The following is a 126,132-nucleotide window of genomic DNA, read 5'->3' as shown; positions in this document are numbered from 1 at the left end:
GAATGTTTACCTTCCTAATTAGCGGTGTGTAATTATAGCGAGAATGCGCTATTGATGTTCGGGTCCTTCGGTGCATGTCTTTGTCTCCAGGCAACAGAGTGTTTGATGTGCGACTGAATGGCGAGAGGCTGGGTTCAAAGACTCGCAGATTACAGATCATCTGAAAAACCGATCCATAGGCCACCAAAGACAGGTAATGAGCAATTACAGTAGCACTAACAAACCAGAGCAAGGGCCTGCCAAGTACAAGATGACGAACCATCATTTCAGTCATAAACAACAGCCAATAAACAACCAATAAGTAATAATAGAAATATTACCCAAGACGATAAGAAAAGAAAAGAATATTTTTGCGTATCGAGTCCGTGGGTGACTGCTGTGTCTGAATTAGCTGTTACCCCTACTTGTCTGACACTCATTCTGTGCCGTTTTTCCTCCAAGTGGTGCAAAGCTCAATGTCTGTGCTGCCGCTGTGGCCTGCCCCTGGTGTCCCACGTCTATTCGGCTCGTGTCGGCTTGTCACTGAGCGACCAGGCGCCCGCTCGGTTTCCATGGCTTCTCGGTGCGCCTGCCTCCACAGAAGGGCGCGTAAAGCTCGCTCCCACTCCTGCCCCTGCTCCTGCTCCCACTCCTTCTCCTCCCACTCCTCATTCTAATTCTAGCCCAATCTGTGCTCCATTCCTCCAGGAGCGTGGAGACCGTGAGTGCACCCTCCCAGTACAAACAGCGGCATTGTTGTCAGTGAAGCAGCGGCTAATGTAACCGCACTAGGAGACAGGCTTTTCAACATGCGCCGCAGGTCCGGTTTGTAGACTATGGGATAGGGGGTTGTGGGGGGGGGGGGGGTGTTTAATGGTAGACTCCTTGCTTGTACATGGAAAGGCTTGTGGAAACACCCCCAGGGCCTCTAATTCACTCTGTCCTATGCACTCTCACATAAGTGCCCCAGTTGTTTTATTAAGAAAGTGAATTCATCCAAATATGTGCAACTGCCTGTGGACAAATCACTCATCACCAGTGACTGTTTTATTATGTTTAAAAATTCATGAACATGGCGAGGAGATGTAGCAAGTACATATAAATATGCTCCATATATGAAACACACGGGCTTACTTTATATTTGTCTGTTACGATATTAAATTATATTTGTCACTTCTCCCGTATGAAAAATGTCGTAATCTGAAATCACAGCCTAAAAAATATCAGTTCAGTTCTGGGAAAACTGAGTGAGTGTTGATTCAATGCTTGATAATGTAGATGTTTTCTGTCAGAGAATAGAGTGTGTTTTACATTTTCATCTGGCAACAGCCATAATCTGACACAGATTTCAGCTGATGCTGAATGGATTTACTTGTTTAGGCTATGTTAGCTCTGATTCACGGCTCAGAACTGACACCTTGCATTAAAAGCTCTGAGTGATGGGATTTGTATGATGCCCAAAAAAGATAAAGCATCTGTTTTTTCCAGTGTTTGTGCCTAACAAATCTCACCCTTCTCAATCCCCCCTGATCTGGATCAGATTCTCACATGAATTGGCTCCCAACATCACGCCACCGATTTATCACTGTGTTTCTCCATGGCGTGAGCACACTGTGGGCTGCACTGATAAGCAACCTGCTTACATATTTATGCTCTACTGCCCCCTATTGGAAAACATCTGCATAACGGCTTTCCAAACAGAACTCCAGCGCAGGAGTGTACAAACTATTGAAGGACTGGGACTCGTATTCATAAAGCATATCGGAGTATCAGTGCAGGAGGTTCTTTTCTTTTTTTTTTTTACAAATAAATATTACTGGGTTAGCAGGATAACTGCCCTGAGTAAAACTCGGAACAGCTCGTTTTACTTCAGTCCATGTTCCAGATTTGGGAGAGTCCAGAGTAATTTTGCTCTGTGAAACAGGGCCCCAGTCTAAGATGTTCTTTATCTTTTAGCTAATTGTGGATTGGAATAGAACATGGATGGGAAAACCGGAACCGAGATTACAACTTGATATGCTTTATGAATACAAACAAAGAGTCCTACATATGCAAATGTGTATTAATTGCTGTATACATATTAAAACGTGTGTTTACATTCTGTAGTCACTGTATTGTTTCTAAAAAAACCATTGGTTATTATATATCACATGATACAAACCCACAAAAACAACAATCCACTTGAGGCTGACAGTTTGGACTAAGTGCGCATGCGCTTGTAGAAGGACGCTGAAACCTTTACCAAGGCAACGTACTGCGCTCAATGACTCTAAACGTGGTTTGTGCAAACTGACTTTATTTGCAATAACAACTGTAAGCACCAATGCAACATCCTTCTCCGCAGATTGTACATTAAAATGGCAGTCAAATTTAAGGTAACGTGTCAAGTTAAAAGGTGTGCAATAGTTAAGTAGCTACAGTATTGGAGAACAAGTGTTTTGAACATGCATATGTTGCTACGTCATCTGTTTCCTTGTCCGACATGCATAGAATAAGTTTCGATTTAAAGATATGGTTGAAGCTTGGGACTGATTACTTTGCATTTGGCATTTAGTGAGGACGGGAAATCTCCGAAATCTTCTGTTCAAGACAGAGATACGTAGTTTATCGGGTAGCCACTACAGTCAAGTAACTGTTATCTCGCAAATCTAACTAGCACCGAAAGCGATTGTGTAGTAAACTGCATAACCTCAGGCTAAGTATCTGTAGATGTACGTTATGTGTTCACAAAAAACATCAATCAATCAATCGATTAAGATCTCGCTGAGAAAGTGCATCGCACGGGTAAATCCGTATTCGTGTATGACATTGACATCCAGGAAGGACGACGGAGCGTTAGCATAATCTAGTGAGCTATTAAGCAACTAGCTAGATAGATTAGCGGAATATTCTCGTCTACGAGACATCGACCTGCAGCCAATAGACGGGTTTATTTTTTCATGTTCAAAGAATGTGTAACTCTTGCCTTACAGAATAACTGAAAATGCAATGTAGTCGCAGGCTACCCTAAGTTGTGATTCAGTTTGTATGTAGCCTTCTATCTATGGAAGTGAACTGCCAGGATGCCAGTTCTGTACAATTAGTACATTCCTGACGTGCATGTCCGAACCAAACAGGGGATCAGCGAGTATAAGAGCAAATTCAAGGGGCGGAGCGCGCGGTCCAGAAGCGCATCTCCCCAGTTCAGGATGCCCAAGGCGGGGCTTCGGTCCGACCAGCTGGGTAAGGATTTAAAGACCCCCTATAAACTCTTTTCTGTTCTGTTTTGCAAGTTATGCACCTGTGGCAAGCTGGCTCATTTGAATAGTCACATGATTCCCCTTCCTTGCTCTTTTGTCATGTGGACAGGTGTCAGCAGAGAGCCGCAGTTCCATTCTAAAAAGAGGGTGCCTTTCCACAGGCCCCGGGTGTACCAGTCCTTTCAATGGCCGGGGCCAGAAGAGTTGCCACGGGAACACCACACCCCCAGGCCAAGCACGACTCCCGCTGCAGCGCCCCCTGCAGAGGCACCGGGAGACGCAGAGGGTGCCCAAACCCCACTGGCCCCCAGGGGTCCCAGGCCCTCTGGGGCTCTGTGTGAGGGGAGCGTACCGGTCACCCAGGCCCCGCCCCCAGCTGCAGAGCCCCGGGGTGCTGTCACAGTGGAGGAGGCGGAGCCTGTGCTGAATGGAGTGAGTGGGAGGGTTCAGTGCTCTTGACCCCGCCTGTCAAACTACACTTAGCCTGCACAGCCCTGCTCTGCACTACTCACATGTAAAAACAACAATTATGATATTTAATATTGAATTTCTGTGTTTTATTCGCCCTGCGGTTTCAGAGAGCTTTTCCAGAAGCCAGCTAACCTCATGCGGGACTCGACTTGCCAAGATTTGGCTTTCACCTGTAAATTGGTAGAACTTCTGTAAATTGGCAAAACTCCCGGCCCAAAATGAAATGATGCCAAGAACATACTACACTGGTATTTTGACATGCAGTGAAACAACAGGTTGCCAAGGCAACCCAAAGAAACAGATGGGAAAGACCTCTAAGGATGTTGGACCATAAGAGAGAGACTTTTCATTGAAACTAAATGAGGATGTACCATTCCTTAAAATACATTGCAAATTACCACAAAAAAGTAAAGGGGGTATAATTCCAAATTATTATAAACGCTGATAAAATGCTAACCCGGGAGATGTAAGGCCAAAGCAGGGCTCGGTTGTGATGTCATATCTGCTGCTCCAGGTCCACCACGTTCTGAAGAGGAGGGCGGGGCTTAAGTCAGCAGGCCGTGCCAATCGGCTCCTGAGCTCAGAGTATCAGAGGCAGTTCCAGCGGAAAACGCGGGTAGCCAGCTCCCCCCTCCTGGCTGCAGAACAGGTACCGTGCTCCTGCAGCATCCCTTCAGCAGCCCTGTAGCATCCTGATAACACCCCTTTGCTGTCTCTAAGCAGCTACATCTGCTCGTGTAACATTTATAAAATATCCTCTTACCATATCTTCATAAAAATCTCATTATCCTTAACCCGCAACCATACCATGTATATAACACCCATATAACATCTCTATATCACCAATGCACTATTTCTGTAAAACCTTAATAGCTTCTATAAAATGCACACAATATCCGCAACACCCATATAGCAACCCCATCTACAGAAGTATGTTTTAAGCGACAGTAGCAGTTGACAGTGTCAAATGTAAACTGACAACAATGACAAATAAGGGTTTAACAGCGTGCGTGTTTGACCTGTGTCACGGCAGCTGTTCAGTAACTGTGCGTTTGATGAAGCCCCAGGGCTGACCTCAGTGTGCACCTGCGCTCCCTCCTGATAGGTGGTGTACAGCAGCAGTCCCGTCATCCCGCCCTTCAAGGCGAACCCATTGGTCCAGGAGAGCGAGTACAGGCGGAGCTTCAAAGGGTCCCCGCCCCCCAGGGCTCCCCGACTGCGGCGGGACCTGGAGCAGAGAGAGGAGGGGGCTCAGTTCCAGCCGGAGCAGGACTCCCCGGAGAGGGCAGCAAAGGTGACCCCCCCGGTGCCCCACCCCAATGATGTCAGACCATAGAGTTCAGTACCAGCAGAAAAACAGGACAGCAGTGGCTAGGTAGCTGTGACGTGCAGTGGTGGCTAGCTAATGAGCCCTGAGGTTTTACAGATTTCCAACTGTGCAAAATTAATGACGGATAGAAAAGTTTTTCTTTGTGAAAAATGCTAAAGCACCAGAAGGGGTCACCTTCACCTGCGGGACCTCTGCCCCCTCAGAAAACCCTAATGACACATTGCACATTTTTCACATCTGATCTCATTTTGGTGTAACGGATGGGGTCAGCTGTCCCACCTCCGCTGCTGTATAGCAAGTGTACAATAACTGCACAAGAAAATCAATGCAACACAATACGTGTCATGGAATAATTCTCAAATCAATGTATTTGAATGTGGTTTTTGAATTTTTGTGGCCCCAGTTTTGGTAACGCACCTCAACATCTGCTTGCAAAGCCAATCTACAGCGAATCTACAGGTGGCTTCCTTTTGAGTACTTGCATGACCTCTTGCAAAGAAAACGCTCGCCGGTAGCAATACACGTTGCACGGTTTGATTAGTTTGCAGAGGGATTTCCTGGCCCTTGCTGATGTGGTTCTGAGAAACGTGTGGTTTTATATCGTTTCTCAGCTGGCATTATTTCCATGCCCTAAGCCACACGATTATCTTTGATCGTATCGAGGTCTCTGCATTTGCTTTTTTTTTTTTTTTAGTTTGCACTCAGCTGTAATTGTGGCACACTGCAGCACATCTCAAAGGTTACTGACCCATTTACACACTGCGCAGATGAACTGCCTGACCACAGAAATGTGGCAGGTTAGTGAACTCTATGGTATTTCTGTATCCTGCGTTCACCGCTCTCCAGAACATGAAGAAGAAGAAGAAGAAGAAGCAGCTGCAGCTATCCAGGAAACCAAGCCTCCAGAACGGCGCCCCTCAGTGTGGTTCGCAAAGCCAGTGGCGGGAAACGAGGTCACAGAGCCCACCACAGCCCCGCCCCTCCCATGGGGGATACAGGTGAGTTGCCAGGGCGATGGGAGTGCGGGCTGTTTCAAAGAACGGAACTGAATCCGTATATGCCACAGCATAAGCACAGGTAGGCTGTGCGGAATCACTGTAGAATCACGTTTAGACGGCCGTTTCCAAATGACAGTGAGACATTAACACATTTTTATCTGATAGATCCTTGGCATTTATCAATCAATTATAAGTTTCAATTTAAATTTTCTGTCACTTCCATTTAGAACCGGATATCGTGCACCTCTGTAGTCTTCTGGCTGTGAGAACTGCAAATTTCCCAAATAGCCTCCCTGACTTCCAACATCTACAACTGTATTTTTGTTTTGCGTGTGGGTGTCTTCGTGTGTGTGTGTATGTGTATGCGTGTGTGTGTGTATGCGTGTGTGTGTATGCGTGTGTGTATGTGTGTGCGTGTATATGTATGTGCGTGTGTGTGCGTGTGTTTCCAGGAAGGTGAGGTCAGAGTACAGCTCTCATTTCCGCTCCCCCCTGCACTACCGGCTCAGAGACGGGGTTTGGGTCCGGTCCTCCACAGCTGCAGCAGAGGTAAGACTGGCCCCGTCGCAGTGAGGGCAAACAGAGAGAGTGCCCGTGCTTTCCCAGAGTGCCCCAGCATGATGCACATTCTGACTGTGGGGGGTGACATGGAGGCTGCAGTGAGAGAGGCCCAGCTGGCCAGGGCCTGAACTGCAGTTATTTAGCATGTTGTCTCTAGACTTATATTTCACTCGGGTCCCATGTTTTAATGCTTGCACTCTCAAGCTCCTTATTCTGTGTCCCTGGGTTTGAAAAAGGTTTTTTTTTCTGAATAAGGTGCAATATGGGACTCAGCTTCAAGGCTGAAGGGGTATGGACACCTCCTCTTAGCATGCATGCAGATTCTCTGCTATTCTCACTGAGCAGCAGGGGCGATGGGAGGATGGCTTTATTTGCTGAGCACCGAGGTGCAACGCTGGCTGACTGGTGTCTAACATTAGCTCTTTACCCTTCGTCCACACGGGGGTGTGACAGTCACACGTGGTACAGGGAGACCCTTCCAGAACTTTCTGTTACAGTCCGGGTGTGTGTGTGTGTGTGTGTGTGTGAAATAATGGACGCCCTCACACGGGGTGGGTATGTCTGAAGACGAACATTAGCAGTGATGCACAGCAGAACCTCAGAGATATGAACCAATAATACTATATTATTGGTTAATTTAAACTCATATTTATAGCTATATTATTTGTTAATTTAAACTGAGGTTTATAGCTATAATATTGGTTAATTTAAATGCAGGTTTATAGCTATATTAATTGGTTAATTTAAACTCAGGTTTATGGCTATATAATTGGTTAATTTAAACTCAGGTTAACAGTTATTGGTTAATTTAAACTCAGGTTTATAGCTCTATTACTGGTTAATTTAAACTCAGGATTGTAGCTATATTATTTGTTCATTTAAACTCAGGTTTATAGCTCTATTATTGGTTAATTTAAACTCAGGTTTATAGCTCTATTACTGGCTAGTTTGAATTGAGATTTATAGCTATATTATTGGTTAACTTAAACTCAGGTTTATAGCTATATTACTGGTTAATTTAAACTCAGGATTGTAGCTATATTATTTGTTAATTTAAACTCAGGTTTATAGCTCTATTATTGGTTAATTTAAACTCAGATTTATAGCTCTATTACTGGCTAGTTTGAATTGAGATTTATAGCTATATTATTGGTTAATTTAAAGTCAGGTTTATAGCTATATTATTGGTTAACTTAAACTCAGGTTTATAGCTATATTACTGGTTAATTTAAACTCAGGTTTATAGCTATATTACTGGTTAATTTAAACTCAGGTTTATAGCTACAAAATAAGAGTAGCCTATTTTACAAGCAGTCACCAGTGATGTAAATAGTTTCCAGTCAGGCATTCATGTGTCAGCTCTTGTCATTGTGGCACCCGGATTCCGCACATGAAGATTAAAGGAACCGAATGCGCTCCAGTGTACTTGTGGGGACCCCGGGGCCCACACAGCCACGCTGGGGCTTTCCACCTTCCTCTTCCCTGCAAAGGATACTGACGGTGACGATTCTGCAGTGACACCTGCCTCTCCCTGCACGTCCACTAGGAGCCGCTGAGCTCACCCGAAATGCAGCCGTTCGGTTTGAGTAGCAGGGACGATCGATGCACGGACTCTGTTTTTCTGTCCATACAGCTACTGTGTGCTTTTGTTGCATCTACACCTGGGTCAAACAATTATATATTGGCCTTTATACACCAGTACAATTCCTGAAGATTGACTGCAATTATAAGAGACTCTTTTTCACCAATATTCAAAAGAAAATGATTCTTTCATATTTCCGTATGATTTCATATTAAGTTTTTTAGTATATTTTTGACCCAGATCTGATTGCATGCGACCGCAGCCACATCCAGGTTTCGAAAGCCGGCTGCGCGTCTGTGTGTCTGCGGAGAGAGGATCGCGAGGCGGCCATCTTAAGCATAGTCCCTCACCTCTGCTGCAGCCAGCTACAGAGCCCTCTGTGGAGCTTGTAAACGGCTGCACTCTGCACTATGGGCTGCGCTGGGGACCCTCATTAACTCATTTCCAGCCAATCCCCACTCGAGCCTGCAGTTTTCCCAACTGTCATTTCGTTCCCCTATTTTCAAATCTGTCAGGCGCAGGAGCTGAGAGAGAAGGCCGAGGCGTACCGGCGGAGGGCCTGGGGGACCCACTTCTCCCGGGACCACCTGAACCAGATCCTGTCCGAGCAGAACCGCCTGTGGGAGGCCTCCACCGCCTCAGACACCGGCACGGAACGCAGCAGCACCAGCAGCACCATCCACGCTCTGGACCTCGCCAGGTGAGGCGCTGCGGTGCTGGCCTCCGTCCACTAGGGGGCTCAGTCTCAGCTGCCGTACGGCTACCAGGCCTTCTGACCCAACAGACACAGCTCTGTATTGTTAGCACTGAAACTCCCTACTGCTCAAGCCAATACATTCCTACTGAACGCTAATTAGAGTCTTCACAACCTGCAATGCCGTGAGCTACAAAACGATTCACTTCAAATACAGATCGCTAGCAAGCTCACTGATTATTATGTCTGTCTGACAAATATCTACACAAAATATTCAGATTTCACTGATATTAGTCTGTCTGAACAGCTGAAATATAGCATTCAGCGATATTAAGGACTTCTGTTACCTAGACTCGTAATATTAATCTCAAGTAAGACTTGTTTTTTGTTGGTGAGTCTGAGCTCTCCTCTGTCCCGCTGTGGGGGGGGTCTGACTGCAGTATTGAGAGTGTGAGGGGGAGCACCGACAGACGGTCCCTGCCCCGGTCCCCCTCGGCCCGGTCCCCCTCTGGGGGAGGCAGCGAGGAGGCGGAGCTGCACAATGCACCCACCCTCCCAGTGCGAAGGAAGCTGGTCTGGGGGGAGGCGGAGCCAGAGCAGAAGGACAGGGACGAGAGAGAGAAGCTGGGGGAGGAGCCCCACGGCGGGAAAAGACGGGAGGAGCTGGAGGAAGAGGAGGAGCAGGAGGAAGAGGAGTACAAGAGTGATAAGTATGCACACACTTCATCAGCACAGATACACATATAACGGCCTTTAAAACCACCTGTCTCACAGTAAGACGTCCAGGGTTAATGCAGCTCTAATAGGGTACGGTTAGCGGTCCCTCTGGGGGACCCTGCTTACAGGGTTGTGGCTGTGTTTTAGGGCAACAGCCTCAGGGGATCTGTCACCCACATCAGACTCCCACAGCTCTGTGCTGGGGGGCAGGCTGCCCACCCCCAAAATGAAGACCATCACCACTATCCAGAGGACGCACCATGACCTCACCACCCCGACAACAGGTACCTCTCAACCGACCACCTAACCCCCCCCCCCCCAGAAACCACACTGCTTCCTGCTTCATAAGTTAATACATTACTAGAGGTTTGGCGGAACAAAACAAGACAGATTTTTTCCCCCACCTGCCTAATTACATAAAATATACAAACGTGAGATGGGTAAATTTAAGTGCACAGGTTCTGTGCGCATCAAGGCAAAAAACAAAATGTACGCCTGAACCCTCTGCCGAACTTCCTTCGGACGCGGTAATGGCAGTTGTGTAAATACATGGTCCGCTGAGCTGCTACACGATTAAGAGTGTCAGCATTTGTCTCAAACAGAGTCACAAAGGCAGCCAGTTCTTGGCAACCTGTGGCGCACGCATCTGTTTGAAGATACTGACGTGGGTGGGCGCCTGTCACTATCAACATATTCCCATTGCCCTGTCACTGGAAACAATCAGTCAACAACACGACTGATTGTTTCCAGTGACAGGGCACTGGGAATAACTGAGTAATAAAGACGCAAGCTGACTATTGAAAGGCAAAAAATATGTAGTTATTTAGTTTTTAATGATAGCATTGTAAAAAAAAAATCTTGATAAGTTCTACACTGGAAAACCAACATGGATTGAGTAGTCTCAACTCAATAGTAGAATAAGTTGTGATAAGTCAATGAAAAAGACTAAAAAAAAAGTTTCATTTGAAAAGTCAAAGATCAGTGAAGACTCAAACATGTTGCCATACTCAAATGCTTCAAAGCTGTTGGTTTCCTCAGACCATTTGAGTAAACCACTGCATTTTAATAAAATGCATCGTGAATTTTTTCAGTTGGAATTTCAAACTTCCCAGAGCCTTGTGTAACGTATAAATGTTGCAATCTGAAGCTTGGATTTTACTTATGATTCGTCTGAGTCGGGTGCCCAGTAGTGCCCAATCAAACCACTAAATCATAAGCGTGTAGATAAACAGAAATATTTTCTTTCAATTGCTTACTTAGCATTTTTATGGCTGTTGATGCCTTGCCCTTATTCATGGGATTATCTGTCTGCCTAAGCAATGCTAAACCATCTGAGCGAACGAGTCTCAGCTGTGCTCGCAGTTTGAGTGCTCAGCAGCTACAGCCCTAAGAGTGAGTGACATCCGCTCCTGTTTTGGCTCTGGGTTCTTTCTTGGCTGAACTTTAGGGGGCGCCATTCTGGTCTCCCCTCCGAAACCGAAGGAGGCCTCTCCGGGCAGGAGTATCCGGAGGAGCGAGCCGCCTCTGGGGAAACCCCACTCGCCCCACAAGCCTCTGTCCCGGGCCTCGCCGGAGAGGGTCGGCAGTAAGGTACACCACCCAAAAACCAACAAAGGAAAAAAATTTAATATAATCTTTGGAACAGTATAAGCGTTTCACTGAGGTGTGTTTCTGTGTCTCAGGGGAGCAGCTCGCCTCACTCCTCGCCGGCTGCAGGTCTGACCACAGCGGACCCCATCCCGCTGAGGGAGGACGCCTGGCCCGCGCACCCCTCCCCGGATGACTCCCCCGCTCCGCGCCCTGCCGGGACGTCCCGCAGGCGCAGCCCCGCCGCCGCCCCCCCTCCTCCCGCTCCCGCCCCGACCAATCGCATCCTGGGAAAGCTGAGGGACCCGGAGTTCCAGCACAACGGTGAGCGCGGGCTGCTCGCGGCTGTGCTCCGGCTGCTGAGCAGGCTGCGTGAGCATCCAGGAGCCGCGCCTTTCTCAGCTTAGTGTGAAGAGCCACTGTGGTGTCAGTGCTTCCTTACTGGGTTATGAGGGCCAGCATGGTTCCATCACCATGGTTCCGTCTCCATGGTTACATCAGCACGGTTCCATCTCCATGGTTACATCAGCACGGTTCCGTGCGCCTGGGTTCTTGCTCTGGCTGGGGGGAGGAGGCCCTCTGCTCTGTGGCGGGTGACGCAGTGCGGTTTCCTCGCGGCGGGGGAGAGAGGTCACGGTATGTAGGTCAGCCCCGGCGGACCCGGCCGATCGGCGCTCCTCCCCGCCGATCTGTCTGACGCCCCCCCGCCCTGCCCGGCAGCCCGGAAGGAGGACCTGAGTGTTTTCCGCACGCGGGGCCCGCACCGCCGCCCACCTCACGTCCGCCTTTCAGGGATTCCCGAATCGGCCCAGAGGGCCCTGCCCGGATTTCCACATCGCAGCGCGCATTGACTGAGGGCTCTGACGTAACCGAACACCCAGGATCCGTTTCACACTCGGAACAAGATGCCTCCGAAAATCCATTCACTGGCACAGCAGAAAAACCCCAAAGAGAAACGATACGCCTGTGCATAATGGGGTGGATTCTGTCTAATTGTGACCTCAGATCCGATGAAGTCGGCACTTTGTTTCTGACAGCTATTCTTTTGTCAACCGGCATCAATATTGCCATAAAATAGGGAAACTTGAGGAGAATGAGTTTAAAGAATGCATGTAACCGTGGTTTATCCCTTCTGCCTTTCTAAAGGTAACCTCGGATTCGTCAGGCACGAGATGGCAGCCGCTGCTTCAGCTGACCTTTCTGACGACGGTAAAGTAACGGGCTAATGCGGAAAACACTCTTTTCCTTTTTCTGGCTGGTGTCTGTGCCGTTTGTGAACCCTTAGTTATAATTCTGAAAGACGAACACACAAAAATGAATGATGTCTGGAAACGAACAGCCGCAGAAATACCGGTAAACATCACGCGGTCGACCCAAGGCTCTTCACCCTTTGTACACCGTTAGGCTTGCTGGTTGGCCACCCAACAAGAATCTTCTAACGTTGGCCAACCAAGACAATCTATGGTGGCTATTGGGTTACCATACCGTACCGGTCTCTGGCCAGCGCAGGCTGCTGGCTGATAGTTACGTTCGGTCGTAAGTATGTCCTACTGCAAGCCAGTGCTGGTAGAAGCAATGCAGAGAACCGAGTCCCATGCAAGACTTTCAGAACATGTCATTTTCAGTAACTGTGAGTGAAGTGACTCCCTACAGCCATGTACAAGGGGCAGGCGGTGACTACATCACTTTGCCAGAGTGCAGCTGTAAGCAGAACAGATGAAATCTGGTGCAGTGTTACCGTTTTCCGGAGCGAGCGTTACAGGTGAAACGTCACGGCTTGCGCCCGATTACAGCTACGGCTGAGATTAGCGTGCTGCCGTGTGTGTGTGCGTGTGTTTATGCGTCTGTGTGTGTGCGTGTGTGTGCGCGTGTGCGTGTGTGTGTGTGTGTGAGTGCGTGTGTGTGTGTGCGCGCATGTGTGTGCGTGTGCGTGTGTGTGTGTGTCTGTGTGTGTACGTGTGTGTGTGTGCGTGTGTGTGTGCAAGTGTGCATGTGCGTGTGTGTGTGTTTATGTGTCTGTGTGTGTGCGTGCGTGTGTGTGTGTGTGTGCGTAACGCCCTGACCAGTGCCTGTCCCTCACACAGATGACAGGATGTCCCAGATCTCGGCCTGGTCGGCCGCTTCCTGCTCCATGGCTTCCCAGGTCCTGGAACGAGCTCAGAAACGACAGAAGAGCTTCTGGGGCAAGAGCTAGAGCCCATGGCCACATTAAAAACTCTCAGCTGTGTGCGTTTTCTTCCTGCATATTATGTTTGAAAATGTTTTTATATATATTTTTTTCAATTCTTACCATTTTTTTCTAATGTTATCTAATTAAGAAAATGAAGTTTAAAATGGATTATGAGCGAATAGGTGCAGTAATTTATTTTTGTAGATTTGATGAGGCAGAGGAAGGAACTAGAAACTAGAAAACACTTATTTCAAAGCTGTAGTCCTTTTGTATTTGCCACACGCAAGTGAAAATGAAACTATGCAAAATGGATTGTTTTTGTGCACAAAGTACAATAAAAAAAACATTTTCTCCTGAAGTAATGCATGTTTTTCTGTGCTTTCAATTTCAGTAAAACTCATAAATTCAAACCTGTGCTTTTCTGTGAGAAAATCAGCTTTTCAAGTGAAATGCAAAACAAGGACATGCATTTCAGACATCCAGTATTTGGAAAAGGGTAAAATAAACTTCACAAACATTCGAACTGATTGTCTTGTTTCTAGCTACGCATGATTAATTCATTAGATACAAAAACAATGAAGGGTGAAGTTATGAGAAGATTGATTATCAGACTCTTAGGGTCTGACCCATTTCAGTTTCTGGTCCAAATGAAATAGCGACTGTCACGTTAAATGGCCTTCAAGCCAAGGCAGAAAGAGAGCCATCTACCAGCCCAACTGTAATGGACGTGGTTGTCAGGAAGGTTTATTTTCTCTCCGTAAAAATTTGATCTCAGCGCCCTTACTCATAAAATCCTTTCAGGGTGTCGATCTGGGATCGGTTTGGCTTCTGCAGCTCGTAATGGACAAGGTTGGGACTCTACGGGGGGGGGGGGCGGGGGGTCAAGCGCTGCCCCAACGTCTCCTTTCCCTCCCGTTTTTACGCACGTGTGGGGTTTAGGCTCATCTTTACGGCCTTTCCGCCCGTGATGCGCGTAAGAAAACAAAAAGGACGTTTCAGAGTTAAAGGGTCTGCTTCCTGTCCTGTGACGTCCCCGGCGAGGAAATGATTAATTAGTGGCCTCGCTCGCACTCAGATAAGCCGGAGCGCAGCCTGCAGCCGTAAGTCAGGCAACTCAGGGAAGTACGCGTTTCCAAAGACCCGCTGTTGACACTCGCTAATCGCCAAGTTAATTACCAGGGAATTCCCTGGATGGACGGGCCGGATATCGGCCTCGTTAAAACGGGCTTCTTAGCCGCTCCTAGGCAACCCAGGAAGCAGTATCTTCATGCAGCGCACACAGTAGCACAGCTAAACTAGTTATTAATTACGTATAAAGCACCACACTGCACAATATCATCATATCCTTGGAACACACAGCTTACGCGGTTGCATCACCGCACATATGCCAGGTGCCATTGTTCTGAGGTGTCTAAAGAGCCTTGCATTGAGCGGAATGACGTCACTTCAAATCTTCATTGACACAGCAAAGTCAATATAGGCCACCAATCTGCTGCGAAGAGTGATTGGAAATGGTTTAAACTTTCACCTCCAGAAAAGTTTCTGACCACCTTCCCTCTGCAACTGATGCTAAGCATTTTTTTTTTTTTTTTACATTATAACAATGCTTGGAGATGTTGCGACATCACGTGGAAAGGGGAGGGCAAACCAGGTATAATTACAGAGGCGGGCGACTTCAAAGAAAGACGAGACCACAAGTGACGTTGCCTTACAAATCTAGGCCACCTGTGGAGAATATAAATACAATCACAGATGGCTGAACACAATCAAGGAGCACACGAGCCTACCAGGTAAGAGCTGCCTCTTATTTAGAAGAAGAAACTGATCCTCTGTTGCTTTTTGAATGTGTGACAAACTCAGGGACTGATCTGATTCGAGTCGGTCTGACACACCAGTTCTGTTTGCCAGGTGTTTGACCAATCGCAGACTCAGCCTTAGAGGAAAGACGCTCGCAGTTCAGACATGAAGTGGACAGTCCTGGTTGCCGTGACGGTTCTGTGCTGCCTGTGGCGGGATGCCGGCGCCGGGGTCATCAAGCAGCACCCCAAAAGCGCCCCGCTGAGGAACCCCCACACGCACCAGCGCGTCCGCGAGCTCGCCCAACACGTAAGCCCAACGCACGCGCCGCTTCCGATGGATTCACGCCTCAGTTACCCAGCACTGCGTTACGACAGCGTTTAAAATATGTAATCCTGCCAAGCATTTACAATGGTGGCAGTGCAGCACAATGGGTATTATCATCACTATCAGTGTATATTAGTGGCTTCTGAGTATGACTTAACAGTGTTGGCTTTTGATGACGCATTGGTTAGGTCAGAGTAATGTTCACTGTGTGAGCCGGACTTTAATGTGTTCAAAGCTGTGAATAGTTGTACAAAATGAGTATTCTACCTTATCGAACCTGTGTTTTGTAGTTGTTCCAATGACCTTTCGGTATGCACTTATTGTCCGTCGCTTTGGATAAAGGCATCTGTCAGATGAATGTAATGTAACGCATTGAATTTCAACAGGCCCAGAACCTGGACAATGACACAGACACCCGCCTGATGCCACCTGCCAATCACTCAGACAGTCAAACAGTACGTACAGTAGCCATGACTCTCGCCGTTTCTCACATCCTCCAGCAGTAAAAGCCTTCCGCCAATATTTACACAAACTGTACTTCCCCACCGACTCCAGAACCTGTACATCTGCTGCCTGCACGCCAACATCCTGGATTTCTACCTGCTGAACATCCTGACCACCCAGGAGGTGTACCCCCACCTGGCGTCAGTGCGGGCCGAGCTGCACAGGGTCAGCAGGGACCTGGAGAGGAGAGGCTGCGTGAGTACCCGCGATTCACGCGTCCGCTACGCTTCGCTGCGGTGGCTCGGCTCGGCTCGGCTGTAGACGGTGGAGGACGGTGAAAGTTCGAGCGAGAGAGTGGGCAGGGAAAAGCCGCAAAAAAAATCTTTATCGTCAGACAATAGCGGCGGCGGGCTTGGCGGCGGGAGGTGTGAAACGTGCCGAGCCGCTGTGGCGCTTTCGGGAGATGGCTATCTCGAGGTGACAGCGACTGTGCAGCGCCGCTAACGCGCCTCTCTCTCTCTCTCTCTCCCTTCCAGTCTATCAATCACGTGAAGGACCACGAGCACAGCAAGCGCTTCAAAGAAGAGTTCTTCAAGGTAAAAAAAAAAAGCCTGCGTTCTGTATCATACATTCATCACCGATCACTTGGAAAAGTAAACACGTTATTTGCTCAACTCCATTTCATTGCAATCTTTTTAAAAATTATGTAATTTCATATCCTGCTAAAGATTGGCTAAGTGATCTATTCTAGTGACTCAACATTAGTGTTAATTAATTTTTCTTGTAAATCAAATTGTAACTTTTTTGTAATACTTTTATCTTTCAGTTGGGGAAGAAGGGAGAGACCAAAGCGATTGGAGAGATCGATATTCTCTTCGATTACCTCTCAAGATATTGCTAATGGTAGTTTTTTTTTAAACACAGTGATGACAGGGCTTTGTAAAGCCGTACATTTTTATTTGTTAAATGACGAAAGTTTTATAATACAACAAATGTTTTATGATTAACATGCAAAGCAAAAACAAGTCAAAGTACATTATATTTATCTGTCAATTTTATATGTTCATTTGTTATTTATTACTTATTTATTCTTGATGCTCATATTTATTTGAATGTGTATTTATTTTTTTGTATTCTCATTCAATTATGTGTTCAGTCAGAATTAAGGAAACATGTATTACAGATAATTTAAATGGTGTTGAAATGGGAGGGAACAAGTTTGCATTGTAAATGATAGCAATGCCTTTCATGGAAGTTTCTGGAATGTGTAACCACAATTGTGGTACTTATTTGGTTGTTGTTTTGTTTTGAAGCAACACTTTAAAACAGTATGTCTTCATGAAACTGTAAATGCATTGTAAAAGCATTGTTTCTGACAAACGGGAGTTACAGATGTCAATAGTATTGTTATACACAGCCAGCTGAGAGATATTCTAGTTTAACAGGTATTGATGTTATGACAGATGACAATTACAGAACTATAAATGCAAGTCTAAAAGGACAAATGTGTGTAATCCGCATCTTCAAATTCCTCAGCAGTTTGTTCAGGTTCATTTTTTAAAATTTTTTAATAAAGTATTCTTGAGCAGCACTCTGCAGAGACTGGATGTGATTTCTTGTAACTCCCATACTGCACACACGCAAGAGACCTTATTTGAAGTTGCACAAGGATGAGCAGAGCACATTTAAAACAAGCCACCAAATGCATCCATTTCACATGAAAAGTGCAAATATGATATCGGCCATTAGTAATAAACGTACCCGTGAGGAGCCACATGAGTGTGTATGTGAAAATTAATGTCTACCGTTGCAGCCTCCGATTTTGGCTGCAGTAGATGTGTCCACGAGTCCACGCTAGAGAACATGGAATGTCAGCAGGGAGCGCAGGCTGCTGAGTTGGTTAGCACTGATATGACTCAGACAGCAAAGGCATTGTTGATGATGACAAAACTTTATTCAACAGTCATTTATGCAAATAAATTTTACATAAAGAAAAAACAAACTGTGGTTTGGCATATTAAAGAACACCTTTCCTGGTAGGCTCCACTTTTGCAGGAGCAGTTAAACTAGAAATGTGCTCTTATCTACACTAAGAAACTGGGTGAATGGTTAGTGACAATGTTAAATATACATACATATGGCAATGCTTCATTTATTTGGATAGTAGCATGATTATCGAAAAGTAAAATGAAAATGGATCAAAATCCTTTAATTATTATTATTATTATTTCAATTTTAGACCACTGTAGCATAACGGTCAACATTATACAGCATAAAAAGTAGCCTTGCACCACAGAACATAGCACAACATGAAACACTCACTTCCAATGGGTCCTTGTCTTATAATAGTCTTGTTACAGCATTATCGTTATTATCATCATTACAGAATGTCACTGCCGTTAAAGGTTCCACCACAAAGACATAAGAAAATAAATCAGAAGAAATGCACAGTTAGGCAATTCCAGCAGGCGAAGAAAATTTTTTCTGCATTATTATTTTTGCAGATTGGTACAGCTTTTCCCGCTGTATTTTAATTTGTTTTTAAGTTTAGTCATTTTAAATGATAGAAACAAAAGTAACAGTTAAAGTAATATAAAGCACATACTGGTAAAAAAAAGAAGCAACACAGAATGAAAAAAAAACAAGACAGAACCAATATAAAATGGAAAAAAAACTTCATAAAAAGAAGTAAGTAAAAGGATGTCTAAAATCTCTAGCCCAGTTCTCAAACTTGCACTCGTGCATTTCAAACGAGCTCATGCAAACAATTCCACAGACATGCAGTAGGCGCAGCAAATGACTCCATGACCATTTGCCTCGCCCGAAATAGCATAACTCCCGTGCAGAAATTCCCAAGCAGGAAGTGCGATCAAAGATCAAAGTGAATCACCTGAGAAACTCCAGCCAGCGAAAGCAACACGTGACCTGAGACACCTGAGACGGGCGCCTGGTCTCCAAAAATAGCTCCCTTAGAAGAAAAGGTGCGTGAACAAATCTTGGCTGGATGTTGTTGCGTATAGTTCTAAAAATAAACTGGGGAGGTGAGGGGGTTAAAGCAATTACTAAGCCATACATAGGCATGAGGGAAATTCCCAAACCCCCACAGGTAAATAAAACTGACAAACCAAAGGAAAGCAGGCAGGAACGGGAAAGACCAGGCTTTCAGCTCACAGGACACACAGGGACAAGTTCAGAGATAGCGGAATGTGATCGGATAGCAGACCATGCACTTCACCTGAGCAACTAGAGGCCAAGATCCTCTTTCATTTCATATGTAAAGCCAAATCCAGCCTTTCCTGTTCCAGCCACAACCAAATCTAAAAATATCCTCTCATCCCACAGGTAAATAACACCTGGAGTTGAACAATAAGGAGGTGAAGAAAAATGGTTATGTAAAAAAGGACACTGATGTCTCCAAGACAAATTTGTTTTAATTGCATATCTCCTGAGAATAATAAATGAAAAAACATTTCACACATTATTATTATTATTATTATTATTATTATTATTATTATTTGCATTATTTTTACTTTAATTAGCAGAAGTGTACATCCAGATGGAGTACAAAACAGATTTTATGAAAGATGCACTGTTATTGAAACAGCCTGTTTACAGCTTGCACTTATTCAATGTTCCACAGAATTAACACAATGAAATTGAAATCCCCGACCATTTGGTTTACAAAGACCCGGACAAGGGACCCTTGCCCTAATCATCTTTTTGAGACAGAATCACAAATATGTCATTTGAATTCTCTTAACTGAACATCCCAATGCTGACATATCAATCACTACTGGTAACTGAGAGCAGTGCGGAATTCTAGAACATCGAAAAAAAAAAAACATTCAAAAAACCGGCTCTTCAAAGTGAAGTAAAGGATAAGTAAAAGAGACCTTGAGTACAGTATTTTTTCCTGCTGTTCTTTTTTTCGCAAATGCTTATGGGTGAAGGTGAATCTGAATTGGGCAAAGGAAGAGAATATGTACTGAAGCAGGGCACGAAAAGCAAGCTTGGTGCAGGAGCAGACTGAACGGTTTAGACAGGGGCTAGACAGACAGACAGACAGATGCCAGACGGAGCCTGAAACCAGCCTCCGGTGGCCACAGCCCCTTAGAGATTGAGGGCAGAGGTAGCGCCGTTGGGCTAGCAGGCAGTGCACTTTGCCCTGGTGCTACTCGCGGCGCGACGGTTGCTGGCGATCCAGCGATTAAAGACACTCTCGCACAGCACTCGACTACACAACTACACAACGCAGGCATTCGCACGCGCAGGCATGCACCACGCTGGCGACTGGCGCCCAGCGCTGAGCCAGCCATCGGCTTTAGGAAAATGAACCCGTCTTCCTCTGACATTCTGAGAAAAGGTCATCAAGCCTTTTTGGTGTCAACTTACATCATATGCATCTTACAGATGTGCAAACACACAAACACACACACTTGCATTGTATTAAAAAATATTGCTAACATTAATACACAAGCCTGCAGTACATTCAAAATGTATGTACTTCTTTCCACAGAAATGCACGACAGCAAAATTCTCAATGTTAAACCATTTCTGTCAGTCTGTACAGGTTCAATAGTGACCATGTGCACTCAAGTTAAAAGTGTGAGGAGTAATTTTACACTGAACATTTTCTGTGAAAGTTTTGCAAAAAAATAAAAATAAATAAACCTCAAAAACATTACATTTAGTAACATACAGCTTCATTTTAAAAACACTGCTGGTTGTGCTGAGCTGAACATGTCAGGCTTGCACTTGCTCAGATGAAATGTCCTGCTCACAGCCGCATAGTACCAGAGGATGAGTAAGCGCATGCATTCACATCATAAGAGAGCCGCTTAAGAGAGATTAAATGCGATTAAACACGAGCACTCAGATCCATATTTTACACATGCAGTCCTCCACTATTCTTGTCCTCCGTTTCCCAGACTTCTAAATAAGTCTCACCACTGCAACTGCACAGAGAGTTTCATACAGATTCTAGGTCGTCGGAGGGGGTCACTCTGGATGGCCCCTGTCTAATATTTGATAGCTAATCTCTTATGAACGCACATTACCATTCTTGTCACTATGAAGCAGCTTTAGCGTTCAGTGCCCTGCCAAAGGAGGTCCATATATGGTTTCGTCAAGACCGGTGTGGACAAACTTGACTGGCATGCACTGAGCCCTGACCTCACTCACATCCAACACCTTTTGGGATCAATTGGAAAGCCAACTGATCCCCAGGCTAATCGCCCAATCAGTGCCCGGCCTCACTAATGCTCTTCTGGCTGAATGGAAGCAAATCCCTCCAACATCTAGTATAAAGCCTTCCCAGAAGAGTGGAGGTTGTTATAGCAGCAAAGAATGGACCAACTCCATATTAATGGCCATAATTTTGGACGAGAGGTTAGAAATCAGGTGTGCACATACTTTTGGCCATGCAGTGTATTTTAATGCAGTATAATCTATGTGTGAACTGGCCCTGGGTGTACAGATCCACAGCTTAGCTAACCAAGCCAGGGTAACTAATGGAAACGAACAAATAAACAAAAAACCTGCTGACACACTTGCTCTGCAGGAATAGAACCCCTCACCCACAGGGTGTCTATTCAATATGCTAAATAAACAATTAATTCAAATAATTTAATAACTGTCAGAAGCAAATGAGGAAATGTTTCTGCATTGTTCTGAGGCACTTCAGTTTTTAAACAGCTTACGAGAGCATCAGAGAGAGTGAACCAACACACCACTCTTCAGTATAAGCCCAGCGTCTAGGACACCTGCATCTGATTTAGCATCCGTAACCTCGGTGATGCCCGTCTCAGCGCTCGTCTTCATCCTGGATTCCGATTATTATCGCGCGTTGACAGCAGCCATGTTTTTGAGCAGAGAGTGCAAACAGTGCCATTCTGACCACGCTGACTCATTCTTTTATAAGAACAAGGGAAGTTCTGGTCGCGACAGTGGCTTCGAGCCAACAGAGAGCGACGGAACTTATGCTTCTGATGAAGCTATCTGGGTCAGACCAAGTCTTATGTTGAATCACATGAGGCGCTGACCTGGTTTGAATGGGGTGCAGAGAGAACAGGAAAGTTAGTCTTCCCACTCAAGGTATCCAAGAGCACCATAGTTTGAACAGGGGGGGTGTGGGGGTGAGTGAGCACCCCCCGCCCCCTTCCCCATAAGCATCAGAAATCAATAGAAGGGTGGGTGTTAATACTGAACACCTTCCCTTCCTCCAGACTGTGGAGCCCATCAGTGCACTAGAAGACCACCTGAACAGGATGAGCCACCCAACAGCCTTCTAAAAACGGCTCGTCCCCCCAGACTCTCCATTCACTTTGGCTCATTAATATTGGCTAAAAATGAGCGGAGGAATTAGTAGCAGCATCTGACTAGTCTAAGTAGACTATCCCACACATTGGTATATAACCGACAGATATATTAAATGCTAACAACTCTTACAATACCAAACACATTAATTAGGGAATTTCACGTTTATGAACGACTGCACCTTTAAAAAATCGTATACCTATCAATATTCCTATGTTTTTTAAATAAGTGACCCCCCCCTCCAGATGTGTAATAAGAGGCCTATAGGTGACTAATACAGTCAGGAGTATGTCAAGACACTTCTCCAGTTGAGGGAACATCGTTCATCTTTCTACTGTTTTTGGCAGAGCAAACGTTGATCATTTTATAAAATACAGACATTTCCACATGTAGTGCGTGCGTACACATGCGTGTTTAATGAGCTGACTGTGCAGGGAGCAGGTAACCTAGTTATCTAAGTAGCCAAACCACACATAGCCTACAGTATAAACATGACCACAATGCAAATTAAGAAAAAAAAAAAGTATTCCGGCAAGCACATTTTCACCATTTTCTCTCTTATGTGGCTACTTTCTTACATGTCAGTAATTAAATTTTGTATTTTTTTTGCTGATCGACACGCGTGAGGGAATTTTCTAAACAGGCACGATGGGGCCTATAAAATGGAGTTGGGTTGGGAAGGCAGCCTCCAGTACGCTGCCGAACAACAGGTAGACCTACAGACGACCCGCTCGAATCCCCGAAGACCGCGGCATCGAAATGAGACGCACTCTCGCGCTTTGGGCCGCCCTGCTGGCGGTGCTGCTCGGTCGCCTGGCGACCGGGGACCCGCGGGGCCGCAGGGGCGAGGGGCCCCGGGAGTGCCTGCGGCAGGCGGTCCGAGCCAAGCTGCTGGAGGAGCTGGAGAGGATGACCGACGGCATGGCCCAGTCCTTACCGGTGAGTACAGACCAGGCCTGCCACAGAAGGAGCCGGCGCAGCCAAACACGCCATTATTAATAACGAGCAATGTCTGCTTCTGCTGCAGAGGGATGACATCAGACATCGGAAACTTCTCCCAAAGTTCGCCAAGTCCATGGAGGTGAGAATCATTTTAAGAGATGTTTTAAAAAATAAGTACAGATATATATGTATAGATCTACCTACAAATATTAACGAGATCCTTCGTTATTCTTAGATATCTGTGACATTGAAAGTAACGTCAAAACACACCAATTGTAAGAATTCAAATCGTACATTTATTGGATCACTGTAGGCTTACTCTCATTCTCATTCTGCAGGCAACTCTCATTTTGTAGCTCTGAGCATTAGTTTGAACTAAGAACCAATTATCACATAAGCAGCAAGCAGGCTCTCAGTTTAACATTTACTTTCTAGATTGAGAGTTCGTCTTTTTCCGAGACCTGCTTTCTTTCTGACCTGTGTTTTTAGTTAGTGCTGCCCTTTCTTTAAATAAAACACACTAACTTTCCTCCATTGGACTCATGTGCAATAGTGTTACATGTCCCTCGTTTATTTGTGACAGTGTTTCTCGGCTGACACTTCAACTAGTAACTCGGAGGTATACACACGCACACGTGCACACACACACACAGATTGAGATACAGATAACAAGATGTACTTCCTTTGCAGAAACCAAGTGGAATCTCAGTTTTAAAAGAGATTCTGAAGTTCTACAGCGAGGAGGTGTTCAGCAAGAAATCACTTAAAGTTGACATAAACATTAATGTCATACAGCTGTTAGTCGCATCGTTGGAGACCGATGTCGAAAATTGCGTGAGTTTTCATTTGCGTTGCCCTAATTAAAAAATTATGAATGTCAATATCCCGATTGGCCCTATCCAAGGCCAAGTAAACACAGAAGTTTACCTTAATAAGTGCTTTGAAAATGGTTATCTTATTCATCATCCTAAATCATTACGCTATGACACTATCACTCTGGATTCCTTCACGTAATTTTAATGTATACATACACATTTTCAATGCACACTGATAATCTGCAACCAGCAAAGTAAGCACCACACATTAAACACTATTATACTACGTTCGCTTATTAAAAAGGAATGTGGGATCCCTAACAGTTTAAATTAAAGTGACGTTAAGGCTTAGCCTGTTGCACCCTAAAGTCCCACGAAATTATGAGAAATGTCCAGTCTCTGTGCTCAGTCCTTAGCTCACAGTGGGAGTTAAATCTCTTGCTTTTCCCCCACTGCAGTTGGCATGGCATCACAGTGCACTGGACCCCACGGAGCGGAGTGAGATCCAAGCCATGAGAAGGACCTTCACTCAGGTAACCGCGGCGACAGCTTGCACAAACCCAAACCCTGCGCCACAGAAGCTCGTTTTTCGTCCCACAGCCTCCACGCCTGACTGCGCACCGATTAGCCGCTAGCTCGCCAGGATCAGGGCGAGCGCTTCTCAGAGAAACGGCTACTACTACGCAGTGACAGAGGTGTCACGACACGCACGGGCGTGTGCTGAAAGCCAAATTCACCCACACCCCCCCCCCCCCATTTTTACCCCCTGCAGCTCAAGGGTCCGGGAGTGTACAAGGCCGTGGGAGAGTTCAAGACGGTGCTGGACTGGATCCAGTCCTACACCCACAAGGCCGGGAAAGGCAAGCCCGGAATGGAGAGAGCGTAGCGCGCTCAGGGGGCCAGAGACGGTTTCACACTGCGGCGGTGTTAACAGGGAGAGCAAACCCTGGGACTACACCCCAGAGCAGTGTAAATATCAAATGAAAGAAAGTCTGATCTGTGCTTTTTTTTTTTTGGCTGATTTAACATGGGGCTTTGGAAATGTACACGACACACATTTAATTCCAGCATTTGAATAAAATAATATGATCTGAAATTAAAACGCTGCTTGTTTGGAGTGTCTTCCGTGAATTACTAAGGGCCACAAACCACAAAATTTTTCATCCTTTACTCAAGAAAAACACTTCCGGAACAGTTATATTATAATTCATGAAAAGAGAAATAAATAAATAAAAAATAAAAAAACTGAGAAAATATTCAGCACAAGCCCTAAAGAATAACCTGACCCCATTAGCCATCCTAGGCCAAAGAATAAGTCAGCACAAACTGAACCGGGAAGCTGTCTGACTGAACATGCACATTGAATGGATTCAAATGCTTTGAATGTAGCATGTTGAAGCATACTAACGCAAATAAATTGATGATGCAGATATTTAATGCAAATAAATGTACTCTGTAACCCGACACACCGACGGCCTAATCAGTGTGATTGCACAGGTTTACAGGTTTTAGACCATTAAAGGAATCCTTTGAATTTATTATTGGTCTGAAAGTGGTTTCACACTGCTACCTTTCCTAAAGACAATGACAAAAGAACCTTTTAAGCATTGAAACATCCGTGGTCTGTTGGTGCCACCTTCAGGTTTCAAAAGAGAAAAGCACGACAAAAAGTTTGTTAATAAATAAACATCCAGCTTCACTCTGGATTTGTAAAGCAGTTAAAATGTCAAAATGCACATATTTTTCTACAGTCTGTAACAGGACAGACCAATCCGTGCAATTAAATATGCCTGCAGCTGCTAAATCATTAAAGAAAATCTTTGAAACAGTTCAATACACACGTAAGCTTTTAAATTAGTTATAAAGTAATGAATTGCTTTCTTTTTTACCACAATGTGTCCATTGCGTTTCTATGCATAAATTCACACAAATAGACAAGTGCACAGCTTTACAATTTGGGACCAAAACTGAATGCTTAAGTTGTGGTGTTTTTCTCTTTTAAAACCTAAAGGTGGCACCAATACGCCACAGAAGTTTTTGAGTCTGCAAGTGTCTTCTTTGTCTATCTTTTACTTCAGGGCAGCTTCAATTCAAACCTAATTTGTCACACCTGATTCTACTAATTTGCGGCTTGATGAGATTTCAGGCTGTTGATTGAGGTGTGGCTTTGTTAGAGTTGGAGTGAAAACCTGCAGGACGGTACATCTCCAGGAACACGGTTAGGCAGCCCTGTTTTACTCTCTGTTAACTTCTACACAAGGAATCCTCAAAACCTTTGCTCCACAATAGATGCTTGTTACACCTGTATTGTGGCAAAGAGCTCAAAGTTGCTATGTTAAGATTATAACAGTTTTGGGTTTGGCTCAAGCCATGGTATTCTGGGAATTGCAACTTTTGGAATATGCTACAAAACCATGAAAACTGCATGATCAATAAATAAATAAAACACTCAGGGAAAACTGAAATATAAAATCTGTAAGGCTATTTTTGGACCATCATTTATGGGAAGTTTTATTTGGAATCTGGTTATGTTTTTGTGTACTTGCATGCACCTCTGCAGCTGACTGTTTAGTTGCACGCTGATTTAGGTTGTGGCCCTTGAACCAAAAAAAAAGTCAAGCTTTTGAATCCAGCCAGCGCATGTAAAATCTTCCAAAATATTAAGTCTTTTGTAAAACCATTAAATCCTATTATTTTCACTGAATGTGTCCATAAATGTTTTTATACACATTCAAAGATATTTTAAGAACTCACAAAGGATGCTCCTTAGTAAAAAGCTGCCATGTTGTTTAAATGAAACACAAAAAGGTGGCAGCAGTGCACCACAAATGTTTCAGTTTTTAGAAGTTTAGTCTTTGACTAATATCTTGACAAGTATCCACAAGTGTTTAGATCTGAAATCAGCAGCCGATAAAGCTGGACAGTGGCAAACAACCCAGAACAGCTGCGTTTATTGGGTTTATTGGGACTGGCAAGCTTTTTTCAAATGTTCTGTAAAGCCACAAAGTATTCAAGCTATTATTCTGTATTATAAATTATACATGTTCACTTGGGTAATTTAGGAACATAACATAAACATATTTTACTAAATTATGGTTTACAAACCCATTCCCAGCAGGAATCGTGACGTGTTGCAAATTAGCTTACGGCCTTGAAACCAAAAGAAAAACTTGTAAAATCCTGTCAATGCTGATGGATATTCTAAAAGCCTTAATGTAGCAATGGCTAACAATACCTTTAAAAAATCTTTAACATTGAGGAAAAAATGCACTCTTTTAGGTGTTGTGCATCATGTATACTAGCAATGATGAAAAGTTAACCTACAGTACATCAGTATGACTTAAGAGAAGGGGTTTAATATGGCTCATTGAGCTAAGTTCTTACTACAGTAAAAAGATTAAGTGTAATAAAAATTGGGAAACATTTTTTATAAATCTAGAGCTCCCATTATGTGTTTTGGGGCCATTTTTAAAACTGTATTAACATGCCAAGCAAGACGCATGCCACTGAATAATAACTGAAGTCTATACTCACTTTTCTCCTAATTATACCCTGCATGCTTTATGTTTTTTTGGAAAAAACATTAATTTAAATTTAAGTCAAATTTAAATGAATTACTGAAGAGGTTCTTAGAACTAATAAAAAAACATTGTGCTTTTAGATAGCAGGTGAAGCCTTTAGTAACTACATATCACTCCAGCAGCGAATGTACAGTATGGATGTACAACTGCGTGTGAGTATGGAGAATGGAAGTAAATCTACTGGTCTAATGTAACATATGGTAAAATAAACAGATCAGAAGACATCAGAAAGAGAGATGAATGATCTTTTTTAAAAGGTAACCTTTCAGCAGCACTAACTTAAGAACTGCCTAGAGTATTTTTCAAATGCTCACAGATGTTCTTTAAAGCCTGTGCCCCACCACAATGACAGACTGTCTTACTATGTCAATAGCACATATCTGGGTTTAAACATAATGATTATCAAGATAATGATACACAGTACAATAAGTGCTGGATTGGGGTACATGTAACATGAACGTGGCACAGAAGGTACATGTGTAGCATGAAAGAGGGGGACTTAAGTGATAAAAATGATCCCAGATTGGTCATATTCCAGATAAATCAATGAAATGTAGTATATCGAAGCTGAAACACTGAACACTGAAATGATGTATCATCAGAGCCATAATAGTAGCACGTACACTATATATAAAATATACTGAAAGGCAGAAATATGGTAATAGTAAAATATATGATAAAATGATATGGTAAAAGATGAGAAGTTCAAACTGTCAGGGTAAACAGAGACACGGGTATCACCAGTGTAACGCCATCAATTTTCTCCAGCTCAGCCTTGATCACTGAAGGCATGGCAGTCTTTAACACATTCAGTCTGCTCTAACTTCACAACTGCCACTGCTGAGATTTTGCCCTTGACAGCAATGACTGGCAGGAAACGAAGAGCATCGTTAGGATTCCCACAGCGGTGGTACGCTTTCATTCGTACCCATAAGCCACTGCTGCAAGCCACATTCTGCATCATGGAACAGGCGCCGATACGCCAAGTCATGCGCAGTCACAGAAGGCTGAGTAATATCAGAGTGGGAAGCTGAAAAGTCTTTGACACCCGCACTCGCCAAATTTCAATCATGGGCAAAATATATCGATTCGGACGGGACACTGCGCGGCACAGCAACTTGCAGAGAACTGACCACCTAACAGCTGCATGTCTTAGTCATATGCATTTTATGAATGTGATTAAGACTAAAAGAGTGTGCAGTCTTAAGGAATCTGTGGTAAGGTACTTATGTATGATACATGTCTATGCATATTTACATAAATATGAGAGTAGTCTCACATGCTCACAAAGTATATGTGAGTGTGCCAATTAAAATTTTTAAATGATCAATTTAGTTGCATTTTAAAAATTATTGAACGCACTAAGTTTATTATTTCCCCTAGAGTGTTTTAGTCCCACTTTTCATTAAATGGCCACAGTGACTAATTACTGTGTTACTGTACACTGTTACTTTGCATTGTACTCAAAACCTTTTAAATCAGTGTTTGACAGTTTCCCACACTGAGCCACAACTGTCAGTTGACTTATTGTCCCTTTCTCCCTATCACAATATGAATTTCAAAAGTTCAAAGTCCTATGTAACAATTTGTATGTACACTGTAGTTAAACTTTGCTGACCTCTGCAGCAGTTCGTGTGCTCACACTGATATTCAGGCTATTTACAGTAAAGTGGGACTTTTCCTTCTCATTGTTTCCCACCTACTGTGGTTATATTTTAACAAATGACCAATTTAAATGGACAAGTATTCACCAGGTATTTCCATACTTGCTCAGAAGTACAAGAACAGCCAGCCAACACAATGTGGACCTAAACTTGCAACCTTCCAGCATGTCCAATGAATTCATACAATCATTTATTTTGTCATGAACATAGCTTATATCTAATATCAGTCACCAAGGGTAAATGTAGGGATTCATTTACAGCGCAGTGGAGCAGTTTTTTCCCCTTCCTGATTTCCTCTATTATTGCATATTTGTCACAATGGTTTCAGATTTTTAGGCAAAATATCAGACAAAGTACACACAAACTGCATTTTAAAAATGATTATTTCATTTATTTAATGAAAAAAGTTATCAAACACCCACTCATGTGAAAAAGTAGCTTCCCTCTTAGGCTTAACTGGATACACAACCTTTAGCAGCAAAAACCGCAACCAAGCACTTTTGATATCAGTCTTTCGCCTAGCTGTGGAGGAATTTTAGCCCAATCTTCTTTGCAGAACTGCTTGAATTCAGACAACTTGGTAGGTTTTCAAGCATGAAGTGCTCGCGTCAGGTCTTGCCACAGCACCTCTACTGGGTTCAGGTCAGGACACTGACTAGGCCACTACAAAACTTTAGTTTCATTTCAGCCATTCGGATGCAGACTTGCTTTTGTGTTGTGGATCATTGTCCTTGTCATTTGCTGGTTCGGTGGAGTCCCAGAGCCTTAGAAATGGCTTTGTAACCATTTCCAGAGTGATACATTTCAACAACTTTTTTCTCATCTCATCTGGAATTTCCTGTGATTGTGTAACAGTGTGCTTGGAGAAACTTTGTGGTGACTACTTCACTCTGATTGTAAGGTTCAATATGAGTGAGGTTTAGACTCAACAGGGCTGGCTGCAATCAAGCCTGGCTGTGTTCTATCAGCTGAATATAATTATCAAATAAATAAGGTAAATTGGTTGATTGAGTAACTATGCAATTACTTTTTGATATGGGTGATTGATAACTTTTTTCCATTAAGCAAATGAAATGATAATTAAAAAAAAAAAAATTTGTTTTGACTCGGTTTCCCTTTGTCTAATATTACATTTTGCCTAAAGATGTGAAACCGTTCGGTGAGACAAATGTGTAATAACAGAGGAATTCGGGAAGCAGGAACACGCTTTTTCACAGCACCGTAGCGGCTTGAGTCGCTACCTAGGAACCGCGTGCTTGTGAAGCAATGCTGGCAGCGCCCGCTGTAGATGCCCGTTTCACCTGCCACGCGTGATGGAACAGCAGACCGTACCAACCGTATTCCGAGTGTTCACTCTCAACAAAACATCTCGCAAATGTTTTCAGCAAAAAGGTGGCCGAGGCCCAGACGTATTAAGAATCTTTAGGGGGCAATCACACAGAACGGAAGACCGTCCGTGTTTATTAAACTGTCATCTGCATGTGGGACGGATGAAATGCGATTGAAGTGGGGGGGTGGCTGGGTGTTCCAACGTAACACTGTAAATCCGGGAAGTGAGTAAGCAAATGCTCATTTACTATTTAGAGCATGGTTCCTTATGGTTTAAACCACATGGGGGGAAAAGAAACGTTATTCAACTTTAAATCTAAAATGACAGCACCGACAAACCATAGAAATTAACAGACCGTTTATTTATCTAAAAAAAATACCAATAAGAACAACAAATAGTTCCAAAAGATCAAAACTCCATCCCATAATATCCTGTGTTCCCTGCGTAATTTCTCATAGTTTCTGATTTCTCCTAAATGAGACGCAGATAAGAAAGCGGTAGTGATCCTGAAAGTACATGTAACGGTCGGGTTTCTCGTGCAGTATTAGGTGAGATCCACCTGTGAGTCACTCTCTCCTGCCTCACACAACGGAGAAACACTCACTACATCTGGGCCTTTCATTCCACCTTAAAACCTGGCATGAAAAACTTTTTACCCGGGGTTAGAACTTCGATCGATAAACAAAAGTTAGAAAATCGGAACAGGAAAGTCTGCTTTGTGTGTCTTCTCTGTGTCGTTCGAGCTGTGGCCGACCAAAGTTTTAAAAACCTACGAGAAAGTGAAACAAAGACAAGGTTTCCAAAGAAGGTAATCAAAATTAATAAACAAAAAAAATAGGCAAACCCTCGAGTACTGAAGAAATAAATTTACTGGGCTCAAACCGCACAAAGTCAATAAGGAGAAGCAAAGACAAGTAGGAAGTTGGAATCTCTAAAGTGGGGTGTTGTAAATGCTGCAGTGAGATCTGAGACTGAAGCTAGTGTAATGGGTGTGGACCTGGTAGAAACACTGGCATCAGAAAAGCTCTAAGAAAAGTTAAAAAAAAAAAAAAAAAACCCTCTAATGACTGGCACCTGCACAGCAGACTTCCCCAAAGACCCCCTTTATCTCACATTTGCCTTACTTTACCTTACATTCAAATGTTAACATCAAGTTTAAAATGTATTTATTGAGTCCCCTTACCAAATCACCGCATACCTGTCAAATCACATACACCACCTCTGTTATTACTAATTTAGAAAACTACAGTCAACGCCAGTGATTCTCCTCTATATACAATTTATAAGGAGTGAAATGTGACAGCAACTTTCTATGTTCAACTAAAAAATATACTGTATGGTTGTTGAGGCATGTTGCAACTCAGTAAATAAACTTTCCCTCTCTCTTCCCACATATGAATGTTTGACTGTCAGCTTTCTCTACTGATCTGCAGTTCCCATAGTTAATGAAGAACTGAACAATGCAATGCAAAAAAAAAAAAAAAAAAAAAAAGGAAAAAATTTGTGCAGCTATCTTGGAATTTACACTTAATTACATAATTCTCCAGATTGTCGAGTATCACGTACACCTTGAAAACTGTGTTGAAACTGAGGCACTCTAGAGAGGGCTCTGCTCTGGTGAGCAGCGTCTGGTGGAAAGCTGAAAATGTGCAAGAGAAAAGATGACTAAGCGGTGAGACGGTGATGACTGTGTAGGAAACCTCAGAGACAGAGAAGGGCAATGCTGCAGGCTGCACTGTACGAGCTAATGGAAGCACTGCATGCGCTAATGCAGGCACTGCGCATGCTAATGGATGCACTGCATACGCTAATGCAGGCACTGTGTATGCTAATGGATGCACTGCATACGCTAATGCAGGCACTGTGTATGCTAATGGATGCACTGCATATGCTAATGAAGGCACTGTACGAGCTAATGGAAGCACTGCATACGCTAATGCAGGCACTGTGTATGCTAATGGATGCACTGCATACGCTAATGCAGGCACTGTGTATGCTAATGGATGCACTGCATACGCTAATGCAGGCACTGTGTATGCTAATGGATGCACTGCATACGCTAATGCAGGCACTGCGCATGCTAATGGATGCACTGCATACGCTAATGCAGGCACTGTGTATGCTAATGGGGCACTGCATATGCTAATGCAGGCACTGCGCATGCTAATGGATGCACTGCATAGGCTAATGCAGGCACTGTGTATGCTAATGGATGCACTGCATAGGCTGATGGATGGATGCACTGCATGGGCATGCTCTCTGCACCTTAAACTTACTGTCGAGATGGTAAAGTATACGCAAATATGCAAATGTACCCATGCACTAATTACCATGGATTTTTACACTTTCTGTCAATACTTTGACTTCTTCCTGCAATGTCTGACCAAAATATCAAAGAGGCACAAACTGTGTGATGAAGAATTTTTAAAAACCGTTATCAATACGTGATGCGAGTTCTGTTAATTGTTCCGGGTTAAAAAAACAAAACATTTTGATGCCAAAGTGTATTATTTGCAACAGATATTTCACAAATATCTGCATAGAAGGCTTATTTTGCCAGGGCATTGCAGAAATCTAGTTGGAGAGAGAAAAGTGTTCATTCAAAGAAAATGAGATTAGAAATTGTGAAAAAAATACAAAAAGACAAAAAGAAAAAAAAACCCATATCTCTCTGTGCTAAGTTTGTTTCCAAAAAATCTCAACACGTAAACTGGCTGATTATTTTTTTAAATGATAATCGTTATAAATATTTGAGATTAATCGCGCCACGGGAGTTCCCATGCCATTTCTGTGGGGGAAAGAAAGAAAGAAAAAAAAGGCCGCACTTTACTAGAAAGCCTCAAAATTTGCGAACCCAGCACTGAATTTATCATCAATGGCCACTGATGACGTGCAACGCGAGCCCAAACGCCACAAACCGTAACCTCCTTCACCCCAAACAGAAAAAACTTCCCCCCTGACCCCTGAGACCGCGGCCCAGCAGAACCTGCAGCCCCTTCCAGGGAATCCATGGAAAGACCCGGGACGCGTGAGCGGCTGCGCGTCAGGGGAGGCGGGTTGAGATTTAAAGGAAACGTTGCCGCTGAGGAACCCACAAAACCCCAAGCGCATAACCTGCAGCTTCCCGCTGCAGCGCTGCATGTCTCCGGCCCCTGCGCAGCTGCATAAATACCGCCGCGCAGCCCCAGCCTCGCCACCACTCACTCGCAGCAGGGACAGGGCTCCGCACAGGGGACGACTTCAAACGCGCCGCCAGCTTCAGCACTAACGCTCGACAAGCTCAGACCGGCCGCTAAAAGAAAAGAAGAAGAAGAAGAAGAAGAAGAAGAAAAAATAAACGAAAAGAGAGAGAGAAATGAACTCCCCGCTCGTCCTGGTTCTCCTCTGCGGACTCTGCCTGACGGCGCTCGGACTGGCCGACGTCGTTCATGGCATCCACACCATCCCCGATAAAGTGAGCCACGATATCCAGAAGCTGACCCAACACTTTGTGAGTATGAAAGGCCTACTGGGAGGGTGGCAAAGCCTTCGTATTTAGCGCACTCATCAGTTGGCTCTGGGTGGGCACGGGCTCATTAGTTAGCTCTGGGTGGGTAACGGCTGTCCATGACCATGGCAAATGGACGGTAGACTGCGTGGCACTGAGGCCAGGAGCCGGCAAGGGAAAGGAAAGCCAAAGGTCAAGAGCTCCTCTACCCGGTGGGCCGTGGAGGGAGAGGGCATCAGTGTGCACATGCAACTGGCTGAGCTGGGGAACTACGTCCACATGGGCGTGTTTACAAGTGCGACCGTAGTCCTAACTGTAGCCTCGTCAATTAATTTTGCAGTTTGCTCAAACTGAATTACATTTTGGCCAATGTGGAATGAGGAGTTTTCTGCAGGGTCATACAAAGAGTATAACGGAATTACAGGCTTTGAGTAATAACCTAAGCCGGTGAAAAGCACAATGGCCACCGGCACCATGAGTTGGCTACCTGCACAGATGCTTTAGAATAACAGGTTAAGTAAGGAAGCTTATTTTTCTGTCCCTTTCAGAACGTTACTGCGGACAAAAGCCTGTTTGGGAATCCCATATTCCTCCAGGACATCAAAAACCATGACGAGTTTGAGGTGAGTAAGGACAGGCATCCCAAAGTAACCCTTAACCCCGCCTCATTCATGAAAGGACTTCGGGCTGGATGGTAGGAACACGTCTTAATCTTTGTTTTCCGGTATTTTCTTCCTCTCCGGCAGGAGAGTGAAAAGATGCTGGTGCTACAGGAGAGCTTAGTCGTGTACATCAGAATCCTGACGGACATGCTGAATAGCACCCAGGACAGGGAGATTAAAATGAGCATCATGGCAATCAGAGCCCGAATGGAGGACCTGAGGATCAGCTACTTCCGCAGCAGAGTGCCGGCCCTGCTGGAGCGACTGAAGGAACTGTGGACCCAGAAGGTAAATCAGTGCAGCATGAGACTCTCTCTGGAGCACAGAGCATGAGGCCTTCTCGCTGGCTGACTGATTCACTGTCCAACTGATCTATTGTCTGTCAGATCCACTGCCAAGCTCATCCTCTTAGATTGCGATTCATAGACCAGTCGATGTGTAAGCTGATCTTTAAGTGAGATTTGGCCTGGATTCAATCAAATTATTTCCTTAACTTTGGATCAAAATCAAATGCAGGCATATAATATGCCTCCAAGCATAGCTTTTTTCAATGATTATTATTTTTATTATTTTTTAAAAAAGTTCTACCATAAAAACTAAATTTAAAGAATTGTACTTGTTAAGGAAAAACTATTTTTACGCAAGGGCAGCTGTTGACCGAATGCTGCTGCAGCTAAGCTTGGTTGGTCAGGGCGCACTACAGTAGAGAACGCGCGCGGCCACAGAACTGCACTCAGTCGCAGCCCTTCGTGGGTATTCACGAGACGAGCGTTTGAGGTTCAGCAGCAGGGTGCTGGCTGCAGTCAGAGTTAAGAACGCAGAGCTGAGCGCCTGCTGGGGGGCTCTGGTGTCTGTGGTGAAGCGGCCTCCCGTAAGGGGGGGGGGGGCGGGTGTTCTCAGGTTGCGCGGCGACAGCGGCTGACGTTCTGCGCTCCCTCTCCTTTCAGACGAGCGACGTGACGGTGCAGCGGAAGGCCGTGCGGGAGCTGCAGCCCGTGCTCCAGAGGGCCTTCGAGCTGTGCGGCAAGAGCGAGCACCGGCGCAGGCGGCACGCCAGCCTGGCGCAGCTACAGCGCAGCTAGAGCACAGCTAGAGCACAGCTACAGCACAGCTCAGAGCGCAGGCCAGCGCAGCGCTGAACACCACCCCACCGGCTCGTACTGAAAACCGAAACTTAGGCTTGCAAGTGCTGCTCCTGCCTATTTATTCATTTATTTATTTAATTTAAGATATTTATTTTTATTTAAAGTTACTTAGAACGCTCACGGCACCATGTTAGCAATAATGTACCGAATATTATAATGTCATTGAACAGTTGGATGCAATGATGTTTTGGAAGCACTGTTAAATGAGAAACTGTTTCTACTTGAATGCAGCGCAGCGTTTTTTGATGTGTACAGTAATGGCATCATTCAATCCATTGGCTATCTTTTTCAAATAAAATTTTATATTATCATCATTGATAGTAAAAATTGATTCTGATTCATTTTTTGTTCGAAAAGTGTAAGGATTTATAAAAGGCGTCATACACAGGCATGGAATCAATCACATACATACCCTATTCATTTTTGATTGTGACCAAGCTGAAAAACATTAGATTTCCTCCTCACAACGGTGGATCTGTACACTCATCCTGAAGACAGGATTCAACCCTTCCTCACGGTCAGAGCTGCAGGTGACACAGCGTGTGGCGAATGAATGAGCATAATAAAGGGAGTGAGATACAGCTCTCTATTATCAGTGGAGTACAGCTTCTACACCAGCAGCCATACAGGGGATTATTACTGAGGCGGGGGCAACATCAAACAACACTCAATATGTTTAACCCTACACATAGACTGTTAAACGCGATGTGAACATGTTTTAACAGCCTGCACCTTAACCGGGCTTGAAAACCTCCATCACAAATCTATGAAATCTGACTCACACCAATTCATATCACGGGACGTGTTTAACCCCATGACTGCATAACCCCATGAGGAACGTAAGAACAGGGGGGGAACAGAAGAGTGCAAGCCATTCGGTCCATCTGCACGTTCCATCCCCATCTCCCCCAGAGTTTCTACATCCTTCCTGTGTCTGTGCAGCACTGCACGCGGTACTCCACGCGTGGCCAGACGAAGGCATCGCATGACGTCTGTGGCTGAGTAATACGCAGATCAGTCTGATCCCTGTGGCTTAAAATGGGAGCGCAGCAGGGTGTGAGGTTCCACACCAGCCCACCTCGGCCCCAGCACAGCACCGGGACGTAAATCAGCCGAAGCTGACCAACGCGTTGGGAAAACGCACCTGCGGTTCAGGCCTGGGTTAAAGGAGAGCAGTGTGGCACCTTAAACTGGTTTAGGTGTTTTTATCGAAGTGTGTGGGTGTCTCTTTAAAAAAAAGCTGTGAAATACTTTAGAGAAACCGATCAAACTCTAGAGAAATACCTACACATTACTGAGAATTTCAAAAGAACCTTCTATTTTCAAAAATATTAACAACACTGCTTTCTTGCTGCACATTTGTGCCGGTAACACGTTTCACTGAAACTTGCCCAGGGTCAGCCGGAGCGAAAGCACTTAAAATGGGGTTTGGGCCCCGGTCCACAGAGGAGCAGCGCTTCAGCACTGACACGTGTAATAAATCGCTAATTGTTGTTATAAATATGGCTTACTTTCAGTAAGTTAATGAACATTATCATTAATAATACAAACTATTGCGCGGTGGTAGGTAAAAATGAACATTTTGTTTTGCTGTCAGAAACGTCTAACAGACAACGCAGAAGTGGGAAGGAGCTGAACGTAACATCCGCACCTCAACACAGTTCTCAGTTTTGCAATATAGAGATCACACTGTGGGGAACAGATAAAAGCACTTCTGTGCCATCAGCAGAGCTCCATCGCAAAAAAGACCAGAAAGCAGGCGATTCGTTTTTAATGACCCGTCGTAAAACAACCTCGCGCACCTCCTGCGGCAGGATTCCGGAAAAAAAAAAAAACTGCGACGCTGTCAACATCTTGGCGACGTCCAAACTGTCAGTATCTAGCAGTGTATCATTTAGGCTTGATACGGTGCTAGATGCCATCTAGTCTCTGGGTAATCAGAGCACTGATTTAGTCAGGAACATGGCGAACGCTGTCGGGCTGAACGGCCTGTTCCAGGCATTACGTTACGTTGTGTTATTGTAGCCGTTGAGGAAAAGTGCTGCCGTGTCTCCCCGCTGAAAACAAGAGGCTGAAAAGTCCGCGCGTGTTTCTACGCTGCCGACGCGCCGTCTTTCCTTCTCGCTCGGTTCTTTCCTCTGCGTCACACGCTGGTTTCATTGAGAGGTGTTCTCTCCCGCGGCTACTGTCTCTCGCGCACGCCGCTCGTGCTCGGCTCTCGGCGCGCTCCAGAGGGACTGGCCTGCCGCGACGCTCCTCGGAGGCCGCGGACCTCGTGCTCTCTGAGAGCGGCGATCGTTAGCCCCTTTAGCATTTGTAAAGCGATCGCATGAGGCACCCCTCACCAGACCTGGGTCAAACACGGATTTGTGTGGGTGACTGACAGAGAAGCGAAGCAGGAACACATGGCGCTGATATCACTGGAGGGAGCAGCCTCTGTCGGTGCTGACTAAAGGCAGCGCCATCAACGGGACCGATGGAATGTGTTTCGGTTTCCACGGCCACCCTGCGTGACGGGAGGCGCCCGTTTCGGGACACGGAGCTCGCACCTCGTGTCTCGAAACACTGGGGGGGGGGGGGGTTTCTGTCACCACAGGCAGCGGTCCTCGGAAGACTTGCGGTGAGGAACGCCCCAGAGAAAAATCTCCTGTGACGTCAGGAAACCGCGTAGGAAACGTCTCCGAGGCGCTCCCGTTGGAAAGAGCCACCTCACTAGGCCCTGTTTTACGAGCATTGCCGTGTTTCCTGCTTTTAAATTACTCATCCTTCCGAGACCCATGTTCATGTTTTTTCTTTTTTACTTTTACTTTTATGGCCAATAATATGAAAATAAAAAATAAAAAGCGTTTAGGATTCCAAAGTATGGCTCTGTGGCAATGTCGCTGAACATCAGTGTCTTCAAACCTCCTGAAGAAATCTGTTCTTAAATCTCTCTGCTAAGTGAGTTTCTATTGAGTGGTTTGTGACTCTATTGGTTTGAAATGTTTTGCAAAGTCACGTAATAAGAGGCCGGGCGGTTCAGAGGCAGCTCAGATCGGCTGGGTTAGACGCTGCAGGTGTGAAAACCTCAGGGGAGAGGTGAGACCCAGAGAGGAAGGGGATGATGGTCTTCAAGCACCGCCGCCTACAAACGCTCGACATGCACTGGCATCCACGCAGTACCCAGCTGCAACCATGCATGCGACCATGCACGATGCAACCTGTGCCGAAAAAAAAAAAAATCCAATATGGCGGCCTATCCTGCACCGCTCCTTCACAAGACCCCCCCCATCCCACAGAAATTCCGCTATCGTGTCACTGCGGACAACTGACGCACGTCGAAGTGTGAGTTTTTTTGTCATTTCTGATAAAAGCAGACTCATTTTTTTCAACACCCTCCGGTGAGACAGCCACATGGCTTTTCCCCAATGGCCAACGGGCTAGTGACACGTCAGAGGGTACCTCCAAATTTCAGCTCACCCCATCGGCCCCCCACCCCCGGAATGACGGCACAAGCCCAGGTGCATTCCAGGGAATGCGCGAAGGGGACCTTCGCAGCAAGACGCTGTAGCAGCAGGTAAGTCATTTAAAGGAAACAAGCTGTGGAAGGTATGAGAAGCCACAAAACTCACACCCGACAGTATGTCGTTCGGGCATCGTTTCACACCCTATAAATACCTTCCTCTTTGCTGTTGAGCATCATTCTCGACGAGACGAGGACCTGAGATCCGAAGAACGCGAAGCAGCGCCTCTGAGATCGACCAAGAAAACTTCGGCAAACTTTGCGGGCTTCAGTCAACCTTCCGGACTCTGCTTCACCAAACTTCTCCCTTCTAAATCGGGGCGAGGAAAATGAATCCACTGTGGACTTTGATCTTTATGCTGGGCTCTCTGGCTCTCAGCTCCTCCGAAGACACCATATCTCAAAAAATGACAAATGACGTGAATAGGCTGAAAAGGCATTATGTAAGTATGAGCGCGACGTCTGCTGGATGTGAATCGGTTAAGAACATTATTGGGGGGGGGGGGGGTGCCCATGGGGGGCAGGATGTTGTGTTCTATCATTTCCCTGAGGTGATGGAGTCTGCATTGCGATGATGGCGATGATGAGTTTGATTAGAGGAGTCATCTGTGAGATCGAACCTTTGAGGAGAGCAGCAATCAGCTAAAAAGGCCTCTGGACTCCATAAAGGACGAGAGTTTTGGAAAGGCATACGCATGCTGTAGCAGAGAGACAGCCCTATGCCCACTGACACAAGGGATTTCTATGGCTCCCGTTCAAGTCAGGCAGTCAATATTCATGTCAGAATCACAGGTAGAGCAGGGGACAGACAGCCGGTCACTTTGCTGTGTGTAACTGTCCCGCGGTCACTGAAGCACTGAATGACATTGTCCTGCCGTCTGTCCTTACTCCAGAGAACCAGTGACATCGCCCTGCGTGGACCTTCTCTGTTTCCCAAAGACCTGAGTAACTTTACGGTAAACATTCATCTGCCCTTTCCATTACGCTGTACTTTGTCTTGTCGATGAAAAAAAAACTTCAGCCCAAATGGAAGGTAGCGCCTAACCTGTTTTTTTTCCGGTGTTTTCTTTACGCCCGACAGGAGGAGGAACAGAGTCTGGTGCTACAGGAGAGCTTAGATGTGTACATCAGAATCCTGTCGGACATGCTGAAGAGCACCCAGGAAAGGGAAATTGAAAACAGCATCAAGGCAATCAGAGCCCAAATAGTGGACCTGAGGATCAGCTACTTCCACACCAGAGAGCAGGCCCTGAAGAAGCAACTGGAGGAACTGTGGGACCTGAAGGTAAATCACTGCAACATGAGCCACTCTCTCTCTGGAGCACAGAGCCTGGGGTCTCCTCACTGTCTGATTCACTGAGATCGGTTTATGCAGGAAATGGCCTAAGGGTGACTTGTAATGCGCCCTTCTCCGTGGTCTACACTTAACTGAATGCAAGTTTTAGTTCTTACATTCACCAAAACTACTTGCTGCGTGGAACAGCAGCCAAAACGTACTCTCCAAACAGTGTGTGAAGAAAGAATAAAAACTAAAACATCTATTTATAATTCAATTTTAAAATTAAGCGCAAACTGAATTCTTCTTAACTTTGAGAAAAGGAACTTTATTTTTAAATGACTGCAATATTTTTTGTTAATTTCAGAAGGTGGTCTAATCATAAATGGATAAGAAATTAGTAATTTCTCAAACCCTGGACCAAGTCTACAGTGCAGTTTGACTGAATGGCACTCATGAGTGTACCACAGAAAATATAGCCATCAGGTCAACCAACAACAACAAAAAAATTTTTTTTTCCAGCATTGCATTCCAGTATAGCACTATGGCGTTTTTAACTAGCTTCATTAGCTGCTGCATTGCGAGGTATATGTATACACCTGCGGTGGAAAGTCCAGGGATCAGAAAGTGAGAGTACTGCCGTGTGTTTCTTTCACCCATGAACTCAGCCAGCTGATTTCACTAATTCCACCTGACTGAAGACTAGTGCTAATACTCAGGAGGAGTTTCACTTTCTGAACCTGGACTTTCCACCTGTGGTAAACACCACCCCCCCCCCCCCCAACCCCAACCCCAGAAAGAAAAAAACTTGCAAATAAAGCCTTTGCAGGACACCGGTGATTTTCAGAACCTTCTTTTTCCTTCCAGGTGCACGACAAGACCACGCAGCGGAAAGCCATACGGGACTTGCTGACGGTGTTCCAGTCCGCAACCCGGCTGGGAAGCAGGATCCAGAAAAAGGCGGAGAGGCGGAGGAGGCGGCGTCAGACCCCTGGGGGCAGGGTGCCCCAGCCGTGACCCCGGGCCGAGACCCCAACCCTGTGCTCACGTCATTCCCAAATCACTATTTATTTAACTTAACCTATTTATTCCACTCGGGACAGGCCTGAGCAACGACGAAACCTCATTTTGCAAAATGCAAAATTCTGTGTTAGAGCTCTGTGCTCTGTAAGTTCTGTATGGTCCATGACTTATTAAAAACTGCTCACAGTACCACGTATGCACACTCCTCCCTCTGTCTGTCTCCCGTGGATTCCATGTTGCTTTGTCGAATAATGTCCAAACACCAAGCTGTCAACTTATCAAGTAACTGGCTGCGCGAGGAAAGAGATTTAACAGGCAATGCTTCTCTTAATATGTCTCTCTAACATAAGCAGAATATGTCAGCAAGAGGGTCAACTGTACCACCAGGACAGTTAGCATTTTCACCTTACAATTTACAGCATCTGCAACACATCAGCATCCTCCATTGCATAAGACTGGCGACAGAGGACTGGAGACAGCCCTCTGCGCGCTTTCATACACACGCATTTTACATACAAAACACTCTTTATCGCTATCTCACACACACACACACACACACACACACACACACACGCATACATGTGCGCACACGCCCATCCATGAACACACGCACACAGGCATGCGCACACTCCTCGTGTTATAAAATCAACTGAGTGGAAATATCACACTTCTGAGCATCGCGATTTGTGTATTAGTCATTTTCCTCGGAGCCCAGCTACCCACGACTGAGTGCGACTCTCAAAACACGGCGGGTGGCCTCTTTCAGCTCGGTCCGACTGCCGCCAGCGCAGCCACCGCATGTGCCACGTGTCAGAGCAAACGCGATATTAATTGCTCAAATGCACGTCCGCTCACGCATCCCCACGTTCTGAAAGTAAAGCGCGCATCACGGGCTACGTGAGTGTTTTCCATCCGAGGGTTCGAGACGTTACGGAATGTCACAGGCAGAGCCAAACAGCCCGTGGGAAGACCTGCTAAAAGTGGGCGGAGTTAAAGACTAAAAACAAAGAACACGCCGCGGCGGGGACCTAATACACATTTCCTCATTGGTTACTCTTTATGTTGGTGGGAAACAGAAACGGCTGCTCCAGTTTCCCTGGGTGTCGGGTCTCCGCTGTCGCGGTTTTCGCACCCGGAGGCCAGGTATCCAGCGCAGGTGGGGGCTCAGTGGGCGTGCCCGGGCACCAAGCACAGAAATTCCATCAGGAGAATAAAACTGGGCAAAGGCTGTACACTGGACAGGGGCTCTCCAGCAAACAGTCACATGTTCCTTTGACGGTCAGACATGTCCTGATTGAGGACTGAGTCACTGATATGATACTGAAGGAAGGCTGGGGATGAGAATTCGAGGCGGGGTGGGGGGGTGTACAAGCTGTCTGATTTCTGAAGGCTGTGATATAAAAATAAATGAAGATGGGGCACAACTTGCCTCATCACATCAGGGGCAGAGGGGGCTTATGCTTGGCAGGGCTCCGCTGCACTCACAGTGTGAAATGTGAGCGCGAACCACTCACAGGCCAACTGTCACTGGGAGACATGACTGTCAATCACTCTGAAACTCCGCCTCGCTCAACTGCCGTTCCCCCTGTCAGGTGAAGCGCTGGCCACAGAAGCACAGAAGACTTCTGGCGGTCGAGGTGTCGTCAAGGTGACAGCAAGTAAGGAAGTAAGAGAAAAGGAGAAGGAGAATAAAAGAAATCCAGTAAATGAGCACGAAGAGAAAAAGGTGGAGGAAAAAAAAAAAGGAAGAGAAAAGGCTGATCATGTTACTGAGGCTCTGTTGGTGTGCCCCGTCTAAACAATCAAGTTTTTCCTGGAGCTGCAGGAAGACGGGGGCTTCATTCCTCCGCTAGGCTGGCCGCGTAATCCATCTGTTTTGGCCACTGGAGCCGAAGCTGAGGAGGAGAGGGGTGTGGCTACCGAGCGCCACTGAGCGCCGTCTACCTGGGGACGTGAAATCTCACCCAAAAAAAGAGCAGGTACGAGCGCAGAAGCCTCCACCCACACCGGCCCTTTTCTTAGGCTGAGATTGGACCCCTCTGGCTTACCTTTTCCGAGTCAGCTCACACAGAGGCTCCAAAGCTTCCAGCGAGTTGCTGGAAAGCAGCTAAGCTGCTTATCTTGCACTTGCAATGGAGTCAATTTACGCACTTTCCCCAAATCAGGAGCACTTAAACGTGTTGTGATCTGTTGCATAACTTCAGAATGTGGAGTGTAAACAGGGTGGAAAAACAAAGAAAGGTTTGTGCAGGAGCATGTATGGTTTATTTTTTATGGAAAGACCTGAACAAAGGGGATACCCTACTTACTCCCAGCCCATCAAAGGTTTTTGAGCGTGTGCATTTTTTGTTCTGATGTGAGTGTGAATGAGGTGAACCAGGAGATTCCTTGAATCAGACTCACTGTGGTCCACGGGATTCCACCCATTTTTGGTTTTGATTCGTTCAAGCAGTGGACAGGGTGCAGGACTCACTGCTCAAAGGCTGAGCGAGCCAGACGAAAGGCCCCACGCTCCAGCGCTCAGACTCACCTGCCGCACGCGGCTCGCGCGAGCCGGCGCTGTGATGGCGGTTCGCTGACTGTGCCCTGCACACGCACGGAATCTTCTAGAGCTGCAGCGGCTCTGCGGAACCTTCTGGAGTCTCCCCGGATCGCCGCATCTGCCAGACAAATTCAGAAGAAATCAAAGTCAGACTCAAAGCCAGTTTAAAAAAGAAAAGAAAAACATGGTTTATATTTTTACTACGCAAACCGGCCGCTGTAGCCCCCCACTGTTAGGACAGAGCAACCCCAAAGACAGACAGAGTGTGTCCAGCATAAAACTGCCCTTTAAATGAATGGCATAAGCCATATAAGACATATATATGTACAGCTGGAAAGTAATATGTAAGACATTTTTTTTACTGCCCATCGCGTACTAAAACGTATGTACTAGACAGTACGCAGTATGTTTACCAGACAGCACATATTTTGAGGATGCAGTAGAGGCCAGACGCTGATTCCGGCACGGCCCTGGGGGGTATTTCAGGAAGCAGGATTACAGAGTCAGCTGGATCGGTGCGCTGGGTAAAACCCGGGACGGCTCTTTACTTCACTCCGTGTTCCCGATTCGGGAGGGTGTCCGGGTTTTACTCAGCGCAGTCATCCAGCTGACTCAGAGATCCTGCTTGGCAAAACTGGGCCCTGGTGTCACGGCGGACTCAGGGAAAGGAGAAAGAGGAAGTGGCTGCGGGGAAACTTCCTGCGGAGAGACGCCAGGCTGCTCCCGCGGTGGGGCTTCCGCACGGCCCAGCCCAGCGGGAGGGGCGGGGCCGAGGCAGGGCGGATAGCGCGTGTCCTTATCGCCATGCCAACGGGCGCCGAGCGCAGCGGCGTGTCTCTCTCAGGATTCAAGCGTTACGCGCGTCACGAAGCGAGTCTTATCTGATGAAGGCCTGCGGAAGTGTCAAATTAGGAAATCCGCGGTGAAAACAGGAAGCGGGGGCGCTGGAATCAGACCTGGGTCGAATACGTATCTGTTTCAGATTCAGATACTTGTCTACGCTTTACTGATCTTGTCTGGTGTATTGGAACCAATGAAATACACTCAAAAAAGTGCAAATACCGCCTTCTGGTCATATTGGCTTCTGGTCATATTGGCTTCTGGTCATATTGGCAGGCTCAGTTTCACCAGGCAAGATCACCAAGTATTTGAATCCAAAACAATAATAAGTATTTGACCCAGGTCTGGTTGGAATCAATATTAACACTGCAACCGTGACTATAAACACTTACTACAGAAACCCAATTTTTTATAATAAATTATTTCAGCTTTCATCAGAGAAGACATTTGGGGATAATGCCATTTCCAAGGCAGTATGTTTTACAGAACTTCTACAGCACAAACAAATCACAGTGCCAACTTCAAATGAGCGTGAGTGCACGCATTCTTTAACACGGTTTCATCACTGGAGTGAAGCACTGGTTCTCCAGATTACTGCAGGAAGCAGCGCTTCTCAAACTCAGTCCCGGGGACCCCCGTGTACGCTCTTCATTCGTTACAGGCAATCTCTTCATCAATCAAGGCTGTTCAGCAAGTGTTCATGTTCTTTCATAATGTTTTTCCTTCAACTTATTAACACAATTGCAGGTTTGGCCTGTTATCATTTGCTGTATCTTTGACCTCTTCCTTATATACCAAGTAGTTACTTTCAGTGGCAAGGTGTCCACACTTTCAGCAACTAGGAGCCCATTAAGCCACCTCAGTCTTTAATTAGACCAGATAAAACATTTTTTTTTTTTTTAAACTTCTTAAGTACTCATTTTTAATATAGTACAGTAACCACAAGGTGAACATGGAACTTTCATTCTTCATGGTGTGCATAGCTATTTCTAACGTAATATGTCTGAGAAGCGTGAATAATCCCTCAAAACATGAAAAGCTTCTAATCACGAAAAAAGGAAAAGCTTGCTAAATGCATGAAAACTGGATGAAGGATAAAGTTAAAAGGCGAATTAAAAAAAAAAAAAAAAAAAATGAAAACCACCCAAAAGGCCGACCCAAGAAAGTGAACTTTTGGCCCTCTTCAGCCGTTAAACGGGAGCGGATGGCTCTGCCGCCACCCACCAGTCATGGAAAATCTGCAGAAATGTCTCCGGACCCACTCACTCGCTCACTCGCTCACTCAGGGTGAGCACAGAACTAGGCCACAAGGGATGCTACGCATGCAAATACTACTTTCCACCTCGAGACCCCCTTGCAAAGTGGGCCAGCATGTCGCTCTCCACCCACCGAGTCCCCATGCCCAGACAAAACGCACAGCCGTCTCACGGTGTGTTAGCATTGTCGCCGTAGCCTCCATAACACAGCCTCCGTCCATCTCCAATTAGCCTCTTACGCTGTGTCCAACAAGCCGACGAACGGGGACTTTGCTCTGCGTCGCCTACCGACCAATACGGTGCACAGTGGATACTTCAACATCACTTTGCACTTAAAATATCAGTCTTTGCATCTGTGGTTTTTGTTCTCTAGAGCGAGAATCTAGGACATCACCAAGACCCCAAATGTCACGACCTGAATAAGCCCTCGTGTCATGGCAACATGTCCCGCATCAGAATTTCCCCCCCCGAAAAATGGCTTTACAAGACAAGTTGTCACACACACTGATCGACAGTTTTGTCGGGAGGATTCCACGATAGTCATATATATAACACAATAACACGACACAGAGTGATCCTACAAAAGACAAACAGCTGTAAGCCTGCCAGGGGAACAGCAAGACCGGAGGCTGTTGGAGGATGAAGGCTCTCATATTTCCTGTAGGGCTACTGCGCTGAGACAACTTTTTTTCTTTTTTTTTTCTTCCAGTGTGGTGCACTCGTAGCACAGAGGGAAGGAAAAGGGAGGTGCGCAGGTGTGACATCACGAGGAGGAAACGCAGGTGATCAGGAACGGTATAAGTAGAGGGCGAATGGAATGCATGGGCCTCATCCAGGGAAGGACGGGCTCGGCGCTCACAAGTCAGCCGGCATGTTGCGACACCTCAGGGGCGTGTGCCTCCTGGTCCTCTGGCTGGCCGCCGGGGGCAGGGCGCTCCAGATCACCGCGCAGCGGGAGGGATGCCAGGCGCCGGAGTCCGCCGGCAAACCTCCGTGCCCGGCCATGAGGAAGTGGATGAGCCTGGTGAGCAACGTGGATCAGGGCATTGTGAGTATTGCCGCTCCGGCTGGGGCTCAGACACGACTGGCTTCGCTGCAGCTCACAGCTAAAACCCATCTGCATTTCCACGGGGAAAGGGATTTTGGTGTTGCAGTTTGTGATTTTGCTTAACTCTGATAAACAATTACAATGATTGTGGCATAGCTGCAGGCTCCTAGTAGGACAGAGGAACCTTGGTCTTTAAGAGCATAAAGCAATCGCTGTGTTGTGGTGTCTTAATCGTGTTGTTCGGCAACTGCAGCACATCCTTAAAACCACAACATGATTGTTCATTGCCGGCTTGTTCGCGGCGCAAACTTTTTATTTACTGTTTTTAGAAGACGTCTGACAATGAAACCATTCTTGAGGGGCCGCATGTCTTGGGCAAAATCAAAGTAAGTCTTGCATCTCCATTTTACTCGCTGAGCTGTGGCACTCGGGCGAAAGGGCAGGGCAGGGGGTCAGGCTCAAACCTGGTCTCCCCAGATCACTGGTTCAACTGAAAGCCCGTCTGTGTAAAAGTGGGTCAGCAGCAGCGTTGACTTGCACACTGTATAGTGCAGAGTGCACTGCTCAGCGTGCGCTTTAGAGGACTGTAAATAAAGCCAGGGTAAAGGTTGCTGCTAGAGTGCCGCCAGCCAATTATGTCATCAGTAGGGCCTCACGTGGTTATCAGACCCCACAGAGGCAATGCAGGAACTTCGCTGATATTGTGAATATAGCAGCGACTATTCAGTCTAGTAAGAATTCAGTGACACAATTGAACATGCAATATATGTGCCATATAACATTTATAATGTTGTCATACATCATACGTATGGTAAACAAGTATCGTCACAGGCCTTCTTCAAGTTAACAATGGATTGGGCGCCTCTGACTCCTGAGTGACCCCATTTCCTTCCTGCCAAAGGGGACGCCAGAATACGGCTGCATCCTGAAGCAAATATTTGAGTTCTACGCTAAAGTCCTGGCGGTGGGACAGAGGAAAGGAGGAAACTACACCGATCTGAGCCACTTACTCGGGCGTCTAAAGAGGTGCCTGCTCAAGGTGAGGACCCCGGGGGGGGGGGGGGGGCTATCATGGCTACTGCTGCGCGCTCGTCACTCTCACTGCTCTGACTGTTTAATGAAGAATATCAATTGCACCTCTGTGGGCAACAGTAGCCAAGCGATTATGCAGGGTTGAAGTCCAATGCAATGAAATGTCACATTGGTCCTGTACATGAGATGAGAGATGACTTGGGAATATAAAGATAAAGCAGATTAAAGCAATCAGGCGAAAAATCATTATAATCATAATAATTTATGATTTTAAAAATCATGACAATTTATGCCTACTTAGTATAAGCAGGTTTAATACTTTCATTAAGTACGTTTCATTAAGGTTGTAATTTTATGTGCACAGGACATGAAATACTTCCTGATATCAAATAAAAATGAAACAATGATGAAAAAATACATTCATCGTCAATATTTCTCTTTCACAAGGTTCACTGTCCTGGGTTGTGCAAAAAAATCAACAGACAAGCCAAGAAGCAAACTGTGGAGGTAAATGAAACCAAAAACGCATCAAGAGGAGCTTCAGTCATTCTTGTTATGCTGCAACATGCTTCATGTGATCCTACTGCTCTCATGCACTTTTCCCAGCTAGTTAAGTAACGGAAAACGTATCGCATTCTGCAGTAAGGAATGCCTGAGCTGTATGGTTAAAACACTTAGGAGAACCATAGAACCCTCAAGACTGCCACAGTGCCTGTGAATCAGTTTGCTCTTAACTAGGGTTTTTTGGAATGTTTTTTTCAGAATTCTAGATCAGTGTTCTAGAACTCCATTGCTTACAATTACCAGTAGTGATTTCATTTAAGAACATTCTAGTCACAATTGTGTGATCCTGAAGGGTTAACAGCCAGGGAACTTCTCTTACAGGTGGACAATGTGAGCGACCTCAGCCCCAGACAACTGGCCATGTTTCAGATTCAAAAGCTTCAGGGAGCAAAGAGACGAGTAAGTCCCGTACACAGCCAGGCCTGCGCGCCGCTTGCTTCTGAACTGCGCTCTCTCTCCGGCTGGTCCCAAATCGCTTCCTCCTCATGCAAAAAAAAAAAAAAAAAAACAAAAGCGGGAATACTGGAAGTGACACAGACCCACTGCCAGCACTTGCAGCACTTGATACCGCGATTCCGCGCTGTTGCCGCTGGTTACAACCAGTCTTGTTAAGCCCTTCTTAACTGCCAGGTCCATCCGCGTTACGGGCGGGAAGCGTCACGATTGGCGAGCGAGCACCTGCTGCTTTCAGAGAGGCGCTGAGCGGCGCACAGTCTTCCAGCTCTCACCCTGTCTCTCCCTCTCCTCTCGCACCAGCTGGCTAAGGACGTGGGGACTCTGGAGAAGGCCATCGTGGAGCTCAAAGGCCTCCAGTTCTATGACAGCAACACGGAGGTGAGAGTGGGCACGTGCCCCACGAAGGCACCGTAAGGGAAAGGGAACACGGTACTCTGCTCGGGTCAGCAAGCGCTTAAATCTTTTCCTATCTAAAAAAAAAAAAAAAAAAAGCTTAAGAGAGGAAAATGTTAACCTCGTCAAACATGCTGCAGTACTCGCAAGATGCATATTGCCGAAACCAGTGAAAAAAAAAATCACAGTTTCAGTTCTGGGTCAAAGTTTTCATTTCATGACATGATGAAGGTCGCATATTTGTAATTACAATTATTGTTGCCATTTATCTATTATGAAACATTCTATGGTATATGCTAAGTTTGTACTATTTTTACATTGAAAAATATTTATGTGTAATGAACAATCTTTGCCAGACACAAAGTTCCAATGTTCGGTCACTTGTGAATTTTTTATTTCATGGTATTTTGTTAAATTCTTTTTAATAATAATGTCATTTTATACGGTATTTCATATTTGTGTTTTGATATCTCTGGGTTTTCCATAAATTCTAACTGTGGTGAATGTATTTCTTGGACTCATACATGCTATGATGGCTCATCAGTTTGCCTTCTGAATGTAAGAAATTCCTCTTAAACTTCAACTGATATTTATCATATGCTGTTGTACTATAGAGTCAATAAGATTTTATTGAAGGCCAGAGGTAATGTACTTTCAGTGAAAGACAGAATATCTGCGGGCAGAAATGATTATATGCTAATAAGAATTTTCTACATCACTGAAAAAATATTTTTCCACAAGATACTGAATGTATATTAATGAGCACAATGTCTGTATTACTGTGTGATGAACTCAGGACTGTCTTTGTCAGCTTTACATGAAGAAATAAAGCTTGCCTTTGTATTTATTTTCTGAGCTTTTACCTACTTACTGCACTTTACTTCGGCTCAAATATAAGTGTGGCACTCCGCCAGGCTAACAGCAAGCCTGTCGCTATGGGAATAAAACACCTATTGATCTCCAGGCAGCATGATAATCTTCCACTGGGTTCCATAAAGTTGACAGATGCTAATAACACCACTGAGATAGCAGGGGAGTAAAACGTGCAGCCGACAGTACACCCTCACACCTTCAGCCATTCCGGTCAGCGTGACTGTGTGTCGTTGGCCTGTATTTCTATTGACCCAGCACTATACAGTCTCTCAGATTCCTCCCAGTTGTAATGGCTGCTCGTTGTGTCCAATCAGGATCCAGTAACAAGAACAAGGCCTGCACATGAACAAAGACTTCTGCACAAAGCTGGAAGACCTGGAACTGCACCAGTTTACACAGCAACTTTTTTCAGTTGCTCAGTTCAATATGGGAGAGTGGGTGGCACATTGCAACACATTGCAAATGTTGGCAAGCTGCTGCAAAATAAAAATAATTGTGTCAAGCTTTGAACTGTTGTTCTTAGGTCTCCTGCAGTCCACCCAACAAGGATGATATTTGGTTTCGGAAATCCGTAATCGACGCCTGCACAGACTAAACCGCGCCTTAGCACACACCAGAGAAAGCGATCGCATGTCAGGGGAACTGCACTGAACTGCACACACGTGCCCGTTTCAACAATAACAGCCTGGAACAAAAGCTTGTTAACACTCCACCTTATCACAGTCAGGGTGTCTCCTAACTGCATAAAATCAGATAATCAAATCACACACTGTGACTCTACAACTGCGAGTTAGTTTCAGTGTTAGCCAATAGTTATATAGCGCCAATCCCTTATGTTGGCCTGGGTGGCTCTTCAATCTCTATAAAAGCGCTCAGCCAGTTTAGCTTAACACTTTAAAGCACATCATAAACAACACTGTTCATGCCCAGTCCACCTCTTGCTTCTGACTGGAAAGTGGTCAGATACCATTACACAACAGTGGTGAGTTGGCTGTACCCCAGAGTGGGAGTGGCCATCAGCAGAGCTTGGTAAATTCCCAGATCAGCTGTAACGAGGGCGGCTGGCCGGACGCGTGTTTTTTGGGGGAATTACCAGCAGCGGCACGGCATTGTTCAGTGTTCATAAAGCTTTAAGCGGAGCGCTATTGTCCCGACGCGTGATTTAATGCTGGCCCACCCGGCCGAGCTCTCACGCAGGTTTACGGGAACTATCGGGGAAATCAGACTTCATTCAATACTGTGCTCAAGACACTGTCAAGGACAATAAAGAAAAACTGAATTCAATGCTCGGGCAAAACCCAGAGAGGAGCGCAGTCGGGCAGTGAGCCTATATGGTTGCCTGGTGCCGGGTGTAGCACAAACAATCCAAAGAGGTTAGCGGGATTCATTTTAACAGTCCGGTCTGCTTAGGCTCACGCAAGGCAATGCAACCTCACACAGGGTTTCCTTTGCCGTTCAAAGATGAATACCTGTGTATGAAACTCAGGTGGTGATAATGGCAACTGAAATTTTCACAGTCGTCATTTGTTTCGGTGACACAACGCAGAATATTGAGATTTCTCACGGACCTCGATAAAGTCTCTGTGATGAAGACGGTCTGCCAGACTGCCAGAGTGGAGCTGGATCTGTTCGCGGTTCAAACTGATTGCTCCTGGGTGCGATTCACAGAGTGGGAGGGCACTTTGTCTGACCCAGTGCAGAGGTCACGGGTCACCAGGGCGACACAAGCGGCCCGGCAGCAGCGGACCTGGCGGGGCGAGCTAAAGTCCCCCAGGGTCTGTTTTTGGCTCCTGGAGACACTGCTGTAGAAGGGTTCAGAGGTCAGCTGCTTTCGGACCCTCGGGAGCCCGGAGGAACACGCTCAGATCAGGCGATAAGGTGGAATAATGTGACATAAGCGCTCACTCACCCCAGTCAGGCAAGCAACCACAGCCAACTACAAAGAGCCGGGCTAAAAATACCTTTAAAAAAGAAACCCAGATGATGACACTTGAAACTCCCCATTACATAACTTGGTTAGCACCTTTTCATACATGAATCCCTGTATTTCAGGTGACCATAACATTTGGGACAAATGGTTTCACGGGTGTTTCTGATAAGCAGGTGTGTTCAGTTACTAAAAAAATACCCTAAAAGCTTAAATTTAACCGCATGTGAAGTGTTTGATTACAAATCTAAAGTTGTGGAAAACAGAGCCAAATCAAGAAAAAAATGTCTTTGTCCCAAACAACACGTGATATTTTTACACTCAGAGGTTCAAACAGCTCAGTGTAATGCACGCTGCTTGGTTCAGGATACCTCTGTTACTAAGAATTGTTGACAGCAGAAAAAACATTCTGTACTGAGTACCTTGCTGGTGTGGTATGTGGGTTACCATGGCAAGACTGCACTGCACCAGTTCACCTAAGACACACACCACCAGCTTGGATTTCAGCCAATCAGAGGACTGCGCGACAGCTGTTTCACGGCCGTGTGCCCGCTGGACATCGCATCCCGCGCCCAAACCAGCGCGCCAGGCAAACAGCCTGACCAAATGCAAGCGGATGCTCGTAAGGGGTCTCTGGAGCGGCTTCACAGAGAAGTGCTGTGTGTCAACAGTAAATGCGCTTTGCGCCTCCACTCTGACATTGCCAATGCTGCCGATTATGAACGATAAGGCCACAGAACTTTGGCTAACTTCACCTGTGCCAACGTCCCGGCCGTCAGAGGTCAGAACGTAGAAGTGCTGCCGTGCGTTTCTTCCGCCCGTGAACTCAGCCCAGCTGATTTCACTAATAAGTTCTACCTCTGGACAGAAGAACAGTGTCAATTAGCACATCCAGGTGACTGGAAAAAAAAAAAAACACACTGGGGAGGAGTTGTATTTTCTGAACCTGCATTTTCCACCTCTGCTGGGTAATCGCACAGTGGAGACGTTAAATACCTGTCTTCACTCTCCGCCTGCGTCCAGGAAGAGTGAAGATCGAGCCAAAAGGAAGACTCCTTGTTGCTTTTTTTATTAAAAAGCGGAAAGGCCCAGTCACGGCAGCAGCCGGGTCTCTGATTGGCTCCTGCGTGCCTTGTGCTCGCACAGGCGGTGGTCTGGCCGAGGCTGTTGGGTTTCCTTGCATCGCGCTGCTCAGAAAGCCCCTTCCCCCCCTTCCCCGTCACTTCGAGTAAACGTTCACCGCGGGTTTCCATAAGCAGAGCCTGCGCGCAGCTGCTGCCGCGCCACACCGCAGCCTGCGACACGGGGAGAGGGGGGGGATGGGTGAGCGGGTGGGGGGTGTGGGTGAGCGGGTGGGGGGGTGTGGGTGAGCGGCAGAGAGCGGCGGCTCTGTGGCATTCCAATGAACTCCGTCGGACAGGAAACTCCGCGAGCTCTCGGGGGGGGGGGGGGGGGGGGGGGGCGGAGCGGGAGGAGAACCGCTGTTAACGGGACGCCGCGGCGTGGGACCGGCGGGGCGGGGCTCTCTCCGTCGCTGCGCAGTACCCGACACCCTCACTGCGCAGCGCGGCGCAGACGCCACCGTGCAGCAGATCGCAGGCGTGCGCTCCCTTCAGCCCGCGCTCGAATGAACACGCTCTCCCCCGTGTGCAGCAAGCACGTCTCCATCTGGGCCACGCTTCCCCAAAAACCAGTTCTGCGGTCCGGTTTAGGCTTGCACAGACACCCCGGGGCGCCAGCGCACGCAGGAATACTCAATCACTGCTTTCAGCCTGCTCCTCCTTACGTTGCGCAATTAACAAGAAAACTATTTATTTGCAGAATAATAAGTGAACTACTTTATTACTGGCGTTATTTTTCATTCCATCACTATCTTGCGTGGCATTTTTTTCTATATACAGATTATTATAACTCTCTCCATTCGGGAAGTACTGATGATGTGTCTAATTTGTGAAGATTTAAAAGCTCATGAAACAGCACAGAATTTAATATATGTTGCACTCAAAACTGGTGCGGGTATTGGATAGCTAAGTTGTTCAAATGAATAGGGGGTATGATTTGGAAATATAGTAGATATGTAGGACTGAGCAATCATGTGGATTTGTATGTTTTGATGTAAGTCTAGTAATGTTTGGTTTGTATGGATGTTTTGTATTTATGTTAGGATGTTTTGTATGTGATAAATGTATAAGATGTCAGGTTGTGTGTTTATAACGAAACAAAAAACAAAAAAAACTAGTGCAGTGTACGTACGCGATGGCAATTGTCAGAATAATGAACTGGCAAGTAAGCCCAAGCCTTCTCTTAAGCCTGCTCTTTATTCCCGCATAAACGGGAAACAATCATTTACATGTTTTCATTTGAAGTGAAAAACGTGGATGCTCTGGTCTCGGAGTCGGCGCTGCTGTGCGCAGCAGGCAGGTGAGAGACAGCAAGTGAAAATGAAAGGATCTGGGCTGTCGTTCCGCCGGGCCCGGACCACACCAAAGAGCGGCGACTCGGGACACGCCGGGCCCCGGCGTTCCCACAGACAGAGATGGTGAGAAAGATACTTCTGCAATGCCTCCACCTGCAGCTGCCTTTTTACTGTAAGTGCGCGATGGATAGACTCGACCACAAACCAGCCCGGTCTGTCAAACTCCAGGCTGCGTCTGAGCGCTAGAACCCTGGCCTGTGCTCTTCAGCTCACAGGGCGTTCAGCCGCACGCTGAACACTGTTCTAGCAGTCGTCGCCCAAGCTCGCGCGTTGGGGGTTTCGCACTTTGCTTTCAAACCCCTCTTTATCGTCACGGACACGGTACCAGTCCAGCCCTTATACCTGTCGGGCGTTGGGATCGTGAGACACACGCTCAGGCAGTGTCGTGGCCTATGGAGCAGCCCACACAGACACGCATCAGCCTGCCCAGTTCTCCCATCGCCAGCATGCTAAATAAAGACAAGGTAAAAACAAGGTAAAAGGGAAACTTTGATGCTGGTCTTCCTGCTGGCTCCCCAGGCTAGAGCTGATTATAGCTAGCCTCATTTGTGCCGGTGAGTCAAATCTCTCTCTCATTAACTTTCCATTAAGATGGAGAGAAACAAGGTACCCTTTTTTTGTTTTGTCACACTTTTAACTGACAAAAAGCCCACCCGAAATTCTCTCAAAATTAGCCAAAGGGATGCGCCTCAGCACAATTATTGAACACCGTGTCACAATGTGAAAACGTTGCACAACGGGAAGAAGTGTTTCATATAAAGAAAGGAGCAGAGAGAGAGTGACTGTGACTGAAACGTAGGAGACAAGCAGTTTGGAAAGAGTGTGACCTGCTGTGTGGGCAGATGTGATCCTGCTGATTGTGTGTTTCGACTAAACCCAAAACACCACAACTGCCACGAGTTTAAAATGACTTCTTTAACCTTCCAACGCTGAGATGTTCACACGGGCCTTTCTGAAGCCAATTCTTATACAACCGACACCATGCGGCCACTTAATCAGTTCCGTCATTCAGTTTCCACAGGGGTATCCAGTCTAACCCCAAAATGGCTTCTTTGGGTACATGGGCTCCCCATGGCCTAAGACCAAGACGTAGTGCTGGACTACAACAGAAACCTACACGCACCGGTGCTTCACAAATGGGACTGAACACTCCTGGTTTGGAGACTTCAACACTGCACTGACATGCTATTGGTACTAAACTGTATAACTTCTTGTGTTGGTCTGACTGCTCAGCGTTGCTATCTGCAATTACAGGGCCTGAAGAGATGCCTTGGAGATGAGGTGTAGCCCGAGCAACCGGGTATTGGGACGATGAGGGCAGGAAGGCAAGAGTCCAGTGTTATCAGACATTCCCGTATTTGTGTGATGTCATATCAAGTTCACACAGATCAAGCAGAGTGCCACTCCCTCTAAAGACACTCCATGTCAATAAAGACTCTTATCTTATTTGAAGACCATCTTAGGGCATAAAGCCTTATGTGTTATTGGATGTTTCCACACTCTTCAACACAATTCACTGTAAAAGCCAAGCATGTGCAGACACTTTTCCCTTTTACAAAGCTCTGGAGTTAGAATAACATTATGGAGATCAGCGTGATCTGCCAAAATGAGACGCCTTCACTAAGTAAACTTTACCTGCTTGCATATTTGCAAACAAAGTAATAGAGCGGTCATGCCATGAATTCTTCTGGAGATTTTCCCTGAACTTTCCAGAACAACTATGAAATTATTTATTTTTTTAAGAGTATAAAAGATTGTTCATCTGTGAATAGCCTTGGCTACATACGCACCACACAGGGTAGATTGTGGGTGTGTTTGGCAGAGGCACTCTCCTCCCCACCCCCTCATCTAAAAAGGGGAGAAGAGACACGAAGGAACATCTCCTCCAACTTCCTCTGGCCCCGACGTGTCATTTCCTGTGCAGCGTCTGCAGCTGCAACACAGCAAACATTGTGCGAAACTTGGTGTGCATACGTGGGTGTATTGTAAATTGTGAGTTTTCTGTGAGCTGCACACTGACACAGACAAAATATATTACAAAATGTATAAAAAATATATGATATATATATTAATATAATATATATAATATAAATAATAATATCAAAATAAATAATGAATAAAATGGTGAAAATGTATTTAGTTTGAGTGCATTTTCAGTTGTATATAAGAAACTGCAATATACCCCAAGCTATTTGAGCACAAAAATGGTAATTCAATAAAATACTTAGGGTATTATTTTATTCAATTTACATCAAAAAAATATGAAATTTAAGAACAATTGAAGTTAATCAGGATCAAAATATCTGCTAAACATTCTTTGGTTCTTGCCTGTTAACCTGAAGCTGCACCCCTACAGGACAATAGGTCAGAATCACTGACTTTACTGCGAACATTTTTTCTGGTGCTCTGGTAAATTAAAAAAAAAAACAACCATAGTGAAAACGTTTCTCTGAGAAATGCTGACGGTTCAGGTGAATCACTGTGGGGAGCCCAAACCACACTCTATGAGTAAACTCACACACACACACACACACACACACTCACCAGTGCCCAGTCCTATTTCTGTAAATTCCCAACAGAAAAAAAAAAACAGCTGTCACTGCTATTTTTAAAAAAAAAGAAAAGCATTGCACTTGTATGCATTATCACACATCCCTTCCAAACGAGGCTTGGGCATTCATGGCCTTTGGCTGCCTCTCAATGCTCTTTCATGCTGGGCAGCCTCACAGCGGGTCACAACTCAACCACAGCGCCTTTCCTTCAGACAACATGATTCAATGTGAGAGAGAAAGGGGAGAGAGCCCAAGACGTCGTTCACTGCTGTGATACAAAAATAACAAGATTAAAAGATACCTGGCATGTGACTTCACCTCCTCCGTGCCCTATTGGTTCTCGTCATTTCCGGTATTAACCCTTGATTAAAAAAGGAACCATTCATTTATTTTTCCGTGATAGTAGTACAGACCAACTATAGCTGAAATCCATCTTAAATTCAAACAGTTTAAAAAAATAAAAAAAAATTCTGTCAATTCTTCACAAGTTTTCACAAGTCAATCAAGTGTTTCACGGCAGAGACATCAGAGACAAGGAGTTCACAAGGAAGGAAGGGAGGATGAGGCCGGGGAAGAGCCGAAATGGCCGCATACGACATCTTTCCAGACACAAACATCATATTGACACACTGATTTGCACAGATGACAGAGGACAAGTTCTCACACACGTGGCTAGAATTGATTTTGAAATCGCAAAGATGATAACAAGTCACCAAGAGCATAAATGCTGAAGTAAGTGCACTCTAACAAACACGAGCCAAGTGTTTATCACCTCTGTCATTATGACTGATTTATTCATTCAGGAGCAGTATATTTTAAAGGAAGGCAGTATTGTGCTGTGGGCGCTTGCTTAATGGTCTCGGGATATTAAAAACGTTTTTTTAAATCTTTGGGTGAAATCTTCACTTAAGAATGTAAATCATCCCTTAGTACAGGGAGTCTAGTTCATTGGCCACTGTTGGGTTTTCTTCTGGCTTTAAGTGGCTTTTACTGGGCCTTTAAGCTGCTGGCCATATTGCACTGTACTTGGGCCTAGTCAGTGGTTCAGTAGCCTCGATGCCGTCAGATTAACTCTGCATGTGTGTCTGAAACTAAAGTCTCCATGGAAACAGCTCATCTCTGCTCCATCCAGTCCTGTTAAAGTCAGAGCAAAATCCGTCCCCTCAGGGGTTGTGTAACTCAGAGCTGGGGGAGGTGGGCGGGTATTTTGATTAACAAGACTTACAGTCAACCGTCAGGTCAACCACAAGCAGAACAGAGATGAAGAGATTATAGCTGACTAAAATCAAACTGCGGGTATTTCCAATGACCATATACAGGACATTACCGCACTGACCCCAAGGGTCGGAGTGTAAAGCAAGCAAACGTCAAAGCTGCGCTGCAGCGACACACGCACCTCGTGAAGGCCCTGATTGGTCGAGAGTCCTGATTCTCTCCCGCTCCGTTTTCGCTTAGATAGAGAAAATCCCGCTCTTGCGTGTGAGCTGGTCCAAATTCAACCCACGCATGGAGCGGAAAGCCAACTGTCCAAAAGTACCTGTCCAAAGACTGTCCAAAAGTACCTGCCTGCAGAAGGCCTTTTTTGGACCACTTTATAGCATTATTTGAAGTGCTGGTGCACCACTCTGCACAATATAACCAAGCAAACTCATGTGTAATTTTAGACTGACAATAGGTCATTCATATATCATCACACAGAGATAATCCATGTGCATTAATTAATTCAAACTTTGTTTATCCAGGACTGTATAAGATGGGCTGTGGGTCAAATGAATGTAAAACATGTATAGAGCATACTGGAATATGAAAAATATTACTTGCAGCAATTAACAGTCAATGATATCATTATATTTTCCCCTTCATGGTAAAATGAACGCAGGTACAAGCATTTTAGTTGTAGGCCACAAAGATGACATCGCAAGGACCAAGTCGACATGCTGAGTAAAAACTTGACACATTCTCAGAAAAACGGTATGAAACAGTGTCTACAAAAGTACAAACACGAGTCACTGGGGTGGCACCCTCTAGGTACATAAAATTGTGCCCCTAGTCAGCAACACATAATTCATTTGCACCTTTTTTTGCTGGTAAAATGTACTTATTAGTACCCAAATAGAACTTTACTGTACTTTCAGGGTACGTTTGGAAAAGTTGTTCCCTAAAGAACAAAACATACCCCCACTTTACCTTTATTCTCAGAGTGTATGCTATAACTTATGACTGTTATGAGACTACACCGCCACCCTGAGGACACTTTACATCGCCACTATGTGGGAAAACAGAATTTTCTGCTGGGGCTAAGCTATATCCCCTCTGCCTGGCCAAGACTGCCCTCTAGTGTTAACAGAGCCGCTGTACAGAACAGACAGCAGAGCAAACTGGTGCTGAGCTGCACAGGTCTGCATTTATAAAAACATTTCTGCTTGATCTGTTGAGTTAATTTATCCCCACCTGCAAAGCCATGGCATAGACAAGGGGCTAAACTAAAGCAAAATATCCCACCTCTGCCAAATACTTATTACATTGTATTACATTTATTTACCAGATACTCTTATCCAAAGCCACTTACAATGCCAGATTAGCAGAAGTGCACTCACCTGATTAAGACAAAAAATAGACCAGGTAAACCAGTGACTAAAGACTCACCATCACTAAAGGACTAGTGCAAGTTAACTATGCTAAGCACCAGCCATAGCGCGAAATCTTTAGACCCTAGTAAAGTCCCTGTAGATTAAGCAAGAAACCTCATTCACTAAATCTTTTCTACCATTATTATTATTTTTTTTTTTTACAACGTATTTCCCTGAAAAAATCTTCAGGAATCGACAGGCGGGTCTTCGAATTTTACTACCATCTAAAAAGTTTAGCCACCATCTGGGACAGTCGCCCCAAGGCTTCTGGAAGCCTCTATGCATGGCCCCATTGTGAGAGAATTAATATGAGCCTTTCTCACAGGTCTGTTAAAAAGTCCATAAGTTCTAAACTTTGAGAAATGTCTCCAGAGGGACTGCTGCCTATGAGCAATAGAGACATGCATCTCTGCAAACTCTTTCGGGTCAAATTCTTCTGTTTCCAGGTCTTTTCTTTAACAACTACCACAAAAAAAAAAAAAAAAAAACTGATTTCAAGGCAATCAATGTAGTTTTGTACATTCAGAATGATCATCAGAGCCTGAAATATCAGAGTCTGTTTTTCCCAAATTAGCCAGCAGATAGCAGCATTTGCTCTACGCCGGGTGATGCTATTTTCTTAAGCTGTACCGTCGTTCACACAGAATACAATACACTCATAATAATACAATACAAAATGTTCCTACATTCTCTACTGCACACATCTATACACAGAAAAAAACAATCCCAGAAATTAGAACTGAAAAAGATTACTGCTAATGGCATAATTACAACTAACTGCAACTAACTACAGCCAAGTTTTTAATTACACACCAATCACTTGCCAACAGCACCTGGTGAAAAAAAATATTATCTCAATGCCACCCAACTGCATAAATATGAAAAATGTGAAAATATGATGAATACTTCACCACCATCACCAGGTTTCCGCACAGCATCACCACGCAAACCCAGCCCTCACACAAAGGCTGGGTACCAGTGTTTACCATTCTGCTTACCTGTACTGGAGCTGCCCAAAGAGCCCAGAAAAATTCAGGAAAAAAAACAGAAACAAATAAAAAGTAACAGGTAATATTACAACCAGCTACAAACTAGCAAAGAAGAAAAAACTAGATAACTACTCTAATATATAAAACACACACACACACACACTCAGGCACACACACACACACACAGCACGCACGCACACACAGATCAAGACCACCATTAACACAGACAGACACTTACTGTATTAGCACACAAGTACGCAAACATGTATACGCATACTATACACGGTGATGAATACAGTGCTGCAGAAACAAACACGCACACACACTCTCACACACACACACACACACACACACACACACACACACACACACACACACACACACACACACACACGCGCGCGCGCGCGCATGCACACACACACACCACCCTCCTGCCAGCCTAGCGCGCACACGCATAATTCATACACTGGTTTGCACTAAATGATGGAGGTCTAGGTTCAGTGCCGTTCTTACCTGACCTCACACTAGCCTGTTTACTTCCCTTTGCGGTCCCCTCTGCGCCGTTTGCTAACTGCACTTACAGTAATGCAGCCTCGCTGACTCACCGCCCTCTCCCACATTCACCATCACGCTGCAGAAGCAGGGTGCGAGAAAAACAAGGGCAGCAGCGACCTGCAGCACGTTGCTCAGCCCTCTTCCACACAGCGGCTGCGCCTCACAGAGAACATCGCCCCAACAGCGGCTGCGCCTCACAGAGAACATCGCCCCAAAAACATCGCCACTGGGCGACCCCAGAAATCTAGTGTTGCAAAAATCAATTATTCCTCGTTTTAATTGCCATAAACTCAAAAGCCTCATCTAGTTTCCCCAAATTAATACAACACATTCAATTCTCCATGGTAACAGTGAGGTCACGTTTGAATACGTTGTTTTTGCATTGTTTATTTTTTGACATTTCACCGCGGGTTCTCTTCAGCGCTGACTTACTCAGGCCGAAAGGGGGAAAGTGAAAACATCTGTGAAGTTCGTTTTAGGCGGGTGAGACGCAGGAAGTGGTGCTTTCACAGCACGGTAAGCCCCTCCCCTCAGGACGCGGGCCCTGGGACAGAATCCTCCTCTGTCCATCGAAGGGCCCGTGAGAGAGAGAGAGAGAGAGCAGCGCGTCTCCTCTGAAGCGCCCCCTGCCCTCAGGTCCCGTGAATGCGGGTTTTCTCCACCACCAGCTTCAAACAGAGTGACTGCAAGCATCAAATTACCCAGCATTCCCAGGTGGAAGAAGGTGAAAAGGAATGGGAGGAATGTGGTAATGAAAGGCCCCACATGGCTAATGGCAGCCAGTGCCGCTATCAGCGTAACGGCACAGACCGCAGCGCCTTGATGTGCAGTAATCCGCGCTGCTGCATTGAGTGAGCATAACAGCGCAGTGAGTCACACGCAGACGGCCCCAGACTTGTGCGCCCAGAAGGACTCATTTCCCTGTCATGGCGAATGCGGCCAAGCCAGAATCTACACCCCTCCCCCTCCCCTTTGCCCCCCTCCTTCCCCGTCTCAACAATGGCTAAATTGAAGCTTTGGTGGCCGCCGTCGACGAGGCGGCTGAGCTTCGCCTCTCTCACTGTCGAGCTGTCAGGGGTGACGGCTTTAGGCTCTGTGATCATCGCCATGGCAACCCTTCACCACCGCAGACGGATGCACAGGCAACAGAAAACAGACAGTACAACGAGAAGCAGACAGACAGAAAGTCAAATAATGACTGCGGACCTGAGCGCCTATAGGAAACCAAAGCCGTGTTTACGGAAACACAGTGCGTCACCGCCAGGTTAGAGAAGCTGAACGTCTCAAAGGGGGTTAGGAGGCGGAAGCTTCCTGGTTGGCTCCTGAGCGGGCCTCAGCAGCACGGCTGCAGTTCCGCTTCCTCCTCACTCAAATCCGCACACGCCGCAAGGTGCTGTTAGCGACCTTTGACCCCTCAGCTCAGCCTAGCAGCAAGGCCAGAGGCATGTCAATAAATGGCCTAGTAGGAGACAGCTAGCTCAGTTCACTCAGCTTTGGCTCCCAGTCCTGGTGTGGTCACTGCTCTAGCCTACGGAAGTGAAGCCTGAGCGGTCCACAGTGAGAGAGGCTCGCGGCGCTAGCGCGCAGGCGCAGAACCTCACATTCACCACGCGGCGTCGTGCGGTAGGAAAGAACGCTGTTTACATTAAGCCAACCGCAAGTGAAGCTGCTCTAAGCAGTGTCAACAGTTCAGGCAGCAGCCGCCTGCTGACGCCGCGCTGTTCACGGAAAAGACCGCTCGGCCACGTTTTTCCGCTCGCTGCCGCTCGTCCCGCTCGGCGGCGCGGCTCCCAGAATGGCGAGCAGGAGGAGGGGGGCCCCCTCACGCGCAGGCTGACTGAGCTGCCCTGGTGGGACTGGAGGGGGGTCTCTGGTGCTCGGCTAGACAGGAATGCCCCGCTGATGGGCTCGTTTAGACAGGGCTTCAGCACCTCTCCCCCGACGGCTCGCCGCGTGTCAGCAACACGGACACCGGAGCTTTCACCAGCGCGTGAGCTGCTGTGTGCGCGGCGAACACAAACTGCGTCCACGCACGCACATCCTCAGCCACAGCATAACCCTCTAAGGCGTGAGATCACAAATATGTGATTAGAATGTTCCTAACTGAACGTTCTAATGCTGATGTCACAATCGCTACTGGTAACTGAAAGCAGCAGAGTTCTAGAACACTGACTTAATTTGTTCCAGAAAACCTACTCTTCAAAGGGTTAAATGGATGCACATGCCCTCCCCTAGACCTGCGTGCTCATGCTCGTGTGTGCTCACGCACGCCTCTTCTCCACACGGGTCGTCATGTCTGAGCAGAGACGCGACGGAGGGGCTGCCTGGACGGCGGCGTCTAGATAGATAGATAGATAGATAGATAGAAACTTTATTGATCCCGTAGGGAAGTTCCCTTAGGGAAATTCAGGTTTCCAGTGAGTACAGCACCATAAGTCAAAAAGTTAACAAATTAAACATCACACATCAAATATCAAACATAGAGATAGTAACAATATACATAAAATAAATAAAGAAAATAAATAAAGAATAAAGTAGCAGCGGTTATATAAAATAGCAGCGGTTGTTCCAGTCTATAACCAGCGCTGAGGTAATCGCCCCCTTTGGCTCCAATTAGCAGGGCAGACTCCAGACCTTCTCCTGCACCCCGCGCCGTTAAGGCAATGCGCTTGTTAGAGGCTGCAGGTTCAAATCCCTGCTCTGCTACCCTTGGGCAAGGCACTTAAACCCAGATTTATTCAGTGAAGCTAACGACCCAGCTGTATAAATGGATAGCACATACAAATGTAAACAGTGTAGGGTCGCTGCGCATGAACTGTATCTGTTTAGCATAAAACATCATGCAATGCCGTGGGTCACCTCGTTCAGGCCCGCTCTGAAAAGCCTTAGCCAGCGGTGGGATGTAGAGTAACTGCTCACTCACAAGTCAGTCATTCAGCGTGCTTTTGAACGTGAAAAAATGCCCAAACACAAGTACATTTATGGATCTTTCTGTGTGTCGACAGCTTTGAAATCAGACCAGCAGTGCGATGCATTATTTACATATTCGGTATGAGCCTTTTCAAAAGTACAGTTTTTTTTTTTTTTAATTGCTCAAAATTGTTGTGCATAAATGCAGCATCATCTTTACGCCGCTCGTGAAACCAGAGCGAGCCAGATTAGGCCAGGCCCTGTGTTAGACTCACAGGGGAAATACAGGCCCCTTGCTGTGGCCTGCGTTGCTAGTATTTGTAGGTCAATCCGTCACAATCCTGCCCTTTCCACACATCACAGTATATCCATATATTAATAATTCAAGGCTGCCCCGTATACATTTAAGCAATACAGTATTAAATTGCACCAGCTTCGTGTTGTCATTCTATTGATAGCTGACACAATCCTGAGGGAAGTTGTTCCTTTTGATATTGACAACTGGATTAGGACTTGGCTCAAAGACACAGCCTGAGCTGCTCACAAATTGTCTACAAGGATGTCGGATATCGAATGGCTTGCACTGTGCTGTGCATGACATTATATAAATACACACATCCATCAACCCCTGCACTGCAAAAAAAAAAAAAAAACTGAAAATTACACCACACAGTTGAGCAGGATCGACTTGTCTGTGTGCGTGTGTAGACACAAATATATATATACACAAACACATTCTGCATCATATCATATTTTCCGTTCAGGTTTCAAAAACACAGGAACAAGCCATAGTATAAAATTTCAAGCTCTTTTACACCATGCCACTTTGAAGACCCTTTATTTGAACATCATTGTCAATTTGTTACGCTAAGATAAAAATAACCAAAAATAAAAGTAAAGAGCAAAAGGATATAAAAATACAGAACACACACACACACACGTACATGTACACACACACACACACACACACACACACACACGCACACACACACACACACACACGCACACGCACACGTACACGTACACACACACACGCATGCACAAACAAACACACACACAGGCCCACAAGCATGCATGCGCACACACACATTCCTGTGCACACACACACACACAGGCCCACAAGCACGGACGCGCACGCGCACACACACACACACACACACAGGCCCACAAGCACGCATGCGCACACACACATACCTGTACACACACACACACACGCACGCGCACACACACACACACACACACACACACACGCGCACGCACACACACACACACATGTACACACGCACACACCCTCTCTGTATGCTGCAATGCTAGCTCTATTCTGGGAGAGATCAAACGCCACACACGCGTTCTTCGTGGGCTTCTCTGCGTCTGACAGCGAGAACACTCATCACATTTCACACGCACAGAGAGAGCGGCGCTGCTCATGGCTTTCATTGGCAGAAACTGCGACTCGTTTCCACGTGACGCTCGCATTCTCACATCAGAGCAAAGCGGTTCGATAAGGCATAGCCATGCGTGCCACCTGCGGTCTCATATCCTCTGTGTTTGAACAGACGCGGTCTATACGGTTCATATCTGTGTGGCTCTACTGCGTGAACACTACATGCAGCTATAACGGCAGACATGTTCACAGCGGATTTTGATAATGAAATTCCCTGTTGAGCCCGCTCTCCTCATTAACACCATCTGGAAACAGCCGTAGCAGGCTTTTGTACGGGGATGCTGCAGCTACATTCTCTGGCCTCGCTGTTCAGCCTTCATCTGGAGTTGCGGGATTGGAGGGAAGTTGCCACACCCTCTCATGCTCATTGGCTAACAGAGGAGAAGATGCTGGAGAACAGGGCAGCCACATGTTGACATAATGCATCTGGGAGTGACGCAGGGCTTTGAGAACTCCATGGGGCCCCAGAGGCCGTGGGCCGGGCCTCTTTTTTCTTTTTTTCAGTCTTCCCTCAGTTCATTTGTTCTTGTTTCCGTCCCCTGGAGGGCTGGGTTGGGGGGCATGTTGAGAGGGCTGTTCTTATTGGAAATCAATAAAAAATAATTTGATAAAAGCTGAGGGGGGTGTGAGACATGTTCAGCTGGAGGCCCTGAGGGTCAGATGGAGTCAAGTCAGAACTGAAACTGACGGCAAGCCTAACCCCGCGACGGCCTGCTACTGTCCTTCAGCTAAAGAACTAAAATGCAAAGCTTCTAATAAAATTATTGCACATTTTTATATAATGATTTATAAACACAATTCTACAATGTGTGCACACAGCACTGAAATAGCACATTCATTTTGAACAGGGAACGGCTTTCTACGGACAGAGCACAAAACGGCCCCTTCAATGGCAGGACTTCAAAAGGTGCTCATTTCCCTCCGTGCGATGGTGAGGCCCCGGGCCACCTAACCGCCCAGTCCTGCATTTCAAAGGGCTGGACGTTCGGCCGCGCGGTCGCTTAGCAACACTAAACACAGAGCTGCATGTGAAAAGACGTCCCGGCACGCTCTCCAGAGCCCTCGGCCCGGCGAAGTCGCGACTCGCTCACAAGCGCCCCCTCCCTGCAGATGCAGGGACAGCTCATCCATCCAGGTCATTAAAGAGCTCTGGCTTTGCTTCCTGCTTCCAGGCCTACACAGACCAGCACAGTAACTGCTGTCTCAGAAAGAAAAGCTTAACGGTGATCATTTCGGCCATTCGTCTTATTCTTGCCCTAACGGCTCCCTACCCCAGTTGTGAGTGACTTAATGACATCATTTTAAACCCACCGGCAGGAGAGGATCGGGGCCGATGTGCCTTACAGGACACTCCATCTACCTCTTCTCCGGCAGCGCGCGACTCAGAAGAGGCTCCCCCGTCCTCCTGCGTCACGGCACATTTTGTTCCGCCTCCGTTTCCCCGGCTGATTCAGACGGAGCGCTCCACGTCCTCAGAGTTATTCCGGGCTCTCTGTAAATCCCCATTGTGTTTCGCGCTCCGAAATACTCCCCTAAAAATAACCCAGTCCTTCTGGAGGAACCGTGGTCCCCCGGGGTAACCATGGAAACAGAGGGGGCCCAGGCGCAGGTTAGGAGGTCAGGGAGGCGCCGGGATGCTATCCGTGTACATTCATAAACGCCCCGCGCTGTAAAGGATGCTGAAAGCACACAGAAACAGAGCCTGCAGCTATCACAAACGCACGCATGTGCAACACATGCAGCAGACCAGATTCATCTGCAAACAGCTACAGCGGAGACGCATCAGGCTCTGGGTTATGGGCCCCAGCACGCTTACACTGCGCCACTCTCCTATTGTGTACATATGTGAGTCCACATACGCACACATGCACACAGCCCCCTCCGCTCCCCGTACACAATGAGTCTTATTCCCCACTGAGGGCTGGTCTCCAGTGAAGCTCCGTTGGGTTTGACTGAGGACACAAGCACACCGCCACGGGGTAGGGACTCCCAACACACACGCAGGCAAACCCTCCCACCGCATCGTCCCAGCCCACCCCCTTCCCGGCAGAGCTAAGCCCCTCTGATCCCACAGACTCCACCTGTTTGACATTATGTATTTCACAGCATTATAAACAGGCCGCCGGTGGTCTTTCAGAGGTTTATGCCCAGTTTAGGCTTCAGGCCTCAGCCTGTCAAAGCTCCGCTGAGACTGCAGCTCCCATTGGCCGGCTCACCACCGCCTCCTGGCTGTCAATCAAACGCTGAGTCCCGTCCCTTTTCAAACGCAAACGCAACCGCAAGTGTTCCTGCTGAAAATGGCTTCGGAAAGTTGCTTTCAAAGCAGTGCGTTTTTTTCAGGTGCCACGACTGCATGTGACCAGAATGCCTGGTAACCAGGTAACGTCCTCTAACCGACCCAAAGGGCTGAACGCTAAAACACACCCCGCGCCGGAAAGGGGACAGTTGGCCTCATGCGCTCTGCAGTTTTTTATTTTCACAAGGCGCGCTTTTTTATCTCGCCGGCTGCAAAAAGAGCAGCCATGCGGGTTAAAGAGAGAGAGAGACAGAGAGAGAGAGAGAGAGAGATGCCAACAGGACAGCAGTGTTCATTTCAAGCCCCTTTAAAGTGCTCAAGGCTGCCGAGGATTCTTCTTCCCTTCTGAGGAAGAGGAGCATGTGCTGGCCTCCAGAGCGTGGGCGGTACACGTGCCGCGGACCCCAGAGGCGGATCAATCATCCGCTAGGGCGTCGGTCTCGGACATTCTACCCAGAATGCCTCTGCCGTGTAGTTTGCGTTTCCACACGGAGCCTGTGATTTGACTGATGGGGAAACTGAACCCTGAGGCTCCGCCCACCGTGACACCAGGGCACCGAAAAAGCCAAACGAGCTCGCTGGGCTCGACCTGCACGTGGAACGCATTTCTCAGGAGGAAACGAAAACAACCCGTACTCCCAGCATGCACTGCTCCATATTCAGAGGCCTACAGGAGCCTTAGACGCATGCATTCAAAAACATTCTTTTTTAAATGTACTTTTTGCTTCTATTTTTCTTTTGAGTCTGAGTTGGTGAGTTCTTTTTAATCTTAATTTTTTTTTTTTAATTCTGAAAATGTGTCCAGCAACCAAAACGCATTGCTGATAATGTAACTAACATTCCACGAGCAGAGAAAAGCCATTTGCACATGAGTACGCCCGCTATCATTCCTGGTTATTAGCAAGGCGCTTTTAAAAGGTAATACACTTTTTAATACCGTTGAAAAGAAAGGGTCATTTCACGTGTGCACCAAATAAATGAAACAAGAAAACAAAGAAAGAAAAGAAGAGAAAACCCCATGACCAGGCGCGGTGAGCGTGCTCTCTGCCTGAGCGAGTGTTTTCTGAAGGTAAGGGTCACGGCAGTCTTGTGTCGCTCAGCACACTGGAACGGTAGAACACTGTCGTAGGTGTGAGGAATGAAGCTGCTCAGAAATAGCCCTGCTTTGAGAGGCGCTAATTGAGTGGGGCGACCCCCCTCAAATCCACACACGGCCCCCCCCCCAGCTGCAGGGTCCAGTCGCAAGGCTGCCCCCCGCCCCCCCAAGCCCAGGCTGAGCTCCTCTAATGCCGCCCAGCGCTCGTCTGGACCAGGCACATTTCTGGGGTCTCATTCCACGCGCCCCCCCCCCCCCCCGAGGGTCTGCTCATGCATAAATCACAGAAAGCTTTTTTTGGGTCCTCCGGGTGAAACCAAGGGTCCCCTGTCTAACCCCAGAGTGGTACATTTCCACAGACAACTACAACGTGCAGTCTATATGCACTATGGTAGCTTATACTGAATGTATTGAAACATTACGGGTCTGGCTTGAATATGACAATGATGAAATTAAATTAACAGTGATAAGAAAGGTTAACCCTTTAAGGCACGAGATCGCAAATATATGATTCAACTGTTCTTAACTGAACATTCTAAGGAACATTAGAATGTCCTAATTCAGTTAAGAACATTTGAACTCTTAACTGAACATTCTAATGCTGATGTAACAATCACTACTGGCAATTGAAAGCAATGGTGTTCTGGAACACAGACTTAGAAAAGTCTACCCTTCAAAGGGTTAAACAAACTAGACGGACAGTAATTGCTGCACAGACGCAGATTAACAGCCTTAATTCTACGGGGAACATCAGTCACTTCCTCTCAAGATGTGGGCCTGAAGCTCCTCAGCAGGAGAGCTGATCTGGGATCATTTTAGGCATCCGCTCATAATGGAAGAGGTCAGGGTACCGACAGCGGCCAGCTGATCCCGGGAAAGGGAGCGCTGTTTAGTCTGCAGGCACAAGCCTGACCCATCTCTCCTGTTAGCGGTCCGTGCGCCGCCGGGCGCTTCTATTTCAGGCCCTCCCTCGCAGCTGGAGGCCATGCGCTCCGCTGCAAGGTCAGAGCAAGGTCAGAGCAAGGCCAGAGCTTAAGCAGAGCTAAGAAGGCCTCGCTGAGAGCGGAGAGAGCACCGTCAGGGGAGCGATGATGTAACTCAGGTAAGATGCTGACATCACGGCTCCCTGAGCTGTCGGTAATGCGATAAATTAATTTATTTAGCCGGGAAGAACTTTTTTAAATCTTTTTTTAATGTGCTTTGCGACTGAGCAGACTGCAATAAAACTGACCTCATGCAAACTTGAGCTGTATTTCTTCTCCCAAAAATAAAGCGCACACTCATTTTTTAAGAAAGCTTAACTGCACCTGCAGGCTGATCACGGACAGGGAGGGAGGGAGGGGGGCAGCACACAGGTAAGGGCGTCTTCGTACGGCATGGAGTCCGGCCTCCTTTTTATACTGCGCAGTCACAGCCGAAACACGGCTGCACCTTTCACACGCTGCGGTTTCCTGCCGCGCACCCAGAGTCGCTCACCGTGACCAACGTGGCACGCGGTAAAGGACGGTATGAATGAACCGCCACCCGGAGCGCTGGCCAGCACACGTATGACCGCTGCGGCCGCACACGCGTGTACCTGCCCCCGCCCGCCCGCTCGCCCGCCCGGAACAATGCAGAGACGCGGCCTCTTCATATCTGGCAGACAAAGAGGCATCCTGGCTATGCGTCCCAGCCCGGCTAAATATACCCAGCCCGTGCTATCCTGGGAGGAAAGGATCTTTGCGGAGTAATCCCTGCATTGTAACCTAATGCCATGTCAAGGATTGACAGCAAAGGTCTTAGTGTGCAGAATCTGCAGAGTGAGGTCATTCCAGACATTGCCTCCCACGGCCTGATTGTCTGCTCATTTTATCACTGTTAACATCATTCGATAAATAAACAAATACTGTGGATACAATATTTACTACTGACACTGTGAGGGCATAAGTGTCTCATTTGCACCGCTCAGGAATACTAAATTATCAGCGACCACATCTAAGAGGTTAATTAAAAAATTTCTAATTTCAAGAGCAGGAAATGATCGACTGCATAGAAAGTTCCGGTAGCATGAGCTAGGCCATCACCACCATCCATACTGCAGGTGAGGCAGGGGTTCCTCGCGGCACCTTAACATTGCAATTAATGACACTCCTCTGACACAGACAGAGAGAAGCCCTACTTCTCTCTGAAACCACAACCAATCACACTGTAGGACCAAGTCATGTGATCATCTCTTTTCTAATGGTGCTTTGATTTTTAGAGTAAACTGAAACCTCCTCACTAGTTTTCTTCTGAGTGGTGCAAATGAATGAAATGAACCCGAAAGCTGAATATTCTATACTACATGCATCACTGGCAAAAACTGAAACTTAGCTTTAATTTTAAGCGCAAGGTGTGGATGACGTCTGACCACAAGGACGAAGGCGATTGGACCTTTTGCACATTTTTAGAACTTTTTTAGGAAATCTCCGCACTTCTTTTTTCTCCCATTTTGGAACGCCCGTCACTGTGCCATTTCCCCGTTTCACACGCACCAGCACGCGTGACTGCCGCACACGGAGCCAGCTGCCTGGGCTCATCGCTTAGCAACCCACCGGCCGAGCGGCAGACACTGCAGCAGACCACTACAGATCACACACAGCTGGTGCAGGCCACAGTTGGTTGACTGACTGCACCCGGGGGTGGGAGGGGTGGAGGGTGGTTTGCTGTCGCAAATGGGTGGATGAGTGACGATATGGCCAATCACATACAGTACTAGGCCACCTCTGTTTTTATTTTAAAAAATAATAATAATAAAATAAGACAGTGTGGCACAGTTTCCCATAAACCACTTTCTAAACTACGCCCATTAATTGCAGTGTACAAGCAAATAAACAGAGTACCACGGTTCCTAATAAATCACACAGCACTCGTCCTGTTCTAAATAAAGCATCTGGATGTGCAGCTGCACACAGAGAACAATGTCTTCTCCAGTCGTTCGTCTGACAGACACATTTGTATTTTTGCCCTTAAAGTCACTGCTGATAACACATACATCAGACCGGAGCATGAAATGTACTTTTTCTGCTAACAAAAAATCAACTAATATTGGAGTATTATTCTAATATTCCAGGGGACAATGGACTGAATATTTTTTACTGTCAATGTATATAACATGCATGAATAAATTACATGCATTTCTCACCTTAGTCCCTAAGTGCGTGTTAGAGGGGCCCCATCTCAATCATAAACTTGCCCTCTGGTAAAATGCAACATTTTCAAAGTCAAAAAAAGTTCACGCCTGACTACGTCACTGCTTTGCATTTTTATCTTTTTTTATTGCAAAGTTAAAAATAAACCATCGCAACTATTCGCTCTTTTTCAAAACGTGACCCGCATACGGTGTCAACGTCCTTCGAGGGGTGACGTCACCAAAAAAGAAAAGGGGGAAGGAACTCGGTTAACGAGGGAAGGAGCAGCGGGGCCTCCATCGGCATGCTGAAGGAGCAGCGGAGGGAACAGGCCCAAAACGGGCGGTCATCTTCAGCGCGGTTGCGCTCCGGAGCCGCCCGACCGGCGGGGCTATCTGAGCGCCGGCGTTTTTTCGGTAAAAACGGGCGAGGGTCAAGCCGCGCCGCGCCGCGTCAGAGTCGCCGTTCTCGCGGCCCCTCACTCGCACACACCCGCCGTGGAAAGCGTGGCTCGGCAGCCGCTTAGGCTAATCGCATTAGCCCCCGAGCCGCCATCTCCGCCTCCCTTCCTGCAGTGACACAGCTGAAACCCCCACAAGCCTTTATTTCAGGCCTCAAAGCCACCCGTGGCCACGGGGAGGGGCTGGGTTAACTCCTGAGGCTAGCCTTCAGTGGTGCCGGTGGGTCTGAGGATGGGAGTCCTGTGTTTCTCTTTTCATCTTTTTTATTTTGTTCCGTTAGCATCATGATTGACACTGAAGGAACCAGGTGGGGTGACTGTGCTGTGCTGAGTAACAGCAGAAAGCCGCAGAGCTGGCGGCTTCTCTCCAGGGTCACAGCTGGCCTCACCTGTTCCGCCAGGTAAGAACACAGCATCAGTTTGTGCATGGTACACGCAGGACGGCTGCTTGCTTTACTTTATGCGTCTGCCACCTACACACGGCTGCAGCACTGGTCCCTGTGTAAGGCGGTTTCCAGGGGAAACCAGCACATCCCATAATAATCAACCATTTATGCCATGTGAATGACGATGCAGTGAATCACATCTCATAACACGAGATGAAACAAGATCATCACAGATGAAACAAGTTTAAACCCCCACCTCTTAACATGGCCACTCTCCATCTATATCTACTTACACTAATAAACCCTGCCCAGTTTGTGACAGCACTGCCTCTCTGACATTCGCAGAATTTGTCCACAGCTGTCCGTCTGTTATTAGCCTCAGCCGCAGATACACTGTTACTCTGCCAGTGTCTGGAATGTCAGAGTTTGTGAGGTTTGTTTTCCAGCAATCTGGTGTGTTCTGATATCAATCTGGTCCGGCAGGTTCTAGTCACAGTTTAACTTTCAGTCACACTTCTCTCAAAGGTGGAGTTCGCAGGAATTACTACCGCCATCGGGAGCCCCTCCCACACGAAAAATTTGCCAAAGGTGTAAGTGACCACTGGTTTATCAGCAGAGCACGTTCCTGGAGTTTTGGGTGGACTTCTCTCACATCAAAGTGCAAAAGCAGATTTAAATACTGCATATAATCTACATATATGTATATATGCATGTACAGTACATATACTATACAGGATTTCTGTATGTTGTACTGTACAGTACACACACGTACGTATACATATATGTGTAAGGAAAGAAAAGAGTGCAACAAGTGGAGACAGAAGAAATGAATTACAAACCAGCAGTCAAATTTCAGTCAATTATAGAGACTGGACATTTATATTGTCCAAATAATTAGAAAACCGGACCATTCCGGTCCAAAAGTGGGCATCTGGCAACCCTAGACCTGATGCGCTGTGCGTTTGTCAGCGGGCGTTTGTGGGGGGGTCGGGGTGGGTGGGGGCGTGGGTGGCTTTTCAGGCAGAGCCCAGGAGTTGAGCGAAAGCCTTTCATCTGCCCCCCCACCCCCGACAGCTGGCTGTTACGTTACAGCGGCTGCCCCCCCCCCTTCCCCCCTGTCCCCCAGCGCTCGGCGTTTCGGGGAACGCAAACCCCTGATTTGAGGCAGCTGCACTAATAGCCTGAGCCAGATTTATGGAGGCATGAAATTCTCCTTCCCAGCACTGCCAATGACCTAAATAGGGCGTCGCGCGGCGGGCCGGAACCCGAGGCCAGGCCTCCATGCTGCGTGCCGCGCACAAATACATCAGCGGGGTTCAGCTCCCCTATATAGATGGCAGCCCGTCCCCGGGGCCTGCAGAACTACAGGCTATTTCCAAAGCTGTTAATTAACGCTGACACCTGGGCGCTCCTCCGCGTCCCCCGGGCGAGCGCGGTCAGGAGGCCCTATCGGACGGGGCCGGCCGCGGTCAGGAGGCCCTATCGGACGGGGCCGGCCGCGGTCAGGAGGCCCTATCGGACGGGGCCGGCCGCGGTCAGGAGGCCCTATCGGACGGGGCCGGCTGCGGTCAGGAGGCCCTATCGACGGGCGCCGTCCCAGGGCCTGCATGGGACAGGCTTTCCGCGTCAGGAGCGCCCTATCGCCCGGTCGCCGGCGCGCGTCAGGAGGCCCTATCGGACGGGGCCGGCCGCGGTCAGGAGGCCCTATCAGACAGGGCGATCGTGCTTGCAGATCCATCCCATCGCTACTATATCCTTAGACTAAACAAAGGTGTTGCCAGTTACCTTAGACTGCAATCACTTAGCAGACGCTCTTATTCACAGCGACTTACAAAAGTCAGTGTTTGCACTGAAGGCCCATGTTTAACCCGGAAGTGTTAAGTTAATCGAACAAAGCAGACCTTGTGAGATGAGACGAGGACGGCCCTGTCGACTGTAACCCTCCCCCCCCCCAGTGTAAATTACAGCCAATCATGCGCTAGTAGAGCATGCCAGGGGGTCGGGGCTTTAGTCAGAAACAGAGGAGCAGTCACACAGTCTCAGGGCAGCTCACTCACAGCTGATGGCAGTTGGGCTCAGGTTTTAAGGCCCACGTCTGCTCCACACAGCTGAAACATGCCCCACCCCAGACAGCTGAACCCCACCCGGCCCGCACGTGCCCCAGTCCCAGTCCCAGCCCCAGCCCCTGATCCTGCCCCTGCCCCACACAGCTGACCCCCTCCCTGCCCTCCCCCTCTGTTATTGTGTGGCCTGCTCTGCCTCGCTGTTTAACTCCATTATGGGAGAACAAGAGCGCCAGAGAGGCAGAAAAGGGGGCAGAAGCCCCTCGTGCTCCAGTTTCCAACAAAGAGGCGACGCACGCTCCACTGTGTGTGTGCGTGTGTGTGTGTGTGTATGTGTGTGTATGTGTGTGTGAGTATGTGTGTGTGTGTGTGTGTGTGTATCTGTGTGTGAGTATGTGTGTGCCTGCAGGGGGGTGAAAGGTGAGGTTGCTGTGGTCTGTTGTTACACAGGGGGTGTGAATGCCTGTGGGTGCATAGCCCACACACCCCGTACTGTACCACTGCCCCCTACCACCCCCACCCCCCCCAAACTCTCTTTCATAGAAAGAGGCCATTTCACTTTGGGGGGGGGAGGCGAGACAGTCATAGCCACATGTCCTTTTATTTTCAGATCCTGCATCCCCATAGAACCGCACGACAGTTCAGCGCAGAGGTTACTCTGTACACCGCTTTGACAGCCAGAGAGGGGAAAGAACGCAACAGTGACAGGCCAGCATTCTCACAAGCCCTACGGGGGGGCTTCGTGTTTCAGCCGCTTACCATTTCACCTGCCCGAAATTCACTAAAGGGAAAATCTAATTTACCAAAGGTTCACAGCACTAAGTCTCAGTGCAAGATGAGTGTGTATAAAGTTTTTTTTTTTTTTTTTAACTGAAATTACATCTAGATAGACAGAGATGGACGGGCCCATAAAACATGTTTCACAGACGGAGCTTGTGTACCAGAGAGGTGCTTCAGTCCATACTGCGTAAGCTCATGGTCTGATCTGCAGAGGACCGGTGCCGGTCTCCTTTAGCTACAGTGCAGCCTGCCTGTAAGCACACCAGACTGAATGACCCTGCTGCAGAGGTGGAAACACTGCGGGACTGAATCATTCATATTCAAAGCCTGTTTGAATAGCCTTTGAGTAAATAATGAAGCGCAGACCGTAAAATAACGAACAATTCACAGAATGAAATATTCATAGAATGCGCTGCAGATTAATAGCACGTAATTATTCTGCGTTTTCTTTTCGGCATAATAAATGGGCCGATAGGAAACGTATCTGAGATCTCAGGAGCGTGATCGCTGCTTAATCAGCGAACGGCTCGCCGTGGGCAGCGGCAGCGGCGTTTAGAGCAACTTGCCAAACACCAAGTTGCCAAAAAAACTTTCATTCTTAAAAACAATTCTTGGCAAAAATAAGGTGAATTAGCATCCTGTTTCAGTCGAGCGCGGCGCTGTGCACTAATAATACCCCGCTCGGAGTTATAAAATGATCCGCGGTGGACGCTGCTCTTACAAACAGGCTACGCTGCGTTAGCACTCCTGGTTTGCTTACGTAGGAGGATAAGGCATTATCTGTAGGCCCATTGGCTGAGGCTCAGCTAACCCTGCAATAGACGTGCTCGCCAGCGGCCACACAAATGCAGAAGAGAGCAGGCCTCGGCCTTCAGGAGACTGGCCACTAAAGGCATATGGGGTAAAGTGCTGGGGCTGTGGGTGGGAGAGCGCGTGGGAGCCGTACTACACACACTGGCCCGTTACACAGCCTCCCTTCTGTCCTCAGCGTCTGTGAACGCAGCCAAGCTTCCTACGTGAAACAGGGGTGAAACAAGGGAAATCCCATTTTCGCCATTGAGCCCCCATTCCCGGGAATTCGCCGCACCGTTCTTCCCGCAGTACCGTCAGATGGAATGCGATGGTGGAATGAGGCCCGGTTGCCACGGCCGCGCTCCTTTGTCACGCAGTGACCCCCCTGTACGGAGCTGTGTGTGCGGAACAGGTGGCGCGGGGTGCCTGTGCACCGCCTGCAGCACACACAGCTGAGCGAGGGGCCTGGGAGCGCATGTGACACGCGCGGGCAGCCAAAGCTCTCCACGCTCACAGCTGTGGTGTGATGTGTGTGTGTGTACATGTGTATATAAGTGTGTGTGTGTATGTACCTGTGTGTGTGCGTGTGTATGTGTGTGTGTGTGTGTGTGTGTGCGCGTACATGTGTATATAAGTGTGTGTGTGTGTGTGTGTGTGTGTGCGTGTAGGGAACTGTCACCACCTCTCTCCCCTGACACCAGGCTGAAAGGCACGTACGACACACACCAAGCGGGGCTGTGCACTTCACTTGGCCGGTGCGTCGCTGAGAGGCCATACATCCAGCGGCCTCCACAACGCCACGCTGTGCGCCAAAGCACGTGCTGAGCCCGCAAACACAGCGCACTCCCGAGATCTCGAGTGTTCAACCAACTTACCCCCCTGGACTCGTACGCACTCTGTCAGAGCTGAATCAACGCTTGACATTTTACTGCGTGTACCTGGCTTTCAGTACACGAGTAAACAGGACACAAGTGGGGAGGGGGCATCCTAACACTGGCAAATGGATCACACAAACAGAGCATTAACTCAGGCCTGTGAAAAGCTCCGCTCGTACACACAGCCTGCGATCCATGCCGGAGCTGCACCGCAGCTGATTAAAGCCTCGGCGCTAATCACAGAGAGACTGACAGCGTCTTCAGCGCGGGAGCAAGCAGGGACACGGTCACCACGCCGCAACAGCAAAATAAAGAAATAAATACAGTTAAAAATAAATCATTAACCCTTTTCAGCACACTAAGCCCTCAGGGTAAAGCTGGTACACTGCATTATGTGAAAGACGGAGCGGGAATAATGGCGTCTGACGTCGATGCACATATAGTACGAACTGCTAATAGCTGGGAGAGTGGCGGAAAGAGTTTGCTGGTTGCTAAGAGGGGGTCCACGGGCACACGGGATGCGACACACACGCCACAGCTCTTCAGCACAGCGTCCGTGTGGATCGGGCAGTTAAGGTCTCCGCTGGCGTATTTTCAAAAGCACGAATCAGCATCGGCCATTAGTGAGAAACGCACGTCACCTCAGTTTAACCGACAGGGCGTTTCGCACCAGTGTGAAGGTGACTGGTCCTTACGGCAGCTGACCACGATGCAGTGGGACGAGCCTACAAGGAAGACAGCACGTCCCAATTCAACCTTCGGGTGCAGAACTTGATTTTTCAACGTCAGCAGCAGCAGCGGCAACACAAAAGGACGACTTAAAATATAAAGCGCTGGCATCAATCCAAAAGCAGTGCAAGAAAAGAGAGATTTTTATAAAAGGTGACCGAGCTCAGTAGCCACGCTCAGCGGCACACCTTTTCCTTTAGCTGTTAGCGCAGTGAGGCTAACGCGCGCGCCGCCTGGTTCTGAGCGCGCTCAGTAGGTCAGGAGGTTCCCCTCCAATCTGCCGCCCCTCCATCAGACCCGGTGCTGCGCCTCCTCCCTTCCCATGAGCCTCTGAGCTGAAAATAGAGGCGTCTCCACTGGACTGAGTTAGCACTTCCTCCGGTTCACACCGGCCCCCTAATCCCGGCGTCGCGCTCTCCTAATATGGCGTGCGGGCGGCCCGGGTGGCCGAACGCTGGATTAATGCGCAGAGTTAATTACGCTGTCAGCGCTCAGGCGAGTCACTGGGATTACCCGCCACGCAGACGAGCAGATCCTGTGAGGAGTCAAGCCACTCCCAGCGTCACTTCACCCTTCACCGCATCAAACGCCGTTTAGCGCCAGCTATCCCATAATCCACTTCAATCTGCCATCAACGCCCACATTTCAACATCAAGACAGAGCACATACATCTCCGTCGATGTGATAAAATACTCTTCAACACATCTTCACGTCATGTCTGCTCATTATAACCCTCAGAACCCTTTTACATTTATCAAAACTTATATTTTGAATTAACTGTCACAAATACATTAAAAGTAAATATTTTTTTATACAAAATGACCTCACATGTGCAAGCCACAGAGTGACATTTGGATATTGAGGCTTCAGAAATGAATCTATAATTTGTAAAAGGATCCTTGCTCATGCCCAGGCTCTGCAGATTTTAGCCTTTGGCACTATTGATTCACCACGTTTCCATGTAAAGAGGACCGTTCTGTCCCTCCTACACTCCATCTCCTGCCTGTCATCATACAGTGGACACATCTGTGCATCTGCTGTCCTTCTTTGACCCTTTAAGACCACAAATATGTGATTAGAATGTTCTGAACTGCTATGTCCTAATTCCTAACAATCACTGCTGGCAATTAAAAGCAATGGAGTTCTAGAAGACTGAATTAGAATTTTGAAAAAACACTGCAAAAACCCTCCTCTTGAAAAGGATAATGCTGCAGGCGGGCTCATTTTCATCAAAGAATAGAGCAGAGGGGGGAAAAAAGCTCACGTTTCTTTGTCTGGGATTTGCCTGTCAGCCAGTGGGGGGAGGGGCTTATCTGGGTGACCTCTGTTAATAGGCTGTGCCGTTCTCTATTGGGCGAGGCTCGAGGGGCCTGTTCTGTATGTGTGCCAGCACCAAAGCGGGTCTGTAATCCTTTAATACCTCGCACCTGAACACGGCGTTTCTGAACACGCCGCTCCAGAACAGCCATTCTGAGGACGGCGGCGGGAGAACGGGAACGCCGCGCGACCTTGGCGGAGTACGCGCCGTGCGCTCCCACGTCTGAGCTCGCTCTCCGGGACCGTTTCAGGGGACCGCCCGGGTGCGGCGGGTTCGACCGGCGGATCGGCGAAGCCTGCAAACGGGCCGCTCGCCCGCGGGGATCACAGCACACCCCTGCAGACAGCTGGGGGGGGAGACTCTGCAGCACAATGGGCTGTCAGTCCAGCTCACACCACTCCTCCCCAGCAGGTTCATCCAGCTCTCCAGCACCTCCTGACCTCCACTGGCCTGGCGCATAGTCACACACACACATTCTCTCTCATACACACACACACAGATACACACACACACACACACACACACACACTCTCTCTCACACACACACACACATCACCCCACACACACACTCTCTCCACACCACACACACCACTCTCTCTCTCACCACACACACACACCTCACTCTCTCTCACACCCCTCCTCTCTCTCACACACACACCCACCACACACTCTCACTCACACACACACAAACACACACACACACTCTCTCTCACACACACACACTCTCTCTCGCTCTCACACACACACACTCACTCCTCTACCACACACCACCACACACACACACCACACACACACACACACCACACACACACACACACACACCACCACCACCACCCACACCACCATCACACACACACACACACACACCCCCCACACACACACACACTCTCTCGCTCCCTCTCTCTCTCACACACACACACACAGGTTCACAGTGGACACCCTCTCATTATCCTCAGCCCCACTGTAATTATCAGCGCTGCTCTGAAAGTGGCCTGCGCACACAGCCTCAGGTTTCGCCGCCGTGCCCGTGGCAGCGAGAGGCGGTCAGAGGGGGCCGTCCCGCAGCGGTATCCAGGGCCCGCGGCACGCCCAGCACTAAATCACCGCCCGCACCTCTCCTCCTCCCGGGTCAGGGGTAGAATGTCAGGGCCCAGCCCGGGGCCGTCCCACCAAAACCGGCCGCCTAATTTATGTACGCGCGCCCGGGGGGGGGTTCTGGTCAGGGGGGCTCTAGCTCCGAAACGGGGCACGTGCACACTGAGCTGGTGCACGCTCTCAGAAAACCCTCCACGCCCCGCTTCTTAGAAAGCCGTCAGGTGTCCAAACAGGAGCGGGGGGCCCGGGACACGCCCACTTCTACGATGGCGCTCCTTCAGAGACGGGCACAGGCGAGGCGTACGATTGGTCGGGCTGAACGGCCACGACTACAAAAGGCCGGGAGTACTGACCGGCAGAGAGTGGAGATTTTTACACATGCAAATCTAATGCAGCCAGGCATTATCAGCAGACTGAAGTCTAGTGGGCAGTTTTATTACGCTGTGTTCAGGAATGTGTGCAGAGCAGTTGCAGTTGAACGCGACGTGTTCCTGAAAGTACTTCTGCAGACAGAACTGCCTACCAGTGCAACACCTCCAGGGAAACGGAGGATTCAGCATCATGGAAGGATGCCCAAGCTCCATTTTATCCTTTCATCTTTATGGAAAAATGATGCGATTGGCAATGGAACACAAGCCCATCCTTACCACATTCACAGTCTATTGACTGAGCAAACCTCCAATCAATCAGTCCTTGGTTTGCATAACGGCATTCACAAAACTCCTCCACACAGCACTGCACAGTCAGCCTAATGAGCACACTGGCTTTCAGGCCACAGTTCAGAAGCAACACAGCTCACTTCAGGCATATTCATAAGTAGAAGACTTCTCCATGTTAACTCAGGCATGGGGTTTCAATTTAACAGTCGCCTGGAGGGAGGAATGCATTTGAGGTTTCTGTAAAAGTTCACAGATGACATCATCTCTCATCATCGCCCTACCCCCCCCGCCCGCCCGGGGGGCTGGATGAGTGGAGTATCCCGGTCTGTGCATTCCGCTCTGTTAACCTCTCTGGCACTGCCACGGCCACTGATGGATTGGGCTTTTAGCCTTTCGCTTCCCTGTCTCTTCCCCGCACACTCGTCCCTGCACGTCTAAAACATGAGGGGGGATACATTTCAGACACCTCACCGCACACATCCACGCACGCACACACATCCACACACGCACACACAGACACGCACACAAACACACACACACACACAAACACACACACACACAGACACGCGCACAAACACATACACAAACACATACACACACAAACACACACACAGACACAGACACGCACACACACACACAGACATGCGCACAAACACATACACAAACACATACACACACACAGACACACACACAGACACACACACACAAACACACACACAGACACGCGCACAAACACACACACATGTACACACACACGCACACACACGTACACACACGCAAACACAGACACGCGCACACACACACATACACACACGCACACACACACGTTCCTTTGTGTGATCAGTGGCTGCAGGTGCAGTGAATGAAAAGATGTGAGGAGGACAGAGTGCTGGAACAGAGCGTGGATCGCGCTGTCCCCCGCACCCATCACAACAGGGCCTGCTGAAACGCTACCTCGCAGTCTAAGTGCTGCTGCCTGCCCTGACTGACAGATCATATGCATATGCGTTTGCATGTCTGTTTGAGCGCACAAGCAAGATTTCACGGTTCCGTGCCCACATAGCATTTTGGCATGGCAATCACAACCATAGATATCAAACTACTAGAGCGACAGCAACAACAACTGCAGTTTGCCTCAGGGTTTTTTAAACTGGTCAGGCTTTCGACAGCATGAGGTTACGAGCCTAACGTCACGCTGGCACAGAAGGAAAGCAAGGCCTGAACAATGTCGTGTGCAAGGCAGATTTTACACTAAACCACTCACTAACAAGGAGACACATTCTCACTGGCCACACTGTGGCCCCCTGTATAAATTAGTCAACCTGCAACGGACCTCAGCCAATCAATAACCATCAGTAAAAAATTCAATATTTATCGATTGTGAGGTCAAAGTTCCCTGTTAAAAGGTTATGGTTCATCTTCAGTATATATCCATCATGCTGTGACATCATTAAAAACATTACAATGTATGTACAGAAGAGAGCAGAATTTGATTTCAGTTGAGGAAATCTTTTTTTTTTTTGGAAGATAATGTTCTTCAAAAATATTGCAGTCAGAACTTTTATCATATAATGTATAAATCCTAATTTAGACCGCATGGCAGTACTCACTGTGTACACCAACAGCCGTGATGTGATCAGCATAATATGTGACTGGAAATGTTTTGCAAGAGCTCTCATTAATAATGCAGCATGGCTTCATTAGAATAGAATAACTTTATTTTTCCGGGACTTAAGCACTTTCTCCAGGACAATGTGCTCTGTTGTCTTTGATGAGATTTTGAACAGTGCCCCTTACAAATTTAAGAGAAACATCTCTGTTCACCAATATAAAGTACTAAATATGATTCTATGATTTTGGTTATTAATAGAGTGCATTTCTAAAGGGCTCTGCAGGCATTTTCCAAAATTTTACCGAAAATTTAAATGCTATTTTTTAAAATACATTTTTTTACCCAGGTGTGGTGTGTGTGTGTGTGTGTGTGTGTGTGTAAAACTGGTATTTGTGAACACACACACACACACACACGTAGGCGGGACAGACGGCTCCTCCGGACCCACAGCGTTTTGTTGTTACCTCCCCATCACCCGGCGCCTTGGCAACGGTAACACAGCGAACATCGCCGTGGCGAAGACGCCTCGGCGTCCCCGCGCTGTGACATCAGCAGCTGTGTTTGTTTACTGGAGGGGGGGGGGGGATGACGGGCGCTCTGCTCGCCGGTCCGGGGAGGGAACGAGCTCCCAGCGAATGAATTACTGGATTGATTGGAGGCGAGCGCTCGCCAGCCTGAAGGAGCGACACTCCAAACCGCCGGGACTCCATTGAGAGGGAGTCTCGGACCCGTTGAGCCAAGTGCTGGCCAAGTGTCCCTCTCATCAAAGCCAAGCTGTTCAGCTGGCCCAGAACGGCCCAAGCTCATGCTTTACCGGATTTTATTAAGACACAAAAGGCCCGCAAATGGATGGAAAAACTGTTTCAATCCTGCACATAAACAAAGGGCGTGCTGTACACCGATGGGAACTGTAGGCTTTTTAAATTAAGAGTTATTTTTAATGAGTATTTACCAGGTTTTTACGTGCACAATCGAACTGATAAAATTTAGCTAATTTCATTTGAAGAAATGTATTGTATGTGCAAGATGCATTCTGTCTCAAGTAGATGAGCCGGCTAAAAAGTTGGGCAAACAGGCTCACTTACTAATAACACAAGAAAATTATCTAAGTATAGAACAACACACATTCAATGCACAAGTATCATACCACTACTCAAAGTCTTGATCATTTCAAAAACTATTCCCATTAAAATCTATACCCCATCACATTTGGATAGTAACCCAATACGTAAGAATAATAGAAATGAATGCGTTACCGCATATTAGCAGGATTTACCGTAACACACACACACACACACGTACGTGCACACCGACATTCATGAAAAACACAACACACACCCACACACCCGCACGCATGCACACCCGCACACACACACTTCTCATAGACCTGTCTAGCTGAAATGCGGGTGCAGGTGATGTGACTCGGGGGGAATGCAGGACCCCCGTGTGAGCCGGCTGGCTGCTGTGTGCTGCACTGTTCCTCCGGCTGGCTCTCCTGGGACAGCGCTGGAGATTTGGGTTACACACAGCACCCCTGTGCATTCCAGCTGTATCCTATATCTGGATTGGTTTCAGCTTTTTCCACATAATGGATGGCTTTCGGTTTTAGGGTTAAGGACAGCTGATCTTGAATCCATAAAGGGGGGGGGGGGGGGGGGGGGGCACAGAACTTTGATTCCCCCATCCAGGAACACACCAAATAATGCCAAATCCATCCCTGTCATTCTAAAGCACTTAGAAATCTGAGACTCAGTAAAGCGTGTGACATAATGCTGTCTGCAGCACAGGTCCCCTAAGGCCTGTAGTTCTGGTGCCATCTCTATCAGACTTGGCTAACAGGTAAAATGATATTCCTCAGGCTTTACAACCACAGACAGGGACAGAACTGTGGTCTTTGTGTGGGAAAGCTTGGCGGCTGACTTCAGTAGAGCCAGAGCCTCTTTGGGTGGGCAAGTGCAGCCTTAACACACAGAAACTCAACACAGTGAACGCACTTTGGAAAAGAGGTGAGTCACAGACAGGCGTAGCAGACAGATACCCTTTACTAAAGCCTGTACATTACGTCCCTTTACCACAGGTTTCCACATAAAGCCCCAAGATGGGGGGCATAACTGGGGCCAGGGTGACACCAAGTGAAATTAACAAATAGCATTCCACAGGCAGTTGCTCTAATTGACTACTACTGTAGTGATTATAGAGATGAATTTCAAATTCAAAACGCTGACTGTATCATACAAACTGGCTTTAACACCCATCGCAAAATATTTGCACACTGACTTCTGAGACAAAAATCTGTCACTTCATTGTGGGTTTTAAACATGATTTTAGACATGCTCATATGAGGGGAGCATTTCATACGGGAGGCTGAACAGAAGACAGCGCCTGCCCCTGTTTCCAAACCCAGAGGCCTTTCACAAAAGGCCTCAGGCCAGGAAAAATTACAGGTGTTCAGTCGACTGCACAACTCCGTCGAGTTCAGAGGCTTCCAGTCTCCCATTTGGATTTTACTCAGTCTCTCATAGGGCTCTGTTACATCACAATGTGGGAGACTGAACAAGGGAAGCCAAATCCCCAAGCAGTTTGTCAGGAGAAATTAGCATTTCAGTATAATGGGGGGTGGACATATTACATCTTCCTGAAGAATGCCAATGCCCCCCTCCTGCTCCAGAGGAGGAGGCTTGGTATTAGCAATTAGCTCATGGCTTCTTTTTTTATTTCTGAATAGCAGACACAGACAATTATATAACAGCGTCAAATTCCAAGAGGGCCTTCAATCCAGCCAAGCACTCAACTTTTATTTGTCTTTTTTTTTTTTTATTTGTTTTTGCAGTTGTGTTGATGTATGACACTGTATTAGTACAGGAGGAACTAGGACAGGGGTCCTCTCTCTTATTCAGAAAGGGTCGGTGTGGGTGCAGGCCTTTTTTCAAACAAGCACTTACACACCTGATTCTGCTAATCAAGGTGTCTTAGCAACGGCTCTAGCGGTTGATTAGTAGAATCAGGTGAGCCCACCCACACTGGCCCTTTCTGGATAAGATTAAGGACCCCTGGTCTAGGGTCTCCCTTATCATCCCTCAAACTGAATTTCTTCAAAATAATCAAACTGAGGACTTGGTGGAGCAAAGCTGTTGCAATGTGGTGTGTTCAGCTCCATTCAGATGCTACCTAGCTGGGATACAGGGACAGAACACCCCCCCACCCCCTCTTGAATCACTTATATAGTGATGTCATTTTCTCATAAATCATGGATTATGGAATAAATTGGTACAAGTCATCCAGTGATTATCGTTGATGCATTCCCATACCATGAGTATGCATAGCGGTACTGAGTACCGCTTGCGTAATGCTAGCATTTCAAGGAAAAGGCCAGTGATGGGGGCACGTGGACCTAAATATGACACCCAGCTGGGACTGCATTCTCCGCTTTCACACCTCTGTCCCAAAAGTGTTACTGTACAACCCACAGCGCAAGGCGGGACCGAACATTCCTTCGAGGGAAATCAGTGCCAGAAGTGGTTGACCATTAACTTGTGAACTTTTATTTCTGAATAAAAAAGTGTTTCAACTTGTAACTTTAATCTGTATTTTATCATTTGAATTTGTATCAAACGACTTTTACATTTAATTTATCATCTAGAATTCACATAACCCTGGTACATTTCCCAAGTGCAATTCAGGGCTTGTAAAGCTTGTAGAGTAAAAATATTACCTGTCAACTGGTCGGTTCGTAGCTGGTACGAACTATCTCTGAATGTGTTGGAAGATGATATGGATCTTGCATCCCTTGTATCAAACGCTGTCCATCTCACCTAACACTACCTGCTGCCAATGTAAATAAACAGGGAAACAATTAAATGTTAAATGGAAAAAAAAAACATGTGCGTTTGCAAACCATTTTTTCAGACACAAGTTTCAACTGACTTGAGCGAATCTTGCTTTCCAGCATACAGCCCACTGCCTTCAAAAATGTCACTTAAGACTAGAAAGAACGCAAAGGAGTTAACTGATTTTCAGGTGGTGGAGCTTCAGTTTCTTACAAGCTAATCAACCATGACACTTCGAACGACTGGCTAACAATTTAAAATGTTTTCCGGTTAATTTACCTGCCACAAATTACGTCCAAAAACAATATATATTTATATTTACCGATTCTGTGCGATACAACAAACAAAATAAGATACTGTGTGTCGTTAAATATTTGGTTTTTATAGCAGAAACAGGAAACGGATCAAATCGCTTTACGCTGACAAACAAGCAGTGATATTTATCAACTGCCATTCTAAACTAACAAGCTTCTAGTCCATATCACGCTGTACCTGACATAGCTTAACAAATACGAATTAAGGAAACTGATACATATGTTAAATAAAATTAATGTCCAAAGTTTCCACTATTGTTTAACAGAAATAACGAAGAATTTAACTTAATTACCAGCCATTGGACGACACCACGACGATTTAAGTTGATGCGCGAGATGAAGTGGTGTTTGCTTGATGAGTGCACGTGTGAGTTTTTGCAACTGATCTCATGACGTCAGATACATATGTATAGCCAAGTGTACGTTTGTGTATGTATTCCATTTTATTTTAATGCACTCTGTGTAAAGAATCATTGTCAAAAAAGTGCATTTTTGAAATACCACAGCATTGCATGTGTTTTTCTTAACCGCTGAGCTGTGATGCTTTTCTCAGTTGAGCGTTTTCTCAGCAGAGATGTAGCATCACATGCTTAACGCCACTCTCATGCTTAGCGGCAGCACTGCATTTATTATCAGCCAGGCATTTCCTCGTTCAGCAGTTGCTGTTCTGCGCTAAACGCTCAGTAGATCGCAAAGCAGTTCCACCCCTTCCATTTGGCGGCGTTTAAGCGTAATGCATCATTATGTAATCTGAGGAGAAATTAACTAACTACCCGCAGAAGGTTTTAGGAGCGCACCTCAGCCAATGAGATGATGGGAGGAATTAAATTGTCTCAGTCTCAGCCTAATGTATGACAGGACAGAGTCTGGTCACGCGGGCCGTATACAGTTATCAGAAATCAGTTTTATTTTCTCATTTGTAGACGGTGGGCTGTGACTGACTAGCAACGTGGGGCCCAGCCTGCGTCTTGCTTCATGACATAGCCTGCCTCCGCGACCACAAACGGATGGGTTGGCAGCCCACCGTGCTAAACGTACGTGAGCTCTTCAAGCATCCTACATATTCAACTGAAGGTCTTCCGTCTTGCAAGGAGGAAACCCAACCGCACGCAGCAACGTTTCTGCCTCCCTGCACACTGCCAGTTGTCACGTTTCCTAAATATCATCAGTCACCTTCACCGCCGACCAGCGAAAATCACAGATGACGGGGCCCACAAAATACAACTGTCAGTTTGGAGGCAGAGATGTCGCTGCAAGATGTGTGCTGGCGTGATCTCTGGGGACACGGACACATAGACTCTGCCAGAGGGCTGCTTAGACTGCAGTCTACAGTGAGGCCCTCCTGGTCCCCCCCTCCACCCCCCACCCCCCCCACAGTCACATTCACTAGCATACCCAGCAAATGGGATCTGACAGGCAAGCTTGCCATGATAACCGTCATTCACCTGACCTGATTCGGCGTGGCACGAGAGTGCCCGCCATCCACAAAGCACACCCTAGCCCATGTCCACGCACACTGGTGACTAATTTGCCTTTGAAAATACACCTTTGAGGTATATTTCACAAAGCAGGATTGCTGGGTTGGTTTAGAACAGCTTTCTTTATGTCAGTCCAAGCTTCACATTTGGGAGGGTTGTGGGTTTTACTCAGTGCAGTTATCAAGTTAACTCGGTAACCCCCTGGTGTCTGTTGGAGAGGTTCAGAGGATATCCTCAAGCTCACAGGCATGAGCCACAAGCATTTTTGGGGCAAAAAAACCGACGGCATTGTGAATAATGAAAATGTTTTTATATTTGTTTAAGGTAAACTCAGATTTAACTGATTTGGACTTTCTTGTGTGCTGCACTATAGATTGGACAAAGAGGAATTTTCAAGGGAGCGATTCCAGCTGACATAGGCCTGTAGCTATTGATACACACAGAGATGACCCTTGGCTTTTTGCACACTAGTCTGCTTGTTGTGCCGGATCGCCTGTATCACTTATGTTGCGCAGGGGCTACCAAGTCTGGCTTTGAAGGTCAGGTGTACACCGATGCCGTTTTCAGTCTTAACTGGATGTGCCCCTTGGACTTCCAGTTCTGTACATGCCCCACCAGTATAGATGAGCTCACTCAGGCTGGGTTTATCTTTCATTCTGCTCATTTTTAATTGCTGAGATTTGGGTTACAGTCGGGTTTGCTTGTCCGGCTCACAATCTTATGGTAATATGAGCCGAACCAGTTTGACTCACTGGTGTGAGATAATGTGGTGGATTCCAGAGGCGTACTTTGCTAAAATCCACTGATCAGGTTACTACTTCCAACAAATTACAATCTTGTTTAAGTGGGGTTCCAGTTGGTGGTGGTGATTCAAGACAACTCAGCAAGAGACTTATAATACTGGCTAAAAAAATTGTAAAACCAAGAACATTTGAAGAATGAATGTAAATCGTTGTACTTTTCTTGTACATTTTTTGGTATTTAGCAGATGCTTTTATTTAGAGCGAATCTGAGTTGGCTCTAATGTTGCTTAATGAACTAACACGGGAAGACTTTATAAGACTAGCTATAACCCTGAGATTTGAGGAGCTGCCCAAATGCACTCTAAGTCAGCAGGAGTGACATGTCAAATCAGCAGCAGGGGTTGAAGGGCACATATTCCTGGTCCAGGGCCATTGGTGCTCCACCCCCCCCCCCATGTTACTGAGCAACCAATTTGATTCCCAGCTGCCTGAATGGGCAAAATCAGGCAGAACTCAAGAGTTCAAATGAACTGCCTTGATGCATTCATCCAGCTCCCGCTAATGAAGCTGTCACAGGCGTGACGGATGGGCCTCCGGTCAGGCTGCAGAATCTGATTGCTTCAGAGGAGCAGAAGGCTCTGAGGACCTCCCGAGCGGCGGTTCAGGTAGAGGGGAACCGCCGAGGTCTGAAAAGGACATGCGGTTCCTGATTCCACACGCCCCGTGCGCCAGGCCCGGGAACAGACCACAGCACCCTGCAGCTCAACCGCGAGCTATGGCTCCTGATCCCACACGCCCCGTGCGCCAGGCCCGGGAACACACCACAGCACCCTGCAGCTGAACCGCGAGCGAGGCTCCTGATTCCACACGCCCCGTGCGCCAGGCCCGGGAACACACCACAGCACCCTGCAGCTGAACCGCGAGCGACGGCTCCTGATCCCACACGCCCCGTGCGCCAGGCCCGGGAACACACCACAGCACTCTGCAGCTCAACCGCGAGCTATGGCTCCTGATCCCACACGCCCCGTGCGCCAGGCCCGGGAACAGACCACAGCACTCTGCAGCTCAACCGCGAGCTATGGCTCCTGATCCCACACGCCCCGTGCGCCAGGCCCGGGAACACACCACAGCACTCTGCAGCTGAACCGCGAGCGACGGCTCCTGATTCCACACGCCCCGTGCGCCAGGCCCGGGAACAGACCACAGCACCCTGCAGCTGAACCGCGAGCGACGGCTCCTGATTCCACACGCCCCGTGCGCCAGGCCCGGGAGCACACCACAGCACTCTGCAGCTGAACCGCGAACTACGGCTTCACCGAAAGTCCAGGGTCGTAAGAATTATACCGCCAGCCGACAGGCCGGTATGGCGCATCTGGGAAAATGTCCCCTAAATTGTATACAACAGTGAACAATGAAGACAATAATTCTCCAGGCCCTTATGTCTTTTGACAGAGCCAAAATAAGCGTGTCGACGCTGTATCGTCTTGCTGAAAAGAAACCACGCCAAGCACCGTATTCTGTAAAGAGATGGGACATTAAACCTTTTTTTTTTATTATTAATATTTTCTGGCCACAACAATAAATTTACAAATGATCACTAGAAAAAGTTTATACTTCCATCAGCTGTACAATACATACAGTATCAGTAAAACCGGACGCTGAATTTAAAACCCGCTACAACGACTGTGTAGTGTCTTCAGCAGCATTTGCACCCATTTCACCCAGGAAATAAACATTACATACATATGTACACATCCACATTAAATCCATAGCAAATTCCACATATGTACAGTACACTTCATTGTGGCAGAATACAAGCATTTTAGTTTAACTTTAAAATTGTTTCTTTAAAAAAAAAAAAAAAAAGGCCTCAAGCCTCTCAACTGTGAAGATGGCAGAGAACAGCTGAGCTCAGGATTCAGGTCCAACGTTCTGACAAAAAAAAGGTAGCAAAAAGGTACAAGCTTTCAAAACGGTAAAATGTTTACCAGATGCTCGCTTCTACCGCAACTTTGCTAGCGTGTTTTTGTACGTTGGGCTAACCCTGGACTCCCTGTGCACTGGTGGCTGACAGAACACACTGCTCTGCAGGCACATCCAACAGCGCCGTGCTACATTGTTCACAAACTCTTCCAGGTAGTGTCAGAAATAGGCCGTACGGCCCGACTGCAAAATGGCCTCAATGCCCTTCTTATCGTTTCTGATTGAAGGCTAGCATTCACCAAAAATGGCCCTGGGAGGCTTTGGAGCCTCTCAAGCTCAAAAGTTAAAATTCACTGGCTACTTTTCCTCATCACCAAAAACATAGAAAGGAATGCACTTTGGTACTTACCAAATGCCCTGGGTTTTTTTCTTTAAAAATCACAATAAGAATATCAGAACAGTCTGAGGTAAAATCTTAAAAAGTTTTTTTTTTTTCTTGATCTAGTCATAAAATGAAGGAAAAGTTACCTCTTTGATCGTTTGATGTTAAGACGATAGATATTGCAGTGACAAAGTCACTTTACACCCTGTGAAACAAGTCATTGCGGCTAACTTTGTTTTGTTTATTCACTGTTACCCAGGTGGCTGCAGTACTCCCCTCAACACCACTTACCCAGCCTGTGGTCTTTTCCATCACAGAAACATCCCAGCAGTCTGGCTGCTGCCCCCTAATCGCCATTCTATGGGTAATCTGTGGGTTTTCCTCAAAAGCGTACGTGAGGTACGCCACATCTACATGCCAAATGCGTCATTCTCCAAGGAAACGAGGGGCAGTACTGTGAAGTAAGAAAAGAATGGCATTGATAACCGAAGGCACATTGTTTTAAACCTAAGGGCACAATTCCTCCTTACTACTACAGCTAATTAATAACAGCAACAGTAAAAGCTGACACAAAAAGCCTGTTGTACTTCAGTATGTGTGCGTCTGCAACTGGCTTTTTTTTTTTTTTTGGTGGTGGGGATGGGGGGTGAAGGGGGGGGGGTGTTTAGCAGGGCGGTGCCAGTAAGTAGCATGTGCAACACTGGGCCTGTCTTTCCCCACAGATGGCTGAGCCCCGCCCATGCTCACAGGTGTCTCCCCGACAAATGGGGAGTGTGACTTGACAGATTCCTTTCCTTCTGAATAATAGAGGAGCCTATAGCTTCAGATAATGCTCTCCTGAATTAGCTTCTCACATACCACGCTCCCCATGGTTACTAACACAAAACACTCAGGTGTCCTCTTGACTCTTTCCAGTGGTGTAAGTCCTTATATATTATCTCTTCTTTGAGAATCATTCGTAGGAAATAAATTAATACATTTTCTACAAAGCTTTAAAAACAATTCGGATTATAATTTTTTTCTAAAAAGGTGTCAAAATGCTACAAAAAACTCCAGTGGGTGCTTTAGAGGAAAAGCACAGGTGCTCCTCGATCTGTTTCTTCACTGAACTACTGTACAGGATACAATGCATTGACCAAGTCATTCTTTTATACAGGTTCTGGGTTAAAAAAAAAAAAAGATGTGTAAAAGAATTTTGGGGTGTCAAAGTAGCATTTTCATATACAATACCTGAAACAATCTTTTGGCCTTCCAAGGGAACATGCTCTTAAGTTAAGTTAAGTGTCTTAACTTGCCAAAATGCTTACAAGCCCACTTGTATATTGCTATATATACAACGTTAAATGCAAGATATCCGACTTATGCTACAGTCAACTGGTGAAATAATTTAGCAGTGTTACATTCAGAATCAAGGGGACAGAGAAATCGGGCCGTGTTTCCACTGTATTACTTCCACCCATTCCATCCATTTCTGGGATGCGAACATGGCGAAAACAGATTCAAATTCAAGTTTTATGCAGTTGTATGCAGTCTCCAGCTGTACTGTCCATCACACCTCAGCATAACATTTACTTCAACCATCTCAAAGCAGAATATCCTTGCATCACAGGATCCAACTCCAGGATGCTTGAAATATACGTAGATATGTTGCATTTGCTTGTAAGCCACTAAAAAAAAACAGGAGCAGTATTCAAAACTATTCTGTTCCATACTTCTAAAAAAGAATATAAATACCTTTACAAAAAAGGTAAAAAGCACCAAAGTATTTATTTTCCTTCTGACAGAGCAGATTTGTGTCTAAAACAGCCCTGCAAATAAACGGCAATCAGGAAAAGGTCACTACAAAATTGTATGTATAAATACTATATATAAATATCTGCTCTGTTCCTCTACTCAATAACACCATGATTCCATCCTCAATGTCACAGACAGTGACCCGTAGAGATAGGGTAAGCTTGTCCTCTCCCTTTCCCTTTCTTTCTATAAGGAATGTGAAGAGAATTTTAGGCACATACCTTGTCTGTTATGTAAACATACTTTTTTTTTTTTTGCATGTTTCTCTTTTTCCTTCTATTGATAACTTCTGATGCCAGCCCAGCCTTTTTCTTTCTTATTTTGTCCTTACCCTCCCCTGTTTCTTTCCCCCGAATTGTCAAGATTCTCTTCCACACGCTAAACGACGCCGTCTTGCAACCGATGTCAACGAGGCACTAGAATCTTCCACAACAGGCAGCTATGAATATGCAACGGTTTGCACCAAGCCCTAAAATAAACGCTGTTTAAAATCCATTTTCAACCTCATTGACATGATATCACTCACAGGATATGCAAAGATAAAAACCCCTCAATTCCATTAAGCAGTGGACACCAAGCTCATTCCGTTGTGGCCAGCCACTCCATTTTATGCTTTTCACCGACGTGTGGTCTTAATTCTGCACGGGCTTCATAATGCGTTGCGCCAAACTGCATGAATGTTGGTGACCCGCAAAATTGCATACAGCTGGAAAACCTAAAAGCATAGTTCCCTTATTCTGCCATTTCTAAAAAAAAAATTTGTTTTTAAATATTGTCAAAGGTGCTACAAAGCCAAAAATCATGTAGTGATTATGTATTACAGAAAAAAACAAAATCCTTCACACTTGTAACTTCAGTAATGTTCAGGTATGGGGGGGGGGGGGGGGTCAATGAACCTATTATTTCATTCAGCCTTCTAAAAACAATAAATTACGGGACAGGACACACATCCGGGTTCAGCTGACTAATTTTGGCAACACTGTCCTCTGTTGGATATTCCCATTGGCGTCCGTCATCTGCGCCAAGTTAGTCCTCAGCTTGGCGGCCGAGCCCGTCGGAGGTAATTTGGAAATGGACGTGATAGCACCAGAGCCCTCCGTGAGGCGCTTGACGGAGGTCTTCTCCCCGGCCGGGGGCTTGGGCAGCCGCCTCCGGAGCCAGGGGTGGCGGAGGGCCTGGCTGGGGGTCATGCGCAGGGCCGGGTCCCACTCCAGACACTGCTTGAGGAAGTCCAGGAAGAGGGGGTCGTCGCAGCCCTTGAGGGCCGTCACCCACTCCTTGCTCCCCGGCGGGCCCCGGAGCTTGCCCCGGCGCGAGCGCCCCCCCGTGAGCGCCGTGGACCCGTCCGGCAGGGTGGTGACGGTGCAGTACCGGGGGTAGCCCTTGGAGCTGACAAAGTTTTTGGCTCTCTTGGACGCGTCCAGCAGCTTCTGCGACGGCATGCCCAGCAGCTCGATGACGCACGCCAGCTGGTCCCCCTCGTCCTCGCCCGGGAGGAGCGGGTACCCGGTCAGCAGCTCCGCCAGGATGCAGCCCAGGCTCCACATGTCGATGGGCATGCCGTAGCGGGCGCCCAGGATGACCTCGGGCGCGCGGTAGAAGCGGGACTGGATGTAGGTGTAGACGCGCTGGTGCTCGTAGCAGCTGGAGCCGAAGTCGATGACCTTGATGCCGCTGCGGCCCTGCTGCTTGAGCAGGATGTTCTCGGGCTTCAGGTCGCAGTGGATGATGCGGCTCTTGTGCAGCGACTCCAGGCACTGCAGGATGGAGTGGGCGAACTTGCGCACCAGCGGCAGGCTGAAGCCCTGGAACTTGTTCTTCTTGATGAGCTCGTACAGGTTCATGCTGAGCAGCTCGAAGGTCATGCAGATGTGGTTGCGGAATGTGAAGTTCTCCAGCATGTGGATGACGTTCATGGCGGCGTCCTTGTCCTGCTTGCGCAGGTGCTCCAGGATGCGGATCTCCTCGGCCGCCTGCCGGTGGAAGCGCTTCTCGTTGCGCACCATCTTCAGCGCCACGTGCTGGTGCGTCTTGTGGTCGTAGGCCTTCACCACCTGGCCGAAGCTGCCCTTGCCGATGACCTTCAGCACCTCGTAGCGGTAGGCGATGTGGTCGTGCGGCACGTGGATGTAGGAGCCCTGGTCGTCGTCGTAGCCGCCGTTGTTGGAGCCGCCCAGCACGCCGGGCCGCTTCTTGGCGTTGGGGCCCGCGAAGTAGACCTCCGGGTAGTTGAAGATCTCGTGGTGCTCGAACGCCGTCAGCTTGGCCATGTACTGCTTCATGGCCTGCTCGGGCGTCATGGGGAAGGGGCGGGGCTTGCCGTCGGAGGACTTGAGCGAGGCGGAGCTTCCCTGCCGGCAGTGCCCGCTCTCCGGCGGTCTCTCGGGCAGCGGGATGCCCGCGCGGCCCACGGGCGTCAGGCCGTTGGGCTGAGTGGTCAGCACTGTCCGTTTGTTGCTGTTCTCCTCGAAGAGCTGCTGGACGTGGATCTGCGGGTGGCTCCCAGTGTGCAGGTGCTCGTTCATTGTGTGCTTATTGCCTCCGGCCTTGAGAGAGAGAGAGAGAGAGAAACTGCTGTTAGAACAGCCTTTCCAAAGATCTGTGGCAAAAAAACGCAGACTGGGCACACAGCAAGCAATATTACCAAGCTTTAATAAAAATTCACTCAGACTTGCAACACTCCACCGGGTGGTGCGACATTTCTAAGGCCTGTCATTCTGAACCGCAGACAAAAACTTAATTGTCAGAGCCGGCTGCTGGCAAAAACAATCTATGCAGACTGCAACAAAAAAAAAGTCTGTCTTAAGTGTTTCAGTCTTATTATGAGACTTCTTGAGAGAGTTCTTTTCTCTCAAATAGAAAACATCAGCTCGTTTTAAGTTATTTTTTGCTTGACAAGTGAAATTGTCCTGACCCCTTTGACAAATCCTGAAATGAGTCAAACACGCACCCTATTGGCAGGCTTTTTGCCTTATTTAGCCAAAAACTATTCGAAATAAGACTGGAAGTTTAAATATAAAACTAAAGCGCTTGTTCGGATCGACTTTTTTCAGTGTACAACCATCCCTGGGCCACAGAACTCAAGTTATTTTTTCTGAGACGTTTTAATTGTACAGTAAGGTTATTTATGTTTCTGCAGCGATCGGAAAAGAACAGCGCACCCCCAGCTTCAGCACACTGCTGGTGCACTTGGGTTCTATACGTGCATCTGTGCTCTGCGTTTGCCGTGTGTTAGTTCTAAAAGTGACCCTGGCATCCATGGCATGCGTTTCCCAAGAGCCCGATTCTACTCCGCGTTATGCAACGCGCGCTGAGAGTTTTATGGTAACGGTTTGGAAAAGGTCTGCCTTTTCTGCTTGAAACCAGTGCCAGTGCAAGCTGTGGAAGTTGCAGACTAGGTTTTTTTCGTGTTTACAGAACGCGAAACTTGCATTTCCTGCTTTCCCGAACGTCCTATTTCCTGTCCGAAGCTCGGGTTTCCCCGATGGCGGCGATTGCCTCCGCGTCTTGTTTTCACTGAAACATCCTGTTGCTTCAGCCGGTGGCACAACCCCTTCCTCATTCTAATCACCGTACTCGAAAACGAGGGGGTTTGAAACCCCCGGCAACCTGCTGCGGCGGGCCCTGCAGACGCCGCTGTCGCGCTGCTGCCATTTCTTGGCTTGCGCCGTCTCGTGTCTTTCGACCTTCGCGGCACTCACGTCGCGCTCGACGTCGTCGCGCGGAAGGCAACAGGCACGTAATGGCTCCCTCTCTGTTCAGGCTTTCAGGGCCAGTTTCACAGAAGGCCTCAGATCCATTCTGTCCTAGTCATAAATGCAGTGACCGCCCCCCACCCCGCCACCCCACCCCACCAAGCACACCCTCCCCAATACAGTACGCCCGCTACCACTCCTATTTAAGCAGCAAGGTCATAAACCACCCAGCCACACAATGCGAAGCATGTCACCCGGTGCGGGTTTCCACACTCTCTGACAGCGGAGGGGAGGGGGCTGCTCAGAGACGCATCCGACGCACCCAGCAAACAATGGCCGGATCGTCCGCTACCGCCGCAGCCCGCGCGCGATTTACTTTTTCGGATTCCAATCGAAAGCGAAGCGCTTGCACGCCTGAGGATGTAAAGCAGCGAGCCAAAATGGAGGACGCGCACCTGAACGCGCACCGGAGGAACAACAAACACGCGCTTCCTGCCATTGTGAGGAAACGCGTGGCCTGGTCTTTGAGGGGCCTGCCTGAGCGCTGGGTGCAAATCAGGCCGGAATGAAAAGGCCGCTTTGGTCCCGACTCCACCAATCAAACGTGACTACGGTTTGAGTCTGAGGAAAGGAGGTCTCTGGCAAACAGCCGGAGTGGACACCGGCAGAGCTGAACAAAGACTCCGGCCTGCTCTCTGGGGACTGTGGGGGGGGCGGGGGGGTGGACTATCGTTCTAAAACACCTTGCGCTGCTTCGTCCCGTGGCCAGCGGGGTGCAGCGTGCGCGGGCGAACGCCTCCGAGTCTCTCTCTCGCTACCAGCCCCGCTTTCGCTGCTCCTCAGACGGCTTCCTTAGCCGCCACCGCCGCCGCCGCACGCGCGAGGCTAGCGCCATTCAAGGCAACGTTCCGATAAACCAGGACCGAGGTTAACCGAGGACAGCGGATCGAGGGCCGCAGACGAACAGACTAGCACAAGGAAACGGTGGCAAGGCGCAGGGCAGAGTGTAATATTTTCCGTGTAACCCCCCCCCACCCCTCCCCGCCCCCAAACCGGTCCCCATGGCAACAAACGGACACCACGGCCGTCTGGAACGGACCCCAGAACGACCGAAAGGGGCAACGAGACGAGGCCACCTCTCCTACACCTTGACGGTCCTCTCTCTCTCTCTCTCTCTCTCTCTCCCTCTCCCTCTCTCTCCCTCTCTCTCTGTCTCTCTCTCTCCAGCTGCGACACCTGAGCTGACAGCTGTGCTCGGAGGCTGAATTAGCCCACAGTTTTTTCCACTAGGCCTGACCTTGCCACCAACATATGCTCCGGTCAGGAGTTCGCTGCTTTTGTTGGAGACTGAAGGGCACTGGGAAACCTAAATTTAAAACACTTTAATGGCTGGAATTTTCCCCTGCGCTTGTCATTATGGGGCAATGACATAAAAGCATTCAGTGAAGGCGTGAATGCGTTCTGACCGTTATTTGCTTTCAAATCATTCCAGACAGAGATTATTAAAGCAGGAAACAAAGCCAAATACTGGCCATTTGATATCCGTTTGTTCCTGCCCTTTTGATTACATGGTGTTAAAATTGTACGATCAGGACCAATTCAGGGTGATTGGGGAAAAAGCACACCTGACATACTTAACTGCACTTATGATTCACATTGATTGGGCTAAGCAATATTTATCAAATGCCAAAGAGCCATTAATTAATATGTAAACAAAGTGAAAGCGGAGACCATCATACCACTGCATCGTCACATTAAGCTCGATTTGTTGCACGTCTGAACTCTTGACTGTGTAAAAACACAATGTCTACTTCGCACGATTTCCTTCCATTCCATTCGGAGGGACCTCACTTCCTACGAAAAGCTCTCAGCCTCCGACAAAGACCGAGAAATCAATAGGATGCGACGCTGAGAGATTACATTCGGCCAGGAGAAATGGCACGCAATACAAATTAACTTGTGGAAAAATGTACTGCGAAGCCCTGGAGACCCCTGCTTATATTCGTTATTTGTGCTCTGCATTTTCGGGTAATCAATTTCATTGGCAGAAAAACACCTGACGCCTAATCAGCTAAGCTGTATATATAATGTACAGTAGAGAGGAGTGGTGGTGGGTGATGTGATGTCATACGTTAAGCTGGTCCATTTCATGCGCCCTGGCACAGACAACTCATTCTAACACCCTACACGAGCATTACCGAATGAATGCCTCACTCAAGCATGGGCCTGTGACTGATTTGCAATTTTGAGAAATCAACGGCAGGAAATAAATTAAATTGAATTAATTGGTTATTTTAAGTCTGAATTATTTAAAAACTTTATGGTGTATGTACAGTGAACAAGAATCCTTTTCATTTGAATGGCGACATTCGGGTGTGTAAACAGCACTCCCCTTTCCACAAACTAGACTGATTTTATCGACTTCAAGAGAGGTGCCAGTTAATGTTCAAACACACCGAACAAACTGATAAATTTAAACACGCCGTGCATAAATGTTGACGCGTCTGCGATAGGTAAGCTTCACGTGTACTTACTAAGATCAGAGAGTGAGATTGCATGGGTGAGTAAACGGCTAAACCTATCTATTTGGTGGAACCTTCATTGGTGCTATCATCATGTTTAATATAACACCAACATAATATTTAGTACAACACCAGAACAAATCCAAAATATTTAGAACGGCAAAGGAAGTCGATAAATGTATAGTAAAAAAAAACAATTAGCACTTACATTTCCGCTCATTTAAACTGTATACAGAAGCACTAGTACTTACGGCAATACACCAAAGATACATTACATCTAGTTTACGATTACATGCACGCCATTTACTACTCTCTAATTTTACCATAAATAAGCCATTCTTAACGTCAATGACAGCAGGACTGCGTGCGCATTAGATTGCTCATTGCTCGGTGGGCTCAGTTCACCCATCCCCCATTCATGTCAGCCTACCAACACAATACATTAACCTGGGCCTGCTGCCTTTCCTTCGTGGATCACCTCGCAGATAATCCAAATCCTGACTTTCTTTATATATGTCGAATTCATTACACAGCGAAATTGAAAGAACAGAAAGCTCCACGGTATTTTCGGTAGTCAATGGCAAGTAGATTACTGCACATTTAGCCTAACTAGTCTTACCAGTGCAATGACAGATTATGTTTAGCAGACGTTACATAGCCTGGATTGCAAATAGACGCTGTTTAGCCTACGTTATGAAGCGAAAAACATAGTGATATAGATTAATGCATGTTGCTTTGGAAACAATGGAATGCTGTCATATTCATAATGCGTGTAACTGGTTGACAAGCCTCTCTACAGCAGTACAGCATTTCTGGCTAATCTATAGGCCTCACGTGACAATAGCGGTGACAATTTGTCTCCAAGCACATTATTAGCTTGGACAGCTAGGTAACAACAACGACAACGAAACAAAGAGGTCGCTTGGTGCACGTACACTCGTTTAATTATGAGGCGATAAAGTAACGTTTACACTTAGCCTCTGTAAACTAAATCCAAAATGCACATGCACCCCCCTTTCAATTCTGGTCTTACTTTAAAATGAAAACGACATTTAATCTGATTTTATGTGATGGCCCAAAAGATGCAGCATTCCCTAAAAGGATGAAATGTTTAACTCCAGTGGAATAAATCGTAATTCTCCTATAGCCTATATGTAACATTCGCTTGTAATGTTACAGGCTTTTAATGTACTTCATACCGTTAGTGAGTTGGTGTTCCTGAGGGGTGGTAATGTGACGGGTGATGTCGGGTCGGTCCCTGCTCCGGCCCTTAGACCCCCAATTCCGATTCCGGGGGAAGACTGTACCTGGCAAACCACTTCACCCCCCTTGCCTATGAAAAGATCAAGAAATTCAGTTATACTGTTGACATGCTAACGCAGCTATATGATATTTACTATTCACTATGGTTATAGATAAGCTTGCAACATACATCTGGCATTAGCATCACATATTATCTTATTCTTAGAAAGGCGTTTTAGGTGTAAATCCAAGTAAATTAGTAACAGCAATACTATCTCCAATCCTCACGTTGCCATTAATTTGGACGAGATGACTGACTAATCCAGCCAAATATGGAACCGATAAAACGGGTTCCATGCACCGATAAAACGGGTTCCATGCCCAGTTGAGCCATTTTAACATTGTAGCCTGCTAAATCGAACTCAGAAATAACAAGACTGCTTCTCATGTAAACTCATTTTAGTTTACCAGGGACATAACCAGTAGGCTATACTGAAACGCCTTTAAATTCCATCGATCTTGCAAAACAGAAATGTCTGGTTTACAAAAGCGCTTAATGGGAACATTTCAGGTCACTGCACCTACATTTCCAAGAAATACTTTTGCGCATAAAGGGAAATTATAAACCACCCCATACAAGAATGTATGTTGCAAGCTAGGATACCATACCAAAATCCCAGTTTGCAATAGTATATAGCTAGCACACACTAGAAGGTAAAATACTGGATTAACCAACGCTGTATGCACGATATAGAGTAAAGCCGAGATAAGTAGCTCATGTAGCTAGCTAGCACCTCCCAGTATACCCTAGAATCGAGATATAGAACAGCTTAGAAAAATGCACCCGAAAGGATTTACGTTGCCCCTGTCTCTCAGTTTCTTACCAGTTGGGTAGACAGCAGCGCAGGGTTTCTTGGTTAACATGGCCGCTGGAGAGTCACACATAGAAAACCCACTTCAGAATCTCCCCTCCTCCCTCTCCACACTCTGATCACCAACTCTGTTACTCCAATCAGCTACATCCAGACTTGCATTCTCAACCTGTGCCGTAAACGCGGGGACAGCTTCCACCAACACCACCCCGACAGTCTACTACCATCGCTTGGAAACGCATGAAACAAACGAAGTGCCTTTGTGGTCAAAATCCGTAGGCCTACTAAAATCGTTAATGCAACTCCACACCTTCAGCAGTCGCAACGTTCGAGCATTTAACGTCGTTCTGTCTCGCGCACACTCAACATGCATGGTCAAGCATTCCCAGTCGGTCGTGTAGGGCTCCTTATCTTTCTTTAGCTCTCGTCTACCTCTCTCCCTCCGTTAATAATGGTCGTAGAACGTGGTGGGGTCTGTTGCCAAGCCAGACTAAACTCGCGACGCACAGCGCGGCTGCGGGAGGGATTTATCGCAGAGGTATCATTTGTCCCGTGCAGAGGAACAGCCCACCCATTATTTCTCTGAACATGAAGTACTGTGTTCCGCGTTCGCAATCCATGGTGTACACACAGTGCCCAATGGATGTTTGGTTTTAGCAAAACGGGGGCGTTCATGTTCTCACAGTTTAAAATGCCAAACAGACGTGGAAAAACCTAGAAACATTCTAAATAAGCCCATAAAGTTGGTAATGCATAAATGGTATCAGTACCACAAGTTAAAATACGAAACATGACATTGGAAAATGATACCTTCTTCTTCACACTCAGTGAAGAATCCATCAGTTTCTCTCATTCTTCCTGTTTGACCTCCATTGGAATGGTGGCCCTTTCCCCCTCCCCGTCCTTTAAGGAAACTATTATATAATTATTAATAATATAATATTATTATTATTATTATTATAATATAATAATAATATATAATATATATATATATATATTATTATAACCCAATTTAACAGTTTATACATTACAGTCTTCAAACAATAACCAATTGCGTAGGTACAGTTTACCCCGGGGCAATAATAGAACACTTTATGGGTCCTTGATGCAAATTAGTTCTTTGTGAGGAAGGTGAATAGCGATGCTGGTTTCATGGCATTTGAAGAGTTCAGTTGATTGGTTATAGCAACAAATCGACACAAAATGTTAGCTATCAGCTCATGTGAACTTCTAGTTGACTTTAATGAACCTATTTTGATTCTAGGCGAGGACTCTTACCAACTATGGTTTTGCTCTGTGTGGTTTTATTCTCGCCACTAATCGCATGTGTGTCTTTTGTCGCCACCGTGTGGCCATTTTGTATAACTGCACTGTTAATTTAACTAATTTTGCCTAACAAACCATTCTCTATATTAGTCTTCATTTACACCAGGGAAAGCGATGTTTTCAGGAACCCGTCACAAAAAAAACCCTCCTTGAGCACAGTACATAGAATTTTCGTTTGGAACTGTCAGGGACGATATTACCATTTCCCACAGTCCCAGACCTCACCCTCCTCACTAGTTTGTAACAGAGGGTAATGTTAAAAGCAATGCCTCAAGGAGTAACCAAACATGTTGGTGCATGACAGCCGGAGGTCCTGTGTTTAGTGGACCTACTTTCCGTGGGAGGCATCAGCAGGCACTATGTGAAGGACTGAACTACCGATATAGGCGGTGGCTCACTGGTGATTAGGAGGCTGTGATAACAGAAACAGGCTCACTGGGAAGCGCCAGTGATGTCAGCGTGTGTTTCAAGCCTGTCAGAGCGCAAGTAGGTGTGAAACTGAGACACGCAGCCCGTCACGCGTCGAGTGTGATGGAGGACCGTGCTTTCTTTGCTGTTCGAATATGCAAGGGTCTCTGTGTCTCTCTGTGACTCTCTGTGTCTCTCTGTGACTCTCTGTGTCTCTCTGTGACTCTCTGTGGCTCTCTGTGACTCTCTGTGTCTCTCTGTGACTCTCTGTGGCTCTCTGTGACTCTCTGTGTCTCTCTGTGACTCTCTGTGACTCTCTGTGGCTCTCTGTGACTCTCTGTGGCTCTCTGTGACTCTCTGTGACTCTCTGTGGGTCTCTGTGGCTCTCTGTGACTCTCTGTGACTCTGTGGCTCTCTGTGGCTCTCTGTGACTCTCTGTGGCCCTCTGTGACTCTCTGTGGCTCTCTGTGACTCTCTGTGTCTCTCGGTGACTCTCTGTGTCTCTCTGTGGCTCTCTGTGACTCTCTGTGACTCTCTGTGGCTCTCTGTGACTCTCTGTGGCTCTCTGTGACTCTCTGTGGCTCTCTGTGGCTCTCTTTAGCTCTCTGTGGCTCTCTGTGACTCTGTGACTCTCTGTGGCTCTCTGTGACTCTCTGTGTCTCTCTGTGGGTCTCCGTGCGTCTCTGTTAATCTCTGTGTCTCTCTGTTAATCTCTGTGTCTCTCTGTGTCTCTCTGTGGGTCTCTGTGGGTCTCTGTGCTCTCTGTGCTCTCTGTGGCTCTCGTGGCCTCTGTGACTCTCTGTGTCTCTCTGTGACTCTCTGTGGCTCTCTGTGACTCTCTGTGACTCTCTGTGTCTCTCTGTGACTCTCTGTGGCTCTCTGTGACTCTCTGTGTCTCTCTGTGGCTCTCGGTGGCTCTCTGTGACTCTCTGTGTCTCTCTGTGACTCTCTGTGGCTCTCTGTGGCTCTCTGTGGCTCTCTGTGGCTCTCGGTGGCTCTCCCGCCATTTCAGGGCCTCCCGGCGCGGTGCCCTGCCTGCGGTGCTCCGCGTACACCCCTGGAGCTGCGCGGCACCCGCCGATCTGTGGGTGAGATCTCTTCCCGCCCGAGGCTCTCTGGAGAACGTCTGATCTCCGAGCGGTGACTCAGAGACCGTCTGAGCCGCCGTGTGAAAAAAAAACGAACGCAGACTTCTGTTCTCCCCCCGTCGCCTTCTGCTCGCGTTTCCGCCGGATTCCTGCGGATTTAGACGACCTGATGACCCGGGGGAAATATGGCCGCTTTGGCCGCACGCTCGTGCAGTTTAGCGTAGCAGGGACACGTGGAGGTGCTCGCTGGACCACAAGGCGAGGAAAGTGACCGAATAAGTGAAAGAGTGTGTTTTCTTTTTCTGTTGTGGAAGACCATGGCGGGGGGGGGGGGGGGTGGGGGGTGGAGTCATCCCCCCCAAGGTGCTCTAGAGACAGAGAGAGATTACGGCAGGTCTTTATTAGCATTTAGCATTAGCATTTTATCGCAGTGGCCTTCAGGGGAAGCGAGCCGTGCCGGAGTGCGATCGCCGGTTCTGGTTGCAGTCTTCCCCCCGTGGCTCTCCAGGGAACGCTCACGCTCACGCTCACTGAAGCGCCCTGATCTCTGCCTACACAAAGACAGGGAGAGAAACCGGCTCCGACAGTCACTTAAAGAGCTGACTCGCTTAGCACAGTCTTTCACCCAGTGTAACCGGCCTTTTGACGGAAGAAGAGCATGCAGAGTTCTGCACCCTGATGGAACATAATCCCGTCTGTCTTTAATGCGAAACTGCGGCTGTTCTCTGATAAAGAGGAAAAGAAGTTAGGACGGTCGTAACAATTGCCTGAAGCAGCCTGCTTAGAGCTGCCTGCTCAGTGCAAACTGGTTTGGCCAAGCAAAGCACTTCACTTTGCATTTGCACACAGGGTCATAAATAAAACAGGCGATCCCAAGACCTCGTCTGTACTCAGAGCAAAGTGTGTGTCAGAAAATGCCTCTGATGTCCAAAAAATAGAAACGAGAAAGAGCATTTTACACCGTGCAGCGATCCCCGCTGCTCTGCTCTGAGCCCACAGCCCCAGATGGCTAATTAGACCGCATGTAACTGTACCTGTGCCTCTACAATAACAACCCGGCAGAAGGCAAATCACCTCGTTACAAACTTCCACCCTGGGCTCGTCGTGCAGGCGCGTGTGCACCTGAGGCTGTTCAGGGAGCGCTCGCGCTCAGCCAGTACTAATGATGATGATTCCAGTGAGCCCCGGAGGCTCCTGCAGACCGCGGCTCTAAGCCTGCAGTCTGCTTCATGGGCCCGGTGCATACAGCCTGGTGTCAGACGACGTCCACCGAGCGTGATTAAAACTACAAGTGTAACAAAGCGGGCAATGAGTTTAGGTATCTAATGTTTAAACGTGATATGAACCGATGCAGTTAACTCCACGCGTGCGCTTTTTTTTGCACTGCAGAGGGCAGTTTTGTACCCACTGGGATACAAAACCGGGTGCTGCTTCCCGCCTGAGCTAATGGTGTTTTGGGCAAAGCGAGGAATTGTGTTCTGCAGAGACGCCTGTCAGATAAACAAAACAACCAGCATGAAAGATAAATGAAACTCATTGCGTCCGAACGACGATTCAAAAATTGCAATTAAAGACACAAGTTGCTTCGTCTGCGCTGTTCGCTGAGGCTTTAGGTGCGAGATTAAAAAACCGGAAGCCTTCTGTTTCAGTTTCCTCCCTCAGCAGCTGTTGTGAGGGTTTTTCTCTCCCCCCTCACAGCAGAGCTCTGATGATCTGATGGTAAAACACGTTTCCAGACATCGGGGAGGGGGGGGGGAGGGGATGTAGCCTGTGGCTCAGAGAGTGAACTGGAGATCAGCGGAGTGTCTGCTGTTCCTCAGGCTGGCGTGGAGCACAGTTTAAAGGTGGAGCTCAGAGGGGACAGGCTGCTGCCGCGGGTATTTCTGTCACGTTAACACAACGGATCTGGCGGCTAGCCGAGGGTGGAGGCGGGTTTCGTGTGGGTCGCCGTGGCAAGCGGGACGGGTAGCGCTCGATGTCAATCGAAGCTGAAGCGCCATCACGCAGAAAGGTGTGACAGGTATATATATATATATATATATATATAAATAATCTGGTGACACTGTACAAGTTTTTAATGGCTGATACTCTTCCTGGACGGAGCCCGACCAGCTGTAAATCAGCTGTGTGCATTGGCTCCCCAGAGGAGATAGGAACCGGCTGCTTGGCATCATTAATTGGATTGGTGCACGCTGCAAAAACAGGTGCATACAGGTATAGACTCAGAGATAGAGATAGAGACGGAATCTTACTACGCAAGTGCTAATACGTGAATAAATAACTTATGACGAGATGGAGGAAAAAATATCGATCTTGCAAGACAAACGCGTACCCAGTACAGTGGCGAGGGGAAATGGTTCGCGTGTAATGGATCTGGAACTGGAAGCTGAGGAAATCAATACTGTGAGCACTTACGGTGGCGCTGGTTTAAACATGAGGGCAAATTATTCTGAGGAGGTAACACACTCCCCCACTTAATAGGTGGTGCGAGGAGGAGGGGGTGGGGACTGAGAGATCTTTCAAGCGCTGCTGATTCATGTGTTGTAAGTGCCTCATTAGATGCTTGACTCTTACAGTGAAGCTCTGACTTGTATTCCTGACCCCCCCCCCATCGACACTGCCCACCAGCTATGGGTGAAACTGACGCTCTTTGGAGTGGAGGCCTTTGACACATCACACTGAAAGCCAGTTTCAGAGCCCATCACGGGTCACTCCAAATCTCCCCCCGCACAACCCTCCCTGTCCAAGCAAATGACTGCTGGCAATCCCATAATGCATTTCAGGGGGCCTGGAGGAGCAGCCTCATCCTTATCTGTGTCTCATCTCTCAGTGGTGAATGTTGCCATGGAGATTAAAAGCTCACAGTGCAAGTCCCCCCCGCCACACACACACACACACACACACACGTGTTCCCGGGGTCTGCTGTCCCCTCCAGGAGCAGGCCACAGAAATGAGGCTCATTAGTTTGCGTGACACTTCCAGCGAGGCCAGGAGTCACGGCGGGAGCTCGCGGGAAGTGATCCTGACGCGACGGATCCTACGGCTTCTCTGCGCCTCGGAGCCGGCCAAACGGGCAGGGGGCCGCACCACGCCCCCGTGCCGACGCACCCTAAATCTCCGTCATTGCTCTGTCCCGTGTCACTGAGCCAAACGCCAAACGTGTACCCCTACGCTCGCTCGCTCACGTGTTTTTGGGACTTTAAGGTTTCCTCGAGAACAATTTGCAGAAGGGCAAAAAAGTTTTACCTTTCCGGGGTGGAGTTGCTTTGCTTCGCCTGGAACGTCGGAACTGTTGGAGTGACGTTCTGTTCCGGTCCGTTCCGTTCTGTTCCGGTCCGTTCCGTTCTGTTCCGTTCTGTTCAGTTCTGTTCTGTTCCGGTCCGTTCCGTTCTGTTCCGGTCCGTTCCGTTCTGTTCCGTTCTGTTCAGTTCTGTTCTGTTCCGGTCCGTTCCGTTCTGTTCCGGTCCGTTCCGTTCTGTTCCGGTCCGTTCCGTTCTGTTCCGTTCTGTTCCAGAGCCGCGCTGCAGCCGCAGTGCACCGATGAGCGCTGGCTCTCTGAGGCCCGCTGCCTCAAGGCTGGATAATTAGGAGCCAAAGCAACAGCAGCGTAATTCATTCCATCGGTGAATTGGAACATCAGATGCTGCTAATTACTGCTGGAGAGGTCTGATGGAACATTTCAGTGCAGTAAATCTGGGCCCTGACTAATTGCGCTGAATTTCAAGTGATTCATTTAATACGCAGCTCATATTTAGCATGTTGTCCTTTCCTCTGCGGCTCCGGGCTCCTTGTTCTATATCGCTAACGGACCATAAAACAAAACAAAACTGAAGAAATGATCTTTGACACTGGCACACACGCGACTATTGTTATTAAAATAAATAAATAAATCACACGGCCTTTAGGAAATGCCCGCTCACTCTGATCCAGACTATAAACAGAGCGTTAACGGTGAAGAGGTGGATTGGGACGCGTTCCAGCTCAGCTTTGCCGTGGAGACATCTGGGCCTGTCCGTCCTGTGTGTGAGCGCCGAGCAGGTGAGAGTCAGGGCTGAGCGGCTGCGGTCAGAATTAATGGGATTTATTTATACAAGCGGCACGGATGGAGGCTCCCCCTGCTGGACGCTACGCAGCAGCGCGTCGTACGGTCTGACCCCGCGCGACAGCGTTTCCTTATTTGTGCACGCTCATTGTCACACATGCAACGTTAATGACAGGGGGGCGGGGAGGGTGTGGAAATAAACCAATCAAAAAGCTGTGCTGGCTGTGCTGACTTTGGGCCAGATTCAGTCCGGATCCGGTCCGGAGTCGCTCGCTGTCCGGGCTGTGGCCGTTGCTCCGGGTTTTATAACGGGCCGTGTTTGTCTGCTCCCCAGGCAGCGCGCCTCAGTTGCGACGGGCGGAGTCGTCTGACGGCGGTGTCGCCGTTTCGTTGGCTTCGGCTTTCCCGCTAACGTGCGGGCTGGGGGGGCGGCAGCGCTGCACGGCGGGAGGTCAGAGGTCGTAGGTCGGAGGTGGGAGCCGTGACTGTCCAGCAATTGGCCCGGGCCGGGACGTCCACTCCCCTGCATGGGCAGCATTCCTCCTGTCCCCGGAGCCTTGCTCCAGTTCGCTCCACTAATGCGACCTCCTTATTCCGAGAAGCCCTCTTCCCAAAACTCCCCACAGGGAGGTGACTGTGTGTGCTGGGGGCAGGGGGAGGGGAGGGCGGGTGGCTGTATTGATAGTCCGGTTTAAAAAAGAAGACTATTTTTCACCTGCCCTTTTTGCTGACTAGCCTCCCCCCGCTCTCCACCCGTCTATTATGAGGTTCGAGGAGCGGCCAGCGGGCCAACTTAACCTTTTCAAACAAATCGTTTTATTTTTGGCAGTCGTTCCGCTGCACGGCTAGTCGGACCGATAAACCGGCCCAGCTGTCCCCCGTCCTGCTCTTTCAGTCTGGCTGTGTCACTTTCTTTAGGCAGGATTATCTTACCTCTGTGCGGGATGCTCTTTCCCCATCGCACAAGGAACCTGTTCCAATTTGCCTTTGTGCAAGTGAAGCAATATGGGATGGTTGTGAGGCATACTTTAATACCGGTAAATTTTTTATTTTAAAAAAAAGAATAGCTCTTTCATGCTAAGTATAATTTTTGACTGTTAATTGCTATTGCAAATGTGCCGTTTTGAGAATGTAGCACACCTACAGCCACCCTGACCACATAAGCAGAATGAAATACGCGGTTGTGTGCAGCAGGGTTGCCATGGTGAATGGCGGGTTTCGCGTGGTCTCTTTAGGCCTGTCCCCTTCCGCGACCCCGCGACGTTCCGTGTCGGCCTGCGTTAGATCCAATCAGCCCCCAACGCACCTGTCCGTCTCCACAGGTGACTGTAATCACATCTACTGGGCCACACTCACACCTGTTTAAGCTGTGAAAGTGATTGAGACGAGCTCCTCACACAGAAACCCGCCCCGGCTGAGACACTGAGTGAGTAAAAGTGCTTCTGCGGCGTCAAGAAGCAGCAAGGGCCTCGCGCATCACCGTCAGTCTGAGGTACAGATGGATTTTGTCAGTTTGTTATGAATGGACGGCATGCAAAGCACGGTGTCTTTTCGAGGTCCACGGCCGCCATTTTGTATTTATTTATCATCAGCGAAGGCCTCGCAAAAAGTCCCGGTGATGAAATCCGGACGTTCGGATTTCCGCACCGCTGCGGTCCAAAGCGTGCGCGCGACTCGCGGTTCGTGGTTCCCGTTCTCAGACGGCTCTTCTGCTTCCTGGCCGCCGCCCCGCGCCCGCTTCCTGCGCGGCCTCCCTTCATCACCCCCCCGGCGCGCTCTCCAGCTGACCGTTACGCAGGTGGAACGTCTCCAGCGGATCGAGAATCGCGTTCCGAAGCGTTTCGGGTTTCGCGCCCCGCTGGAATAAGACGTGAAGGGTGACTGCTGAGATTTTTTAAAAATCTGCGCTCGGAATAAATAGCCCTGTCACGCACTGGAAGGCCATCCGAGCGCTGCACGGGGATCTTACCCATTTAAGAACAAGCCTTAGGCATCTGCTGACCAGCGGGCTTCAGCGTTTCAATGCCCGCTGGATCACAAGGGAGAGGAACAGCTGGGGAGGTCCATAAACAGGCCGCTGGGACGCGGGCCCAAACGAACTCGGTGACACGGGGCCGGCCCCAGCCCAGTTCCTGGAGGTCTACCACCCCGCAGGGTTTCCATTTCAGCCCTAATCTGGCACACCTGACTCTGCTAATTAACAGCTCAACGAGGCCTCTGGCTGTTTGAGGAGGAGCGCTTTGTTAGGCTCGGATTCGAACGGGGACGGGCAGCCCTGCTCTGACACTTCAGACGAAAGTGAAGTGAGCACTTGTCCGTTTTTTTTCCTGAAGTGCACCCGCCCGAGAATAGGCTGTTCTGATCTCAGACAAAGGCCCTGCAGCAGTAATAGCATCGGTAATGGTGGCTCTGTCCTCTCCTCCAAAACACAAAGTGCTGCGCCGTGTGACTGTAAGGACTTTTTTTTTTACGGGAAAAGGCATGGGCTCTCCGTACGAGCAATAACATGAGGACAGGAGCCTTACACTCAGCGGGGAAATATTTCTGCGGGACGCGTCCTGTTGATTATCAAGGGAAAGTTATATTTAGTGTCATTTTTCACCACAGCTCTCTGAAGCCCTGTGTCTTCATGCCCCTTTCCGGTCGTGCTGTAGAACAGATAAACCCTGAAAGCGTCTCTGCACACTGCTGGTGGGTCCAGGGGTGCCCTGCTGCAGAAAAGGGGTGCAGCCCGCAGCGTGTGCCCCCGGCTCGGGGTCAGCGGGGGACGCTTTTAGCCCTGGAGAGAGTCGTGGGCGGTTGGCACGGCCCCCCCTGGCCCGGGTCCACGTGGCATCGGGGCCATTTTCCACAGCCCGGCCGTGAAACCCCCCTGCCAGCAGGCCCCCAAACGGGCATGACCCGAGATGCCATCTTCACCCATCGTCAAAATGAAAATGCCACCATCCACCCCCGTCTAGACCACGGATACTCAGATCTGGACCTCCAATCCGAAATCCAGTTTTTGTTCTCCGGCCAGGTGATTAACTGAACAGTTAGTGCTGCTGATTGGCCAGACTACATTCACACCTGACTCCCAGGTAAAGGGAGGATGGAAAACCAGAAAATCAGTTCTTGGACCTTGAGTGTCACGGTCTTTACTGAGCAATCTCTCTGCACATTGGTGATGCTGCTCTGCTGATGCTGCAACAGCAGTGGTCCTCAAACCGTGGGTCGGAACCCACCAGTAGGTTGTGTGAGGATTTGATACATGTGAAACTACTGTCTGTATCATCCACTGTCTATCATCCACTGTCCATATCATCCGCTGTCTGTCATCCACTGTCCATATCATCCACTGTCTGTCATCCACTGTCCATATCATCCGCTGTCTGTCATCCACTGTCTATATTATCCACTGTCTATATCATCTACTGTCTGTCATCCACTGTCCATATCATCCACTGTCTGTCATCCACTGTCCATATCATCCACTGTCTGTCATCCACTGTCCATATCATCCACTGTCTGTCATCCACTGTCTATATTATCCACTGTCTATATCATCTACTGTCTGCCATCCACTGTCTATATCATTCACTGTCTGTCATCCACTGTCCATATCATCCACTGTCTGTCATCCACTGTCCATATCATCCACTGTCTGTCATCCACTGTCCATATCATCCACTGTCTGTCATCCACTGTCCATATCATCCACTGTCTGTCATCCACTGTCTATATTATCCACTGTCTATATTATCCACTGTCTGTATCACCAGCTGGAGCCAAACCAAGGCCCTCCTTGTTAGGGGCTGGGAGTCCAGCCTCAGCATGGATAAATAGGAGGTGTTGCTCCCGCAGGGAGTTCAGGGAGGAGGCGTCATGTGAACAGGTGGGCCGCAGGAGCGGGTCGGAGGTGCGCGCGGCGCGGGGCAGGGGCAGGGGCGAGCGAAAGCGAGACGGCGGGTAAATAAAGAATGAACAGAACCGGCGGTGAAAGCCTAGACGGGAGGCCCCGCCGGGGCCCAGACGTGCCGGGAGAGGCGGAGGTGATGAAACCCGAGCAGGACGGGCCGGGACACCTCAGCACCCCGGCCCGGGGGCGGTCCGAAATAGCGCAGCGCGGAGTTTTCGGACAGGGGCGACGCGTCACGGGTGAAGGGGAAAGTGGGGGGGGGAGGGGCAGTGTGGTAAAACAGCAGGGCTGGGCCTCAGGATCCAATGGAGGTTAGGATGCTAGAAACAAACAGAGAAGCAAATGAATAAAGTAAATAAAGTCTGAATGAATCACAAAAGGCTCAGAATTGTAGGCTTGTGCACATAAATGTAATTTCCGGGACATTAAAATTAAGAAAAGTCACACCGTATAGCTTCCATACATCATTATTTCGCCAGGAAGTGCGTTGCTTTATGTCATATTACTGCTAGTTTTTGAACAATAATTCTCTGGGCGTTTTTCAGTTTTAGCACATCAGCGAGTGATAAGACTGTCTCTAATTAAACTTGATAATGATCAATAATATAATGGTGCCATTCACAATGTAAGCGATGCAAAAACAACCACTAAAGCAAGATACCCATTGAGTTAATAATGGAAAAGGACGCACACTGGCAAATACGCACAGATCATATTGGGCCCGTTGGTGGCCATTTGGCTGAAATCGGTGATAAATGGTTTTCCATCCTCTTGCTGGCGCTCAAGGTATGTCAGGAATAGAACGGCGGTGACACAAGGCAGATGCACACCCATTAATCTGTGACCGCAGGATGGAAATGCACATGCTCTCTCTGCAGCTTCGAGCGATCATTCGTTAGGCTGAGGGTGCCCCCTTGTGGACGTCCAGCACACCAAACGCAAAGCAAACGAGTGTCCAAAGGAGGAAATTGAGTTCATCGTTTCTTCGTTTCCACAGTCAAGCGAAGCGCAGTTTTTTAAATGATATTCGACTAAATTTAGGACTGCAATGTTATCGCATGTTAACATACGAAGCAGAAGTTGATTCTTCGGGTATTCTCAGAGGATGTTATGCCTGAGATTGCCTAAACACAAGCATGTTCAAGCAATCGTGTTAATCTTTTAATCTATTATATATTAATCTTCTGCACTAATCATTCAAACCTCACACACCATGCTGATCTCTCTGCTCTAATCTGTGACCTCAGGGCAACTGGCCTATCCCGTTCCTGTGTCTCCATGCCTGTCAGCAAGTGCCCCACTAGGGATTTTGGGCCCCATGAAAAGATCTCACATTGGGCCCCACCACATCAGGTCGCCCCATCCCTGTGCCATTACATCACAAATTTTTGAGGATCCCTGTCAGTCAGAGCCACTGGAATCATCATAATCACCATGTGTGACTGATGTGGCTTTTATACATTTAAAACATCTTTTGTTGAAATACACAGCATGCTGAATATTATACATTACGATAAATAGCATGCAACCCTGGAATTGTCCTTCTTTCACAATGAGGTCATTTTCATGCAATTCCAAACCATTCCACTTGGGATTGCACTAAGCACATCTTTGGTCCTTGATACTCATTAAAAGTACAGTAGTTGGTCTGTATCAGGTTATTGCAAGTTAGTATATTAATACATTGACATGAAAATATAAATAGAAGGTACAAAAATAGTGGACAGCCTGTTATTTGGACATATACTGTATAATTCTAATTTCTAATAACATCATAAACTCAAGTTCATGAACTCAGAGCAGCATTTGAATGGCAGTTACCGTTATTGTCTATAGACTCAGACGTGTAACGACTGAAGTGGAATAAGCCTATTAAAGCAAAATTAGGCATTGAGCTGATATACAGCAAACAGGGACGGCAGACATTTCATACACGTTGCTCGCCAAAAGCACAGATAACAGCAACAATCTTTTTGGAGGACAGGGTCATTTCTGTGGAATGTCGGTGGAAGGACTGCAGTTGTAAGCTATGAATGGAAGCTATTCATTTAAACAAGCCATCAATCTCTAGGATAGGTAGGACTGCTGCTGTCTAAATTATGTTTTTCATAGTCTCCTGTCATTCATTTTCCCCGACTGCAGTGTTCTATTCTGTCGTTTGCAAGAAGGATAGAATCAAATGCATTATGGGAGATTTCATTTTCAAGAAACTGAGTTTGGGAAAAGTTAGAGAAAAAAGTCTTTTCAGTCATTTTTGCTGGAATATTTCCTAAATCTATGAAACCATACCACTGTACTGGAAAAGAATTAAAAACATACTGCAAGTGTAATACATAAACTTCTCTTTTGTGACAGACTCAGCAATGGAAAGAAAATAATTTTGATTTGTACCATGAAAGAAAATCCCGCAGACTGCCAGCTGTTTCCCCAGGGGTTCCATGCAAACAGGTAAACCTCACTTTGCGTGCAGCGCGTTTGACCAGTTTTCATTTGGCAGAACGTTCACGTTCTTCATTTGACTGAACCGCCCCGTGTGGGTGCTCGAGCTAGGGTCACCCCTCCGCCTCCTCTTCCTGTGTAATACCGCACTGGCTCCTAAACTGAGTGGGATAGGTCCCAGACTCCTTGGCAGTGTGCGAGAGGTATCACCTGTTGTATTTTCACAAGGTGAGCTGCCAGCTGAAGGATTGGCCACTCCCCCCTCACAACCCCCTTCGTCTCTGATTTCTTTGGCTTGTTCCTATTTCTCTGCTCACTTGCTTTTCCTCTTTTTTTATCTTCACGCTCTTTTTCCTCGTTCCCCTCCTCTCTCTCTCTCTCTCCCTCCCTCTCTCCCTCTCTCTCTCTAGCTGATACGATAAGCAGTCGAACCCACTGCCAAGCAGAAGAGAGGCCCCCCGGGGACACACATGCCTGTTGCAATGTGCAATGGAATGCGTGGCTTCAAGATTCTTTTGATTCACAATGGAATGATGTGATGGATGGATGTACCAACCCCACTGAACCAGAAAACTGAAGAAAGAGAAGAACTGTTCTAACTACCTTTTAGGTGGCCTGAAATAAACAAACAACAACAAAACATTACATTATATATATATATATCATTTTTAAAATTGATTATACATTTTTTTATGCTTAATTGTCCTTAAAAAACAACTTTTGGATGGTTATCAGACAAAACGTCTCTTTCTTCCATTTCTGTGAGCTCACCAGTCACCCCAGTTCAGCTGGAGGAAGCCTGGGCTATGTCTGAATCAGCACACTTGCCTACTGTTGAGTATACAAGTCGTATGCCGCTTGTATACTTAGCAGTAGGCAAGTATGCTGATTTGGGCCGGGCTCTGGCGTGGAGTGGGGGAAATGGCACTCTGAGTCTGGGTCAGGCTGCTTAACGAAGGTGGAGCTGCACTCTGGAGCCCGTATGGCATCTACGAGTGCAGTCCTGTGTGACGGTTCACACCTGCCCCCTACTGGTCATCCCTGGAATAAAAACTAAACAGATGCTTACTTTCACATTAATATTTAACACTCATATCTCACTGGAACGCAACAAGTAAATAAGCCTCAGATAAGGACGGCTTGTTCTAACAGAGTTGATTTATAAATTCCTATCTGACAAAACACAGGCTTTCCCCCGCATGTTTGCTCAGAGCAGGGCAGAGCAGTTTTCCTGCGCGTGGACATGTACACAGAATGATTATTTATTCAGCCATTTTTAATTACAATTCACTGGATTGTTCAGCCAAAGGAAACTGGGATGGTATTGCAAAGTCTGGAAGATTGACTCTGAACTGTGGCGCAGCAAGAAAAGTAAATATGTAAAGAGCAATATAATAGGCTGACCAGATGGTCTCTTCATCCAGGACATTTCCTCTTTTAGATCGTTCCATAGACTGCATATAAACTAATGGCCCAGTATTATGTTCATGATGCCCACCTGCCTCTGTCCTCTTTTTAAAAGCCAATGCTGTATATGGTCACCCTACAATATAAAAATAACAACGCCAAGGTGGCAAAAATGGCACGCATGTCCACGCATAACCGGACCCATTCTACTGGAGGATTAGCGGGGAGAAATCTTCATGCATTTGCTAACGTTTAAAACACATGTTGAGCATGACCAGGAAACCCGCTATCATGTGGAAAATGGCTGTGAGAGGACAGCTGGTTCCTACATTGCAGTACAGTGATGCAAGCTCTTTTTACCCTCCGAGTTCCGGTGATGATTGTTGCCCTGGTAACATGAGGGCCTGCTACTGGGCGCTCCTCGCAGTTTCCGTTTCCTGTCATTGTTGAGCAGAGAGTAGCCTGCCCCCCCCCCCCCAAAAACAGATCTCTTCTCCATCTTCATTTTTAAACGTATTTTAACCTGTATTTTATATTATTATTATTAGCTCTGAGGACTGTGGGTTGTAGCCAGTTTAGCCCACTCTCTTGAACCTTGATGGAAACACAGAACACAATAGAGTATTCTGGTAGCAAAATGGCACCTTTTACCAGACCCCTGGGGGATGGGCTTCCCGTTAAGGAACTGTCACGTGGGGATGGATGAGATTTTGTGATTTCAGGAAAACAATGCTTAAGGCAACTTCTCAGATCAGGTCTGCTGACTTGGAAGCCCAGTGATTTTAAAAGTAAAATGTCCACACACAGATCTGGCAGCATATTTTGTCCAGGTGTATGTTGTAACAAAGCTGCCATTAAGAGAGCTTAACATCCGATCAGTCGTGATTTTGGGGTGTGTTTACAGAGTCAGGGTTACCAAACCCTACGAAGGCTGTCCTTTCACAATTTAAATAGGTCCCTTAAAGTTGCTCTCTTGCTTAACGCGGGGATGACCTTTGTCACGGTTTCCCTTCTGTCTGACGGAACAGTGTAACCCCCTCATTGGAAACGTATGTAATCCGGTCACCAGGGAGACCAACTGCTTCCGTGCGCCAGCACAAGTGTCACAATCTGCAACGAAATAGCAACATGGCGCAGATGCCCAACTGACGAAAGAAATCCCTTTGGTTTAGTTCCGCTTCCTGACAAATTCTGCTTGGCGGGAATCTTTGCTCTTTTGCCTCCGAGCTTCACTCTGATGTGTGAGTCAATACGTGGAGGACCTGCTGGGGTGGGGGCAGTTGCCGTGGGATACGGTGACACGTTATCCCAGTACAAGAGAAGGAAACACTTCTCTGCACCACCAAGGCTAATTTCACTGAAAACCGCTTTCCTCCGATTGTCCAAATGAGCCTTTGTACACACTCCCCCTTCCCTCGCTCTCTCTCTCGCTCTCCCTCGCCCCTTAAAATGGCAAGGTAAGAATTCCTCCAGCTCCAGACAACAGTTTGGCAAAGCTGCTCAAAACAGAGCCAATGAACTTCCTGGGTAGGAATGCATAGTTGCCTTGTAAGGTAATGGTAGGGAGGACTGAGCCTGCCTTTTTTTGTCCTGTTTTTTTTTTTTTGGACTAGGAGTTCGTTCCAGGCCTCCAGTAGAACTGTGGAACCTGTCACTGGTGCCTGATGAGGAGAACGCTGCATTTGAACTGAAGGGAGGGAGATTGCAGCTGCTTTTCTCTCTGTCATGCACACGCACGCGTACACGAAAACACACGCAAACACACACACACGCGCGCATCGGGCACACGGGGCAGAAGGGGCACCCGAAGCCACCCCCCTCTGCACGTGCCCGCGGTCCCCTCTTACACTGTGACCTCCGCCCCAGACGGGGAGAGGCCTGGCAGTGCTCAGCCAATCCCAGGAGCCGTTTTTGGCGCTCGGAACACTCTTTTTCAATCGCCCTCCCGCGAGGCGCCCCCGGCAACAAATCACTGCGATCGTTCCAACTGCCGTTTTTCAACTGCCAGTGTGCAGGAGCAAGCCAGTGTCTGTCAGAACTGAGAACCCCCTCTTCCACGAGCCCCAGAACAGACCGCACAGCTGGAAATGGCTACCAGAGCTTGTTGGACCACACAACGTACCCAAGAGGGGCTGTAGAGAACAATCGGAGAAACCGGACAGTCGGGAAAATTCCTCAGAGCAGTGCTTTTCTTTAAAAAGGTGTTCCCTCGCCCCCCCCCCCAGTTTTGGGAGGGAGGGAGTGACTGGCCCCCCTGGTCCAGGAATGTGACCTGTGCTCTGACAGCGCCGTTCCGGGTGTGTGCATTCCCCCGGCCTGAGTCAGAGCCGCTGCCCGCTGGACCCGGCCCAAACAGAGGCCCGGTCCCACCGACAGGGGCGTGGGCACGCCCAAAAAGAGACCCGCGCCCGGACCACATGCAATACGGTGCATGCGGCACGTATTACAACATCTTTCACAGCTTAAAAGAAATACGTTTCAGTACCGGCAAATCTGTAATTATTTTTGTGTTTGCCCCCACACATTGTACAACGTAAGTGTTGCCGCATCTCTTCTGAAATTGATAATGTGTTTTATTTCACAGTGCGCTGTAGCGCGTTGCGTTTCAGAAGGGAGGGAGCAGTTTGGTCTCTGCTTTGTGTTCTTTGGACAGAGCAGAAGAACAGCTGCCCAAACAAGCTCAAGGGCCATTCACGCAGATAGGAGGCAAACAAGCACCTGCTGTTTAAATCCAGACGATGTCGTAGTAATAATCCTCGCCCTGCAGGGTCCTTCTGTCAGCCCACTGGGTTTTGCGAGTGAAAAATAGTTTGGCTAAAATGCAAAGCTGTGAATTTCCTTCCCCGCGGAACTGCGTTGTTCCAAAAAACCTGCGGTGGACTGTACACTTGTGGTTTTGAATTATGAGACACCGGTTCTGTTCTGTTCAAATGTTCAACCGAACAAACCTTGACTTGATGATGGGGTGTGGTGACAGTTGTGGGGCGGGCGGGGGAGGAATATTTCCATCCTTTGTCAGTAGTAAATTTGAGCTTCTTGAAACTGTAAACCGAGGAGTACTGATGGGAATCAAGGGTCACATTTTTTAACTGGTCAGCCTGCAGTCTTTGGGAGTGTACTGTCAAGTGAGTGAGTGAGTGAGTGAGTGAGCATGTGTATCTGTGTGTGTGTCTGTGTGTGTGTGTGTGTGTGTGTATGTGTCCACAAACATGCCCTGCACAGTCCTCCCGGACACACCCAGTGCAAGCACGCTGATGCTAGCACTAATGCTAACCTTTCCACTGTGTTCCGGGTGAGGCCAGCATGCTTGTGCTCAGCTGGAGGGTTGGGGTTTGGGCTCGGCTGTGGTTGGGGGTCACCAGGGCAGAGGGGGGCTGAGCTATACCCCTCCCCTGCCGCAGGGCGGGGTGGACGGACTCTCGCTGAGGATTATCCCTCGCCTCATTCCTTAACCCTACACTCATTCTCTCCCACTCATCCTTGTCTATAGCGGGGCTACTGTGTAGAACACTGTTACAATTATTTAGTCAGGTTTCCCTTTTTGTCTAACAAAAACATACATACATACCTACATACATACAACATACTGTTTTCAGGAAATGCATTAGGATGACGTTCCACGAATTTGAAAGACGGTGATGGTCCAACTGGGACCAGGAATACCTCGTCTAGGATCCCAGTCCACATCCAGTTGCCACAACATGAAGTTCAACCGCATTTTATGAGCGTTTCAGATGTTCCTACGCTGCACCAGTCCACCGCGTGCTCGTTCTGCTGTGGACATCCGGACTGCACATGGGAAGAGTGGACGCTTGGAGGAACCCCTGGGAACACTGCCCGCGTTTCACTTTGATCTTGATGGGTTCCTTCTCGGAAAATGAATGAATTACACCCGAGATGGATCTGGATGTGAGACTCACCCCCTTCCAAAGGAGGGGTTGGGCGGGAGGAAAGGTATGCAGAAAAGAGTCAGGTATTATTGAATGCATATTTTAAGCATGAGTCTATCTAAACCACTGTGCCGCCATGATCCACAAAGCTCAGCCGCATTCACCAAATTACAGCTAAAAAAAACCCCAATAAAAACGGTTTCAAAAACCCTGTTGCCATGGGACCGACAAGCTTATTGTTCCCGTAGCCTTTTATGAGGTGTTTCCAGTTGCATGATGGGTAAAGTGTCTGACAGCGGCAGATGTGCCTTGAACATCACCTTGTTTTAAACAAAAGGGGTGGTTTGAGAAATTTGAATGGGGGGGGGGGCAGGGGGTTGAGGGGGGGGGGTGGGGAGGTTGATATTTGCATTGCTCCTAGGCAAGGGTGGGCGTTACTGTGGAGACCTGAGACCTGAGGGCAGGGTGGCAGTGGTAGTTTTCGGGTAGGCCCGCAGCCTACCAAACAGACACTGATCATTCAGAGGCAGCTCTGCAGTGGCGGGGTAAACAGAGCAGCCTTGCCTCCTCTCCAGCTGCGGCAGTTTGAGTTTGAAATGCAACCACAGGCGCGGCAGACAGCTCTTTGTCATGGGAGATTTACTGTGGTAATATGAAGGCTGTTCCGCGGGAGACGGCCTCTGCTTCAGACGCGCTGGCATGAAAGGGATGCTTAATCGCTCTCAGGCTAGCGTCCAACCGCTGCTAGCCTCCACCTGTCCTGGCACCGTCCCTGGAGAGCGTCCAACCAGCTCCCTCGTTTTGGTCTACCAGGGTGAGGCCCCTCCCCTTTGTCTCCACTGCCTTTAAAAAAAATAATTAAATTCTTTTATGTTCCATCCCCCATTTTTCATTTTTATTCGGTGATCTGCAGTTTTGTAAATCACAGACTGGCACTTTGCACTCTCCTCCAAAACGCGCTGTGCCAGTCCCCTAAATGCTCTTCCCTCTGCTGGCTGAGCTCTGTACTGCAGGCGGAAACCTGCACTTCCCGGACGCCTGTTGCAGGTCGACTGCAGGTGACCCTGACCCTCACCTCCCCAGCCGTGACCTCACACCTGTGCCTTCCTCACACGCACTCCTCCTCCTCCTCCTCCTCCTCCACCTCTCTGACTCTTTTGTCCTGCATCTGTTCTCCCGCCACGCCCTCCGAATTCTTCTCCCTTCCCCTGAATTTTTTTCTCCCCCTCACTTTTCACCCACCTCTTCAGAACCCTTGATTCTACAACGCAAGGTGAGTCCTGCCACCCAGAATCAATGGCGAGCGGAACTGCCCCCCCCCCCGGAGTACAGGGGTTTTGCTACGCCGGGGCCCAAGAATGCGGGGATTTCCTCCGGCTACCGAAAACAATGCCCCCCCCCCCCCCCCGCGAGGCGAGATCACGCCGCTGAGAGAACGCCGCTCCCGCCTAACCGCCATCGCTCCATTCTTCTCTCTCTCTCTTTTTTGGCTGGGTGGCCTTCAGCGAGCGGCGGAGGAAATCCCAGGATCGCCGACGCCCCCGCTCAGCGTCAGGGATGTCCTCTGCTCCGTTTACAACCCCCTCCCCCCCCCCCCAACATTCCCCCTAGCCCCCCCCCCGCCCAAGTCACTCTGCACAGAGACAAGCATCCGGTCTTTTCCACAAAGAACGGAGGGTTTGGCACGTGGGCTGAAGAGCTCCTGTTCCAGGCCAGATGTTTGTGAGGCTTTCGAATGTTCCGCATGCTGTTAACACGACTCTCTCTCTCTCTCTGTCTGTCTGTTTCTCTCTCTCTCTCTCTCTCTACTTCCCTCGGTCCCCCACACGCTCCTCTCAGAATGCCTCTTTAGCGTCTCTTACAACGCAGATCATTCTTTCAGTGAGAAAGTATTTTGATATTCATCAAAGTGCTTTGGCTATTTACTGACCCAGTTCTGTTGTCATCAGGAGGACCACACTGGCGAGGCAGCCAATGGGAAAAAGGCTGAACAGGGCTCATCCTGCAGAGTTCTAGTAACTGATTGGCCTGGTGCCATAGAACTCCAGTTCCTAGTCACCTGAATATTTGAATCTCTTATCAATATTGGGAGGGTATTTGAGCTGTTAATATTGTAAGGGCCCTCTGTTGTAAAATGTTTACTCATTTTACCTGCCACTCGAGTAGCTGTCAGTGACTTTCCTACCTGTGATTGGCCGGCACACAATCCATGGGCCTCTCTTCCAGACTGTAATTGGCTGTGAATGAGGGGGGGCGGGCCCTCCGTCCAGACCACTGTGATGTGACGTGGCAGTCCTTGGGTCTGAGGGTGGCTGGTCTCCATGGAAACGATGCCTGTTTACACCGGACTGTTTTCCCACGTGCGGGGGGCAAACCGAGGCGTCTGGCGGAGGCTCGACACGCCCCCCCCCCGCGCTTTTCTGTCCAATCAGCCGCTGCAGCAGCCCTGGTCACCCGCACCGCGGGCTCTATCCGCAACAGGAAGCATCACCGTCAGCCTCACACCTTACAGACAAGGGATAGAAAACACCGGAAAGTTCTGCTTGAAGTATGAGTTTGTTTGCCTTTTCTTTTTCCTCTGCAGTGACATACTGTATAGTGAGTGACATACAGTGGCTATCGGAAAGCGCATCTGACATGTTTCAGTGTCATCAAAACCACGTCCCATTATCTCGTCTTTGTTTGGTTGATATGGTTTCTAATGCATCTCAAGAAACAAAAGGTGAACAATAAAATATCTATTCACTTACAGTAGCACACACACACACACACACACACACACACACAGTGTTTGTGTGCCCATAAAACATGCACATATTCTGCATTAAGCTGTGTAACCAAAGAAAATAACAGGCATTGTGGTATTTATTCTGTGCTGCCATGGTAACACTGGCAGAGTTTTTTTGAAGACGGGGGTGGGTGGCAGTTTTAGGGAGGCAGTGTTTACGTCATCCCGGCCACCCCAAAACACTCACACACACACACACACACACACACAGACACACACACACACACACACATACTGGAAAAGTCAAGCCAGGCTTAGAGTTTGCAGTCACCATGGAAACAGTTTGCCTGCATGGACTCATTACTGTACAACAGCCTGTTGAAATGATGAGGGGGAAGGGGAAGGGGGGGCGAACCCAGCAAGGCGGTCTGTAATGCAGCCCTTAAAAGAAGCAGCTGTACATTACGCCACACTGATAAACTATTTCCCCTCAGTGAGGTGGATGTGACAGACACGCTCATTTCACCTCCCTTAGTTAGCTTTGGGACTGTAGACTGTAAGCCCGGGACACTCATTTCCCATTAGTGTGACATTTATCCTGTTTCATTTGCTATCTATGAGAAGGTATGTACCGCTCTGAGTCCTGCCTCCATTTTAGTTTGCCTGAGCAGAATGAGTCCATTCACACGGTTTCAAAAATGAACACAAACCCACACGCTTTATGGATAATGAATTAGCTGGGAGCGCCTGTACGGAAGTCAGCGCTGAGCTCTCTTGAGGCAGGGAAACCTTTTTTTTTTTTTTTTCAAGGGGCGAAACTGACTCACTCATTCCTGCACAGGAATCACACTTTGCTCTTTTCTTTGTGGTGCATCAGGAAAGGAAAGGGAGCTTGAGCACCGGTTGGCTTTGGCTCTCTGCGTGTTTAACTGCAGGACGCGGATGGCAGGGCTTTGCGTGGATGGCGGCTTGTACGGGGGCAGCCACACGGAGCTCTGATAACGGGGACGTGTGGGTGTGTGTGTGTGTGTGTGTATGTTTGTGAATGCGTCTGTGTGTGTGTGCTTGTATGTGTGTGTATGTGTGCGTGAATGTGTGTGTGTGCATGTGTGTGTGTGTTTGTGTGTGTGTGTGTATGTTTGTGTGTGAATGCGTCTGTGTGTGTGTGTTCGTATGTGTGTGTATGTGTGCATGAATGTGTGTGTGTGCATGTGTGTGTGTGTGCGTGCGTGCGTGTTCGTGTGTGAATGTGTGCGTGTGTTTTATAGTATCCAGGCAGAGGCAGCCCGGAGTTTCCACACTCCCGCTTCAAGCAGCACTTTCCTGAACCGCAGCCAGGAAAAAGTGCTCTGGGCTTGGCAGCGAGGACTGTGGGAAGACTATGGCAAGAGCCGACTGGCCTGCAGTGCCTGGAGCTTTATATAGACACGCTCCCTCAAACACCTTCTTCTGTGTAAAGCTGCCGTCTTCCTAGTGTAAACTGGGGGAGAGAGAGAGACAGAGAGAAGGAGAGAGAGAGAGAGAGAGAGACAGAGAGAAGGAGAGAGAGACAGAAGGAGAGAAACAGAGAGAGAGTGAAAGAGGAGATAGAAGGAGAGAGTGAGAGAAGGAGAGATTAAGAGAGAGAGAGAGTGAGAGAAAGTGAGACTGGGAGAGGAGGAGAGAGAGAGCTATGCAGAAAGGGTCTGGGGGGGGGTCTCATTATTAACGTGCATTTGGTCAGGTACAGCCCTCTCAACAGACGGAGAAGCACTTAGCCCCCCCCTCCATTAAGGCTGGGTGATGTGGCTGTGATTACCTGCAGCTCTGTCGGTTGGCTGTGGGTCTCTCAGGGGCCGAGCCTGGCGGGCAGAGATAAGGCCATAGTTCCACGCAACGAAAACAAAAGCCTTTCCGGGCCCTGCTTGATTGGCGGCCAAAGTCTATCCCCGTCTCACGTTTCTGGGGTTGACATGTTCCCCATCCCGTCTTCACATCCTCATGCCCCCCGCCCCCCTTTTGTTCGCCCTGACCCCTTAACCTGACCGGCCCCAGCTGTCTTATGAGGACGCAACATCCTCGAAGATTTCTAAAAATATTTAAACATGCCGAAATCATGAGCTGATGCAGGAACCAGTTCCGGCGCTGGAGTGTCCCTTAGCGTCTGTGCAGCACGGGGAAAAGCACATTGTTCCAACGCAGCGCAGCCCAGCCCTGCTCCTGGAGGTCTGCCGTCCACTCGGCTTCACTGCAAGCCAGCAAAGCTCACCTCAGTCCACAGCTGCAGAGCTCGCTGAGCTGCTGATTAGTACAGCCAGGTGTGCCAAATCAGGGTCGAAACGAAAGCCCTGCAGGACGGTTCACACTGACAGCAAAGACCAGATTCTGAAGGGGTTAAAAACAAAAGTGATGCGTCTGTTTTACCGGCTGAGAAGGGGATTACATATCTTGCATAAACATTTCACGGGTCATTTTGCTCAAATGTGAATACATTTGAGAAACTTGTAAAAAAAAAAAAAAAATCCAGGAAAACAACGGTGGCATTTTGCAAACGGTGACCTGGAATGACATCCAGCAGATTCAACTCGGCGCTGAAATAAACAGCGTTCTTAGGCTTTGGGGAACAGGAAAAGTACCATAAAATAAATTCAAAGCAGCCCAGTAACTCAATGCCGAAGGCAAAAATTTTGTTTGTTTTTG

The 126,132-nt window shown here is 47.7% G+C and overlaps 5 protein-coding genes and 1 long non-coding RNA gene across 10 annotated transcripts; 4 read left to right on the top strand and 2 right to left on the bottom strand.

Moving 5' to 3' along the window:
* The first annotated feature begins 2,206 nt into the window (after positions 1-2,206).
* Positions 2,207-13,686, top strand: mdm1 (Mdm1 nuclear protein). 2 transcript variants are annotated; one of them, XM_064319683.1, is made up of 14 exons: positions 2,207-2,354; positions 3,096-3,201; positions 3,328-3,650; positions 4,204-4,338; positions 4,795-4,983; positions 5,866-6,017; positions 6,470-6,566; positions 8,676-8,860; positions 9,295-9,564; positions 9,719-9,855; positions 11,019-11,161; positions 11,254-11,482; positions 12,305-12,367; positions 13,243-13,686. In XM_064319683.1, the coding sequence occupies exons 1-14, from the start codon at positions 2,337-2,339 to the stop codon at positions 13,350-13,352; spliced, it is 2,157 nt and encodes a 718-aa protein (XP_064175753.1). In that variant the 5' UTR covers positions 2,207-2,336; the 3' UTR covers positions 13,353-13,686. The 2 variants fall into 2 exon arrangements, with proteins under 2 accessions (XP_064175753.1, XP_064175752.1); XM_064319682.1 differs by having other exon boundaries at positions 4,795-4,995; positions 5,875-6,017.
* Positions 13,687-14,415: 729 nt separating this feature from the next.
* LOC135245828 (interleukin-22-like) lies at positions 14,416-17,481 on the top strand. The gene is made up of 6 exons (XM_064319137.1): positions 14,416-15,118; positions 15,237-15,434; positions 15,839-15,907; positions 16,008-16,151; positions 16,433-16,492; positions 16,723-17,481. Exons 2-6 carry the CDS (start codon positions 15,291-15,293, stop codon positions 16,795-16,797), a joined length of 492 nt encoding a protein of 163 aa, XP_064175207.1. The 5' UTR covers positions 14,416-15,118; positions 15,237-15,290; the 3' UTR covers positions 16,798-17,481.
* Positions 17,482-39,538: 22,057 nt separating this feature from the next.
* LOC135246135 (uncharacterized) lies at positions 39,539-41,794 on the top strand. Its single transcript, XM_064319687.1, has 4 exons — positions 39,539-39,782; positions 40,233-40,295; positions 40,421-40,624; positions 41,483-41,794. Exons 1-4 carry the CDS (start codon positions 39,669-39,671, stop codon positions 41,630-41,632), a joined length of 531 nt encoding a protein of 176 aa, XP_064175757.1. The 5' UTR covers positions 39,539-39,668; the 3' UTR covers positions 41,633-41,794.
* A 2,606-nt stretch (positions 41,795-44,400) lies between these two features.
* Positions 44,401-89,404, bottom strand: LOC135246136 (uncharacterized). 3 transcript variants are annotated; one of them, XR_010327512.1, is made up of 4 exons: positions 87,870-89,404; positions 87,148-87,260; positions 57,899-57,958; positions 56,736-56,978 (listed from the first exon to the last, which is right to left on the bottom strand). It is a non-coding gene; the product is annotated as an uncharacterized LOC135246136 (long non-coding RNA). The 3 variants fall into 3 exon arrangements; XR_010327511.1 differs by lacking the exons at positions 56,736-56,978; positions 57,899-57,958 and adding an exon at positions 44,401-45,072 and having other exon boundaries at positions 87,870-89,391; XR_010327513.1 differs by lacking the exons at positions 56,736-56,978; positions 57,899-57,958 and adding an exon at positions 73,382-73,515 and having other exon boundaries at positions 87,870-89,393.
* Positions 46,643-50,616, top strand: LOC135246133 (uncharacterized). The gene is made up of 6 exons (XM_064319685.1): positions 46,643-47,324; positions 47,654-47,710; positions 48,226-48,363; positions 48,804-48,863; positions 49,242-49,319; positions 49,677-50,616. The coding sequence occupies exons 1-6, from the start codon at positions 47,094-47,096 to the stop codon at positions 49,788-49,790; spliced, it is 678 nt and encodes a 225-aa protein (XP_064175755.1). The 5' UTR covers positions 46,643-47,093; the 3' UTR covers positions 49,791-50,616.
* A 3,647-nt stretch (positions 89,405-93,051) lies between the features above and the next one.
* On the bottom strand, positions 93,052-108,429 carry dyrk2 (dual-specificity tyrosine-(Y)-phosphorylation regulated kinase 2). Of its 2 annotated transcripts, none has more exons than XM_064318862.1 (3): positions 108,296-108,429; positions 101,313-101,446; positions 93,052-96,442 (listed from the first exon to the last, which is right to left on the bottom strand). In XM_064318862.1, the coding sequence occupies exon 3, from the start codon at positions 96,419-96,421 to the stop codon at positions 94,853-94,855; it is 1,569 nt and encodes a 522-aa protein (XP_064174932.1). In that variant the 5' UTR covers positions 96,422-96,442; positions 101,313-101,446; positions 108,296-108,429; the 3' UTR covers positions 93,052-94,852. The 2 variants fall into 2 exon arrangements, with proteins under 2 accessions (XP_064174932.1, XP_064174931.1); XM_064318861.1 differs by lacking the exon at positions 108,296-108,429 and adding an exon at positions 102,240-102,806.
* Positions 108,430-126,132: the final 17,703 nt, after the last annotated feature.

Source organism: Anguilla rostrata, chromosome 19 (assembly GCF_018555375.3).
Source record: "Anguilla rostrata isolate EN2019 chromosome 19, ASM1855537v3, whole genome shotgun sequence".
Classification (NCBI taxonomy): domain Eukaryota; kingdom Metazoa; phylum Chordata; class Actinopteri; order Anguilliformes; family Anguillidae; genus Anguilla; species Anguilla rostrata.
The sequence above is the reverse complement of the archived record's forward strand: the minus strand, read 5'-3'. Positions and strand labels throughout refer to the sequence as shown.

What these genes read in the sequence shown, in the direction of transcription:
- mdm1 (XM_064319682.1), top strand. An exon ending in GCTTCGGTCCGACCAGCTGG is followed by an intron (nt 3,202 to 3,327) that starts GTAAGGATTTAA and finishes TCATGTGGACAG; the next exon opens with GTGTCAGCAGAGAGCCGCAG. An exon ending in CACGCTCTGGACCTCGCCAG is followed by an intron (nt 8,861 to 9,294) that starts GTGAGGCGCTGC and finishes GTCTGACTGCAG; the next exon opens with TATTGAGAGTGTGAGGGGGA.
- LOC135245828 (XM_064319137.1), top strand. Translation starts at nt 15,291, where the DNA reads ATGAAGTGGACAGTCCTGGTTGCCGTGACGGTTCTGTGCTGCCTGTGG. An exon ending in TCCGCGAGCTCGCCCAACAC is followed by an intron (nt 15,435 to 15,838) that starts GTAAGCCCAACG and finishes GAATTTCAACAG; the next exon opens with GCCCAGAACCTGGACAATGA. An exon ending in ATCACTCAGACAGTCAAACA is followed by an intron (nt 15,908 to 16,007) that starts GTACGTACAGTA and finishes CACCGACTCCAG; the next exon opens with AACCTGTACATCTGCTGCCT.
- LOC135246135 (XM_064319687.1), top strand. Translation starts at nt 39,669, where the DNA reads ATGAATCCACTGTGGACTTTGATCTTTATGCTGGGCTCTCTGGCTCTC. An exon ending in ATAGGCTGAAAAGGCATTAT is followed by an intron (nt 39,783 to 40,232) that starts GTAAGTATGAGC and finishes TCCTTACTCCAG; the next exon opens with AGAACCAGTGACATCGCCCT. An exon ending in AGGAACTGTGGGACCTGAAG is followed by an intron (nt 40,625 to 41,482) that starts GTAAATCACTGC and finishes TTTTCCTTCCAG; the next exon opens with GTGCACGACAAGACCACGCA.
- LOC135246133 (XM_064319685.1), top strand. Translation starts at nt 47,094, where the DNA reads ATGCATGGGCCTCATCCAGGGAAGGACGGGCTCGGCGCTCACAAGTCA. An exon ending in ATGTCTTGGGCAAAATCAAA is followed by an intron (nt 47,711 to 48,225) that starts GTAAGTCTTGCA and finishes TTCCTGCCAAAG; the next exon opens with GGGACGCCAGAATACGGCTG. An exon ending in CCAAGAAGCAAACTGTGGAG is followed by an intron (nt 48,864 to 49,241) that starts GTAAATGAAACC and finishes CTTCTCTTACAG; the next exon opens with GTGGACAATGTGAGCGACCT.
- dyrk2 (XM_064318861.1), bottom strand. Translation starts at nt 102,300, where the DNA reads ATGTGTGACTCTCCAGCGGCCATGTTAACCAAGAAACCCTGCGCTGCT. An exon ending in CGCTGCTGTCTACCCAACTG is followed by an intron (nt 101,447 to 102,239) that starts GTAAGAAACTGA and finishes ATCTTTTCATAG; the next exon opens with GCAAGGGGGGTGAAGTGGTT. An exon ending in GGAACACCAACTCACTAACG is followed by an intron (nt 96,443 to 101,312) that starts GTATGAAGTACA and finishes CTCTCTCTCAAG; the next exon opens with GCCGGAGGCAATAAGCACAC.